The following is a 141,808-nucleotide window of genomic DNA, read 5'->3' on the forward strand; positions in this document are numbered from 1 at the left end:
ACCAGGGAAACAGTAGGAGATGACCCAAGCATTCGGATCCCTACTACTAGTGTGGGAGACCTGGACAAGACTCTTGGCTTCAGGAGAAATTTACTCACTCAGTTCCCAAGGGCTCACCAGAGACTGGATTCAGACTGCTTCCTGAAGGGCTATTTCTGGAAATAGAATCAATAAAGGCAAAAATTTATGAGGCAGCAAAGTGTGAGCACACTACTTTATCAACCACCAATCATCTATCTACTGGACATCAACTAAGACATCCCAGAACTGTTTCCCCAGCCATGGAATAGATTTTACACTCAATCACTTCTATCTCCCCAGTAACCTCCAAACTTCCCAGGTTTCCTACTGATTCCCACTATGCACAATTGAATTACTGATAATCATAACAAATACATTATCAATTATGAAAACTTCTAGGCAAGTGAACAGGGTGGTATGAGAAACCTTACAAAGAACAATGAGCAGGTAATTGGCGAGGAGGGTCCAAATGCAAATCTTGGAATTGCATAACAGTATTCTGTCTCAGCTCTGCAGGCATCTACTACTTCCAAATCCATTTCTAGGGTGCAAACATGGAAGCCAGGGGGATGTGCCTTAACCGCACAAGGAAAGCTCTTCTGCCAGGACATTGAGTGCCTTTCTGCCTTGACTAGAAGAGATGCTGAAGGAGCATCCTAACATCCCAGTCCTTGCATCGTAATAGACTCCAAAACTAGAGCTGGAGCCATTCCGTTCTAGAAATTTCAACTATTTGAATCCAAGTGTTCTGCCTCTTAGACTTTTTCCCTAGAATAAACTTTGAAGATGGTGAAAAGCAGACAGTACTGGACTCAATGAGCTCGGTCTTACCCACAATGAACAGAAAGAAAAGATTCTGCACTTTTTGAACGCCTAGAATTATGCTCTGGGCTGCAATCCCCACCAAGGAATTCACTCACCCAAAGCATCAATAACTAACACGGACTTAACTAAAGATCTTAACAAGGAGACCACAGAGAGGCATGTGCTATATCACAAGACCCACAGCCACACTTAAAATCCTTCCTAAAGGCTCTTCAGTGCTGCAGGCCCTTGCCCAATCTGCATGCCCAAACCACCTCCTGGAGCCTCCAGATCACTGCATTCTCCCTTTCCAATGAACAGGCATGCTTGACACATGACAAAATGCCCATGTTGGCTCCCTGACATGTGGATTGAAGAGTTACTGTGGAGGGAGGAGTTAAGCTCAGTCTCTGCTAGCAGAGCAAAACCAAAGCTCTGCTGCATCCCTGGAGAACTTTGTGGAGACCAGTGACAAAAACAAAGAGAAGATGAAAGAAAGATTCCTGACACCTGGCACTTCTCTGATACTTGGCCTGTCAAAAGATGGATGCATATTGGACAACGTGGATTGTAATAGAGACTGACTTCTATTATACTGCAGCTATGAATGTGGAAAGACTCCTGGTGAAAATTAGGATAATTCTTGGCACCTGGTATAAATCTTGATGTGGCAAGTGCTTGTTTTTTTCTCCACCAGTTTCCAAGGATCATGGAAAGCAACTGATTCAAATGGCAGAGTCAAGAGTATTTCTTCAGGTTCCATCTTGATGGTCTTAACTTCCCAGAAAAATCACAGTGGTCCACTGAATCAACAACATTGTATAAGTTGGATCTGATACACAAAAGAGAGAAAGTCCTTTTGATGTGTCATTTGAAAGACAAATGAAAACCTCAGGATGAGAAATGAGTGCTATGGCTCAAACAGAGCAGAAAGATCATTCTCTCCAAAAAGAAAGAAAAAGATATTGCACCTTGTGCCTCTTATCACTGGAAAAAAGAAACAACTACTTTATGGATTTTTCAGAGTGAATGCATCACATTAAATGTGCTATTCTGACCTGTTCTCCCATCAGGATTCATTTTTAAGGAGCAACCAAAAGGATGAAAGGGTTACTGCAGCAGTCCCGGACTGCTCTGTCACTTGTGGCTGATGACCCAGAATCTCCATGATGCTTGAAGTCTCTATGGAAACAGGCAATGCAGCGTGAAGTCTCAGACAAGCTCGAGCAGCTCCTGCTTAAACTGGGGCTTACAGGGACTGAACACTTAACCATGAAACATGTGGTTACAGACCTTGAGCTTTCCAACAGGAACAGAGTCTGACCTAGGAACTCAAATGGCTGAGTTTGCATGAGAGGTGCACAATCCCAAATGTGCTATTAGGAAATGACTAGTCATCATCACAGCTCAAGAAGCTAATCCTCCACCTTCAAGCACCAGTATCCCATGTGGGCACTAGTTCAAGTCCCAGCTGCTCCACTTCCCATCCAGCTCCCAGCCTGTGGCCTGGGAAAGCAGCTGAGGATGGCCCAAGTCCTTGGGATCCTGAAGCTATGTGGAACACCCAGAAGAGGCTCCTGGCTGCTGACTTTGGATAGGGTCAGCATCAGCCATTTTGACCATTTGGAAATGGCCTTTCTGTCTCTCTGTAAATCTACCTTTCCAATAAAAATAAAATAAATGACCAGTCATAGAGAGCATGAAAAAACTGACCAGTCATACCACGAAAACAATTGCTTTGGCACAGCTTCTTTATCTTTCTTCAAATTGTTTTAAAGTCCTTCGACAACATGGTTTTCTAAGTCTACATCCTTTTCAAAGGACAGCACGTATAAGCTACTCTGTGCGTAATGATAGACAAGGAGACCAATGTATGTAACACATTGGAAATTCCTAGGTGGGAGAGGACAGGAAAGCAAGTGCTGGGAAAAAAGGTGAATAAAGTCCTGAGAGAGACACTATCTAACGGAGAAGAAAACATTTTCCAGTAACAGAAAAACAATTCCAGCACTCAAAAAAAGCAACGTATTATTACATTAAGAGTGCTGTCTCTTGGGCTGTTTTTTGTGGTGGCATAGTGGCTAAAGTCCTCGCCTTGAACGTGCCAGGATCCCATATGGTAGCCGATTCAAATCCCGGCAGTCCCACTTCCCATCCAGCTCCCTGCTTGTAGCCTGGGAAAACAGTCTAAGATGGCCCAAAACCTTGGGATCCTGCAACCGCCTGGGAGACCTGGAGGAACTTCCTGACTCCTGGCTTCGGATTGGCGCAGCACAGCACTGACTATTGTGGTCACTTGGGGTGTGAATCATCAGACAGAAGGTCTTCCTCTCTGCCTCTCCTCCTCTCTGTATATCTGACTTTCCAGTCAAAATAAATAAATATTTCTTTTAAAAGAGAGCTGTCTTCCTCCCCCCCGCCCCTTTCCCTGCCATTTGGAGGTAGATGGGGCACATGAGCACATCCTCGGGAGGAACAGGCTCTTCTTCCACAAGCACTAGGCAAGTGATCCTGGAGCGGCCCAGGAGCGCCCCCCGATGGTCAGGATGCTGGGGGCAAACAGAAGGTCCCAGAGCATTAGGGAATGAATGTTCCTCCCCACCCAACATTCACACGCTAAGCATTAATCCCGAGTGCCCACGGCTATATCCATGGTTGAAGACAGAGTCTTTAGAAAGATAATTAAGTGAAAATGAGTTCATTCGGATGGCCCTAATCCGCTATGACCTGATGTCCTTACTAGAACAAGAAATGAGGACAGAAAGACCACAGGGGGAAAAGCAGGCTGGAGGTGGCATTCCCAAAGCTAGAGAGGCCTTAGGAGAAACCGGTCCTGCCCCAGCCTGACTTTGGACTTCTGGTCTCCAGACCCTGGTGAGAACAAGCAGGTGTGTGCTGTCCAAGCAGCCAGTCCACATTGCTGTGCCGTGGTGCTCTCCCTATCAGATAAACTAAAGCCTTGGTTACTTTGGGCTATCGCCTCTCCTGCTCAGACCCCTATTCAAAAACATGGGTGTTGTGTTCCCACATCAGGCTGTGGCCCAAATCCCTGTCCAGTCTTCAGCTGTGCTGAACCAAACTAGACAAAGAATGGACAGAAAGGACTGTGCATCAGGTTGACTCAAGTCCAGGACAGACCAGCTCTGCAGTTCCAGGAGGTGGGCTTAAGAGGTTGTGCAACATTATGGCCAGGGCACCAGCTTTGACTTCAGGCAGATGCTGTGTCAACGCCAGCCACAGTGTGCCCTGTGTAGGAAAGCACATCCATTTCTTCGCATTTCTTTCTCCTTCTAGTAAGGATGCAGACAGGCACCTGCCCCATTGTCACAGAATAAATGTCTGTGTTCCTCCAGGACTTTCTGTTGAAGCCCTAACTCCCAGGATTGTTGTATTTGGAAACGTAAAAGCTAAGGAAGTAGTTAAGGTTAAATGAGGTCAACAGCTGGGGTGGGCATTAAGCTCTCCAGCAGGATGTATGCCCTTAAGAGACCTAGAGATGAAGTTCTCTTTCTGCAAGGACATGCCATGTGAGGACATTTGGAAATCATAGTTCCTGCATGCATGTTTCAGCACTTCAGCTTTTGTCAAGGACAGATAACTATCTGTGTGAAGTTGGCTACTGCCACCTGTAGACACTAAGGGAGGTGCTGAGAACAAAGAACTTGATTACTTGATGCCAGCGCCCTCTGGTGGACAAAGGATGCTGCCTCTTGGTTTCCTTTGCAAAACTAAAAATTCTGGATTATTGTTGAGATTTTTTAGTTGCTTAATCTTTTATCAGATAAGTAGCTTGCAAATATTTTCTCCCATTCTATAAGATGTATTTTTCACTGCCATGCTTTCAACTTTGATATAACTTTACTTGTGTAGTTTTATTTTGCAGCCTGTGCTTTAGGCATCTTTTCTCCAAAAATTACCTACGCTGATGAATTGAAATATTTCTTGGTGTTCCTTTTATCTCAATGTCAGCAAGTGGATGGACATCCCGTTCCCCCTTGCCTGTGTAACTTTGTCTTCCATTCCCAAGCAGCTGTCCACTCCCTCTACTCTAATCTCTTCTTTGCCTTCACTTAGAGAAGTACATTTTTTTTTCTTCTGGAATCTTCTGGGTCTTTCTCCTCTCCTTATATATTTTCACACCTGTGTGGACCATCATCTGTGGCCTCTCAGAGTGTACATTAGTAGGAAGCTGGAATCAGAAGAGGGGCTGGGAGGCAAAGCCAGGCACTGCAATATAAGATGTGTATTTAGATGGCCCAGGTGGCAACTACACTGCTGTGTCAAATGCCTGCCCTGTGGTTATCTTTTAAAGGCAGTGGGTAGCTGCTGGCACCTTCAGTGGTGGCGTCCATATGGGTGCTGGTTCAAATACCGGTTGCTCCACTTGCAATCCAGCTCCCTGCTAATGTACCTGGGAAAGCAATGGACGATGCCCCGAGTCCTTGCAGCCCCTGGTTGGAGAATAATGCTTCCTGGCTCTCCTCTCTCAGCAAGTCTGCCTTTCAGATAAAAATAAATGTGCAAATAAGGAATCAAGACCCTAGCAGACTTTTTTAAAAACAATAAAATAAAGAGAGTGGGGATAAGCTTGTTGGGAAACACTGAATGACTCTCAAGGTCAAAAGGAAAACTAAGGGACCAAACTCTGCAAGCTCCTCGGCAGTGGAAATACACCGGGCCCTGCAGTACACACTTCACCATCGTGACTTGGCCCTGACAACTCTCAGACTCGGCTTCTCTGCTCCAGTTTCAAATGGGTTAGAAAAAGTCTCATGACTTTTCCCAGGTTTTTTTCCATCACTACATGACTCCGGAGATTACTGTGGATAGAAATCGCTTCACCTTTTGAAGCAGAGATGGTGTGAATGCCCAGTAAACACATGAAAAGATGCCAACATCGCTGGTCGTTAGTGAAACAGAAATCAAAACCTCAGTAAGATGCCAACGACCGCCAGAATGGTTATTATTTCATGAACTGAAAAATAACAAGTACTTGGAAAAGAGATGAAGACACTGGAACATTTGGAACATTCACACATGACTAGAAGGAATGTAAGATGGCGTAGCAGCCATGTAGAGTCACAGCGTGGGTTCCCAAACTAACCATAGAATCGCCAGGTGAGCAAGCAATCTCATGTCTGGGTATATGCCTAAAACAATAAACTGGAGAAACCAGAAAAATACATGTACACTCCAGTCCACTGCAGCATAATTCACAACAGCCAAAGTGGGAAAGCAACCCAACAGTCCACTGATGAGTGGCTGCACAGACAAAGTGCAGTCAATATAATAATATTCACTGTTTGGAAGGAAGGGATTCCAACACGTTGTACAGCACAAGCCTCAATGATGTTACACTAAAGGGAATAAGCCAGTCGTGAAAGAACGTGTACTCTACACTCCCACTTAGAGAAGGTACCCAGAGTAGACAAACCTATAGGGAATTGCCAAAAACTGGGGGGAGGGGGATATGGAAAATGGAGTGATTCATGGATTCAGAGTTTCCATTTGAGAATAAACAAGTTCTGGAGTCCAGTTGTGGTGATGATAGTACAGCTATGTAAGCGTATTTATAGTCATTGAACCATCCACTCAAAACAGAAAATATTCATAAGTAAAGCAGAGATAGCTACTGATAGGTTACGTTCACAATCCTGAATCCAGGAGTTAATCCCACTCTTAAGACCCCTGGTTCAGGTTTCAATGACCAAACACACCAAGTGAGCCCTAAGAAACAGGCAACAAGAGCTGGCTGCCCACAGAGAAGAAAGCTGGGGTGTTGGGGCTGAACCGGTGCATACCTGGCCATGCATACCTGAGTGACTACCACGAGGATTTTATGCTGCCTTCTATCCTCTTCTCATGCTGTTTCCAGGGACAAGAACTTGGTCTTGCACATCTCATACAATGCTGCCATCTAATGGGGGAACTTTGCAATTGGCCAGAGATAGTTTTTTCAGGTTTCAGTCCAAACTCCTCCACCAAATTTTGTCAACTAAAACTGTTATCAAGTCTTTATACCTGCCATCCATCCATGCAGAAGGAACAGGGTGAGAGCAGGCGAGAACCCTTACCAAGGTGAAAGTAAGCTTCACAAGCAACCAGGCAAAGGATACTCTCCTAACTAAGAACCTAAAGAACAGGACGACCACTGCAAATGGCTAGAAGATTTGTGGCAGTATTGGGAGTAAGAAGGACCACTAACCATCAGGGAAATGCAAATAAAACCACAATGAGGTTACACTGGCTATCACCCAAAAAAACAAAAAATAATAAATGCTAGTGTGGGGGAAGGTGACCTAATCCACTGCTGGTGGAAATCTCAACTATTAAAATCCAGAAGGAAGACACATGGAGATTCCTCAGAGATCTGAAAATACAACCCTCATCCTGGGGATTTACCCAAATGAACTGAAATCAGCATATGACAGAAATACATACACCTTCGTATTTCACGCAGCTCAATTCACAATAGCTAAAATGGAATCAACCCAGATGTCCATCAACTGGTAACCGGATAAAGAAACTGAGATACATAGATAAACAGATATTAATAAATACTATTCAGCCATTTAAAAAAAGAATGAAATCCTGTCTTTTGCAGCAAATGGATGTAACTGGAAACCATTGTACTTAGTGAAGTAAGTCATCCTATGTGTCAGGTAATATACAAAAAAACATGTAACAATAGGGATCTGATTGTCATTTTTAGTCCTTGTTATACTATAGTGGAACTTTGGCCTTCCTACATTTTGCTTGTTGAATATTATGATTAGCAGTAAGTTAAGTTGCAAATATTAAGTAGACCAAAATTACATCTTTGCAAAAACCTATGAAAAGAGGAGACAGGAAGAGGGGGTTGAGGGGTGAGGGAAGCGTGATTAAGTTCTTGAAATAGCACCTATGGAAGTCATGACATCTGTTCTTTACGTTAATTTAAGTTTTTTTATAAACAGAAAAAGAAGAGTACTGGGAATGACAAGGAGAAAAGCAGTAATAACTTCACTGCCATCATCTTTTTTTTTTCTTTTACTTCTTTTTATTATTATCATTTTATGATACAGTCCATAGGCCCTGGGATTTCCCTCCTCCCTCACTGAGTTCCTCTATATCATTACTGTAGTATAGTTCTTCATACACAGTCATATGTCCACATTGCGGGCATGGACAATGTCACTGCCATCATCTTCTGTGATCACAATATTATAACATTTCAAGAACCAAGCAGATCAAGCTGCCAGTTGCAGCACTGGCACCCCACACCCAAGTGCTGCTTTGGGTCCTAACTACCCTGCTTCCATTTCAATTTGCTATTAATGTATCTGGAAAGGCAGTGGGTGATGGCCCAAGGATTTGGGCCCCTAGCATTCATGTGGGAAATCCAGGCGGCATTCCAGGTTCCTGTTACCGTTTGCCAAGTCCTGGTTATTGAAGGCGCTTGGGAAGCGAACCAGTGGGTAGAAGTTCTCTCTCTTGCCCCGCCCACTTCCTTCTGTCTTTTTCTCGTTGCTCTGCTTTTCAAATAAATGAATTTTTTTTAAATCATAGCATTTCAGTACGTGGCTCCACATCAGACATGTGAATGATTCACATGAAAGCTACACAAACTTTCTGACATTGTGGTGCAGCACGTAGATCCACTGTCTGCAACACCAACATTCCTATGGGCATTGGTTCAAGTCCCAGCTGCTCCACTTCCAATCCAGCTTCCTGCTAATGTGCCCAGGACAGCAACAGAAGATGGCCTAAGTAAGTCTATGCATCTACATGAGAGGCCTGGAAGAGGCTCCTGGCTCCTGGCTTAAGCTTGGCCCAGCCCCATGTGAAAGATATTTCTCTCTCTCTCTCTTCCTTTCTCTGTAACTCTGTTTTTCAAATAAAATATCTTTTTAAAAAATATTAAAAAATAAGCTTTTGAGGAATAGACACTGATATCAAAGAAATAAGATACCTGGTTGCCACCTTGGTGCCGAAACAGTTTATGGAAAAAGATTGAGTTATCCTCCATCAATGTAGTGTTAACCAGTGTAGGTTAACCAGTGTAGTGTTAACCAGGTAGTGTTAACCAGTGTAGGTTAACCAGGCCTGAGATTAGTGTGCAATAAGTCACTGCTCTGTGGGAGTGAACTCCCTCGATTTCTAAATTACTCTACTTTTATTTTCCAATACTCCTTAATTCTTTGTGAAGTCTTTCCCAACCAGTGGCTCCATTCCCCCCTGCCTGCGCCTCTAGTGGCTTGCAGTTCATTATTTGCTAGAAACACACCTCATCCAATCCATTGGCTCTCAAACCAGATGTGCTCCTGGACATCTGGGTTTGGCAAAGGGTAAAAGTCAGTCCCAGAGAGATTCTCAGAGGTAGGAGTGTATGCGCTCTCCTGTCTTTTTCTGCCTGCTTAGTAAGTCCCCAGTCAATGCAATATATGAGTGAACCACTGAAGCCAATCACGTCAGTAATGCAAGCCACGGCCTGGAGGCCTCTCGGATGCAGCCAGATCCCCGACTTCAGCCTGTCCCAGCCCTGGTTGTTGCAGCCATCTGGGGAGTGAACCAGCAGGTAGAAGGCTTTATCTCCCTCTCCATCATTAACTTTCAAAATAAATCAATAAAGCTGAGAGTCCATTTCCATTCCCAAGAGGCAAGACACCTGTGGCCCAGCCCAGCAGGTGCCTGGACCTTCCCTGGGTGTTGTGAGGCGAACTGAAGCCATCTGTGAGATCTCTCTCACAGCTTACCTACCTTTCCGAAGGTGGAAGCCACGCGTGCGTCCAGCAGAGGGCGCGCCACACTGCAGGGAAGCGTCGAACGGAGCCCGGTCGGCCCCGGTCCCTGTGGAAGCCTCCTCAGGAGCTGAGGGACCAGAACCCTCACGTCCTGGAAGGGAGGGGAGAGTCTAAGGGAAGAACCGTGAGCAGCGGACAGTTTCGGCGTCGAGTCCTGCGTGTGTCCGAGTCTTCCCGAAAAGAGGACTGATCCCGAAGAGCTGCCAGTTCTCTCCTGCCCCCAGCTCCGGCTGCGGGCTCCAGGCTGAGGTTCTGAGGAGAATCCCGTGTCTCCACAGCCACAAGGTCAACCTGCAGCCAGGTGTTCCCGGGACAAGCCCTCCAGTTGGCCCGGGGATCTGAGTGGGAGCGGGCAGTTGCCTTAACCCTACCCAGATGAGGCTTCGCTGCCCAAACGAAACACAGTCACCCTAAAACTACATAGGCCACACTGTTGGGTTCTTCGGGCGCTCCAGCCTTCCTTCCGTGGGCGCCCCTCAGGTTAACGTCCGGCTCTGTCCTCACCTCCCCAAGACCTCCGGCTGCTCAGACGCCCCCTGCCGGTCACCCTCCTGCTAGCACCAGCTCTGTCTCAAATCTTAAATACTCTATACTCCCCTTTTGCAAGTATCTTCAGATATTGATTTTTGAGATCCATCTCAGAATTATACACACCAAGGTACTTCAAAAAGCTTGTGGAAAGCAGAATTAAAAGGTAAGCTTGTTCTGACGCCAAAAAAACGTTTTGACATCGATGCTTAGTTTTTTTCCTAATACTTTTCCACAAATTTGACACAGCTTCTCCAGTCTTGTCTGTGAAGCTGCATGCACTCCGATTGTTACTGCTAGGCTTCTTGTTCCAGGCTAGGCATATCCCAGAGGCCTCCTCCTCCCGACCGAGTGTCCATGTATGTCCAAGTTGGTGTCGGCATCCTCCACAGATGCACATAGCTTCCCTCCTGGACCTGCCTGCCTACCTGCTCTATTTTCTCACCCCCTTCCTTCTCCTTGTTACCCTCCCCTTATAATAAACAGGAATAACAGCCTCCAAAAAATATATATGGCCACTATTTGCTATATTCATTCCATAATCTATCCTTGGCCTACCATCAGTGGCAGGTAGGTGGCTAGACAGAGGAGGAATGCACCTGTTGGCTCCATGTCTGGGTCTATTCTGGATGCATAGTTCTTTCCCGTTATCTACTTCGTCAATATTGCTGTCATTAAGGGTAACTTCATTATCATAGTTTTAGATCTTTCCTTGCTCTCTGGAAGGTCAAGTCTCCTTTTTTTGTTTGTTTGTTTTTGTTTTTGTTTTCCCTTTCCCAAAATATTTCCCAGCTGCTCCCAGGCAGTCATATTCCCGAATCATTTTTTCCGATTTCAAAAATACCACTATGCAGTGTGGCTCTGTGTAATTACGACCATCACCATTGTGATTTTTGAGTCCTCCTTCAGAAACAAGAAAACATTCCCTGGCTGCAGAAAGCACCCACTCAAAGCCTGGTTTTGGTCAAGTGCTTTTAACCACCTGTGGTCTGGACAATAGCAAAACACAATGGCTACTACAAAGAATACCTGAGCTGATGGCTAGGAGCCCTTAGAACAGTGCCCCTGGCACAACGTAGGCATGGTAACTCTTACTAGCCCGCCTTTAATGAAGAAGGCTCTCCTCAGGGAGAGGCACCATCTCTGATGCCTCACAGTCTGATGATTTCAACCCTTACCATCCCCATCAGTGGTCGACCTCCAGTGTTTCTGTCTGCAAAGGCAGTTGGGATTGTTTCCAACAGAGGCCTACAGTTCTTCGCAATCCTGTCTTCTGCCTGTGCCCCAAGGAAGGCTGGGAATTAGCCTGTGAGCTAAGGTGTTAGCTCCAAGTTAGGCCAGACAGGTACCATCATCTCTGCCTTGTGGAGAGGGAACCTATAGCCCTGGGGGTTAGAGAGCTTCCTGAGGACACCCACAGTGTTAGCTCTCCATTGTGAAAAGCTCCAGAGGGGAGCTTCTTAGGAAGATTTAGTTCTGCTTAGTTTGGAAATTCCCACTCCAAGAGAGCAACCCCCTTGGTTTAGCCATCTGGTGATGCTGGAAGATAACAGAGGAACAACAGCATGGCCAGGCATGGAGCAGACAGAAATACACCCTATATATGGAGGCAACTGTCTCTCCCAGCCTACCTTCCAATGTCAAGCCCAGGGAGCTAAAGATCTCCCACCAGGCCTACCCCCCAGACTATTTTTAGACCCAGACAGCACCCATCATTCATTAACCTTAATCTGTTAGCCATTAACTTAAGACTTTGGTATTTTAACATCTGCATGAGTTGTGGAAGCCAAATTCTGCAGAAACCATTACACAGAGTGAATCAGCAGCACTACTGGGGCTTATCCTCAGCTCAGTTGGAGAAAGAAAAGATCTGCGTTTTCTTATGCCTGTGTGCTAGCGATAACTTGCCCAGAAAACACAGCTTTCGACTGTTGACAGTCCTCTTCCTGAAGGATATGCATTCCACAAGCTTCAACGCTCTAAAATGTGCCTCTGGAGTAAATCACCCCAGCTGAGTTCCAGAGCTGTCACCACAGTCCTGCCTCACAGCACCAGCTGCCCTGGTCCATCCACTCCGATTTCCCCCCTCCTGCCTGCCTCTGGCCCCAAGAAAGAGGAGCCCCTGGGGGTCCAGGAGACATTTCCAGTCTGGGCCTGGGCTACTGTACCTGCGAGACCACCTCTGCTCATGGCCTCCTGCAATCCCTGGATCACATAAGTCCAGGTCTTCTCCCAATGCTTATTGAGCCTCTCTAGAGAGTACAGCCTCACAGAAGCTAGACATCCCTTGGGGTGGCTGTGTTCTAGAGGTTTTTTAGGCAGAAGGTGGACTGTGGAGTGGGGCGTGGTCAGCAGGCACGGGCCTGATCCTGGTGAAAGACCAAATCAAGAAGGAAACATTGGGATGGGCTGTGGACCATGCCTCCATTTTTAGCTCCCACCAATGTCAGGGTAAACATGCTTATACCGCTCTCCTGCAGTCACTGGGTGTTGGTTCTCTGCTATCCACACACAGAGGGGCAGTGTACAGGCCAGCCTGAGACAGCAGTATTCTGGTTACCAGGAGGATGTAGGGCCTGGCCTGGGAGCAGGAAGAGCCAGATTCGCCATCTCTCTTCTGGATGAATTTGCTTTTCTACTCTGGTCACAGTGAATGCTGTCGCTGGCCATGCCTCCCTTTTCTGCATGTGCTGTGGGACCCTTAGAGCTCCCTCACCAGTGCACAGCCTAGTGGCAGGTGTTATGTACAAGCTACACTTGGTCATACTCTATTTTTCTTATATTTTTATTGGTAAGGAAGATCAGATTTATGGACACAAGGAGAGACAGAGAGATCTTCAACTGCTGATTCACTCCCCAGAAGGCCACAACAGCCAGAGCTGAGCTGATCCAAAGCCAGAAACCAGGAGCCTCCTCCATGTCTCCCACGCAGGTGCAGGCTCCCAAAGCTTAGAGCTAACCTCTACCGCCCTCCCAGGCCATAAGCAGGGAGCTGGATGGGAAGTGCAGCACCCAAGACACGAACCAAAAACCAAACAGGATCCCCATGCTTGCAAGGTAGGAATTAGCCATTTAGCCTTCACATCAGGCCTATATCCTATTTTTCTACTCATATTTTCCTTTCACCCAAACACTCCTGATTTGATATACTTTTTGGATCCTGTTTGGATAGCGCAGAATAGAAAACAAAAAGGGAAGGAAAAAGAGTAAAGAGAAAATGATTCCCCTAGTCCTATAGCCAGCCTGGGGAGCCCAGGGGACACACCTTCTTCCTTCACTGTTGTCAGAATGGATGACGCTGGTACCAGTCAACAGCAGACCGTGGGAACCAAGTAGTCCCCCTGCTGGAGGAGGGCTCCCACTCCCCATGTGTACTCTGGACACTGGGTCAGGACGGCAGACCATACACTTCAGGCCAGGAAGTGTATCGTCTGAAGGAGCAGCAGGTGCAAGTCAGTACACCTGATTGTCTTATCTTTCAGGAAACACAGCAGATTGAGGGTTTTCTTGGGAACATAAACGAGAAAACAGGTGACAGCCCAGAGTGACCCATGTGTGCAGCTGTGTTGTCAGTTTCCATTGGAGGCCCGTAACCTAGCTCTGTGTGCACCTGGGGCCTCTCTGAACCGGCTTCTAGGGATTTCAGCTCACCTTTTGGCCTTAGACTGAACTGCATGTGGAACTACACAGCACACTGTGGCCCACACACAGCAGCCACAGCATGGAGTGAAAACTCTTGAACAGACACAGTCACCAACGTGAGGCCAAACATGCCCATGAGACCCCAGAGAGGACATTCTGCTGTAGGGCCTGGCCAACAGCCGTCCACCGCCAGAACATCTCACAGATACGCCCTGAAACGACCACGTTTTGCTTTATTAGGCGTTTCATGGTAATATAACACAGAGTTCTTAAGGAATAATAAACACGAGACTTGTATTTGACCATAATTATTTTGCCATTGAGACAGTGGTTACCAAAAAAAAAAAAAAAAACAAAAAGATTCTTCGGGCTACACACAATCAGCGTTAGCACTGGAAGTTCCTCCACTCATAGGTCACAATCACGATTTCCATGTCAAGGGTTAAAAACCATCTATGATTAAATCCTACACTGTTTTAGAGCATCAAGTCAGTGCAGTGATTCAGTTCTGAGACACTGGCAATTCATCTTAGCATTTACATATGACATTCATTGGACAGACACACAAAGCAAGCCAACAGGTAAACATGCTTACACAGCCTGCGGAAATTTTCAGGTTTTACATTTTTTTTTCCCCAGAAAACAGTCAAAACAACCAAAATTGCCAAGACCTGATACAGGAAAAAAAAAAAACAAAAAAAAAAAACAGGAAGACTCAAGTGAACACTGAAGAGCTGCAAGTGTTTCTTAGAATTGAAACAAAACCTTTTTTTCCAACTTGTTCAAATTTTCTCTAAGTGCAGATGAGAAAAAAAAAGCAAATATATTAAGTCAACCAATTTTTTTAAAAAGTGCAATTTACCTTTAAAATAACAAACAATAACAACAAAATCCCAGACCCCAACCCTAACCCCAAAAGGCATAACGTGTGGAGAGATGAGTGAATGATGTGATGGCCTGCTTTTGTATGTTATGCTTTAGGAAAGCAGATTTGGCTTGATAGAAGCCTACAAACACAGCATTGCTCACAAGAACCTGTAAATACAGCTGGAAGGAAGTGCCACAAGTCAGCAAGGACAGGGCTGAGCACAGGGAAGTTAGCTAGTGGGAAAGGGTCCCCGAGATGGGAGGGGCAGGACTGCCGACACACGGTCCCCTGCAGTCCCTAAGGGGCCCACACATTTAACTTGTAAGGTTGCCCCCCAACAACAGATCTGATAGGACATAGCATTCATAAAGCAGATTTTTCCTTGTGCAAAGTAAAATGGACTTAGGTCAATTTTTCCAACTTTTCTAATTTTTTCTGACTCATAGGCCTACCTAGATTGTATTATGTGTTTAGAACTCATTGGACCCAAAAATCACCTTTTGTTTTTCTCTCCAAAATAAGGAACCCCAATGTGTTTTGGATATTTGCCAAGGAAAGCGCAGGCTCTAAAAGCTAGACCCTCTGCTGGCTGAGGACTCTGAGCACAGTGTGGGCTGGAGGCTGCCTGGGTCACTTGGGTTACTGGGCTGGACCTACAGGTTGGACTGTGACTTCAGTCAACTAGCACTGCAGAGAAGGAACAAGCTCATGTTCTGCAGCCTCCCGCCTGCACACCTCGACCCTCGTGCGATCGTGGGGGTGAGACAGCCCGGCCTAGCTCCACACCCGCTCGGAGTCTCACCACGGCGGAGGGTTAGCACCAGTCTCACATGGACGTGGATGACAGAGTACCATGCTGACAATGGCAAAGCTCCAGTGCTTCTGGGCAGGTCTTAGGACCCCAGGACGGCGGGAGACATGGGCATGTGAAAAGACAGCCAGGGGAGAGAAGATCGCTATCTTAGAGAAAAGGGCCAGAGCAAACACAAAAAAGCAGACATGAAAGTATTCATGAATGACAGAGAGAGAGAGAAAGAACACACACAGGAAAACGATGAGAAGAGAATCTTCAAAAGATTCCATATGCAGCACAAACTAGGCTGAAACAGAAAACCTGCCCATTGTCAGCATTTGACCCAGAAGCCGGAGGAGTGGCCACATGGACACTGCGGGGGGCCTCTCAGGACCCACACACCAGCTTCACCAACCACACTGACTCAGCGTGATGGTTAGATAATTGCATCATTAAGATGTCCAGTTCAAACCCCTTGTGTTCCTATTAAATTAGACGTTCCAATTGAATATCAAAAAAAAAAAAAAAAAAGATCTCTCCCCCACCTCTAGAAACTCCCCAATTCCTAAAAATTCTTTTTTTTTTTTTTTAAAGAAAAGCCAAAGGCAGCTCTGGGCAATTCACTTTCTCTTCCCTCAGGGACAGGAGGATGCTAAGGAGTGCAGCGGAGGTGGAGATGAAGACCCCTCTGGGTGATTTGCTTTGTTGCGCATGTCTGAGTGTTGGGTGTGGTCTGTGTGCGGGTGGGTGCTCACACGTGGCTGTGGTGTTTGTGGATGTAAAGGAAAGTGGATGAGCGACAGCAGAACTCCACACACCACACAGAGCCCGGGGACCCCAGTGCACGCCCCAGGAACTGGCTGCCCCCACAGTAACTATCACAGGCTCTTTAAAAAAAAAAAGAAGAAAAGAAAGAAAGAAAAGGAAGGAAGTCTGAGAATGTCCTCAGGTGTCCCATCCCCCGTCCCCAGGTGGTTGGTGGGGCCAGAAGCTCTAGCCCAGGCTGGTGATGTTGGCACGGCCACCAGGGGGTGCCACGATGCGCTGGGTGGTACGACGGGGAATGTTGTCATCAATCTGGGCACCTGGAAACAAGGAGAAAGAGGGAGAGAGAGGAGAGAGAATGTGAGAGACGCAGTAAGGCCACGCTGGTTCCTGCCTCAAAACCCAGATGATAGGCAGGAGGGACCAGAAGTGGTCTGTGCCCATCAGAATCTGGCTGTATGCACTACAGGGAGAAGTAAAACTCCCAACTCATAGCACTATGGTTCCCACTCGATTCGACCCCAGGCCCCAGGCTCAGCCTGGACACAGCCTTTCTGAAGGCAGCTGGTCCTCTCACCGGCACGTCCTCACCTTGTGCACAATTGAAAGCCACAGAAAAGATGTTACAGACTGAGCATCCCTCAGCCTCAAATGCTCCAAGTCTGAAACTTCCAGAGCAGTGAAGTTTCAGCACACCACTAACAGAAAATTCTACACCCAATCTTCCAGAATGGGTCATAGCAAACATCACTGCAGTCTTTGAACTTTGTGGCCATTGAAGCCTTGCCATGTCTAGATTTCTTTAAAAACTGACAACTCATCTGTGGAACCGATGGCAGCTTTTTCAATACCAGCGATCTGACAAGGAAAATTAAAATCCCACTTGATTAGCTATTTCTTCACTATGCCATTGGGCCCAGGGTGCTAGCAAAGGAGAAGTCACCTCCAAATGAAAAAAAAAAAAAAAAAAAGCTTCAAGTGAGGCAAGTCTAAACTTGGGGCCCTTTCCTCTCACTAGCAGGTGGCTAACAGTTACCACTGGCTCTGTATTCAGCATTCCCCATGAACGCTCAGTCATGCCATGAGCAAGATGAAGAGACTGAGGCATGGTCCAGTTTGAGTGCCGACGCTACACAAAACTGTGGAGGAAGGTTCCTGAAACACCACCACATCCTCATTCCAAGGGATGTAGCACTTTAAGGAAAACATTTTCTTGATCTGCACTGAATAGAACTTACCTCAAGACCAGAAATTCCATAGGTCAATTATTCTGAAAATGTATCTCTGTGGATATTAGGGTTTCCACTTTGGGAGGGACAGGAGTCTCACTCCAATCCATGTCCACCCCCTGTTCAAATGCCCCTGCAGCCTCATCAGCTCCAGGGAGCCGGCTTTGGCCAAGCTGTAAACGTACCAGACAAGCTGAATCCAGACTGGTGCAGGTTCCGCACAGGGGGCGCCTGCTGCTTGGCAGGAGACGTCTTGGCCGAGGAAGCGGGAGTGACGGTCTTGGGCGTAACAGACACCTCGCACACGGGTCCGTCATAGAGGCCGCGAGGAACCCCTCTCAGCTCCGCCAGCTGCAAAACACAAGAGTCCCTCTCCTCAGGCCACACTTTTCCTGACCACCTGCGCAGTCAGACTGGGAATGAAGGTGTAGCCAGCCCCCACACTCCAACCCCGAGCTCCCCACAAGGTGTGAATTCTACTTAGCAACTACTCAGCAAGAACTGAGTTGTTACCAGTTTCTCCTTAGGACACTTCAAACTCTTAAACCCTCACCACACTGTGAGACTATCTGCGGCCAAGCTCAGGACCCAGCCAAAACTTTCCTCTCCAACCTCACTCTCCCTTTAATCCCCACACAGCTCGGCCCCTCTCCCCAAACACCAGGCCCCAAATGCTCTGTACACCTGCCATGTTCGCGACCTCCTAGCCACCCAGCTCCTTGCTCCTCTCTCGCCCCTGACTTGACAAGCGTCTACTCAACCACCAAAACCCAATGCAAGGCGCCCTGTTCCCATGATACTTCCCCCTATGCTGTGACTCCATTGGGGTGGTTTCCTGTCCTGGAGCCCCTCCTCTCACTTCCTCATCACAGCTTCACTTTGTTGTGGCTGGCTATGGAAACAGCAGACTCCACCCTCAAGATCTCACCTTCCAACAGTCTGCTCATCTTGTGACTGACTTCATGTGCTTCATAATGTGGACCCGAACTTGACTCATGTTAAAATTAAATAAAGGAAATTGGATAAGAACAAGTCTACTCACCCTGCTCCTGGCCTTGATGCGCTTGTAAACAAAGTCAGGGAAGGGCTTCCGGGGGATGTAGCGCCCGGAGCCTTCGGTGACATGAAGGGTGCCATCCTCCAACACGATCTTCCCCTGGCTGATGACCACCAGCGGAGATCCACGGCACTCCATGCCTTCGAAGATGTTGTACTCGAGAGACTGTGGGAAGAGAACATGGGACACCCCGGACTGGGTCCTGTGCCTGAGCAATGGAGCAGGCAGCGTTCTCTTTCCCAGAGATGAGGTTCTGGTCCCGGACACCCACCACCCACACAGGCAACTTCTCCATCTTCATTTCCCCATCTAGAATATAGGATCATCCTTCCTACCTCTCCAACTTCAGAAGAAATATAGTGCAACAATGTGACAGCTCAGATGGGTGTGTGCCTATGTTTGTAAACACACACACAAACATCAAAAGCCATCTCCTCTTAGCAGCAACTTAACAAAATGGGCCTTCTACAAGGAGATTCTGAAACTGGCTTGCCTGCTTTTTCTATCTGTCAGGAGTATAGCTAAAGCATGATTGCTATGGGAGTCACCTGCCCTGAGTTCAGGGCCCTTGTCTGCCACTTACCAGCTGCATGACTTTGGGCAAATCCCTGACACTCCTCAAAGAAGCATGGTCCCCTGTGTAGATTGATGGCAAGACCAAATGAATGAAACAAACAGAAGCACCTAGCATGCTACTTGGCATGTAGTCGGCATTTAGAACATGTGCAAGCATTTCCTCTGCCAAGCACAGTGCAAGCCCTGTGGTGCCTAGGTTAAGTCTAGCAGTCTATACAGGAACACCTGGGAGAGCTCTGGGGCCATTCTCATGTTGAAGAGCAGCAGGCAGCAGCTCCGTGACTCTAAGCGACTTCAAACTAATGCACTCAAGGGACACATTACAGATTCAGGGTGCACACAGGCCAATACCCTGCCAACCAAGAGGTAGGAAGCTTCATCCCTCCCCAGATACAGATGTTATTCACCCACATCCATGGAGGGGCCCTAAAACCACTCATCTGGCTGCTTGCCTGGAAAATCCACACACAGGCCAGCAATGGGGCTGGCAGTAAAAGTCACCAAGACGCTCCCGGGTACAGCTCATCCTCTCTGGGGTGGCAAACCCTGGGCATCTTTGGTATAAGCTACCAGGGTGGAGGCTCCCAGCTGACCCCTGCTACAGAAACATGCTGGGTGCTGGCTCCCAGAGAGGCAACTATGAAGATCATCATTTCTCCCGGGGGGTCACCCCAGGCAGGGCCACTGGGTGTTAGAAAGGCATGGGAGAGCTGCCTGCAGGGCAGAGTCTCTTTTCTCAAATCCTTAACCCCTCACATGAATTGTCTCCTCTGGCAGGCTCAGAGCTCCAAATGTAAGCTTCCCCAACTCAATACTGAGCCCTGTACCCCCCGGAGGAAGAGTCCCTGCAAAAGGGAATAGAGACATTCTCTCCCCATAACACTGACAAGAGGCTGCCCCACAGCCTGGCGAGGAAGGGTGCTGAACAATTTTAGGTTCTATTTCTGGTTCAACCACAAAATCACTATGTAACGTTAGACTCATCTCTTAGCTCTCTAAGCCTCCATTTATTTGTCTTCCCCATTGGGATAATAATCCCAGACCCTTCGCAGAAGAAAATGAAAGGGTAAATGGGAACACAGTGTGAAATGCATGTGAACGGGTATGACCACTGGCCAGAGTCCTAGAACCCCTACAAGAAGTCACTGGGGATTCCCAAAACTCTAAGAGCTAAGTTCTAAGTGAATGCAACTATAAGCCAGCCAGTGGAGGAGGAGAGAAAGAAGCCATCAGCACATGCAGAATTCAGCAGCTTTCTAGAAGCACCTGCCAGCCACGGCATCTACAGGTGCCAGCATAAGCTGGAGAGCAGCTCACACTCACGGCAACCCCTGTACCTCGGTCTAAATGAGAAAGAAACATGGCAAAAACCCAGGCCATCCTGCAGAAATGCCAGCAACTGTCCTGAGCTGCTGTGGCACTTAGGGAAGGTGTCAGTCACCAGCCCAGGCCGTGGGACATGGGCAGTCTCGAATTATCTCTCATGAGCCAACCTTCAGTCTGGAGTTCCATCTAGAATAGCCTCTCCCTTCATTTAGAATTCACTTCAAGATTTCATTCTTTCTACCCAACGCCAGATGCTTTTACGAAGTTCTCCCTTGGTCCATGTTCATCCCATTTTCTATTTACAGTCATACCTCAATATCTGCAGGGAACTAGTTCCAAGATCCCTCCCACTACCCCATATCCAAATCCACAGATGCTTAAGTCCCTGTAGAAAATGGTGCAGCATCTACATGTAGTCTACACACCCCCTTGGTTTACACTTAGAATCACCTTTACATCACTCACACAACCTAGCACAATTATAAATACTATGCAGATTGTTGTAATGCTGTGTTATTAGAGAATAATGGCAAGAGAATTTGTGCCCGGTGAGGACAACATAGCCAGAGTGGGCCTTCTTGCAAGGTGCATGCCAGCAACTTCACATTCTCAACACATGAGTCTGGAACCCAGAAGTTGCACTGTAGACAACTGCATGCAGGATCGCTTGGATCTAAAAGCTCAGCTTACTGCCCACTGACTAAACAGAGAATCCCAGGACACACAGGAGTCCTTGGCTGAACCCCTCCTTCTTGGCTGAAGGGCCTAAGACATTATGCATTTGCCCAGGGTTTGACTCAGTCCCAAGCTCTGTAGCCTAGACCAAGAGGAAAGAGATCTCCTGAACATGCAGACCCTAAGGCCCGACCAAGTGGTTGGGGGACTGTGTCTCTCCTTGAGAGAGAAATCACAGTCAACGAGTCCCTTGCAGTGACAGCCGCCAGTGTTCAGGCTCCTGGACGGCAGCACTGGCATGGCAATGAACGGCTTAGGACGGTGTTAATAAGTACCCAGTGGGAATCTCAGGAGTAGACACTGGAAGATTTCATTCAGGTTCCTTCTGCCAAGCACTGTTACGAGAGGTGTTGCCACAAACCATGAAAATACAATGCTGCCTGACTTCTAGACACTTTTGTTGTCCTGGAGTCACTCTGCAGGCCCAAGGATAGAAAAGCCCTGGTAACTCAAAAAAATGAGGAGGAGGGTCTTACAGACCTCACTAAAGCAAACAAAATAGCTATCAATACATCCCCTCCACAATCTGTAGGTTATGTCTTGGGTAAATAGCTACGCTTATCCTGTCAAATTCTTTCTACAGATGCCAGGACCTGTCCTTCCTTTGCCTCCCCCTGGGCCCAAGGTTCCCCTGGAGTGGCTCTGTCCTGTGAACAGTCCTTACACTGTTGTGTGTCTTGGCAGAGATGGTCTTGATGCTGTCGGGGTCCCAGATGACCAGGTCTGCATCGGACCCCACAGCAATGCGGCCTTTCCGAGGATAAAGGTTGAAGACTTTAGCTGCGTTGGTGCTGGTCACAGCCACAAACTGGTTCTCATCCATTTTCCCAGTGACCTGAGGAACATTGCACACACACACAAGTCCAACAAAGGTAGGTTGAAAAGCTGAAGGAAGGAACCACTACTCAGCAATTAAAAAGGAACGCACGATTGATGCACATAACTTAGATGTCCTCCTAAATGAAATACAGTCACAGACCTAGGCTTCCAACTCATGCCAACTACAAGTTTTAGCCCTACACCTGGCTTTCCCTGAGACTGTATGGAAGCTAATCACAATTCCCCCCAGATCTTACAATACATGTCATATTTAGGAGGAAATGTCTTAGATTTCTAAACCCAAGACAGATTGTCACAGAAGAATTCAGCTTCTAGAACATTCTCAACCATTATTTTCAAGGCCTCAGATGAGGAGGCAGGAGAACACAGAGGGCCAAGCATGAGTGAGGCCACTGCTGCTTACCACAGCCTTATCCCAGATGACGGACATCCGCTCCTCGGTGCCGTTGGTGCCCTCGGGAATCAGGGTGAAGTTGTCCTTCCCCACGGCCTTCTGAGCAGTGTTGAAAGTACAATGGGCACTGCCAGTGACCTGGAGGTCACCGCTGAAAGGAAAACATACAACCCAGCACTGAAGTACCCTTATAACACTGTGACCTCACCTACTGTAGGAAGGATTTTATGGCTGACACTGCACCAACCACTGGGAAGCCCTTTTGACATCACATTCATTCCCCTTAGACTTTCAAGGTGGCCCGGGTGTTGCATCTGGAATTCTCACCCAGCACAGTGCCAGGATGCTAATTCTTTGTTCACATCTGCTAATTTGAGTTAAGTGAACCAAGATTGATCTGCTGGCCAGCTTCCGTTGCACAACCACATGGTCACCTGCTGGGGCCAGTCTTCTGTGTACAAAGGCAGAGGGATGTAAAACATGAAAAGTCACCAAGACTCACCAGGACAGCAAGGAGTTGAGAAAATCTGGAGTGGTGGGATCAGGGCTCAGAGGTGGAGAAGTGACAAAGGCGGCTGCCTTGGCCCAGTTCTTGCTCCAGTAGTGGGAGCCATCCGTTCCCAAGCTGGCAGTGATGGGCTCGCCATACACCACAGTTCCTGGTGAACAGAACACACAAGGCTCAGTCTCACAGGACAAGGAGGGCAAGAAGTCGGCCTTCCTACAAGTCTCCACCTGCCCGGTGCATGACAAATGTCACCATCCCTTCAAAGGTCATGTCATTTTGTCTTGCAAGCGAGGAAGCTGATATTGAGGTAAATCAAATAGCCCAGCTAGCCCAAGTCACTCATCAGTTGTGCCTACCCTAAAATTTTATCTTAAGCTCTTCAAACTCAACATCCGCTCCCTAGAAGATCCCCCAAGCTTGCTGATGACTTCCACATTCTACACTGCTGATTGTCAACCCTGGAACACTTGCTGTTACCTACTCTCAATACATGCATCTTAAATTTATTAAATAATCTAATGTTTTTACTAATTAAAGGCACCTAAGCTTGAACTTGATGTCAGGTCAGCCAAGTTTGCCTGCCCCTCCAACCCCACCCCACATCAACCCAGCCAGGTTGCCCTCTTCTCCAAACTCAGGGCCCTCAAGGCCAAACACGTGTCAGTGACGAATGCATTTCCCTTCCTCTCCACAGCCTTTGCAAAGCCTTATCACTTGCTAATACACCATGGCACCCTCTTGGCCAGTGGCTCAGCACAGCTGCCCCCTCCCACCTCAGGAATGTCACAAAGGGGTCCCTGTTCAGTCATGGAGTGCTGGTGACCACAGAAGGCAGCTCACTCCAAGCCATTAGTAACAACCTCCCACTCAGAGACACAAGAGCTCCAGGAACTAGGAGACCCCTAGGCCAGAAAGGAAGTCCCCAGGAAGGAAAGAGTCAAATGCAGAATGCTTGGCAGGGTCCTGGGTTCTGATCCACTCAGAGCACCCCTAAGCAGAAGGCAGTGCAAAAGGCCAGCTAGACAGCTGCCAAATCTGCTCCAGTCCATCTCTAAACGGAAAGGTTCACACAGAGAGGACACTTTGGGCCCAGAGTGGTAGCCTAGTGGCTAAAGTCCTCGCTTTGCACGCATTGGAATATGGGCACCGATTTAATCCCAGCAGTCCCGCTTCCCATCCAGCTCCCTGCTTGTGACCTGGGAAAGCAGTCGAGGACGGCACAAGGCGATGGGACCCTGGACCCGTGTAGAAGACACAGAAGAAGCTCCTAGCCCCTGGCTTCAGATTGCAGCAGCTTCAACTGTTGCAGCTACTTGGGGAGTGATCCAACAGAGAGAAGATCTTCCTCTCTGTCTCTCCTCTTCTGTGTATATATGACTTTGCAATAAAAATAAATAAATGTTTAAAAAGAAAAAAAAAGAGAGAACACTTTGCCTCTGTGAGGATCTTTATAAAAGGGATGCTTTTCCATTGTGAGACTCTTCATAGCATGCAAAGAGCAACCTAGGATTCTCGCGGGAACTCCGGCTCCCGGCTGCTGGTTGGGACATCAAACTGCTCTGGTTAAGTCTAACTCTCCTGATTCGGTCATGTTTGGAGGTCCCACTGGTGGAATCTGAGCACAAAGGTGAAGTTTGTCTAAGCCATGAAAAGACAAAGGATCCACAGTCCTACAGATACACTGCTCTTTTCCCTGTGAAAATGTTCAGGAAGACAAAGGTAATCTTAAAGAAAAAACAATGGTTGCATGGTCCCTGAAAATCCTTGGACACATCTGTGCATTTTTCCAAGTGTCCTAAAACTTGCTTGTGCTTGTCCTCTCATCACATCTGCTCCTCAGTGCTGGATTTGAACACTCAAGATCAGCAGGGACTGGTGTTTGGGAAGAGGCCTGAAGCCCATGAGAGTGGATTCCGACCGGCGTGGTTGGAGCTGCTCAACAAGGGACTATGTGCACAAGAGCATGCATCTCTCCAGAGAATGAATTTGGCCTTCAGCCTCTAGAAAACACAAAACCAGGTTAGAATTTCCAAGGCCACTGCTGACCAGAATCTGCATCCTTAAACCCATCGGTTTAGGGCCAAGCCAAGACAGGCAGGAGTAGGCAGGGGTATGCAGGGACCACAGAGGTGGGGCAAGGCAAGGGCAGGCAGGGGTATGCAGGGACCACAGAGGTGGGGCAAAGCAGGGACAGGCAGGGGTATGCAGAGACCACAAGGTGGGGCAAGGCAGGGGCAGGCAGGAGTATGCAGGGACCACAGAGGTGGGGCAAGGCTGGAGCAAGCAGGGCTATGCAGGGACCACAGAGGTGGGGCAAGGCTGGGCAGGCAGGGGTATGCAGGGACCATAGAGGTGGGGCAAGGCAAGGGCAGGTAGGGGTATGCAGGGACCACAGAGGTGGGGCAAAGCAGCGGCAGACAAGGGTATGCAGGGACCACAGAGGTGGGGCATCTGGCTCGTTTTGGCTTTGCTTTGTTCCAACTCCCAGGGGATTCAGAGGTCCTTCCTGTTTTTCAGTCTCATTCCTTTCCTTTAGGATAGGACTTAATCCATCATGTTCAAGGCCTCTCTTCCCAGGGGAGTGTGGGTGCATACACAGCAGGGCAGGGCTCCTCTCCGAATTGTGCAAACACTGTGCACGAGGGAGCAAGGCATGAACTTCCAGGACACCATCTGGCCACAGACACCACTGAATCGCGTGCCAGCAATAACGACCACTAATAATAATAAACCACAGAATGGCTTAATTGGCCTCTGTGCACTTCTCTGCTGATGCCTTCTTGGCATCCGCTGGAGCCTCATGATTTTTTTTTCCTCCAGGGAAAATCTAAACTGAAGGATGTGACCCTAATTCAGCCTCTGGCAGGCTCCTTGGTAAGACTGGGAACTGTGGGGGACTCGGGAGTGATGTTTATTCACAACCAGCCTGGAGCCTGTGTGCATTCACAAAGAATAAATGCAAGGCTGAGGTCTAGAAATGTTTGACAGTTCCTGGCTCTGACAATTAGTCATTTCCAATGGATGAGAGCAGGATGATAAAGCTAAAGTAGGGACAGTGGAAAATCATGAATATGCAGTACAAAACACAGCCACAAAAGCAAGTGGAAAACCAACTGGGGGAGATGGATGGACAAAGACAGATAACACACACAGACCCTACTCTTTCTTTTCAGAGACCCCAAATCAAACCTCTTGCCATAACTGAAAATGGTTCTAGAGGAATCAAATCTGAAGTTTTCTGAATTGGTTCTGGGGTTTCTGGAATTTGTTCTCTAATGCGATTCAACATAGAGGCATTGAGATGGTTATTTCCAGGAGTAAAGGGAGCACTCGTGGCCCATGGCACCAGTGTGCAGACACACAAAATGTCAATCCTGGGTACTGCCAATCAAATAAGTGTGACAGCCAAGGTTCTGGGGTCTGTGTATTTCATCTCTCAGAACATTTTTGTCTAATCAACAAATATAATAGTATTGACTGGTAGGTCCTAATTGTACTGCACAAGATAAGGGGAGGAGTAAGTTCAGGAACTCCATAAACAGGTCAAGAACCCCAAACATGACCCAAAATTTCTATGTCTGTCCTGAAAAAGTTTCTTCCGTTTTACAGTTGCAGAGCTGAAGCGGATGAAAACCAAACTCAAGAGCCCAACCTGCAAGTGGCTGAATTACAATACAAGGCAAACTCCCAACGCCACAGTAACTCCACTGTTACAGTGAGGCACTGCCTTGGAGGGAGCCCTGCCTCCCCCCAATCTCCAGTTTCCAGGGGCACCATCACCTCCTCCCTAGTCCCCAGCTACACTATCCATCCTGCAGCTTTCAGACTTGCCAGTTCCACAAACACTTCTGGAACAAAGTCACTTCTAGGGCGAGGTGGGCAAAGAAAACCAGTATCAATCCATCCATCCATCTTTTTCTCTCCGCACCTCCACACTCACCTCTCCATCCCTCCCTTTCAGTTCCATTTCTCTGGGTCCCCTTGATTTTGATTAGACTTCATGACATTCACAACCCAGTCCACTTGCCACTCTCAATCCCAACTCTGCGTTCAAGACTGCTGTGTGGAACACGAGCTTCACACGAAGGATAATCCTCTAATGGAAGGGGTCCTCAAAGGCCCCAGGACCACGTGCTTCTCAGGAGGCCCACGCCACTGCTGCTGGCCCACAGCGCTGAAGAAGTCTCATTTTCAACTGGGATTCCCACAGTTTAATGTTGTTCAGCTGTGGCTACAACTGTTTTGAACATTTCTGCATCTACTTTGCAGGGGTGGGGTGAGGAGGAGGATGAAGATGGTCACCAGATGAGGTCATCAAGCACCGCCCACGGGCCACTGCTCACACACGGAAGGCATCATCAGTCATGCTAGATCTCACATGTGGACCCGATGCAGGCCAAGGGAACCCATTCTGGAGAAGTCCCCACAGGAGACTTGGGGGAAACAGAGCCAACCCAGAGCGAGTCACGGCTTCTGCTCCACATTGGACTGGATCACTGGGGACAAGAGGCTCAATCCTTGCATTTCCCTTTCTCTTCCATGAGATGAGTCTGCTAACTCAACTACCGGCTAAGTCTTTTCCAAGAATACAATCTGGTGCAGGCCGTGGTTTCATTTCCTTATCTGCAAATGGGCTCAGAGATAGGAGAGGTAGAGTGGCACACCTCTTGGGAAGTCGGGGTGCAATGGCGTAGGGCTAAGCGGGCCCATGCCAACAGTGGTTTACTGATGCAGGTGTCTGGTTGAGGAGGCAGCTGCAGCCACTGAGAGGGAGCAGCTGTGGTTCCTGCCATTAGCAGGGTTAGGATTCTCAACAGCCTTAATTTGCTAAGAAAGCCGGAGTCCTCCTTTGCACCATGCCCCTGAAGCTCTGGCTAATACCTCTTTGACAGCACTGATCCCCTTGGCCACTGGGATGTTCCAATCACAGTCTCCCTCCCCCATGAGTAAAGGGGCTAACAGGGGTCCCTGCTCACAGTACAAAGGCCTGAAATATCACTCAGGGCAAGTTGGCTGAAGATATAAAGAATCTCTCTGTTTCCCAGATGAATAAATAAAGTGGCGGAGGCTGGCCGTGCTTCACACTTGCCTCTAGGAGTTGGAAGACCCCACCTGAAGATGACCAACAAACCTTAGCAAGAAACACTCAGCCCAGCTCAGCAGGCCTCATGCTCTGACGCCTAACACGCACACACCTCCAGCACTATCTCCTTCAATAATATCATCGCACTGGCAGGAAGCCTGCCCCGCTGAGATGGGAAGCTGAGACTGGACATGCTCAGGGAGCCGTCCCACATCACTCGGCTTGGCACACAGGTCACCTGCAACAGGATATTGATCCCAGGCAATAAGAACTCCACACAACCCGGCACAGTTTTTCCTGTTCATTCTGAGACTCCTGGCTTTCATACTATCCAGGACTCTGTTGAGTGCTAGACTCCAGTTTCTGTCAGGTTTCCTGAGGAAGTAAACCCCAGCAGACACAGTTCCCAAAGATTCCCTAGGTTAAAATAATCTCGAAGCAGCCAGGCACGAACAGAGGATATCCATGGCCTGAAGTTCAATGCCCAACAATCAAGCCCCAATTCCTCCTTTCATCACTAGCTCCAAGCTTCAGATTATTCAGGTGCAAGGTGAAACAAAATATACAACCCCTGCCTGGGCTGCCTCCCAAGACTGTTAGCAAGCGCAAAGCCAGACGAAAAAGAGCCTCGTGAGCCTGTGACGCTGGTTCTTGCCTGTCCACAATGGAATGCACTCAAATTCCTTTCCGGCAGCTGGGGTTTGTGTCAAGCCAAGGCTTTCAAGGGCTAAAGGGCAACGGTTTGGTGCAGAATCGCCCCTGGGAGTCAGTGCATGCAGTTTGGCTCACACCCAGAAGGTTACAACAAAACAGAAGGTGTCCCCTCTGAATGCTCACCCTCCAAGGCACACACCAGGTCAGGAGTTTCAAAGACAACACAAGAGCACTGGGACCGAGTCAGAGTGCTGGAATGGAAGTGGATGCTACCATACCACCCTCCAGCTGCATGACTTCAAATGAACAAACTACATAGAGGAGAAGGGGTAGTGGTGTTGCCGACTGGGACAGCTCCACAACTCCTACCTGTCCCAATGGAGGTCTGGCAAGAGGTTGGATCCATCTACCCTCCAATTTGGACAGCTGAGTGTTTGAACGCAGGATAAACTCTGCCCAACAATGGCCTAATTCTATTACAATGTTTGGCTTATTATTATCATCTGGACATAGCATGGTTGGTAAAATACACAAAAACTGCCCTTTCTGTCACCCTTTCACCCTGCCAACCATCGCCCGTGACAGAGGCAGCAGTGCTGTGGTCAGTCACTAATGCTGACACTGGCCCCCACATGCCCAGCTGCCTTGCAAATGGGAGCCTGGGTGACACAGGGCTATGAGCTTTTTCCCCGCCCACAATATTCCTAGGAAAACAAGGGCAAAGCAGCCTCGCAAGTGGGTTGCTGGTTTTTAGAGCAGACAATTCCTCCAAGCTGCCAGGAGAGGGCAAGTAGTGCAGGGACCATTAGTTACTGTAAAGCCCCAGCAGAGAGGCCTTCAAGAGAGCTCCAAAGAACAGGACATGGACCTGTGCCCCTGGAACCCAAATGACCCAATAGTCACTGAGCAATCTGTTCTGGGGCTTGCACAGAAATCACTCCCACCAGCCTTCCCAGACCCATGGAGATCGCATCCCAAGGAGAAGCAGAAAAGGAGTCGCAGGCGTCACACTGCTCCCTGATGAAGAGAGAGAGACAAAGAGTGAGAGATGGACAAAGAAGCTAGACAAGACCAAGTCCAAGAGTGAGAACAGCAGACACAACACAGGGGAACAAAAGGCAGAGAGACAGAGGTGCGGGGATGACAGATACAGAGAAGCAAAGGGGGAATCGTGGGGTAATTGAGGCAAGGAAGAAAGGAGTCCTAGTAAACACACATATCAGACCAGGTAAGCTAAGATCCACCCCAAAGTCAACAGCAGGCTCTCAGGCCTTCTGTACATCACTTGTTGTGTACAAGCACACAACAAGGGGTGGGATGGGCCAAATCCATGCAGCCGATGGCTGGTGACAGCAAGGCACTGAGCCATTCATAAGGTATCAGGTGCTCCACGGAACGGCCCCAAGAGAGCATGCTGGAAGTTGCACTTAGGGAGTTAGTTTGCAAGAACCTTCTCAGCAGACTCCTGAGTCATTAAAAGAAGCAGCCATTGCCTAGGAGGTATAGACAGAGTTTATGGACACAGCATCAGCTAACCATCACAAAACTGTCCATGACAGTATCTGGGCCAAGACCTGGCTCACACCTCGGAGGAAATCATCACCACCCCAAGGAGTGGGCTTGCCAAATGACCTTCCCCAGAAGAGTTCTTCATGCAGAAGGGAACTGAAGGAATCCATGTAGACTGAATCCAACTCAACTCAACTAGTCTCTGGCAGTGAGGTGTGTGCACATCTGCCTACACAGCCTCTGCTATATGTATGGCTTTAAATAGATACTCCCAAGGGCACAGCGGAACAAAGGAAGGAAACAGGAGCTCCCTGCCTCGCCCGGCTGTAATTAGGTTAATGCTGGAACGTGATCAAAGTGGCCCACTTGGCATGAGGGTCTGGAAATAGAGCCCTCCCCAGTGCAGAGTCCTCCCCCTCCCCCTCCCCCTGCTCCTCCTCCTATTGGCCCTGCACTCACCCTTTTTCCGGGCCTGGGCGATGACTTCAGCCGCGCTCTTGCTCATCACCTTGGTGATGTACAGCGGACAGTTGGTCTGGTTGGCAATGGTGACAGAACGGTTCACAGCCTCGGCCTCCACCTACAGAAGAACAGCCAGGAGAGCGTGAGGACCCAGCACACCCCCAAAGGACTCTACCTTTCTCCTCCACCCACTGTGTCCCCCAGGGTTCTATCCCATGTAGTACTGCAGGGTGACACCGATTTGGTCATCACTCTACGTTGGGAAGCTGCAATGATAGGGGACAGTCTTCCAGGTTCTTCTCAAAATGTAATCAACAAACCTGCAACTCAGAAGCAGCCCGGAGTCAGTGAGCAATGCAGAATCTTAAGGCCTACCCTAGACTCACAGCCTAGTCATCCTCTGAGGGAGGACTCAGCATGGTGGCTGCCAGCAAGTGTCCGTGATTTTACGTGTGTTAAACGGGAGCTGCTACTCCTAACTCTGCACACGCTTTCTGCTACTCCCATCTTGAGTCAGGACTTTCAGTTGTAGGATATGCAAGGGGGCAGGGCTTCTTTCAGATGCTAGCCAACAAAGCTAGGCAGGATCACCCTGGAGACAATGTAACTGCACAGGGCTCTGGGAATGGAGCAGGCAGCATTGGTGCACATCCAGGACCCCCCATATGTGACAGATGAACAAGCTGGCCAGCCAGTCACAGCCTGCTATGACCTCGGCCCCGAGATGGGAAAACCTGTTCTAATAAGCCATCTGGCCCTCTAAATCTAATGCCTCAATGAATCACATTCCAAAAATTCCAGATACCTCCCTCACCCCCCAGAATTGAGTTACATCTCATGCAGGGATTCAGCAGCGTTTATAATGGGCAGGTAAAAGGATGGCACAGAGGATGTCAAATGGCCACAGGCTGCTGGTGCTGTACTGCAGCAGGTTAAGCCACCCTGGGAAGCCCCAATTCCCAGATGGGAATGGGAGGATGATCTAAGTACTTGGGTCCTTGTACCTATGTGGGAAATCCTAATGGAAATGCGAGCACTTGGCTTTGGCCTGACCTGGCACAACCCTGGCTCTAGGGGGCACTTAGACAGAGAACCAATGGATGCAAGCGGCTCTCTCTCTTTCTCCTTCAAGTAGATAAATATTTCTTTTTTTAAAAGACTTACTTATTTTTTTATTGGAAAGGTAGATCAGATTTACAGAGAGAAAAAGAGACAGAGAAAGATCTTCCATCTGCTGGTTCATTTCCCAAATAGCTGTAATGGCCAGGGCTGAGCCAATCTGAAGCCAGGAACCAGGAGCTTCTTCTGGGTCTCCCATGCAGGTAGAGGGTCCCAAGGCTTAGGGCCATTCTCTACTGTTTTCTCAGGCCACAAATAGGGAGCTGGATGGGAAGAGGAGCAACTGGGACATGAGTTGGCACCCATATGGAATTCTGGTGCTTGAAAAGTGAGGATTTAACCATTGAGCCATTATGCCAGGCTCTCTATATATATTTCTTTCTAAAGTCACTGGTGGAATAACTATGTGGCACCATGAATGGGTTGCTACATGCAACCCCATATCTGCATCAAAGTGCTTCATTTGAGTCCTGGATACTCCACTTCTGATTCAGTTTCTTGCTGATGCACATCCTGGAAGGCATCGGTTGATGGCTCAGGTACTTGGGTCCCTGCTGTGCACATGGGAGACTTGGTATGATTTCTGAGTCTGCTGCTCAGGAGTCTGCTGAGAAGCACCCACTGGCCCATCTCCAACCCAGCCCTGGCTGTTGCAGGCATTTGGCGAATGAATCCAGAGATGCAAGCTCTCTGTCTCTCTGCCTTTCAGGAAAATGAATTTTAAATGCCAGTGGACTCCTCCCCAAATCCTTGCAATACTCTGGGGTTTGAACTCGGAAGGGAGGAACGGGATCTCACTCTTTGTATCCTGCATGCCCCACCCTCGAAGCTCCCATTCTGGTTCCTGGTTAGCTGCAAGTGCTCACCAATGTTTGCTCAACAAACAGATTACTTCACTTTACTAACAGGCGGTTCCACACACAAAGCTGTTATTTTTCACACAAAATAATCAAGCTCATGCCCTTGTCTCCCCAACAGATTGATCTACTACTCCTTGCACTAACCCGTAATCTGATCTAGGATAATATAAACTAAGCCAAGCTCATCCAAATGAGCCTGCCGGACATCAACTCTGTGGAGAGAGATGTCCAGAAATCCACAGGCAGTGCCAATGGTCCCAGACAAAGTTCCCGGAACACCCAAATGCTTTTCATTCCTGGGATAACTCAAGACGCGCCCTTCCCTTTCCATTGCCCCAGCCTCGGATAGAGTCTCAGCAGAGCTCAATGTGACAAAGGCTCAGACAAGATCCTCAGCACTCAGCAGTCATGTTCATGACTGACGCTGGACTGTCAGGAATGCTAAGATGTGACACGGTACTACACAGAAGTACAATAAGCAGAGTTTCTGCCAGAGCAACTGGCTGCCATAAGACCAGCTCCTTGGTGGGAACAGTATAGGTACTAGTGTGGGATCTGCTCAGATTCAGCTGGGAGTTGAATTCAGATTCCAGTCCTGGGTCAGGCAGGAAGAAGCCCATCACTGAGAAGAGGTGACTCCAAATGCTGCTCATTGAAAGAACAGATCCTTTAAACCCCATTTCCCATGCTCTGTCCAAATTTGACCCTTCTATTTTTTGTATGTATATACTTCAGATATAAAAAATAAACTGATTTATACAACTAAACTCTTATTTAAGTGATAGCTCTTTAAAATACTAGGAAAATAGTATGATAGGGGCATACGTGGCATAAGAGTGAAGCCACCACTTGCAATGTCAGAACCCACATTGAGGCACAGATCCAATCATGTTGCTGCACTGAGAATGGCAGACTCCCTGGCAGCCAGTTGTAAAAGTTCTTTGGTGAACGGGCAGATGTGAGAATGTACCAGTGAAGGAGTGGGCATCTGTGGGAATGAACCAATCGGGAAGTGGGCACAATGTGGGAATGCACCAATCAAGGAGCAGGCATCTGTGGAATAGAGAAGCAGAGACCAAAGGAGGAGTCTTGGGGCTCAGCTGAGCCCTTCACTTGGTCCATGTAGAAACACTCACACACACACACACACACACACACACACAGAGCCTCGTTCTCCAAGGGTATGCAGCTCTGCACAGCACCCACACCCCACTCCTAGATGCTCACCTCCTCGGGCCGGCTGAGAACATGTCCCTCAGGCCCGGTGATGCCCAGGTCCAGGATCCTCTGTTGCTCCTAGAAGGTTTCAAGAAAGCCAGGCATCAGGGAGGGTCAAACGTCAGCTGGCTCCAGCAGCTAAAGACCTGGCACAAGGCAATCTGGCAAAGTGGAAACTGGCACCCACTGGCCTATCTCCAAGCAGTGATGGGCTCATGACTCCCCTTCCAGTCTCACCTGAGGAGCACAGAGCAATGCCAGCCTTCCCCAAACCACTCAGTCATTCCCCTAGGTGCTGGAAGCCTCCGTGCTCCCAGCCCACAGCCACGGTAAGGGAGTGAGTGGCAAGGAACAGTTCCAGCTCCCATCCAGAGAGAAGCTGGGGAGTGGGGATCTGGCAGCCATGCCCCTCCACAGGCAGATGTGTGTACTGCCAGTCTTCACTCCACCAGCAAGCTCATGAGTGAAGCCCCAGTATGCAAACACCCTGGCCTGCTGGCATTCCACCACAGTGTACATCCACAGAGGTCACCTGCCTCTTGCCCCCAGGGTGATGAAGAAAAACCCATCCGTACCTCTGCGATGATGTCACCATTTTCCGCATGGACTTGGGCAATGGCACCAATATCCCGGATCACACTCAGGACCTCATATATCTAAGAGAAAGAAGCACAGGGCTCAGAGACCAGGACAGCTAGCTCCCTGCCATGCTGGTAAATTAAAGCAAGTGCCGCTCAGCAACTGCCATGAGGCCAGGTTTTTTCCCATCCCAACAGGAATGTTTCTGGTCACATGGCATGGGAAGACCTCTCTGTCCCTCATGTAGATGGAAGTGAAACTATGTGGGTGAGGAGTGAGAAGGTCAAGGATGAGCCCCAGTTCTGCAGCCAGGCATTGGGGAGGTCCCCGGGGTGCCCTCTGCCATAATGGTTGCTTTCCAAGCTCAGGTCAGGAATCATGGTGTAGAAGCCCCAGGTCCAGGACGTTGATTGCCCTCACACTCCTCCAACGGGTAAACAGCATCAGCAACTCAATCCACCAGCCACTGGCTGCAAAGATGAGGGATGTGTGTCCTCAAACACTGCTCTCCCCAGGAAATAGCCATGGCCCCCGTGTGCCAGGTGTCTTACCTGGCAATCCGTCAGCTGGAAGCGGTCTTTGAAAGCCATGTACACGAGGAAGGAATTGACCCCTGGATGATAGACAACACAGAAAAGCTAGGTCATGCTGTTTAACAGAAAGACCACGACCAAATAATCTGGAAGGGAGTAACAAAGTGGTAAGACAGTCCTGCAAGGCTTCATGCCAGGAATATGTCTGAGAAATGTGGTCACCTTGGGAACACCATAGAATGTGGTCACAGAACCCTAGCTGGTGTAGTTATGCTACACCAGGATACAAGACATAGCCGGCTGCTGCTAGACTATGATCCAGCTCTACCTGTTATCATGCTGAATGCTGTAGGCAACTGTAACTCAATGGAAATGCCCACAGATCCCAGCACAGGAAGGATACAGGAGTAACACCAAGTAACAAGGGTTTCTCAGCTCCATGGTCATCCTATTGGACCACCAGCCAAAGCACTGTAAGGTACCCCTTGTCTGCACTCTGCATGTGTGTGCACATCTGTGCGTCTGTGAGGGTGAGGACACGGCAGAGGGCAGCAGGCACAATGCATGTGACCAGCAGTGGGTAGAGACAGAAAGGGAATGGAAAAGCCAACTGGGTAAATACAAAAAAAAAAAAAAAATTGTAAATCTGAACACAAGAGAGTTCCTTACAGCGCTCTTACAACTTTCAAACCTTGCCAGTACTCAGGCACCCTTGCTCATGACAGTATTTGCAATCAAAAGGTGCAAACAACCTGTGGTTAGAGGAGACCTAGGACGTGGCCCATACAAAGCAGGGCACGCTCCTCAGCCTGATAAAGGAAGGATATTCTGACTCATGTCAGCCACATTTAAGGTCCTCACCTTGAGGACCACACACAAAGTAAAAGAAGCCGACCACCAAACAGTGTCTGATTTCGCTGAGATGTCATATCTAGAACAACCCAATTCACAATTCTAAAAGCTGAATGGGGATCACTGGGCTGGGCCATCCCCAAAACGAGCCTTTTGCACAAGGAACAAATGTGACATTTCTGTGCACAAGAAAAGAACACTCACAAATGTCTTTCCTTTTGGAAAATAGACTGCCCTCTGTGTTGACTTTTAAGAAGCATTTTTTTTTTAATATGAAAGGCCCATCACTTTGACAAGCAGATGGCTCAAGGCTCGTTCTGGCGTCAGAGTTCCCACCTCCCAAGGCACCAGACCAAGCATCCCTGCCCAACATCTATCTCGGTTTCTAAACAACTGTCCTGACAACCTCAAAGCCTCAGCCCAGAATTCAAACCACCTGGGGCTGCTGGCAGATGCATGAGCAGAAAGCCCCTGGACAGCCCAGTCCTTCTCTCCCTGCTAGGCAACAGTAGTCATGGTAACTCCCCACCCCCAGTGGAATTTGTAAGTATCCACAGGAAAAAATTCTTAAGAGCTTAAAAAGTCAACAAAAAGGCCAAAACTTATCTACTTTCTTTCCTGTGATATTTTCAAACTGGAAGGAATCTCAGAGGACTTTGAGTCCGACACCCTCATGTGGTATCAAATGGAGGGGGCAGGCATATATAGCCCAGGAGGAAATTTGCGCTGATTCTTCATTGGAGTCCCTGGAGTCATTTCTTCACTGCAGCTTCTCTGTGAGGCAGCAGAAAACTGGCTTCCTGTCTCCCACCAGGGAGACCTAGATTGAGTTCCTGACTGTCAGTTTCAGTCCCAACCCGGCCCCAGTCACTGGAGGCATTTGGGGAGGGATTTTGCACATGGGAGCTGGTTCTGTTTCTCTCTGCCTCTGAGACCAATGAAGATGAAAGGAAATAAATCAGATCCCTAACATGTCAGTTATCTGTCCAAAGTCACACAGCTCATCTGTCCCAGGGCAGAGGAGGAAGCCAGAGCTCCAACTTTCTTCTCTGGGGTTCATCAGACCCTCTCCACAAATATCTACCACCTAGGCTTCCAGATTTCCCTCGAGCCATTTTATCACAGCAACAGACACTTCTGGGCCTGGAAGTTCTAGAATTCCTAGAGCAGAAGGAACTTCCCTGAAGGGCAAAACCTAAGCAATCAGGTAGGAACTCCAGAAATCCAGTCCCCAGAGAAGAGGAGGATGTGTTCGAGCTCTAGGACAAGAACCCCCAATCTTTCTGTGGACAAAAAAAAAAAAGCCTCAGAGGCACCCCTGAGTTAGCAAAGATGCCCCCAGCCTCCCCAGTCCCTGGGGATGAGCTTCCTGAAGTAGTTCTAGGAAACAGCAAAAATCTCTCTGGCTGTCTTGGGCTGAAAGATGTTCATCAAACTGATTCTTCCGGGGGAAGGCCCCTCTGAACTGATGGGGCACCTCTGTTGGAGGCTCACTAGTCACCCCTCTGGGATAAAGCACTCCTGCTGCAACCTCAACTGGCCAGCCTGCCAAGAGAACACAAAAACCCCCGCACCACCAAGCTGGAAGCAGCAGTGACGTCAGAGCAGGTCCCAGCAGGAAGGCCAACAGTGCAGCATCGGGTTAGGCAAGTGCCCTCTCCTTGCCAGGGTAACGTCCATGCCTGAGACACAAGTGGGATCCATGAGTGCGATTCTCTAAGAACTGCGCCCGTTTGTGGATTGCTTTGGAAGTGGCTGCAGAGGGCGCTGAGCCAGCACAACCTACCATGATCCTTCACGAGGGCCTCCATCTCCTCCTGGATGCCCTTGTGCCACTCAGTAATGTCCACGTGCAGAGAGTAGTCGCAGCAAGACTTGCTGTCGGCCCATTCCCTCCACTGGTCAAAGGCGGCCAGCAGGCTGGTCCCAGGCTCAGGAACCACATGGTCAACTGAAAAGAAAAAAGCACTTTGGTCATTCACACAAGCTCCTCGGGTCAGGGGCCAGCCAGTGTGTACCCACTTGAACCCTGAATAAGGCTTCTTGAGTTCCCAATCTAGACAGTGATCTCGGCAAGCAGCTCCTAAGAACCCACTCGAGCCCGCTGACTACCCCCAGAGGGGACAAAGCAGAAACTTGGCATAAGAAGGATGGCTCTGGTGAAACCATGCATGAACTGCCCAGATCTGATTTCCCAGCTCACAAGCCCTGAAAGCACGTTTCATGGACAACAGGTCCTTGCAGACAAAGACGGTGTCAAGTGGCCAGCAAGGCAGCCAAACCCTCCGAGCTGTTTGGGAGACATCCCCCCTCCAGAAAGCCAGGGATTCGAAGGCGCTGCAGCGGGGCCATGCAGACGGAGCCTTTCCGAGGCTCTCAGGCATGCCCACTCTCTCACAGCTGCTCACATTTCTGCAGCATAATGCCACTTTGTAATTTAAAGGAAATCTCTCATCTTAAGAGTTCAAAGCACTTTCAAATGGTGGTCATTGAGGTAGGCCGATAGGGAAGATAAATGACTTTGGACTGAGGGTGACCTGAGGTTTCTTCCTGGCGCCATTGTTTACCTGCAAGGTGCCCTTGGGTTAGCTACTTCGCCTCCTCTGCTCTACGTGTCTGCGGGGATAATATTACCTAGCACACACATTCGGCACGGATATTAAATGAAATCTTACATTGCTCTTCCATTTAAAACTTCCAGTGACTTCCATGGCTCTACAAGGTCTGCTCGGCCTTGGCCTACTTTTACCACACAATCCAGCACCCTCTCTTACTGCACTTTGCTCTCCAACTATACAAGCTGTCTTTCAGTGGATACAATACCAGCCTGACCCCTCTCACCCCAGGCCCTTTGCATGTGCTATCATCCCTCCCAGGCTCTGGAGAGGTCTCATCCAGTGACTGTGACAACTCAAGGCTTAGGAGACTATTCTTACCCATCTTCTGCACAGAAGCATTAAAATGCTAACTGAAAGGATCTGTCCTAGCCAAATCAAGGTTGTACAAAACCGCATGGATGCAAAAGTTGAGACACTGCTTGAGATCCCACATCCCACATCATGGAACTGGGTTTGAGACCTAGCTCCACTCTTGAGTTCAGCTTCCTGGCAAAGAACACCCTGGGAAGCAGCATAAGTACTTGGCTCTTAGGGAGAGATACCGATGTGGGAACAAGGATTGAATTCCTAGCTGCCAACTTCAGCCTGGCCCATGTCAGGCTTTGTGAGTCACTTGAGGAGTAAAACAAAAGATGGAAGATCTCTGTCTATCCCTCACTGCCTTTCAAATAAATCTTTAAAAACAATAAAATGAAAGTTTAAAAAAACAGCACAGGGGCCAGCTCCATGGCATAATAATCTAAGCCTCTACCTGCAGTATTAGCATCCCATATGGGTGCTGGTTCAAGTCCCGGTTGCTCCACTTCCCTTCCAGCTCCCTGCTTATAGCCTGGGAAAGCAGCAGAGTACAGTTCAAGTCCTTGGGCTCCTGTACCCATGTGGGAGATTGGGAAGAAGCACCTGGCTCCTGGCTTCAGATCAGCTCAGCTCAGGCCACTGCAGCCATCTGGGGAGTAGGCAGCAGTGTATCTCCTTTTCTCAGCAAAATCTGCCTTTCAAATACAAATAGATAAATCTTTTCTAAAAAGAGACAGAATCTAGTATTATTAAAGCCCAAAGCAATGCCTCATTCTTCATAAATAAAATATTAGATTTTCAACTTCCAGGTAAGCAGTTCTGAGCTAAGAAAACTCCAGCTCAGCCTGAGCTCAGATTTCTGAAACGGATTAAATCTCGCAGGCGCTGCTAAATTGCTCAACTAGGCTTGGCTTGGTCCACATCAGAAAAAAAGTCTGTCTAGGCTGAATTTTCTTTTCTCAAAATTGACTTTTGAAATTGTTGATGTTTGTAATTAAACAGGTAGGTACAAACCTGGTATGTCCAACATCATAATGTTATCTAACGAAAGCAAAAATTACAGGCACCTTACAAGCAAGCCTGGATAAAATGCTAATAACATAAAACATTCTTAGGTGGTGTGCCTTTCCCAAGATACACACAAAAACACCACCCTATAGCAATCGGTCTGAAAGAAATTTCCCACAGTCCTCCTGGCTGCAGCTCTCTCCCCTCTTCAAACCATCCTTGCTAAGCAGGAGCTTTAAGGGCAAACAAGTGCACACACTGCAACTGCCCTCCTCCAACCCTCAGGAGCCATCCCCCAGCTCCAGAGTAAAATGTACACTCCTTCCCCTGGTTCTGCCAGGTTGACTCCAGGCTAATCTCACCCAGGCATCCTAGGCCCCTTTGTGCTCACCACCCACAGCCACCCAAACATCTCTCAATTCAGGCACTTGGCCAGCTCCCGTGCACCCGTAAACTCTGCGACTGGTTGAATCTACAAATGTGGACCCTGGAGGGACAATCACCTGTCTTCTCCTGGGGACCCCCACTAGCCTTTCCTGTTGTGTCCCCCAGAGAGGCCATGAGGCCTGAGCCCATTGTGTAATATGGTGCTGCGAGAGCCTCAATTTCACCTGCACCCCACTCACTGATGACACAAGAATAGGCGGAAATTGTCAGAAATTGCTTTCTAAACATTTTTCTGATGAGATAATTTCAAGAACAAAATGTCACAGCATAAACAATTTTAGGAAAAATAAGTCACACATTTAATCCAGTCACCATACTATCTGACCTTCTCTCGAAAAATTAACCTGCTCAACTTCAGGAGTATTTTCTCTAAGTCTTTTCTCTGTGTTGTATCTTGGTTTTTGTTTTTTTGTTTTCTTTTTCCTCTTCCCAAAAGTCTTAAGGTGGCATAGCAAGGCGCTTCACATATCAGGGTCTGGTGAACTGGAAATATGAGTGAAAGAAAGACAAACAGTGGCAATATGCAAAATTCAGATTGAGACACACAGGCACAGAGGTGTGTGTGTATATGCACAAGTGTGCATGTGTGTGCACATAAGTACACAAATGTGTGTGACAGATGTACATGTGAGGATGTGCATGTATGCACTGTTATGCGTGTCTACATGCACAGGAGTGTGCACGCATGTGTGCGTGTGTAATGGCTATGTGTGCGCATATGCACAGCTGTCTGCACAGGCGTGTGTGTGTGTGTGTGTGTGTGGAAATTCTTGGAGAATCATACTGAAAGCATTAACTTTGGTGTACATACTTTATAATTCACACAGAATTTTTTGATAAGATGTATTTTCTATGAACTTGTTGACAATCTTTTATCAGTAAAACAGGTAAGTAACATTTAGTTCTTAAACACTTTCTAAACTTAGAGTTAGACCCTCCAGCCAGGGTAAATGAAGAAGACTCTACCATTCCCTGATCTCTACTGGGACTGAGAAATCATTGATTGTCAGGAGGACAGCAGTGACTGCTTAGAGACACTGAACACTCCTTCCTCCGGGTCAGTTTATGGTGACTTTTATGATGTATTCTGACAGTATTAGCACTTGATAAGATGCTTAAAATGTCAAATCTTAACACCTACTGCAGAGACAAACTACCCAGTTCTGCTCCCGGGCTCTACTGTTCCATTCATTTCTGATAGTACCAGATACTGCAGCACATTTAATACATTTAAATATGTAATGATAAAAGCCCCCCCCCCTTTTTTTTTTCTTTTAAGAGGGAGAGAAAAAAAAATCATCTTTCTTAAGCTCATTTCCTCCCTGGTCTTCTCTTCCCCTCCATCAACCTATGAAATCTGAGCAAATCACCTATAGGAAGTCTGTTGCTCCTCCAAGCTACCACCCACTGCCAAGCCACCCACTACCACTGCCTCCACTTACCCCACTACACAGTAGGGAAGGGCATGGACCAGGAGAGCCTTAGCGAGGCAGAGGGTTCAGAACCCTGAATCCCTAAGGATATCCCAGCCTTCAGTGCTACCCTACCCGCAGGTGTAGCTGAACACAGATCCTGGGCCTCATCATGCAGGTCATGGTTCTGCAGACCAGGCTGGCACCTGCTCATCTGTGTTCCTCACAAGTGAACCCCATGGGCCCAGTATGGTGGCACACCAAACTAAGCCTCAGCCTACAGTCTGGCACCGCCCCCCCCATTTGTGTTCTGGCTGCTCCACCTCTGATCCAGCTTCTTTTAATGGCCTGAGAAGGCAGCAAACGATAGCTCAAAGCCATCCCTTGGGCCCCTGCACCCATATGGGAGACCCAGAGGAAGTTCCTGGCTCTCAACTTTGGATGGGTTCAGCTCCAGCTACGGCAGTCATTTGGAAAATGAACCAGTGAATAGAAAACCTGTCTCTTTTCTCTCTAAAATCTGCCTTTCAAGCTCCCGCTGTTGGGACCGCTTGGGGAGTGAATCATCGGACAAAAGATCTTCCGCTCTATCTTTCCTCCTCTCTGTAAATATGACTTTGCAATAAAAATAAATCTTTTTTAAAAATCTGCCTTTCAAATAAAAATAACTAAATCTTAAATAAGTAAATGAAAATAGAATAAGTGAGTCCCTTACTCAGGTCACCATGTCACTGAGTGCAAATCATCTTTCATTTACTTTTGCTCCCTCTCCAGCCACACCCAAAACAGCAGCATGGACAGCATCCGACACCACCCCCTGGCCGCCACATGGTGGCTTCCCTCCCATCCCACGCTGGCTCCTGGCATGATGACCCCTAGGAAAGTCAGCATACAGACTGAGCTGAGCACTGCAGGCAGAAGCATCAACTCGCTTCCTCCCAGAGCTAACAACACACAGAAATGCATCCGGGAAAAGCCTCTGCATGTTTTCCCACAGTTCCCTCTCCATAGAAGCTCTCCTGGGGAGAGCCGCTCTCAGGGAACAGGGCAAAGGGTCACCCTCGCTTCCGGAGGGAGCAACGTGTCCCCTCCAAGGATGCAGCTGGAAGCCACTTGCACGGAACTCACACGCCTGCTCCCTGGGGACCTGCCTGGGCTTTCTGCCCCAAGAGAAGAGAAACTCAACCCCCAGTCACCCTCCAGCCAGGAAAAGGGAAAAGATGCACCCTGGGGTCCAGGACCCCAAATCACAGGCCTGTTTCTCACTTCGGTTCTCCTCACGGTCATGATACTCTGGGGCTCCTTTGTCTTCTGCGTCTTTTTCTAAAGATTTATTTATTTGGACATTGGGGAGAAAAAAGAGAGATAGACAGATAAACAGAATCGTCCACCCATTGGTTCCCTTCTCAAATGGCTATGGCAGCCAGGCCAAAGCCAGAAGCAGAAACTCTATCTGGGTCCCCCACATATGTGACAGAAACCCAAAAACTTGGACCTTCATCTGCTGCCTTCCCAGGTGCATTAACAGGGAGCTGGACCAGAAACAGAGTAACTCAGATTTGAACCAGCCCTTGGCTGTGGTTTATGGGCTTAACAGGCTGTGCCATAATTCTGGCTGCTCCACTACATTTTCCCGTAGCTTTCTTGAGATGCGATTCACATACAACACAATCCCCTCATTGTGCTAGTGGCTTTGAGTACATTCACAGAGCTGCACAATCATTACCGCAGTCTAATTTTAGAACGCCAACCAAAACAGAAACCCCACACTCATCAGCAGTCACTCTCTGTTCCCTCCAACCCGGCCCTAAGCCACCACTGTGCTACTCCCAGTCGCTCTGGATTTGCTTATTCTGGACACAGCATGCAAACGGATTCTTCTACTACATGGTCTTTTGTGGCTTTTTGCTGCCCTGCAGTATGATGTACTCCGGCTCCCACCTGCTGGGCAAGCCTCTGCCCCACTCCGATCTGTAGCTGCAGGGAATTTTGATATCCGGTTGTCAGGCTTGTTGCATACTGGCAAAGGGTCAGACACAGAGTAAATAAGCTGCTCCTCGAAAAACCAAACAAAGGTCCCCTTTGGAGCCAGTAGTATTTAAAAGACTTCAAATTTCTTGAACTCTTTTTTTTCCATCACCGTAGACTCATACGCAGTTATAAAAGAAACAGACTGGGAAAATGCTTGGTACAGTGGTAACAATACAGCCCACACTCCGGATCCTGTATGATAGTGCCTAGGTTCAAGTCCCAGCTCCATTTCTAAGCACAATGGATGAAGGATCTCAAACTGTCTCTTGGGGCCAACACTGTGGTGTACCATCTACAAAACTGGCACCAGTTCGAGTCCTGGCTCCTCACTCCTGATCCAGCTCCCTGCTAATGCCCTCCAAGAAAGCAATGGCAAATTGCTCAAGCGCTTAGGTCTCTGTGTCTCTTTGTGGGAAAATCTGAATGGAGTTCCTGCCTCATGGATTAAGCTTGGCTCACTCCCAACTGTTGTGGTATTTGGGAGTCAAACAGCAGATAGAAGATCTCAGACTTTCCTTCTCTCTGCCACCCTGCCTTTCAAATAAATAAAATATTTAAATTTTAAAGACAAAATAATTTTAAAAAATAAATTAGAAGAAAAAGATTCTCACATCTTTCCCCCAGTTTCCCAATAGGAACAATTTGTTCATTTGAAGTCACAGGTAGACAGAGAGATCTCTCTTAGACTGATTCCCTCCCCATATGCACATAAGCCAGGGCTGGACCAGGCTGAAGCTAACAGTCAGGAATTCCATCCAGGTCTCTCACATGGAAAGCAAGCACTCAGGTGCTGAAGCCGTCACCTGCTGCCTCCCAGGGTGTACACAGGCAGGAAGTTGGAAACAGAAGTGGAGTTCATACTCAAACCCAGGTACTGACAGGAAATGCAGAAAATGTCCCATGGTTAAAAGTGCAAGTTTAACCATTATACCAAATATTGATCCCTTTTAATTTTTAAAAAAGATGTATTTATTTTTTGCTGGAAAGCCAGATTTACAGAGAGAAGGAGAGACAGAGAGAAAGATCTTCTGTCTACCGGTTCATGCCCCAACTGACCACAATGGCCAATCCAAAAGCCAAGAGCTAAAGAGTGGGTGCAGGGTGTCCACTGCTGGATGGGAAGTGGAACAGCAAGGACACAAACCAGCACCCATCTGGGATCCCAGCATGTGCAAAGCAAGGACTTTAGCCACTAGGCTACCGTGCCATGTCCTCCCCCCCCCCCTTTAATTGTTTTAAGATCACAAGTTTTTAAAGACTAGGTGGTGAGCATTTCTAGTCAGTCCTCCACCAGGTCCTTCATAGTTAAAATACAGCAATGCTGCAAAGCCATCCCACAGTGTCCAGTCTAGACAGGCGGCAGCTGAGCCGATGCACACTCCAAGTTTACCAGGGGTTAGGGCATGGTCGCAGAGGAAGTGGGGAAAGTTGGGGAGCTCTCAGCCCTCTTATCCAGTCCTCCCGATCCCCCCTCTGGACCCACAGAGCCCCCCAGAACCTCAGACACAGCCGCACCAAGAGGCGGCACTCAACCTGCTGTCTGTCCTATGCACACCTCACCCTGCTTCTTGCAGTGTGATTCTCTCAGAACAGACTCACATTCCAAGTCCCCACCATGTCACTCTTTCACCCACCACCTCATTCTCAGCTTTGAATTGTGTGTGCATCTGCCTCTCCCCTTCTCATCTCAGATAAATGAATTAACTCAAATTAAAAGCCAGCCATCAGGGAGATGAGCACACAAACAAACCAGCCAGTGACTTATCTACGTGGCCCTCCCCAGCTGGCAGCTACTGTGCACTGGCTGGCAGCTGACCTCATCAGCCAGGCGGGGAATGGCTTTTGTGGGTGGAGAGATAAGAGTCTTTGTGTGCCCCGCCTGCTGGGGAGGACAGCCTGTTTTGTTCTGAACAGAAAGGCAGAATGCAAAGGGAAAGTATCTGGCCCCTGGGAACAGAGAGGGAATCTGCAGGAGAGGGCCCAGAAGACCAGTCGGGGTCAGACACACCACACACCAGCCAGGGCCGCCACTCACTCATCACATGACTCCTGCAGTTTCAGCCGCCCTACCTGCAAACAGGGGACTAGCACTCTTAACCCACATGGGTCCAGAGAGAGCGGAAACTAGCAAATATGGAAAAGGCTGACAGAGACCTGCCCAGCAAATACCAGCAGGACGACACGATCACATGCCTCTGCAAAAAAAACACCCATGCATACACCTGGGTGGCACAGAGCGCTTCAAACATTCATGGAAGATGGAATTACAGGCAAGTTTGGAGGCAGCATCACAGCACAGCAGATGAAGTCGCTACCTAGGATGCAGGCACTGCTTCACAGCCTCACTGCTTCACTTCGAATCCAGCTCCCTAATAAAGTACCTGGGAAGAGAGCAGATAACAGCCAAAGTACCAGGGCCACTGACACCCACAGAGAAACTCTGAGTGCAGTTCTGGGCTCTTGGCTTTGCCTGGTCCAGTCCCAGCTGTTACAGCCATCGGGGAATGAACAACAGATGCCAGACAGAATCTCACTCTCTATCTCTCCTTCTCTTCCTATAACTCTGTCTTCCAAATAAATCAACAAATCTTCAAAAACAGGAATGGTGAATTTATTTTGCTGTGAAAATTTTTGTATGCCTACTTTTTTCATAATATATATTTTCCAGGAATTTCTTGAAATCCCTTGTATGCATTGGTTCTTTTACACCAAAAGAAAGTCTCTTTAGCGCTGTTTTCTATGCACTTTTTGAGGTACTGAGGTGCCTCTGAAGCTTGGGTGAACTACAGCCCTTGTGCAAGCACACTTTTTCTCCCATGATGCAAAGAAATTATTTCCTAAGAGCTAGAACTATCTAGAATGACCATGCTACAAAATAGCAATGACAACAGCCTTACAGCACCAAGTATCCAGGGAGAAAAAGTGTGCTTGCACCTGTGAGATGATTGTGCCCAATGCCCAGGCTCTTTCTTTCCATCTCCTCTGGGAAGAGCTAAGCATTGCTGACACCACACTCTTTCACCTCCCATTCCCTTGCAGCCCCCTGCACATCTGCCTCATCCTGCTGGGGGCATCCCCACACATGCCCTGCTGCACTCCATCCTCCCCTCTTGCTTGCTTTACATGCCAGACTCCAGGCAAGATTCCTGCTGGCTCGGCGGCCTCCTTTTTTCTCCTCTTCATCCACTCTCCTGCTCCTCCACCCTCAAGTTCAATGCCAGTGCCCCTGGGCCAGCCTATTTTACTCGCTTCCACTCCCATTTCTGATATTGGCCCGGAAAATCGGGAGCTGAGTGCTAAACATCTGAACAACTGGTGCTGCCCCAGCTGGGGCCGGCCTGCCTGGGGCTCCTTTCTCTGTGCTTGCCTGTCTTTTCCTCCCTTATTCCTCCTTCTCCTTCTCTCTGGAACTACCTCCTGCATTCACAGCCTTCTTCAGCACACGTCTTGGCTCAGTTCTCGTCCGTCAATGGACGGTTGGAAGGTCCCTTGTGAGGCTCAGGTACAGCCCTGCAACAAGCTCCCGAGCCAGGGGCATCCCTGGCAACAGCACTGTCTGGGAGGGCACCAGCTACACAGAGGCAACTCAACACAGAGCTGATGGGGGCACCTGCCGCTGTGGCCCACCACACCCCCCTGCCACCACACTCCCTCCCTTCCCATGTCCTGGGTTACCTATTCATTTCCAGCAGCTGGAAGAACTGTGCAACCAGCAGTCAGAGCACCAGGCTGAGGATGGAGGGGCTGGGGGAAGGCCCAGATTCCACACCCTACATGACCTCTGGCTCTAGCACCAGCTTGGTCATCACTGGCTGTTCATCCCACCCCCCTCCGTCAAGCACCTCTCAACCAAAGCTTGCTGCTTTAGGAAGCCAGGTTCTCCTCTTCAGAAAATCTTCAAAACCAGGAAGGGGACAATGGAGCCACTGTTTCGTTTCATACCACAGTTTACAATTACATAACAGTGATGATGCCAATCTCACATTGGTGAGGTTTCTTTTAGGGTTCCACAAAGTGTTACCTGGTACCTAATCTCAGACAAGCACAGGCAGCTGTCACCATGCAGACATGGGAAGCCATGTGCCTCATCAGGCACTATACAGGAGCTTGAACCTGAACTGTGGGCATGGAGCAGCCTGGCTGGTGCCACAGCCTTCACTGACAACCACCTTCCTAGGTGCCATTTCTGGGGACAGCAGTAGCCACAACATCCTATTTCTAATCCTTCCTACCCTGTTCAAAAGCACATGCAGGCTCATTAACACAGGTGGCTCATGAACCTCACCCACTGGGCAGAGGGGCAAAGAGCCAATGTGCATTGGTAGAAGTTCATCCAGGCCATCAAGTAAAGAGCTTACTGACTTTTCCACACATCATAAAACTCTTCTTTTGGAGGTTTGACATAGACTGCACATGGGCTCCGGCCTCCAAGATCAAAGTCGCCAGACTAAAAGAGTCTGTGTGTGGCGACAAAGGGTCGTTTAAGAAGTGCAAACCCCCTGAGTGACAAACCAAACCGAGAGAAGAAATTCCCTCTCAGATTCATCACAAGAAGCACACCCATCTGCAGGCAGTATGGGACCAGGGTCCCAAGAATGAGCTCACCAGAGGTGACCACAGAGTGTGGGATGGATGTGAGAAAGAGGCCCTCCAAGTGATCGACTCGACCAGAAATGTCTTTGCTTGGCCACAGGAGAGCCTGCTGTCACTCATTTGAATGGCTATGTATAGTCAGAGGACAGGCTGCATGGAGGATTCAATCCAACCAGGAGCAGTGCCTGAACACATACCCGCAGAAGTAGCATCCAATCAGCAGGAGTGCTTAAAAGACATCCACTGCGTGTGCACCACGAGGCTTCTAACTGCCCATCACTCTAGCCTGTCGATATAAGCAAGCCTGGCAAGCTCTACTCCAACAGATTGACAGTGGCTGGGATCAGGTTGCTGTCAGGATGCTCAGAAACTGTTCTATCATTTACTGATGAAGAATCAAAATCTCAGGAAAGTTTCCAGAGTTGCTGAAAAGTAACATAAACAGATGCAGCCAGCCCGGAATTTCATCCAGGTCTGTGCTATCTCCTTTCCTTTGGCTTTTTAAATAAGAGGGAAAATATGACCAACAACCCCACCACCCTAACAGCTACTAACTTTTCCTGTATCATCTTTCAGATTTGTCAAGTTCATGTACTTTGTGCAGATGTAATCACAGAGCATGTTCATTTTTAATTGTGGGATTTTCTTTTAACATCACGTTGTCTTAGAGTCCTCATAATTATTAGTGAGTGCAATTCATGGGGGAATCTATTATGGAATAAGCTTCAGATCTCTTCCAATTTCCCCCTACTATATATAATAATGGTTTATGAACAAAGAACTCTTCCCAAGTTCAAATGATTTTCTCTGGAGACAGTCCCAAGACTGGGATTAGTAGATGGGCTGGGATTCTTAAAACAGCATTTCAAATGTTACCACTTCACTCCACCAGCAGTAACGCCATCAGGACGTCTCTCCCAGCAGCACTAGTATTTTCATGTTATTTGCTTATTATGGAAGGAAGTAAAACACAAAGCTCCTTTCACTACACCAGGCACTCTCTATTTCAGGCTGTATTCAAGTAGGGGACTAAGCAACACTTGAAATACACTAGAGTTCTGATCAACCAGCTGGACCAAGATGTGACTAACAATAAGAAGGGGAATCAACAGTTATGCCCTCTAGCTCAGTCCTAGTACTCCTTGACCCTTCTCCCAGTTGTACTGGCCTGACCCCATAGCAATCCCCGGCTAAACCTACTTGCTGAAGTGTCCCCAATCTACGCAAGTAAGCAGCAGGCGTGAAGGAAGCCCTTCCACCCCCCGGCCTACAGCTGCCTGGGCACACAGAGAAGCAGTGCTTTGTTTCAACTCCACGCTTCTGTTCACAGACACTGAGCAGAAAATGCCATCCCCGAAGCAGGATGATGAAATCATGACCTGGGGAGGAGGCAAGGAGAACCAGAGGTGAAGAGATCCCAACTAAACGCATCCAAAAGCAAAGCTACGAAGCCAGATCTATGCAGAATTGCTCCAAGAGATGTTGAAATTGTTGGCCAAGTGCAGGACAAGGTTTCTGTTTCCTGTAATTAGACGGGCATTTTAACACTGAGTCTGAAAAAATGCCACATGCGTGGCATATCCAACTCCAACATCGGAAAGACAAACACACATTCGCTTCTAATGGGCACGTGATTTTGAGATTCCTCTGAGCATTCATACAGGGACTTCTCCCAGACCCAGCACCCAGCCCAGGCTCTCAGGGGACATTGTCCAGCCCTCAAGCATTGCCAACACCCACACATGCAGCTCAGACAGCTGGGCTGCAGCTTCAGCATCTGAGAAGCTGGGCTGGATGTTCTCTCAGTCAAGAAAGAATGGGTAGAGAACCAATAAAATCAGTGCTGTGTGACTGCAGCCTTCAGGGCCAGAACCATCCACATGCAGGGGCCAGGGAAGTAATGAAAAGCCACAGGAAACTGCCTGCAGACGCTCAGGGCTGCAGTCCCAGCATCTCTCTGTCTGGGCTTGAATCCTGACTGTGCCAGTGTTACTTCACCCTTGGTAGCTCAGTTTCCCCACCTGCAAACCTCGAGTGATGATCATGCCTGTTTTATAATGTCCAGGTTAAAGGCACGAATGCATGGAGCCTGCACCCCACCTACAACATGGGGCAGGTTAGGGTCTAGGACCCACTTTGGCCTCAGTTTTCTTTCTTTCTGTCTTTTTAAAGATTTATTTTGTTTTCTTGAAATGCCAGATATAGAGGGGAAAGACAGAATAGGAAGATCTTATGTCTGTTTACTCACTCCCTAGCTGCAATGGCTACAGCTGCGCCAATCTGAATCCAGGAACCCGGAGCCTCCCTTGAGTGCCCCACATGGGTGCAGGGTCCCAAGGCCTTGGGCCATCCTTGACTGCTTTCCCAAGCCATAAGCAGGGAGCTGGATGAGTAGCAGGACCACTGGGATTAGAGCCGGCACCCATATGGGATCCCAGCACATGCAAGGCAAGGACCCCAACCACTAGACTAATGTGCCGGGCCCTGGTCTCGGTTTTCTTACCAACAGTACCAACTCACAGGGCTGGTTGGAGGAGTATTTATAAAGGGCTCAACAGAGCAGGCCCTAGATGAACTTGGCATAAGAGGAGATTATCTTGAGGGCCTAAAGCCCTGGACACAATTGCTGGCAGGGAATCAGTATTCTCCAGATGCCCAGCTGGGTACCCTCTGAGACTGCTGGTGGAGACAGACACACCCTGAGAGCCGGGGGAGGACTCAGTGGGAGAAAGTCCTCAGGAGGAACAGAAAGGTTGGGGAAGGGAGTGGATAAAGGCATTACTGAGCTGAGCCCAGAGGTCCTGGTGCCACAAGAAAGGTCCAGAACTTTTTGTCATTCAGCCAGCCGACCCGAAAGCAGAACAACTCTGTCCCATTCCTACAGAGAATGGGCATAAGTCACAAAGCAAGAGCCAATGCTGGTGCAAAAATCACTGAGCCCGCCTCCTCTATTAGCAGATCCCTCCAGGGCACCCCCTCCCCACCCATGAGGTCAGTAATGGTCCGTGAAATGGAACATGTTAGGAACGGACAGCTCACTTCCTATTCCATTAGGTATTAAGTGCAAGCAAAACTGCCACCAGAACAGATCTCACAAGCCAGTCATCATTAACAAAGCCCATCCCGTCTCTATGAGCTCTTGCAGCTCTCACAAAACTTCACTGGGGCTCCTCTCAAGCAGCTTTGAGAATAATAGAACTACTGGTGACTTCGAAATTCACCCCCACCCCAAGAATAGGGAGGACGGTGCTCAGGCTGGGATGGATGACCTGCCTCTTCTCTGCCCCTTTCCCACATGCATGCACATGCATGGACACGTGTATACACACGCGTGTGTGCCAGTGTGAGCAAGGCAGGGAGGTGGGAATGGAGACAGGCTCCTTGCTCTACCCCCTGGGGACTGCTGGCTGTTTTAAGGAAGTGAAAGAGAAGTCCCATTCTCACCACAAAGGCTACCAGAAGGAAATCCCAGACTGTGAGCAAATTATAGCAAGAAGGCACAGCACTGAAGTGTGACAGTGACCATGGGCCTTGGGGAACAATCAAATGTGCTCTACCGAGGACCAGGCCAATCACTTCCAGCCACCCTGAGCTCTGAGGAGTCCCACCTCCAGCAAGGGGTGGCAGCTGGCGGTGCCGGGCCAGATGAGGTGGCTGCAGAAACATGTGAGTAACGCTGCTTCCTCTGTTTGTCTCCGCTTTGGGTTGCCAAGGGCTACAGGCCCACAGTTTCAGAGCTGGCTTGCCAAAAATAAGAGATTACAGGGCTGGGAGCAACATCACAAAACACAAAAGTCACGCCAAAAAGCTTCCACGTGCAAACAGTGGGTTGGACTCTGTTTTCCTTCCGGTTGATTCCTTGTTGGGTAGGGAATTCCACTGTAATCTTAAAGACTTTCAGTCTCACAAGCCAAAAATCGACAGAAACATTTGGGCTCACACAGATCATAGGCAGATCTAGGTGAAAATGTTCCCCTAAAACCCTAAGGTCAATGTCAAAAATAGCAAAGAATGAGCAAATGGATAAAAAGAGGCAAGTGTACACTCCTGTTGAAGTCTGCATGTAAACTCTAGGATCTTATTACAGCACAGTTTAATTACTTCTTCTGGGCGAAGGTGGACTGAAATTAACTGAGATGGTCACACCTGTGTGACAAAACACCCCTGACACCATAGAATACATGCATCATTTATTGCAGTACAATGGGTTCCAAAGACAAAAGCGCCCGCTGCCAACAACAGCAAGTGTACACAGGACACTCGTGGACAAAGAACCACCCATCAGTGCACAAAAGCTGCTGGGACATGGCCTCACTGTGGATGGTAAAAGACAGATCTGCTACGCTGTTGGTGCTAACCTCAGAAACAAAAGCAAGAAGTCTGGACTCGGTTCTCTGTTTATTTCACTGTTGCACAATTCTTCCTGCAGCCCCTCCAAATAAAGTCCAGCAGGGAAGGAAGAGAGGGTGATGTCATATGTTGACTGGGATCGATCCGGAGCCAGCATAATTTGATGGGTGTTTTCCTCCTAGGAACTTGGACTGAATTCAAAAACAGAGCAGAAAACATAGCCTGACAGTCCTCAAGCCAGAGTCACAGCCATGGTACCCGCGGTACCATTGTGTGCTGGCGACTCAGGCTGAAGGCTGATTGTTCAATGGAGCTTTTTTTTTCCCCCCAGTTGATTAGTAAGACTCTGAATACCAGCCAGTACATCTGGACAATAACACTGAAGCCTGATAAGGGACTGTTGTTCAAGGAACTTTTAATTACTCTTTACAAGCTCATGGACAGTTGAGAGTCCGGGTTCCACTGCTGCCAGCCCAGCACCACCATCCTTAAAGGTAAACACTGGCCGACAGGATGATCTCTTTCCCCTCCAAGAATGACCCAGTTAAGAGATAAAGACCCGGATGCAAAGAACAGCTCCAAGGGAACTTTGCTTTACAAACTTCCTTTGAGTACAATTCTCCAAAGCTAGCACACAATACCTACCCACACAAACTTTATGAGCGTAGTATCATAATGGCATAGCATATAAACTCAACAAAGCTCTTCTGGAAAAAGTAGCATCCAACTAGACATAGTGATCATGGTAGCCTTTTTCCCATCAGTATATTGTACATATGTCCATATTAACAAATATTTCCCAAAATGCTTTTAAATAATTGTATCCTACTTTTGTTTTCTCCTAGAGATGGCCATCGTTTACTTAAGCTATTTTGATCATTTGTTTCTCACTATTCCTCATTATAAACAACATTACAATGAACATCCTTAGAACTAAGTGTTTGCACACAGGTCACTCTGGGCCAAAAGATATGACTTTTTTGTTTGTAAATTTTTAAAACTCTTATTAGATAGTCTCTTTTTCTTCTTCAGAAAAACCATGCCAAAGTAAACAACCATTAGCCAGATACCAATGACCATTTCAGCACACCCTAACACTAGATATTATAACTCCTTTTATTTGTTTATTTTCTACTATGGTGAAGTTTATCAAATTTGCCTCAAACACTATTTTAAATACTTTATTTATTTATTTATTTATTTATTTGGAAAATCATATATACAGAGAGGAATATTTTCCATCCAGTGATTCACTCCCCAAGTGGCTACAATGGCTAGAACTGAGCCGATCCGAAGCCAGGATCCAGGAGCTTCTTCTGTGTCTCCCATGTGGATGCAGGTCCCAATGTCTTGGGCTGTCTCCGATAGCCTTCCCAAGCCACAAGCAGGGAACTGGATGGAAAGTGGAGCATCTGGGACATGAACTTGTGCCCATATGGAATCTTGGCGCATGCAATGAAGAATTTAGCCACCAGGCTACCACACCAGGTCTAGTCTAGCAATTGCCATACTGAGTTTAAATCTATTCTTCATAAGTCTCTCCCAACAGATTTCAAGTTCATTTTGTACAATGGTTCATACCTTTTCTTCTAATGCCCAGACTGGGACCTGTCACTTGGCCTAATAAACATCAGCTATATAGGTGGATGGAGGGAGGGAGGGAGGGAGGGAGAGAGGAAAGGAAGGAAAAGAGAGAGCGAGGGAGGCATGAAGGAAGGAGGGAAAGAAAGAAAGGAAAGCAGGATGGAATGGTAGAAAGAAAGAAGCGAAAAAGAGAGGAACAGAGGGAGAGAGGGAGGAAGAAGGAAGGAAGGAAGGAAGGAAGGAAGGAAGGAAGGAAGGAAGGAAGGAAGGAAGGAAGGAAGGAAGGAAGGAAGGAAGAGTGGAATGGTGCAAGAAAGGAAGGAAGATTGGTTAGATGAATGCACAGTTGGTGGATAGACAGGTGAATGGATGAATGCAGAGACCAAAAAAGTTAGTGGACAAACCGGTGCTTCTTAACAGTGCAAACTTCAGTACTGATTCACTCTGTTAATACAAAGCACTGCTGTGACAGTGTTATGAAGGTGCCCACATCCTTTCCTCATGTCATCCCCTCCTCCTGCCCACATCAATGCTACCTCAGCCGTCTAACTCAAGGCTCTCCATTCTGAAGTCCTGACATAGGCCATTCTCATCTCTTCCAAGAAAAATCCAGAAAGCAAGAAAAGTCATCTCAATTCCAGTGCCAATTCTACACACTGAAATCACACTTCAGGGGGCTGGCACGATGGTTCTATTGGTTAATCTGCCTGCAAGTGCCAGCTCACCACCCACTGTCATCTCTCCCCTTGTAGCACAAAAATCGAGAGGAATTCCCGGTGATAGCAACTAGCCATGATCATTTGAATGTTCTACAGTTCAACAGGTTCATAGCTCTGGACATGGAAATCAGGGATGAGGTGGTAACAACAAGTTTGGAATTCTCACGGATTCTTTGGTTCAAATGTTGCCTCGAGGGCCTGGTGCAATGGCTCAATGGCTAAATCCTCACCTTGCAAGTACCAAAATCTCGTGCGGCGCTGCTTAATGTCCTGGTAAGTCCACTTTCCATTCAGCTCCCTGCCTGTGGCCTGGGAAAGCAGTAGAGGATAGCCCAAAGCCTTAGGACCCTGCACCTGCATGGAAGACTCAGGTTCCTGGTTCCTGGCTTCGGATCGGCTCAGCTCCAGCCATTGCAGCGACTTGGAGAGTGAACCAGTTGATGGAAGTTCTTTCTCTCTGTAACTTCTTCTCTTTCTATAAATCTGCCTTTCCAATAAATCTTAAAAATCACACTTCACATATGATGTCTTGCTTCACTAGACAATCCAGAAACTTGTCACGCTGGCCAGGAGCCAGAAGACCTAGATCCAAGTCTCTACTTAGCCTCTGATTGCTTGGGTAGCCCTGGGCAAGTCCCTATTGCACCATTTCCTCACAGACATTTCCCGTCTTCAGTTCACAGGATGAGGGATGGTCCAAGAAAGGAGCCACCATGAGCAAAGGTTCTGCCAACTACAAGCAAAGAAGCAAATGACTCCCCCAGCCTCCGGAGAAGTGCTTTCTAGTGGGGTCAGGAGTGGCCCGGCCCTGGAGATCCCCAGGGCCAGTGGGTTGCAGGAAGTATGCTGTGTCTGAAGGGAGTGGATATTGGGTACCCCACCCCTACCCCCACTGCAGCATGCTGCCATCTACCTTCCCACCCCAGGAGAGAGCAGAAGGACGGATGGTCACAAGAGACAGTAAAACAGGACTCTCTCTGGATCACACAGTGAGATCACAGCACATCCAGAAGGGATGGAGACAGCCATGCTAGCAGTAATGAACGCGAAGCCCAGAGGGGAGGCTCCAGGCCCTCAGCTGGACTTCACCGACAGAGACACGCCCAGACAATCCTGTCTCTGCGTGCATATCACAGGATGTACTGCAAGAAACAGCTATAACAGCACATGGTGAAATAACCTCACAGGATGCCCCTCCAACAGTCCCGAAGAATTTTCAAATAAGTAAATAAATAAATCTTTCTGGGAAAGCTGAAACAAGATGTCTTCATGTGACCATGACACATTCATCTCGTGTCTAAGAATATACTTGGACTGGTCACATCAGACACACCAACAGAGGGCAAGGAAAACATACCTAAAAACCAAGTTCTCAAAACAAACAAACAAAACCACTTCTCTGAAGCAGTACTGTGGCTCAGTGGGTTAAGTCACTTCCTAAGAGGCCAGTATCTCATGTGAGCACAGACAGGTTCCAACTGTTCCACTTCTGATCCAACTTCCTGCTAATGTTCCTGGAAAATCAGAAGATGGCCCAAGCATTTGGGTCCCACACAGGAGACCCGGATGGAGTTTAAACTGAAGGAAGGAAGGAAAAAAAAAGGAGGAGCTTAAACTGATAAGAAAGATTCTTACTCAGTATCCTTTCAAAACCTCACATGAAATCAGAGCGAACCAAGAGCAGAAGTTTTTGATCATCAGAGGACGGGGCTGGCATTGTGGTACAACTGGTTAAACTGCCACCCATGATGTCAAGCTTCCTATTTTGACTCTTGGCTGCTTGGCATTCTACAGAGCTTCCTGTTGATCCACCTGAGAAGGCAGCATGTGGTGGATCCCTGCCACCCACGTGGGAGAGCAGGACAGAGTCCCAGGCTCCTGGCTTTTACTATTGGTGCCATCTCAGGGGATGAACCAGCAGGTAGAAGTTACTTTTTACCTTTAACCCTACCTTTCAAATAAATGAATGATTTTTTATTGTTATTATTATTAAAAGACCAGAGGATGAGAGAAAAATCAGTCAAGCCAATACATCAAGGAGGAAAAAGCAACCAGGAGAAAATGACATCACTTATCAATCAGAGACAGAAAATCTGTCCTTCCCTCCAGGGCCCCTTAAACCAGCATGGATACCAAGGGAAGAGGGTGCCATCAGAGAAACAGGTGATGGAGAACATGGCTTCTGGATCACCTGGTTCTCAGAACCAAGATACAAAAGCAGTTCAATGCCCCTGCACAGAAGCCAAAGGCCCCGGCAAACAGAGCTCAGTGGGAACCTGCCATCTCCTGAGAGAGGGCCTGTTTCTTCTCTATACACCAGCTCCTTCAGTTCCTCTTCCTTAAAAGCCTTTGTCACATAATGTGCATCCCATCTCAGCACCAAATGGACAAAAACACCTTCTTCATCACTTCTCTAGGTGCCAAAGCTGAGTTTTTGCCAATGCCAAAGCTTCCTTTGCATCAATAGCACTCAATGCAGGTATGAACTAAGTGCAGACACACACAGCACTTACAGGGACATCAACATGCACACAGAAGCAGCCTTAATGCCTGAGGTCACTCCTCTTGCCCAGGCTTTAGTGTACCCCTGCAAAACAAGGAGAAGTGTAACAAACAACGCCTACACCCCAGACAGAGCCCTCGCCTGGAGCTTGCAGTCAGGTGCCAGGCTCTCAGTCATCCTAAGCCTGAGGGACTGAAGCTTTAAGCTGACCCGCCAGCCAATAGCAGTTAGTTAAAAACGTGTATGTTTTTGTCACCAAACAGAGGCTGTGCCCAGCAAGCAGGGAGCGCCTGGAGGGTCAGCCCCTCAGCTTCTCCAGATGGCATTGGGAGGCAAGGCCCTTAGGGGTGTATTTAGAAAGCCCTGAGGTCTTCAGGGTGGGGCGCCTGGGTCACCTTGGTGGCTCTATGGAGAGGCTCAGCTAGCACCCCCTGCTCTGCCTCACCACACTGCCTTCTGCCGGGTGATGAAGCAGCAAGCAGGCCCTCCACAAACACAGAGCAGATGCCAGGACCATGCTGGGGGACTTCCCAGCCTCCAGAACCGCGGGCCAAATTCAGCTCCTCTTCAGAAGTCCCCCAGGCTCTGGTATGCAATTACAGCAACAGAAAGCAGACCAAGATACGCCCCACCATACAGAGACAAATGCTCTTAGAAGGAAAAGAAGCCCAGAGGACAGAGTGTAGGTACCTCTAGACTTGTTCCATTCGCCTGGCTTCAGCACCACAAAAGGAGAGGACAGGTGGATGAAGGTAAGCGGAGGTCTGCAGAAGACAAACACAGAAAACCAAAAGAGCCCTGCCAAGATCCCAAAAGCCAAGTCTACTAAATTACAGTGGGCAACACTCCCCAGCACAGCTACCCTCTCTCCCTGCATCCTTACAGCAACTCCGTTCAGCAAGAAAAGTGGATCCCGCTGGGACTGACAACTGAGGAAACCAAGACAGAGACTCCGTGCAGCTTGTCTGTGCTAATGAGCACCAGAGCTGCTTGACGCGTGCACAGTCCAGGTCCCCCATTCCCCACGCTGTTAAGATGAGTCCTCAACAAGATTAGGCCTCAAATTCTTTCCATCACACCTCATGCTTCTCCTTGGATTACCTCCACCAGGGGCGGGAGAGAGGCGAGGGAAACCATGCCCAGAGTGGCCATTGCAACACCGAGAAACTGTTGGATTTTTCTTCCTGTCCTTGCCCCTCTTTAAAAACTGCCATCTGCCTGAGGTGGCTCCCAGCCAGACACAGGAGGGACTGGGCCAAGTGAACCCACAGGAAGCCACGCTGAGGAAGAGGGGACAAGAGACCCTCACAAAAAAGCAAGGAGACCTCAGAGGCAGCCTGCACAACACACGTCCATCAGCTCGATCTGGTCCTGAGTGGAAAAGGGGCTCCGCAGCTTCTGAGCAGAGGGATTAGGCTGGGCAGATGAAGGCATGGCATCAGTTATTCCTCTTGATCATGTTCCAAATCCCCCTGTTCCACACAGGAGAAATCTAGGTCATCCAGCCAGGGCTTCTGTTGGGAGACCAGAGTCGAAGATCACCCTGAGGGCAAGCAGCTACCCTCACCAGGGGCAGCCCCTCCCTCACTTCCTCCCCTTCCATGGCAATCCAAGCACTTGTACATTTGGCTGCATCAGGAGTCTCTCCATTAACTTCAAAGTTCTGGCTGTGGGGGGATGTTTGCAAAAGCACCCGGTATGGCACCGGGCATGTACCTGAGGCTACATTTTAAACACTCAAAAGCCGATGACTCAACTCTGTGAACTGCAGGTGGCACCAGCCCATGGCTGGGACCAGACTGCTACCAGCCCTCACATTTGCAAGCTCCCTGACTTTAGGCAGGTCTTGTGGCTTTTCTGGGCTCGCCACATGCCATATCCTTGGGGTGAGAAGTGGGGTGCACAGGGCATACTGGGCACAGACTCCCAAGAAATGACAGTGAGCATTCGCTCCCTCTAACTTGCCTCCATTTCTTCTAACCACCACTTATGAAAAGAACAGAATCATTCCAGTTCTTCCTGGGAGCCTTGGCAGGTGTACGGAGGGGTCCAGAGAGCATCAACAAAGTCCTTGCTGGTCAGAGCTCAGGTGAGGATTCAAGGTGAGCTCTTCAGATGCAGAGTCAGGTATGCCAGGGGTTGTCTGCCCAGCCATGGTGTGCACTGTTGGCCCAGAGTCATAATGAGCAGGGTGCATGTGTGCATCTGTTTAGATCATAGCCCAAAAGCTCATCTTACCAACAGAGCCAAGTTTAATTGTCTGCAGTGACATAACACATCACCAATACCATGCACAAGCTCTTACTTTCTATCAGGTTTCCGTTTAAAAACTGTGAAGCATAAGAATTTTTAATCAAGTCCCCCCTCACTGGGCTCAGAGCAGCTCTGGCATGAAGGCCCTGAGACAAGGTTCCCTAACCCAACTGTCTCCTGGCTTGCATGATGGTTCTACCAATACCTACCTTCAGCCCTCTCCGGTTTTTAGCTATTGGGCTACAGGAGGAAGCAAGAAAGAATAGCAATGAAGACTCCCAGCTGAAGGAAAGAGCCGCCAGATATGCCCGTCCATGAACACGAGCTGCTGACCTCTTCCAGGATGGGAAATGACACTCTGTCCTTTACCTGAGGCTGTGAAACAGGAAGGATTGCTCCCCCACACACCTCAGGGGAGACAGCGCCCCAGCCACATGTGTCACCCTCCATGACTAAATGCTTTCCTGGGTGCGACACTGAAGAATCTTCACCAAGGCTGCTGAAAGAATGACTCCAGGGCCAGGCAGTGCTGGGGCAGCGGGGCCAGGACAGCGGGGCCAGGGCTGCAGGGTAAGGCAGACTGGGGCTGTGGGACCAGGGCTGTGGGGCCAGGGCTGCGGGGCCAGGGCTGCGGGGCCAGGGCTGCAGGGCCAGGGCAGTGGGGCCAGGGCAGTGGGGCCAGGGCTGCGGGGCAAGGCAGTGCTGAGGCTGTGGGGCCAGGGCAGCAGGGCCAGGGCAGCGGGGCCAGGCAGGCAGCGGGGCCAGGGCTGCGGGGCCAGGCAGTGCTGCCAGGCATTGGGGCCAGGGCTGCAGGGCCAGGGCTGCAGGACCAGGGCTGCGGTGCCATCAGAGAGGAATGCAAACCTCCAGCAGACCTGGTCACACCTCCACCAGGAAAACAGGGCTGGGCTGACAGTGCAACCCTGCATGATGATGGACCTTACCACATGTGAATTCAAAGAGAGAGAGAGAGGCTGGAAATTCAAATCTAGCCATCATGACTGACTTGAGAAGCACTTTCCACTGACCCCATAGACAGGGTCAAAAATTCAGGCCTGGGAAGGAGGAAAGAGTGAAAGGAGGCTCTTTTTGTTTGTCTGTTAGTTTGTTTTTCTTTTTGTATATGCATATTTGATGTTTCTTAGACACCCTTCTTTTTCCCTCTGGGTTCAGAAATCCTTAACATGGGCTTGAGCTGCAACAAGCCCTGAACTTTCTTCTTGGTCTTTGCAAGCAACAGTAAGGTAACAAAACCCATCTAAGGCCTGTTAGTGTGCACTGCATCCTTCATGTGGGACAAGTGAACAGATGAACCAGCAATAGATTTGACAGAGGAGAGAGAGAAAGATACCAGCACACACACACACACACACAGATGCACAGCTAGATAAATGAGATAGGTAATTAGTAGATTACACAGATGACAGTTAGATGATGATAGATGATAAATGACAGATGATCCATATAGATAAAGTAATGTTTTTTAATCTAAGAGTTGGAGAAACAGACAGAAAATAGACATCAACAAAGCTTCCAATTATTGTTTCACAGCCCAAACACCCACAGCAGCCAAGGCTGGATGGAAGCCTATGTCAGGAGCTGGGAACTCAACCCAGGTCACCACATGGGTGGTGGGAACCCAGTGACCTGAGCCACCAGAAGTTGCCTCCCAGGACCTGCAATGGCAGGAAGCTGGAGTCAGGAGCCAAAGTCAGGAACCAAATCGGTCACCCTGATATGGGAAGCAGATGTCTTCACTTCCAGGTTAACCACCTGTCCCTAGACAATGAATTAAATATGAGAGATGAGAGAGATAATATACACAGACTTGATGTATAAAGATTAGATGTCAATATAGAGATTTGATTGATAGAGGATGGGTTAGATAATTGGTAGGCAAAATGGATAGATTACAGCAGACTGATACAGATTAGATGACAGAGAAAAACAGACCTAGTTACACATGTACCACAAGCACCACAGTTAGAATTCGTAAATAGTATGGCACAAAACATTTTGCTTTTTATATAACCTTAAGAAACACAAATCTGTAATCTCCGTTTTACACACTTGGAAAGTATCCTGTGCATATACATTGGGAGGATCATGCTATGACAGAAAGTATCAGGAAGGGAAATTAAACCCTGGAACTCTCCCACTCCTGTGCCGCTGGGCTTTTTGCAAGCCCATTCTCTGAAGTGTGGTCCAGAAACGTCCACCCAGCTGCGAGACAGGAGAGATGAATGGCTGACCAACGCGGCCATGATTCTATGTCATTACCAGGCTCTTTTGATTTTCTCCTCACAGGCTCCCCACAAGGCCAGATTCCAATCCTGATCTATCATTACAGGGAGATTAGGTCATAAACACTACTGATTCAACCTAAAGACAGAAGGCTTTCCTCAGGGAAACCAGCACAGCAGGTGGCCCCTGGGGTGGGGCCAGCAATGTGGTCCCAGCTCCATGCTGCCTTCAGTGCCCCAGCTCATCCCACCACCCAGGCCTTCTGCCCATCATCCCTCACCCCATTTAACCCAAGTCCTGATCAGTGGCCTTTGAGGGAATGAACCAAGCAAAAGCTCTCAGGACACCAAGGACAGCAACTGAAGGATGAAGATCTCTTCTGAGACCCTGAGCTCAGCTCCATTCTGCCTCCTCAGCTTCTGGGGTCGGGGAAACTGGCTGCAGAATTCACTCCCTGCAGACCAGGACAGAAAGGACAGGACAGGGCACAGCAGGGAGCAGAGGGTGGTTCTAACTTTGGCACACATTCTCATTCAGTCTCAACAGAAGCCCAACTCCTGGAGTCATGGTTCTTAACCTTGATTATCACCTTGGAAACTTTCCAAACTACCAATGTCAGGCCCATCTTCACCAAATACGTCAGAAGTTCTGGTCTCTGTATTTTGTGATAACTCTCCCAGGGAAGTCTTATGCACAGTCAAGGATGTTAATGACTGCCCTAGCTCCTTGCAAAACTCTCATCCCTGCAGAGTAGCCTCAGCCACCACGACCCAGTCCTCTCTATCATTAGGGGGAACATTTAGTCACATTCAAAGAAAGCTGTCTCCCAAATGGGTTAACCAGAAAGAACTCTAATTTCTACTCACTGTAACTCCCCTTTATCATTAACCATGGCAGTTAGACCAAGGAAAAGCAAGGAATTTGAATAAATGGCTTTACCTAGCAAGAGCAGCAAGTCAGAAACACAGCTATAAAATTCAAAGAAATAGCAATCATTTATTGATTACTTTGTATGGCAAAGAGAGAAAATAGAGAGAGAGAGAAAGAGAGCGATCTCCCATCCACTAGTTCACTACCTAACTGTCTGCAAGGTCAGAACTGGGAACTGCAAGGTCAGACCCTCGGAGCTCCAACGTGGGTGGCAGGAACCCAGTGACTTGAGCCACCACCCTTGCCTCCCAGGGAAGCTGGAATCAGCAAATGGAAATAGGAATCAAGCAGGTATTCCAACATGGGATGTGGGCACCTGAGCTACTAGGCTAAGATCCAACCCCACTAATCATTTCTTAATGTGGAAATTCTGTTAAAGGAGCAAAAGGAGAAAAGAGAGGGAAAAGAACACTCCATGGACTTATTTAGGGCCAGAGACCTCCACAGTGAGTAGGAAAATGCAAATCCCTTGGTCGACTCTTTGGTAAGAGACTCGATGTTTCCAGTCATTTTTTTTTAAGAGAAGAATGATCACCTGTTAAAACAGGCTTCCAGGGCCCGGCGCAGTGGCGCAAGTGGTTAAAGGTCCTCGCCTTGCACGCCCGGGATCCCATATGGGTGCAGGTTCTAATTCCGGCAGCCCCGCTTCCCTTCCAGCTCCCTGCCTGTGGCCCGGGAAAGCAGTCGAGGACGGCCCAAAGCTTTGGGACCCTGCACCCGCGTGGGAGACCCGGAAGAGGCTCCTGGCTTCAGATCGGCATAGTATCGGCTGTTGTGCTCTTAGGGAGTGAATCATCGGACAGAAGATCTTCCTCTCTGTCTCTCCTCTCTGTATATCCGCCTTTCCAATAAAAAAAATAATAAAAATAAATCTTTAAAAAAAAAAAAAAACAGGCTTCCATAAGAAGCAAAACAGGAAAAATGAAATAGATACTAAATCCCAGCTCCTGTCTTAAACAGGAGGGATATTCAAGGAAGCCATTGAAAATGAACCATGTGTTTGGGAGTTTTCTGAAGTGATTAAGTGGGCATGTCCCTGCTTACTAAATACCCTTTTCCCAGCAACTCAATGTGGAAGCAACGCCTGGAACAGTCATATTGCCAAGCTGGGGGAGGAGGGTAAGCCAAGGATGGCAGTGACAAAACGTGGGGACTTCCACGCTGTGCTGAAGCCCCGAGCCCTGGGGTCCACCGGTAGCAGAGGGCCGTCCAAGAAGTAGAAAACAAAGAGGCAGCCCACCCACCAGCCACCCTTCAACCAGAGTAGCTCTGCTTCATCCATCTTACCTGTCAGGTAGGACCTGCCCTGTGTAATACCTCATGGAAGGAGGGGGACAGAGCCGCCCCAGGGGAACGGCACTAAAGCTAGCAAGAAGTGAAGGAACAGGTTGGAGTTCTTTTGAGACTCACCCAGGGACTCACCAGATAGCTGACACGGCCAGCCTCTACGCAGGCTGGAGCCATAGAAAGGCTCTTGTCAGACTCCCCCAGGCTAGGGCTATAGAGGAACAGACACAGCAGAACCTCTGCCCTCCAAAGAGTCCATGCCTCGTTCACTCATCCTTGCACCTGCGTGTGTCATGGAAGCACTGAAATACTCTGGAGGCCACAGGACGTGGACTGCTGGAGACCCATTCCCCACATCCACACATCAGCAAAATCTTGCAGGAGTCCGGCATTTCCATTGTCCCTACCACCATGCCATGCTGGAGCTGTCACTCTGGCCAATGAGCATAACAGGAAGCTCCCACCATTCTAGGCACCCTACTCTACAGAAACTGAGACGGGGCCGGTACCATGGTGTAACATGTTAAGTTTCCACCCGTGGTGTCAGCATCCCATATGGATGCTGGTTCAAGTCCCAGCTCTCTGCTAATATGCCCAGGAAAACAGCAGCAAATGGATCAAGTGCTTGGATCCCTCCACCCATGTGGGAGACTCAGGAGAAGCTCCTAGTTTCTGGCTTCAGACTGGCCCAACCCTGGCCATTGTGGCCATTTGGAAGGCAAACCAACGAACTGAAGATACCTCTCTTTCTCTCTCCTTCTCTGCAAATCTGCCTTTTCAATAAAAATAATTAAGTCTCTTAAGAAAAAGAAAAAAGAGAGAGAGCGAGAGACAGCTTCAGGGAACACTGATTACAGAGACTCCATAGGCTCTTGCAACAACATCCACAAAGAGGGCCAAGGTTGGAGTGAAGGAGGGCAGAGAGGAATTTGAGAGATGACGACCCAGGCCTCTTCATGAACCAGGCTGTAATCCCCAACTCTCAGGGCCAGAGTCCAGGCAATGCACCCTGACAGACTATGGTAACTGCTACAGTGCCCATGAACTAGGGTCTATAGACACAGCACCAGGAATGCTTTTCCTTGTGGAAGAGACGAGTAATCCCTTGGGTCACTAACTGCCACTAGCTGGGCTAATCAAGGTCAACCCAACAGCCCCTTGGCAAGAAAAGCAAAGCATCCTATATATTGCCGGCGGGCTGGGCCTATGGGCGGGGCTGTACTATGCCTCGGGATGTGTCATCTGCTTGACCATCTTCTCCCACTCTGCTCAGCACCACATTTCTGAAGACCACTCCCAAGTCAGCCACAGAGTGCACAGATCCTTCCAGTCTAGCAGCTGGAGGCCGAGATTCACCAGACACCTGAGCAGGCCCAGCCCTGGTAGAGGACACTCGTGCCCTTAGACTCCTCACTGCTGCGGAGCCTGGGAAGACTAGAGACAGGGCAGAGCAAGAGCCCTCACCGACAGCCTATCGAGTAACGTGGCTTTCTAATGGCCAGACCGCAGGCAGATTTTGTGGCGATGACTTTGGTCCTGGATTTTGCAGCTTAGTCTCATGTGGTTGGGTGTTTTTGTAAACACTTTCTAACCCTGGTCAAATGAAGGTAGCAAAGGGAATAATCAAAGTATCAATTTCAGACACTTTCATATTATAGTGTATGTGTGTGTTCACACATGTGTGCTTCTCCTAAGCAGGGAGCAGACCCAAATGCCACATGGAAGAAAAATGACAAGCAGCGAATGTACCACAGCAATGCTCTCAGCCACATCCCCTCAGGAGACCCCCTCGCCTTTTGCCCAGCCTCCTGTCTCACCAAAAAAGAGCCGCAGCCAGCCCCAGGGCTTTCTGGGAATGACTGCTGAGTCCACCTTGATTCTTGGGGCCACGTGACTTCTCGAACAAGACGTGACCCTCTGCACTCGGCCAGTGAGCTCTCTCATTACCAGGACTGGCCTGGCGGCTGCTGGCCACACCCTCTGCTGAAAACAGCCCAGACAGAAGTTGTTCCCATCCTCAACCACAGGACAGCATTTGGGCTCTGAGCTCTCCCTCCCTTCCTTCCTCCACCAGCTGCAGCCACAGTTGACTACAGAGCTAGGAAGCCTGGGGCAAAAGCAAGTGTGTGGAGGCAGGGAGGGCAACACGGAGGGAGCAGCTGCTTCTGCCACGGTGAACCTGGTTAACATCAGACATATCCACTTCCCAGGACCCACGACACCTGACCAGGTGGCATCACTCAGAGTCTTGTTGGCATATGTTTCCGCTCATGCATTCAACCACAGGCATTAACAGAGTGCTTCTGAGGAGTGAGACAGAGCGAAGGACAGCGCAAGGCTGAGGTCGCAAGATAGACAAGCAACAAAGAACAAGGAAGGAGTCCCTGGGAGCTTGTGAAAGACACCTGGGCTGGGCCTTGAACATCCCCAGAGGCACAGGAAAGACAGAAAGGGTGTGCCTGGCTCGGATGATAAGCTTGGGGCAGCAGGGGGAGGTCCCCAACATGGACACTGACACTGGGATTGCGTTCGCCGAGCATGTGGGAGCCACAAACATTGCACAGGGAAGAGGCAGCACAATCCAAACTGACCTGAAGCAAGAGGCCAGGATGCCAAGGGCAATGACATTGAGGCCGGGACAAGACTCCACTAAGCCACAGCAGAGGAAGGAACTAGTGGTGGCAAGGAACAGGGACACCAGAGAGGACACGCAAGCCCCAGACACAAGTAACTTGATGAGTGCTCACGGGTGGCCCCACTCTCGGGTTCCAACTGCACAACCACGAGAGCTGCCCTCTCCAGGACTGGGTGCTGGTTACAGAACAGGAAGGCAGATTTGCCAGAGACAGGTGGAAGAAGGTACTTTGGGCACAATCAGGGAGCCACATCCAAAGAAGTGACAAATCACCAGTGCAGGAGACAGGCCCCCCGAGGCCTGAAGTGACCACAACCCTCTGGTCAAGGCCAATCTCCATCCCTGCTGCTCCGTACCAGCCCAGAGGCAAGGAAGGGCCCTTGGGTGTGTGCTGCCTGAGGCCCCAGGCCTTCTAGGGCAAGTCCTGAAGTCAGGTTAGCAGAACCAAAGACTACAACAGTGGCTTTCAATCCTTGAAGCTCAGAATCTGAAAACTCCAGAGCTATACAGATGGTCCTCCACACCCACCAGCTCCACATCAAGATTAAAAAAAATAAAAGAAATGACTCACATAGTTGGGTTCCTGATTGTCCTGTGGGAGACCTAGACTGGTTCCTAGCTCCTAGCATCAGCCTACCCAGCCTTAGGCATTTGGGAAGTGAACCAATGACTGACTCACTGATTGACAGATCTGTCTGCTTGTCTCTCAAATACATACATGAGTACACAGCTCTACAGTATACAGGTGGCTTCTATGCAAATACCATGCCATCTGATACAAGTGGAAAGGACTGGAGCAGCCACTGACTTCGGTATCTGCAGAATTCCTGGAAACAATCCCCCCTGAATACTAAGGGACAACTGTGCATTCAAACAGCTCTCCAAGTGCCTTGGACAAGCACCAGGTGAAAACACACACATTTGCTACCTGCTACCTGAGCAGTTTCAGGGGACTCCAGCAAGCGGTTATTTTCAGATGGACGCACAGGTAGAGGTGCACCTGGAGAACCACTGCTCTCAGTTTGTGTTCAGGGCAGAAACTCTCGCACATGCAGCCTCCTTTCTCTGCATATAAGGAGAGAGATGAGTTCCAGAAATAACAGAGCCAGGAGGCTGCCGGCATCCTCTCTGTGGGATGGAATGACAGTGCCTACTTCCTGAGTGCTGACCATCAGCCAGAGCCAGGGCTGATGCCACAACCTGTCCCCCATTTCACAGATGAAGCAACTGAGGCTGAAGACAAGGGTGGAGCAGCTGAAAGGTGGTGGGGCACAACTGCAAATATATGTTCCAGACCGCTGCCTGCACCCAGCGTGCATAGCAAGGGTACCAACCAGTGCCCTTCCTTCTAGCCTCAGTCTTTCCAGCTACAAAGTGGAGATAACTGTTACCACCTGCTCCCTGAAGACCCTACAGTCCTTCCAACTCGGACGGTCAACCCCCCCCCCCCGGGAAATCCATGGCATTTTCCCCAGGCAGCAAATCAGGATCATCAGCAGGCTCTGTCTGGATTCCCAACCCACCCACCCCAGGATGGAAAGGGCAGAGGGCGCTCCCCTGCCCTGACCCCTCACAAAGCTTCCATTGTGCAACTAACTGTCAACAGCAGGCTCTGCAGGATGCCAATAATATTATTTTCTGGTACTCACGTGTCAGGTCCTGTTTTAAACTGAGGATATTCAGTTGCATTTTCCTTCACATGCAGCCTTCACGACCTGTGGCCTGGGCAACACACAGCCAGCCAGGAGCCAGGTGAAGCCTTGCCCGTGAGTGCAAATGGCAGTTTATGGAAGTAGCATTTTAGGGAAAGCCAGAGGATGGAAGCAGCAAGGGTACCATAGGCCTTTATGCCAACCCCCTTCAATTGTTCATTCCGGCAAGCAGTCGTAGGTACATCAACTCTGCCCTGGAATCCGTTCCAAGTGCCCTGAGTGCTTCTTTCTGACTGCAGTGGGCACTAAAGATACAGTCTCATTCAAGAAGCAGGTCACAGGCAACAACCAAGTCATGCACACCACTCCTGCTCCTAAGGGCTCCTTCACAGGAAAGCACACCCCAATCTCTCACTCACTCAGAGCAAGGCATGCCACAGGACCAGCAAGGAGAAAGAAAACACTCCTGCTTGGTACACCTGTATCCACAATTGCTCAGCTCCTGAGGGCCAGGCCAGCCAGCAGAGACCCGTTCAGTAATCAGGAACCATGGTGGCAATTTGCAAGGATAACAAACATTGTTGCTTGCAGGCTATGAAAGAGATGCCATTTGGGCTACAACAGCTCTGACTACACATCAGCCCCTCTGATTCCTGCCATTGCCTGAGGTTTGCCCACTAAACTCCCTGCTCTTTATCCTAATTGATGGCATGAAAATGCTATTACCTCCTATCCAAGAGAGCCACAGCAAGCAGTGTGACTGCTCACCCCCTATGCCACAGGTAAGGCCACCTGCAACCACTCGAGGGTCCCAGGCCAGGAGCAGGACTCACATGGAGAGCTCACATAAAAAACCCACCTGTAGAAGCAGAGAGAAGCTCAGTGCACTGAGGCAGCAAGCCAACACAGTGATAACGATCTCACCCCCAAAGAGAACAGAGGCAGAAAAAGAATGTGAGAAGGAGGCAGGACCACAAAAGAGGAGGCAAGAGGACTCAGCAGGGATGGCCCTTCTGTAACGGCTGAACCAGGGCCTCTGGTGAGAGCTGTACAAGGAAGGCCTGTGAAATAACTGGAACAAGTCCTGCCAAGGCTACTGCAGACAGGACTTGAAATTCAATCTACAGCAGGCTCAGGTTTAAGCTGATCAGGCTGGAGGGTCCATGCCTGATGTTATAAATATCTAGATGGCGCTTGGCAGAAAAAAAAGTCCCCCTCCTTGATGACGAGAAGAATAATCTCTCTCTTTCTCTCTCTCTCTCTCTCTCAGCTCAGCAAAGCACCTAACGCAGAACATAGGAGGTATTTCCACTTTCATCTAGTGCAAACCTTTCACTCTGCACATGAGTCAATGAAGTGCAGGGACATGATGCCCCTTGCCTGTGGTCACATGGCAAGCAGGTGTCTGTAAGGGGACCAGAGCTCCAAACTCCTGCTTCCCTATAGGAGCATCCGCACCCTGGACAGTCCCCTGGGATGACCACAGGCTCAGGAAACATCAGGTATGGCTCATTGAGTCCCCATGATGCAGCCAGGGCCTTCAGGGGCCCTGTGACCTTGGGATTGAGGCAGACAGAACCTTCATTCTAGCCTTCCTGATAGACAGGCAGTCTGTGTTCACCCCAGCTCAGGTGCTACTAAGTAAGCAGCCCCCGACCATGCCCCAAGCCCAGCGACCTACCCATGCCAGGCCAATCCTAGGCAAGCAGCAAAGCAGCAGGCTTCTAGACTAGCTGAAGAGTCCTGAGCTGGGCACAAAGGGCTCCCCTGGACAGCAACACCCATTAGGCCAAAAGGCAAGGTATAGAGCAAGACACCAGGAGTGAGGCTTCCACATGGAAGGCTCAAGATGCAAAACTGGACAAAGGAGAGATAGACTTCAGCCACCACAGAGGACTGAGACGCTGCGTGGGAGAGGAGGGGTAGCGAGAGTAGGGGAAGAGAGGGCAGGGCAGGGTCCCTCCAACTCAGGGCAGACAAAAGAAGCTTCCAGAAAGGATAAGCAGCTGGAAGGACTGTCACCCTGGCAAACAATCAATGGGAATAGAAACAGCTAAGTTGCTCTCGCCTTGCCCCCTCTTCAGAACCAAATTGTTGGCTTTCCTGACAAGACAGACAATACAGGGACTTTTACTGTTCAATCTCAGACAAGACAGACAATACAGGGACTTCCACTGTTCAATCCCACTTATTTTTAAAAACATGACACTAATGGACCCTGGGTAGTTTGCCCATCTTGCCTGAAAAAAACAGATGGCATTTGTCAAAAAGCACACTGGAAGCTGAGAGCTCGTGAGCAAATTCTCAGCATGAGTGCTGTGTCCAGGTAGAACAGATAGAACCCGAGCAGCGATACACACCAGGCACCCAGCTGTGGGTACTGGCTGTTGTCACAGCCAAAAGTTAACTCCTATCTGAGGGTCTCCTTCCAGGGGGGAATGCCCAAGTGCTTCTTTGTCAAGCACCCAGGAGAAGTATCACTCCCCGCCGCCTTTAGTGTCCTATCAGTGGAACGGTTTCCCAGCTCCACACCCCATCTGCTACACTGCACCTGAATTCTGCAAAACAGCACCCTGAGGAATTTTTTTAATCAAATATTTGTGAACAAAAGGTCAACACTGACAGCTTGGATGAGGACTCTAAGCGCTGTGTTGTTACAGTCAAATCACAATTTGGCCTCCAAAAAAAGGCAAAAGTTTTCAAACAGAAAAGCAAGAAGTCATTTTGATGCCACCAAACTGCCCTGCTAATGTGTCTGCTGAAGCTCAAGTGCAGAGCTCAAAGTTCAACAGAAAACGAAGATAAGGAAGTCAGACAAAAGGCTAACACCCCTCCCCCTATTTCTGCAAACTCTGGAAGGAAAGAACCAGACAGCAGACTGCTGCTCTAATCATCCTGCCTTTACGTGCGACAGTGGTCAGTCCTAAGTTTCTTACTGATCATGGTGGTGCCCCCAGCCAGGGCAGCCTTGGTTCCTTGGAAGAAGTCATCAGCGGATGTCATTCCCTGGTCAGGCATCTGGAAACGAGTGTGGACATCGATTCCTCCAGGGATCACCATTCGGGAATGGGCTTCGATGGTTTTCACCCCTCCTGGCACAATCAGGTTTTCTCCGATTTGCCTAAATAAACAGGGTTGGTGATAAGGGTGGTAAATGAAATGGGTGGAATCAAAGAGGATTAGCCAGAAAACCATCTTTCATCCGGTGCTATGCAAAACTCAGTTAAGGGATCAGAGGCCCCATTCAAAGTGATTTAGTTACTAAGAAATGCCTGAGACGAAGTGACAACAAGGCACCACAACACTTATCTAAAAATATATCACTCAACATTCTTGGCAACACACACATTTGAGTTGATGATCTTAGAGTAATGTTCTTCAGACCTGGTTATACTTTCCAAATGTTTATTTTCACCAAATTCTTTTCAACAGAGAGAAAAGCGGAAGATCAGAGGGAAACCAAATTATTAAAAAAAAAAAAAAAAAAAGCTAAAAATGTGGAGTGGGCTTTTGACACAGCAGATAAGACCCCACCTGGGACACCTGTCTCCCATATTAGAGGCCCAGGGTTCAAGTTCTGGATCCACTTATTCCTGCTGACAGGTGCACTGGAAGGCAGTGGCTACAGTCTAATACTTGAGGCATAGTGATCCACATGAAAGACACAGATTGAGTTCTCGACTTCTGGCTTTGGATGCCTAAGTGTTGCAGGTTTTGGGGAGTGAATCAGTGGTTGAAAGACCTCTTTCTATGTGTCTCTGACTTTCAAATGAACAAAAATTCTGTAAGTAAAAGCATGCTCCCAACAACCCAGGAACAAAGGCAGCAAAAAAATGAATATTTATTTTATTTTATTGGAGGATATGATTCATATCCAGTTTCTTGAAAAGAAATAGTGCTCATACATCTTCCTATCAATTATTCAGAATAGGAAATTAAGGAAGGGAGAGCTGACGGAGAGTTAAGACAAATAAGCGACAATTAAAAACAGCACATAGACCTGCTCCCTCCCAGGCCCACGTCCTGCCACAGCAAATTATGCTTGCTGCCTTATATCTGGTGGGGGTGGGGAATGGAATGTGAAAGTCATGGCATTGCAGAGCCAGCAGCTGAGACTGTCACAAGCAAACACACATGGAGAAAACATTAAAAGCTTGTATGGAAATGTTACGGTCAACGGAACGTTTATAAATCGGGATGAGCTTCCAAGCACCGGGCCACTCCAGTTTTCCACTCGTCCGGGCTGGCTTGCAGCTAGCACTTGATGAATGCTGCTTATTTAAAAGATGTCACAGGCTGCAATGTTTGTCTTGAAACAGATGTGCTATTTCTCCAGCGCCCTGTGAGCTGTCCCAGTAGGAAGGGCACAAGGGTACTGGTATGTCCTCTGTTCACTTAACCCTGTGAGGCCACAAATGCCCAAACTCTAACTGCTGTGTCGTTTCTCCTCTGTAAGAGAACACACAATCAATAGTCGAGTATTCTCACTTGTGCAAAGTTGCCTCTTAAGGCACAAAAACTAAAATGCCCCAAGGATTAGGCAATGATTTGTGTGTGCTGTTGAGTAATTAACTTGGTGTTCTTCGGCTGTTCCAATGTGGATTTTTGAAGACAGATGTGCTGTCTCAATAGAAGAGCCTGTATTCCACACTTGTGTCCTGTGACCGGGCAATCTAAACAACTATATTCTAGGAAAACCTTCAATGGAGTCAACATATCATAAACCAAGTATCTGAGTTGGAAACAACAAGTATGGTGTCACCTCTGTTAAAAATAGCAAATTACATAATACTCATGTATAATGCAACGGGCGTGTGCTCAATCATGGCTTTGAATGCCCTATGTCTGAGTTCTCCCATGTTCACTAATTACCAGCATCAAAATGCGCTTCCAGAAACTACTAAGTGGGTCAGCTGTGAAAGACATTGAAGCTGGAGGCTACGTGGGTGAACCGCAGCCAATACTTGTAAACGCTACAGATACAAGCTAGCACGACATTTGTGCACAATCGGTTGCACTTACTTGATCAGCCCATCTTCCATGTATATGTCTGCATAGAATGACTGGTCATCATTGACGATTTTACCTCCTTTGATCAGAAGACGATCACTCTGCAACAGAGGGAGTAAGGTCACCATGTGTAACTGGTCTCTGAGAAACATTGGCCTAGGACAAAGGAGCCCAGGGCACTTTCACTATGCAAAAGGGAGGTGCAAAATGAGCCAGTTCCTGGAGGCTTCAGTGACAAAGATGAGACCACGAGTGGTCATCTATTCATCCACACCTGAGGAGTCAGAACGGGCTGCCAAAGCTCATTGCAAATAAATGAGCCATCTTTCTGTCGGACACAAAGCAAACTCCTATTGAAGAAGGGGGGGGTGGGGGACATTGCAAATGAAGGAGATAATGGATTTTTAATGGCTTTTGGCTAAATCTCATTAAAAAGGAAACGCCCACACATAGGAAAGTCATGCCTTAGTGAGACCTGTGTGCAGGAAGATCCATCAGGAGTCAGTTGTCATGGGATCTGCTACACAAACATACTTGGTGCCACCAAAGATGTTAATGTACTAGGTCCTTTACATTTGCATTTATCTTTGAGGCAAATCACAGCCAAGCGTTACAAAACGGGGGAAACTATCAAAATAGATCATTTCAGACAACCCATTAAGAAATGGGAGAGCTGTACGATGAAGCATCTAAGATGGCAAATGCTAACACGGCTTATGGATTGTTGGTGTATTGTAATTGGTGATATTTGTGCAAAATATCCAGGACAGACAGTACATGAGCGCCAAGAATGTTAGCAGGCATGCGACACCGTGACTCATCGCCATCCCACACACTGTTGGTGGGATGAAATACTGAAATCGTGTTCAGTAAAGATGCACCTGTAGGATTCCAGACCTGGGGGAGAGGGGAGGTGGTTAAAACTTATGAAATAAACCATATAATGCTGTTCCAATATGCAACATTTTAAAAGGCAGTATCATGTGACAATCATTAACATGAAACTCAACTACAACACTCTCACTAAGAGCTATTGATAGCTAACAGCTGTAAAGAAATAAAAATTACAGAAAATCCTTTTTACAATACTTTTAAAGTGCGGTGGGAGGAATACTTTCACACATAAATGCACACACAAACGTGGGTTTACAATGTGTTTTATTGTTTTTTAACATGTTGAGAAACCATAGGTCATCTTAATTTGTATACTCCTAGGGTCTTTTATCCTAAGAGACTTTACAAAGTCCCACAGGGAAAAGTCTGCCTGGGCAAGGGATGCAGGAAAACCTTCACCGAATCCCATCCTGCAGATTGTCCTGGCCTGGAAACAAATCCAAACACTTGGATTCCCTCACACACAGGGAAAGGGGTACATGAGCTGCCAAGTCACCTGATCCAGGGTTCTCTCCTGGGTCTCCAATCCTGAGACAAGTAGGGCCAGGAAGTCTGCAAAGCCCAGGGCTAACATCACTCCAGGAAAAAAGGCGGACCCAAACACTCTGGTACCTTCTAGAAGGCTTCTTACATAAGAGGCAGGAGGAGGACCAAAAGAAGAGAATCATGCTACAGATCCTAGGAGAGCTCAGGCAGGACTGGTTTATTATTATTATTATTATTATTATTATTATTATTATATTTTTTAGGGATGCACTCTTTTAAAATGTGGTCTTGTTGATTATCTGCTTAAATGCTGTTATCCCTGCCAACATGAAACTGCCTTGCTCTTTCTCCAAGACAACACACTGTGGCAAATCTGCTCCCACCCCCTACTCTCCAAGCTCAGCTGGCTCCTGCCTCTTGAGCAGGAAAACACGACGTCCGGGTCCCCGGGGGTCCAGCCCTTTTGGGATCTTGGGGCGTTTTCCCTCAAGAAAAAAAAAAAAAAAAGCAAGGACCCACCCTGGCTGGGGAACCACCCAGCCCTCCTAGAAATCGCTGCGCACACACCCTCTCCCCTGCGCAACTGGTCCCTCGGCTCCCTCCCGCGGATGGGTGTGCCTGGTGCGCCGGAGAGGAAGCGCGGGTGCCCAAGGGGCGAACGCTCGTCCACGCACCCGGCCCCCGACACGTCCTGCCGAGGGGAAAGATTCTTCCCTTCTGGCCTCAGCCCGGGGTTCTACCCGGGAATCAGCCGGTCAGTGGCGACTGCACATCATTATGTAACAATGACTTTCCCCAGCGCTCCTCCCGCCCGCGGGGTTTCTTTGGTTGGGGATGTAAAGAACACGGCTTAGGGACGACGTTTCTGCAGGGCAGAGATGGGGAAGAGGCTCCGAGGACGTGGGTGCGGGCGGGGATGGGGAGGCAGAGCCGGCGCCCCTCGCTGCAGCTTCGTGAATGCGTGGCACGGATGAGCCCGGGGACTGAGCCGACTCGCAGTCCTGGGGCCCGGAGCCGCTCGCATCATTGTCTGCGCGGCACGGCGCACAGCGCCATTACCTCCCGAGCCCGGCTCGCGCTTCCCCGGGCGCCCACCCTCCCGCCCGCCCGCTTTGTATGCGCAGACACGGACGCCTCCCGGGCGGCGGGAAGGGCAGGGAAGGTCCCCCGCCCCCAGCCCCAAACCTGAGGACGAGAAGACCCACAGGGCCACCCGAACCACCAAGTGGTCCCCCCACGAGCCACAAAAAGCCCCCCACGGCACCCCAGCGCGCCAGCTCCACATCCTTCCTGTGCACCCAGCCCTTGCAAGCATCCCTTCGCTGTCAGGCGCCTCGGGATCTGGAGGAAGACTCCAGAGAGCGCCCGGCGGTGGGGGCGGCAGTCCCAGGGAGGACCCGTGCGCCCAGCTCCAAGCCCCGAGAACAATATCCGAGCTCCAACCGTGCACAATCTGGCATCCATTTGCTCACACCCCGCGGGGCCAGCGCCGCAGCATCTCGCGCTGACAATAAAAGGATACGGCGGACCTGGCGCGCTCCCCAAGGCCACCTTCATGCATCCACGCTCCTATTTTAATGCCCTGCAGGTTTCGTGGCGTCTCCCACCGCCATCGTCCTGTCCCGCGTCCCACTCCTTTTTAAAAACCCCGTAGATGCTCTGTCCCACAAAAGGTAGCTCACAGATTCCCAGATTTCCCAACAATCAAAACTCACCGTGATGCGTGGAATATTTTTCTTCCCCTGATAAGACATCTTTCTTCTAGGGGGAAAAAAATCAATATCAAGAGGGCAGCTTTAAAAGTAAGAATTGCCGGGAAGGATATTTAATATATGTATATGTAATATAGATAGATACTTCTTTTTTCCAGAACTGGAAAAGATGCAACCGCCTATGGGGTCTTGTTCGCTACCAATTTCAGGAAAGCTAAGGGATAAATGCAATCCTCTGTCTCTTTCTTCCTCTCTTCCAGCACAGCCCCAGCCAGGGCAGAAAAAAAAGAGAGGCGAGAGAACAGGAGGGAAGGGGGTGGAAATAAACTACAGCAATAAAAAGCCTCGGTTCGAGTCGGCCAGCGCGGCGCATGCGCCGCCAGCCACTCCCTTTCCTCTCAGGCAAAAGCCATCCGCTTCGAGAAAGACGAGCGCCGATTGGCCGCGGCCCTGGGCTATGCAAACGAGGGCGGGCGGGGGAGGGGCGCGGCGCGAGCGCGCGAAATGCTGCAGTGTGCGGCCGAGGGCGGCGGTCGGCGCGTGCGCCCGCCCGCGGGGTCGCGCCTTTCGCGCTCTTTCTTCAGCGCCGGCCAGCGAGGGCTGCAGCCGGCGGGAGCCACGGCCGCGGCCTCCGCTGCGCCAGGACAATGGAGGGGGCGACGGCCGTGACGGGGTGTGAGGATGGCCGTGACTGGGCCGGGTCGGGGCGGCGGCCGCGGCCCCCTCAGGCGGAGGGGCGCTCGCTTGCGGCCCGCGCCGCACGCACACGCTCGCGCGCGCCCCGGCCCTCGCACGCACGCGCGCCAATCCGCGGACGCCGCCGCTGCAGCCCCTGCGTGGGGTGACTGCGCCGAGCCAATGGCTTCGCTGGCGGCGAGCGCGCGACTGAACGGCCCGCCGGCCGGCTCCCCCGCCCCGGCCCGGCCCTGGAGTCGGCTCGGGGATTGAAACGGCGGCGAGCGAGGGCCACGCCCGGCCGCCGCCCAGCCCCGGGGAGCCGAGGGACCGGGAGGCGCGCGGCCCGCTAGCCGAGGCCCCGGGGCTTCCGCAGGCGGGAGAGGGGCGCGGCCCGACGGGCGGCTGAGGAGGCGCGATGGGGCGGGCGGACGGGCGCGGGGCTGCGAGAAATGAAAGGCTGGCGGAGGCCGGTCCGAGTCCCGGGAAGGCTGCGGTGTGCAGCTGGTGGGAAACCCCGCCCTGGAACGTCCTTTTGTGCCTCCGGGCCACGAGGAACCCGGTGGGAAAGCCTAGCGGGCGCAAGTGGAGGCCCGGGTGGCTTCAGCCGGAGCCCGGCCTGTGTGCTGACAGCCACGCCCACCCTGACCCTCTTGGGGCCTTGGTGATGCTTTTTGCTGGTACTTGCAAATATATAAGGAAGCTCCTGGCATGACAGTGCCCAAGGAACATTAAGGACTTAATGGGGCCCACAGAAGATCCCTGCCTCCCCACACCACGAACGAACAGTATGGGGAAACAGATATAAGGAGAGCCCAGATTCCCCAAAGTCCAGGACTCGAGGCCTCTGGTGGGTCTGGCGACTGAACAGGGATACGACCCCACAGCTTTGCCCTCTGCGCCACGCCGAGGTGCCAAAGGGACCCCGTGGGAGGTTACCCAGGCAGCTACATACTCCTGGCCTGGGCGGTGGCTTTGGGGCTTCTGTGAGATCAAACACTTCATTGAATCCCAACATCATCTAGGCCATCATCAGACAGCCACGGGGAAAAGAGACTCGATTTAATTGGCTCACAGCAGTTCAGCAAAGATGAGCCAGTTAAATCCGGAGTAATCCCGTGGTGCCCTAGGTTCCAGTGTTGGTCTGCACCTGGCTACTCTGGTGGGGAAGGGGAGGGTGTGTCCGACTTACCAGACTCAGATATGAAATGCATCATTTCCTTGCTGTGCCTGTAATATCAATCCCCGCATACAAGAGATTTCACTGCTGATTGAGTGGTTCTATTTCGATATGTGTCTCAAGAAAACATTACACATGCCCCCTTCTGTCGGGTACAGCAAGTATAGGTGTCAACTATTCATGATCAAAGTCACACATCTGAGCAGTATTTAATGTGTCTCTCTAGCTATGAAAGTTGGGAGCAAAATGAGAGGCACTCAGAGTCCAAGTGTCCTCGTCCACAAGTCAGCCACTCGGCCAGCAAGCAAATAAAGATGCTTCAACAAAACGCGTTCTAGTTACACTGCCTCTGTTCTTGGTACACTTTCCTGCTCTTGAATTGCTTGATGATCATGCATTTGCATCTTGGGATTTCCCACTTTGCCGTGGGATGTTTTGTGATAAGGCTCTGAGGAGCTTTCGTGTCAGTATCAGTTCCACAGCCCTGCCTGGAGGTCCTCAGCATCGGTAAGCAACCAAAGATGTAGGATGGCACTGATTTGTTTACAAGATGATTGGGCAGAGAGAAGACACCAAGTAAGTAGTTTGAATTGACCAAGGCAAAGAACTGTCTGCTATCTGAATTTTTTTGTTTGTTTGTTTACATCACACTTACCACTCACTGCAGTATGCCAAAGGAAAAGTGGGTGGGAGGGAATGTTCCACCCACTCCGTACTAATAACCTCACGGAGAGAAACTTTGGGCTGTACACTCTTATTAGGGGGAACAAAAACCATGAGAATGTACTGTAAAATTACAAATCACTATCTTTGAACCTGTCCTCAGGCATGACAGTTCCAGCTTTTTGGAAATGAAATACATGCCAAAGGTGCAGAAGAGTGCACATTCATGACTCCCCTACGTCTCCCCCGTCACCAGAGACAAGCCAGCTGGAGGGACTCGCTGAATGAAATGCTGATGTCCCAGGCTTTTCTGGGCAGCCAGGAGAGAACATTTGCCTAGACAATTTGTGGGCAGGCGTGGGGGTTGCTGTTTAACCAGATGACTCCAGAGTGACCGCAGCCTCCTCTGCAGCTTCACCCCTGCGCCACCCCACAGCATCAGGGCAGGCCTCTCAGGGACCCTTCTGCCGATGGCACCCGGCCCTGCTCTGTCCTCCCCCAGCACGCCTCCCACGCCAGCCCCTCCAGCCTGGAGCTCTGCTTCCCAGTGCACGTGTGCTGTAACACACCTCCCACTGTGCTGTAATCTCTTGCCCATGTTTTCCCCTGTCTGTCCCTGACCCATGGAAGCCTGAGAGCCTAGCCTTCCTCTTCCAGTTACCAGCACGTTGCCTGGTTCCTTGTGGGTACACTCCACTTTGTCCAGTTACAAGGACAAAACTTTTTCTGTATCCCACCCTGGCAAGTTTTGATCTCAACAACTCAGGCCTTCCTCTTAGCACCGTCACTTTGCTGGAGGAGTCTCCTTGTTGACCATCACTCACTGTCCCCAGGCTCTGGAAGCTGCAGGAGAACCCCGTGATACTGCAGTTTACACTCCTTGCAGGGCTGGAGCTGCCTAAGTTTTAAACTACTCCTCTCCTAACAAAGTTGTATGTACCAGCAAGCCTGATAAAACAGAGAAAGAGCATTCCATCCTAAAGTGAGGCCCAGATTATCCAGGGCATGGCTATAATCTTTCCCCTGGACCAAATTCTGAAAGTGTTCCACCACGCCGCCCTCATTTTTCTATATTGTACTCTCGATTGCGTTACACCACCTGCACTGTACTCACCTACATCTGTCAAAGTCTGACCTCACAGAGGTAGGGGCCATTGCAAAGGCTCACTCATCCTTCCCCCTACACAGGGCAGCAGCAGCATGAGCTGAAAGACTGGTTGTGTGGCCGGGCACAGGAATGGGAGCACCCAACTGGGGATTTAAGAGAGCCACATCATACAGCCTGCTGGGAATGATGGAGGCCGTCAGCAGGACGCCCCAGCTCTTTTCACTTCCTCCATGTGGGCCCAGAATGAGTTCTGACTTGGGCCAGCCCACCACCACTGTTCCTGCTTTCGTCTTCCCCTTTGGGAAGCAAGAGTAACCATTTCCGCCTCTGTGTCACCCCCCGGGCCTCTGTGGAAATGTCCTGTGAAGAATACCACAGAGCAGGGACACTCCAAAGCCACTGACTGCTGAGCACAGTGAGCATAGAGGTGGCAAGGAAAGCAGAGCCCAAAAGCCCACGCTGCTGCGGCTCGCTGCCAAGGACGGTGGCCTCCACGTCATCCTGCAGAGGAGGTTAAAACGAATGCGGCGGAAAGGAGACGGCACCAGAATCCTTCCTTGCCAAAAAAACAAAGGGCATCAGCCAGGACAGTTGAGCTGGAAGTGACGCATTGCACACTGCAGATGGACACTGAGGAGAGTTCTCCTTGTGTGTGTGACCCCAAAGGGGCAGAGACCTCAGAGGGCTGGCCCAGGAGCAGCAGATGGTAACTGCCCATCACCTGCCCAGAAGTTCACAGGTGAGGGAAAGGAGTGACCTGTGGTTAAAACCCGAATCATTACTGGCCACAGACACAGGGGCTCTAAGCGACTCTATGGAGTCTCCGCTAAGGGGCTGACCTACCTGCCACATGCAGCTGGACATGTGGGCGCAGAGCAAAGTGTGCACACCACAGAACCCAGAACGCTTCCTCCACTTGACACATGCCTCCCACATTGCACACAACACATATTGCACCCTCGTGGCTCTGTGGGACTGCGGACTTTTCTCAGGGTCCCAGCGGGAGACACCGGGCACCTGGCTCTGATCATTGTGTGCAGGCCCGCCCTCTGGTGGCGAAAGAGGAGTGTGCATGTGCTCCCCACCATCCTGGCTTAACAGATTGTCCATGTCCACAGGACATAATCATTGCTGTAAGAAAGGGAACCTCTTCCAACATCACATAGCCTCTCTTCCATGCCCCTTCCACTCGGTAAGAACCCTCTGCGTGGTCCAGAACCGAATGTTTATCTCATTGACATTAAATGAACTCTCACTCAAAAGCCACTCCTGGCTGTGGCTGTTGTATTACGCAGCACAGATCTGCAGGCCAGGGCTACAGCTGGACCTAAATGGGAACAAAGGAGATGCAAGATGTACAGGTTTAAACCGGGGGCCTATGGCTGGATCAGCCCACACACACACTACTCCTGGCCCAAGCCGTGGTTTCAACTGATCTTGAAGTTTGTGGTCAACTTCTTGTGAAAAATTTACTCATGTATTTGAAAAGCAGAGTTACATAGACAAAGAGAGGTAGACCTTCCATCTGTGGATTCACTCCCCAGGTGCCTGCAATGGTGAGATGGCAGGACTCAAACCAATGCCCAAATGGGATACGAGCATTGCAGGCAGTGGTTTAACCCCACTGTACCATAGTAGGCCCCAAGTGGTCAATATTCTAAAATCAGGGAACCTGACATGAAAATTCCACACTTCCACTTTCTCCTAGAGTCACAGGTGCTAGGGGACTCAGTGTCTGTTTCCATATGGCACCAATGGGCAGGAGCAGGGTGGCCGTGCCTTTGGAGAAGGAGTCTGATTTCCCAGGCTCCACCCCCCTGTAACCCTATGGCCAACCTGACATTGCAGCTGGGCTTCAGCTGTCCTCTGTCCCTTCTCTGAGCCCCCTTCACTTGTGCCTACTGCATATCTCCCTCCTTGGCTGCAAGTAGGCATATGGTAAGGCCTGCTGCAGTCCCTCTCAGACCTTACCCAACATTTTGTACAAAGTTCTTCACCTGCCCAGGACTTTGAAGACCCTTCACGCAACAGATAGCAATAATTTCTATGGGAGAGCTGCCAGTTGGAGAATATTCTCATTCATTTCCCTTTCACAATGAGATCGGTGATATTGGTCCCATTTTACAGACAGGAAGACCCAAGACTAGAGGAAGTGAAGTAACAGACTTCTAGAAAGTAACAGCTCCTGAGGAAGTCTGGCGGTGGTGCCCAGCGTCCAAGGGGGCTGCAACACAGCGCTGCAGTGGGGGTGTCGGTGACCCCAGACGCCAAGGCTGCGAGGCCGAGGCTGCGGTAAGGCAAGAGAATGAAAGACGTAGATAATCTTGAAAGTATAAAAGAAGAATGAGTTTACAAATCAACATGTGACAACATCACAGGGTCGTGAGTGTTTGTTGATGGCCTTCTAAGGTTGGAGCCAAATGCTTATCCCCCACGGAACAGAACCAGGTAGGTGTGAGTATAAAGTTGTGGGAAAATGGACTCACAGTCAAGGACGATTTCAGAAGTTACTCTGACGGTGCAAAGCAACAGTTTCTGAACTCCGTCCAAAAGGGCGAATTACCCTCAGAATTACAGAGAGTTTATCAAAAACTCTCTGTAATAAAGAGATAAAGAAGTGGATGTTAAGGTTGAAGATAAGAAAAAATGAAGTATGTGTATCAACGAATCCTGTGTTCTGGCCCTCCTGAGGACAGGGCTACCAGCTAGGAAGTGCCACACCAAAAATTATTTTGAAACAAAGACTCTTGAAATCGAAAATAAAAATGTTTTGTCTGCTGCCCCTCTGACCACTTGGAACCCATCACTAATGTACAGATTTGGTTGGCCAGTGGGAAAAGGATTGTCCAGAAATGTAACGTTTCTCATAGGGTAAGCCACATCAAGGACTTCATCGAGACATACCAAGGCGCTCAGAGATCTCCCTTCTACGTAGCAGCGGCCCCTCCCTCCCTCCGCTGGCTGCACGAGCCGCTGACGCAGGCTGAAGCTGGTTTGCAGAATGCTGTCGTCATTCAGAGACTCCAGAAAACGGTTGAGCCTTTTAGAGAACTTCCGTAGTGTTGGTTTCTGATAAGTGAAATGGAGCATTTACAGTAAGTGAGCAAACAAACCAAGGTGGAGAGAAAGAAGGGCCAGATTGCCTGGATTTTTGGTTGGAGCACCATTTGACTCTTCTGATGAGGTTTTTAATGAGTGCACATTAGGAAAGTAACATATGACTAGAAGCTATATTTGTTGTATTTTTCCAAAAGCCACTCAAAAAGAAAAAAAGTTTATTTTCAAATTCCAATTAATACACAGTAGGTGTATTAAATATCTGTATTACTTAGGATCTTAATATGGAAAAAATGAGGAGATATGGTCACAGCATGTCACCTAAACATCACTCCTAAGTACCAGGGATTTGTTTAAGCACTAGCTGTCTCTGAATTTTTAAATGGCAATATGTGAAAAAATTAAGGCAGGCTAAAAGCGTGAAGGCAATTATTTCCATAACTCAGAAGATCACTGGGACCTGTTGTTTTATAACCACACCTGTGCTTACAAATCAGCGTGTTCTCACTTTTCATTCTGACAGGGGGAGCTACTCAAGTACCGATTTGGCAACAGTATCTCAGATGTGTTTTCACTTACAGATACAGGTGTGTAGCTTAGTGTAAGGCTGATATTAATCTACTCACATTTCTATACTTTCTTAAAACCTGATTTTTAAGATTCTCCCTCTAGGAACCCTACTTTGTCTGCTATTCTCATTTTTTATTTCAAAACTTAAGGATTTTTTGTTGTTGTTTAATTTGGGGTTAATTCATAGACCAGCTTTCATAATCTAATGCCTGTAAGATCGCATCAGTAATTAATGAGTATCTTTAAGAATGTGTCATGTAAAATGTGGTTCTCTATTTCATACATCTCAGCCGACCCTTGTTTAGATTGAAGGATCATTTATTACATTCTGATATCACCAAGGAAAACATGCTTCGTATCTTGAGTTGGATTTCAGTATTTCACTATCATACTCCATCTCCCCTGGCCTGAAAACGAGCATAAGGAGCTTCTGTGCAAACCATCTGTGAACCGAATTTAGAGTGAAGTGTACATTGAGTGTGCAAAGAGCTGGGGAGCACCCTTCAGCAGTGACACCTACAGGGTGCTGGACAAGTGCTGCAAAGCCCAGGTCACACACCTTTGACTTATGTGGATTTTAATACATGACATATTCAATACTAAACATTAAAATATATGATATCTATTAATTTAAAAATAGCTTCCAATAAAAAAAAAGATTTTTGGAGTTGCATTCCATTTCTGCAAATATCTTTTCTATTTGATGTAAAGAAGACATAATTTGCATATCTACTTCTACATTCAATCTGTTGTGCCACTAAGACCTTAACGTGGCCTCTGGGAAACGCCATTGTACACTCATGAGTGAGTAGAAAAGAAGGCAACAATGCAACCTCAGCGTGATGGTGAATCATGTTGTGATTACGAACCTCCTGAGTGGTTCTCCAGGGTCCCTGACAACACACTGACCACCAGTCCTAAAAATACAGTGGTTCCAGTGATGTTCATGCCTTCACAGAAGGCTTCTCAAAAGCCCATTCCCACCATCCCCTCCCAGTCCCAGGGTGGACCCAGGATGTCTGTGTTCTTACTCCCAATGGACTCTGAGGTCCACCCTGGAAGTACCATTCTTCAGGAAATTCTGCACTGAGCTGCATAGGACAGAAACTAAATTCTGACCATTTCACCATGGGCAGCAAGACTCCAGCTAACGTGGGCTGCTGCATTGGTTCAGTTTTACCCAGCTGTCCCCCCATTTGTTCTCATTCTGTTCCCCTTTACCACTGCACTAATCACGACATGAGCCTGTGCACTGTCGGCTGAGGCATAGTCAACACAAAGCTGGAATGCTTGAATGAAGCTCCTAGCAAAGACTCAAGAATATGTTCGTAGCTACGTGACCTGGCTTCTATCTTCCGTTGAAGTCAGTTAGAAGGCTTTCTCTCCCAGCTCACAGCTGTCCCAGTGGTGGTTGTCTGTCCTTTTATTAGGAAAAAGGATGCAGGAGAGCCCTTCCCTTCCCTGGTGGCTGTCACCTCAGGAGTGAACAGGTGCTTAACCAAAAGGAAGTGTTTATTGTCAGTCATGTTTACACAGCAGTGTTCATTGCCTCTCTGGAGCGAAGCGAAAAATAATGGCATTCTGTAAAATACCAAGAGGCTGGTACAAATCAGTGAACCTTGAGACCTAGGAACTATGATTGTTGATGTTTGTTCAGGAATCCGTAAGAAAATGTTTCAGGTAGGCCTTTTTCTGAAGCATTTTTATCTGCATAATTATAACCAATCCGTAAGTCTTTGTTGATCTTTGTAAGGGGCCTCTCAGTGATCTCAATGAGACTGTTTCTGGTACCTGCAGGAAAGCCTCCAGGCTGTGATCATTTACAGAAGACACATAGGAGGGTCTCCTGTGCGGACCTGGAAGGCACACGCCAGGGAGAGGCTCCTGTGGGGAAAGAGCCACATGAGTAATAACTATGAACTGTTCATTAATATGAATAATACTCAGGGGTTTTCTAAAGTACTCACACATTTTTTTTTTTACTTGAGAGTTTCAGAGTTGTAAATGTGTAGAATACTCTGAACAGGCTGACTTTGAAAAATTTATTTGGTGAAGGAAAGGAGCAAGTGTCTTAGGAGTGCAGGACAGTTTGATCCAAGCAGTCATTTCACAACTACCACCAGTTTCTCTAGAGTACTTGTTAGAGCTAGCACAACAAAATCTATTTTTTTTTTTAATTTTACAGTTTATTGGCTGAGTTACTGAGCAATATCCAGGTTACAATGTAACTTTACTTGATAGCTCTCTTTCAGTGTGCTTGTTGTGACATTTCCATGTGTTGGTAACGTGTGTTGTATACATTTATTTCAGTGCCTTAAAAAAGTACGCTGAAAGCTTCAGCTAATGGTTTCAGAGATGTTCTCTTAAGAATGAAATACTATTCATTCAAAAGATCTGTCAAATCATTTACTCTTGTTATAAAGTCATTCACATCCGGATGCAGCTGTCACTTTGAATTGGCAAAGTCATGGGATTGAGAATGCATCATTTATTTGATACCTGTGTGTTAGCCAGTAGAACCCCGATGTAATACTAAGAAATGCAAAGAAAAATGATATTTTTAATACTAAGGAAGGAAGAGGAATTAACAGATTCTGCATTCAAACGCAGATAACTGACTCGTGTGGACGCCATCGCAAGGTCATTTCCAAGCCAACACATCGCAGTCACCTCTGGGCCACTGTCACCTCGCGGTCTCCAAGTCATTTGTGGACATTTATTCAGAACAAAAGCAACCAAACCAGTCCTTCTGTCGTTGGCTCTGCAAGTGACAAAGGTCAGCTGTTCATGAAATCGTGTTCTCCCAGGCCACACAACCCAACCACACTTCTCAGCTTCCTTAACAGCTACATATGATGGGATTTCTGGCTCCCCCAATGGGTGTCCTCGAGGGCAGAGACACAGAAAGCCTTCCTGTCCTCCTCCACACCCATGTCTCCTGACAGAATGGAAGATGGCTCCCCAGACAACCTTGGGAGTGATGGTAAACCCAGCCCACATCAACATTCAGTGGTAAGGCAATAGGAGCTTGATGCCCAGCCCTGGCTGTTAAATGGGGATGCCCCCTAGAGTGGCAATATGATGCAGAAATGAACTCCTCTTGTGCATAAACCATTGTAATGTACTGGAATCTGTTATTGCTGCAGCAGTATGCACTCAACCCATACTCCCATGACAATCTCAATTCCGTGACCTGCACACCCACACAACTCTGTTCTTTTGCCTTCTGGACCTTCACAGTGATCTTGGCTTCCCCTTATCTTCAGCCATTCATTCTCCAAGCTACCTTGGCCCTCCTCTCCTCACCACTTAATCAAGACAAAAGGAATCACTTTGTTCATTCCGAGTAGGGCCCCTGGTCCATCACCAGAATAGCTCAACTGCAGCACCCTTCCATGATGCTGGCCTGCAAGCACCCTATCCTGGAGCAAACCCAAGCAGCACTATCCCTTTCACAAAGGCCATCGGGAGCAACAAGAGGAAACTTGCTCTGCCTTAACAATCATCCCAGAAAGAGCCTCCCACCAGCTCTTCGCCAGTCTGTCACCCGGTCCGCCCTAACATCTCTCAGCATTGTCACAGCCTTTGCCATTCTTCTGGGGTCACATTCACTCCTGCCCTGCTGGAACTCGCAATCTGGCTGGCAGCACAGGTGCCAAACAAGGAATCAAACACAAAATGGGGCAGGATGAAGAAGCAGTCACTTGGCCATGTGGTGAAGACATTGCTTAGGATGCCTGTGCTTGGGTTTGAATCCCATCTCGGGCACTGATTCCAGCATCCACTGATTCACACCCTGGAAGGCAGCAGGTGAGGGCTCAAGCAGCTGGGTCCTTACAATTGTGTGGGGAACATGGATTAGGTTCTTGGCTCTTGGCTTTGGCCTGGTCAAGCCTGCCTATTCAAGGCATTTGGGGAGTAAATCAGCAGATAGAAAATGTCTGCCTCTGTTTTTCTAACCTTTCAAATAATGGTAGTTTTTTTTTTAAGATTTATTTATTTTATTGCAAAGTCAGATATTTAAAGAGGAGGAGGGACAGAAAGGAAGATCTTCCATCTGCTGATTCACTCCCCAAGTGACCACAATGGCCAGAACTGAGCCGATCCGAAGCCAGGAGCCACTTCCAGGTCTCCCTCGTGGGTGAAGGTTCCCAAGGCTTTGGGCCATCCTGGACTGCTTTCCCAGGCCACAAGCAGGGAGCTGGATGGGAAGTGGGGCTGCCAGCATTAGAACCGGCACCCATATTGGATGCCAGTGCATGAAAGGCAAGGACTTTAGCCATTATACTATCATGCCAGGCCCTCAAATAAGTTTTTAAAAAAGCAAAATAAAAATGGATTGAGTTCTCCTAGGAGTGGATTGAGCATGCTCCTCTTTCTTCTAGAAGTTTCTCCTAGGAGCAGCCAGTCTGCTCCAGAACAACCCCTCCATCGGTGCTGATGCACACCCCCTCTCTCCTGGATCTCAATCCTCTACCACTCCGTCCTGTGAGCTTGACAACCTCCGACAGCCTTGCCCACCCCTCTGGGCCCTGGGCATCTTCCCTCCATGATTCATTTTCGGAAAAATGTAGTCTACACTTTTGTCTCCATGTCCTCGACTGCATTTTCTTCTCAACCCGCTTCTCAGCCCACCCACCCTGACTCCTTTGGAAGAGTTGTGACAAGATCCCCCTGCATTCTGGCACATTAGGACTTCATTCTAACAGAACTCCCTATGATACGTAACATTATGGCCTGAACCGTTTTCCTCCAGTCCACCTCCCTCGCTTCTGGAACACGTCTTCTGGTTCCACTTGCACTGTTATGACTCTGCTCGGTGGGAGTTCCTCTCACCCTGTCCTAAATACTCATGATCCCTGCAATTGTCTCCTAAGCCTCTTTCTCGGTCACAGTTTCAACATCCACTTCAGTGTTTAACTTCCCAATCTCCATTTCTGACCTTTTCTAAACTTTTCTTGACAGGATTACATTAGAAATGCCTTTGATAAGCTAAGGAAGAAAGCCATAATAATAAACGTTCAACACTCCTATCTTCACAAAATGTGACCTCTTATAATGAGTAATCAGTTCATAAACAGGTCAAGAAACAAATGTACATGATGACTACAGATTGCAGCAGGTGCCACCAAGGAACTCAACAATCAAAGGGGGAAACGCTTTGAACAGAGTGACCTAGGAGGATTTTTCTAGGGAGCCGACACTGAACTTGACTTGGCCGGTAGAGAGGACAGTGTAGACCTAGCCTCAGGCAGCAGAGCCATGATGTGACCTCTAGAGGGAGTGGTCAGATTGTGGTCTGGGAGCAGAGCTCAGGGACTGGGAGTGCAACACTGGACTGCCAAGTTTCAAACCTGGACTAGGAATCAAAAATGGAGACGTAGTCTCTGGGCTAAGGGTAAAAGAAGCCAGCACTCTGCAAGAAGACAATTTGCAGAATAAAATACAAAAAAAAACTGGTAAACAAACTCAGAGATCCAGATTTGGTGAGGGCATTTGGAACACAAAGTTCTTGGCATGGCTGGAGTACTGGAAGGGTGACAGACGAATGAGGTGGCTTAAAGACACTGCTATAAAACTCTGACATCCTTCTATAGGAAGCTGACTGTGGGTCCTCCTCTTGAATGTGAGTGGACTTGTGACTACTTTGACCAATAGAGGATGGCAGAGAGAATTACTTTGTCCCTGCTGAAGGCAGGTTGTGAAAGGCATGTTCTGAGTCCACTATATGAACACTTTGACCATCCCCAGGCCATCATGCTGTAAGAAAGCCCAAAACACAAAGAAACCAATGTAAGCATTCCAGTGGCCAGTCCCATGTGAGCCCAGGCTTCATGCCAAGGTGCCAGGCACATGTTAAAGAGGGCTCCAGATTGCTCCATTCCTGTTCTTCAAATCACACAAAGTCATTCAGATGTTCCCAAAGAAGTCCTTGGATGTCACGGAGCAGGGAGCTCCATGTTGGCCCAGTCCTATGGGTTCCACGGGCATACAAAGATGGCTGGGTTTTTGCCCCTGTATTTGGGGTTGTCATGTAGCAGCACTCATCTTACACAACTGAAGGTAAAGCAAAGGCCACATGTGTAAGACTTTCTACGTTGTGGAGGGAACAAATTTGAGTTTTATTCTGTGTTTTGGAAGGCAATCATTTAGTAATCAGAGAGAAACTTAATAGGAGTCACACTTTATGTGTATCATTATGGATGCAATGTGGTGACAGACATGCTGGAAGACCCACCCAGTAAGAAGGTGAGAGCTGAATGTGGCTAAGAGTGGGAGTGAGGGAGAAATGGACACATCCATCCTTCATTACAACCTACTTGGTGATTACTGGGCCAGGCAGTGTTCTAAATAATTTGCATGCATTACCTTCAGTTAACGTTCATACCACTTACACAGAATCATCACAACAACCCTGTGAGGGAGGGTGGAAGCAGAGAGAATGAAGAACTTTCTCTTGGACACTGCAGGAGCCAGGAGCTTAACTTCCACAATGCCCTCAGAATGTGTCTCTTCCACCAGCTCTCACTGCATGTGCATCAATTTAAAAAAAAAAAAAAAAGCATCCAGTAGGGACCCAGGATGTGGAGTCTGAACTGCCATGAATGGTGGTGCTATGGGAACGCTAAGGAGAGTGGGACTGCAGGAGGTAGGACACAGGTCAGGATTTCCATTTTATAAGAAGGAGATTTCTTTTAGTATCCTGGTCTTTAAAACATCCAAGTGGGAATAATAAACATCAAAGTGGGAATAAAAAGTGGCCCAAGAGAAGGCAGGGCTTAGGTAGGAAATTTGAATCATGGCTGGTGGCTAACACCAAAAGATTGCATGAGACCCACTGGGGAGAAGGCAGGGATGGAGGAGAGGGCTGGGTTCTGATGACTGTAACAGGGAACAGGCCAGCGGAGGGTTCCTTTGCCAAGATCGAGACAGAGTGGACAGAGAGAGGTAGGCAGAAGGGAGCATTGAGATGGGTACCAAGGGCCGCAGAGGCTTTGAAAGAGCAACAATGGAGAGGTGAGGCTGATATTGGGGCTTGGAGAATGATAACCCAAGGCAAAGGCCTTTAAGGGTTACATTTCTCTTGGAGAGTCTCCTGCTCTCCTGTCTCTTACCCCTTGTCCTTCCCTAAGAAAACTGCAGAAACCAGAAGTCCTGATCCCTCAGGTGAGTGGCAGAACCCATCATCCTCTCTCACCAGAGCCAGCCAGAAAGCCTAAAAAACAGCCTAAAAAACCCTCCCTGTGCCCGCCACTCTGTGGAGGAGCTGGCCACCGACATGTTCAGCCCTTTGTCTGACAGTCCTGAGACCCCACCGCCTACCTGGGAGAAAGAAATTTAAGGCAGAACTGAGGCTCACAAAGTCAGCAGCCTAGGGGAAATGAGATTATGTGATCCAAGTCACATGGGGCTTAGAACTATTGATCATCCTTGCCAACTAACTGACGCCATTCGGACAGTAATTAAGTGAGGTGCATGTTCCCTTAAATAACTCGCAACACAAGTTCCTTTTTATCAATGCATTTCCTGGAAGATGCAGGAGGAACTAAGCAATGGCCCATCAGCCACTCATGCCATTCTTGATAACCAATGTAACTGCAGCAAACACATGGTACACTCACCAATTCCTCCTTTTTTTTTTTTTTTTGTCTTTGATTTCAAACTGCTCTGAGACACTTGGGTGCACCTAATTTGGACAATCAGACTGTGTGTTCCCAGATAGACATCCTTACAACAACTTGAATAAAACTCCTTTCTTCTCAAATGTGCTGTGCCTCAACTTAACTCCCGGGTTGACAGGGAAGAAATACTGCACAGGATGACCAAGAGGATCAACAGAAAGGCTTGCCGGATTCACTGCTCGCCTTAATCTGTTACCTAGCAAATCAGACTTTCTACTGTGTATGCTTCGTGGAAAGCAGGCATAAAAAATGGGTATGTCTCACTGGTCTTTGAATCTTTCATCTGACAGCTTGTGAACCATGCAAAGCCATGGTCAAATAAACAGGTTTTGGCTTATCTACTAGGTATTTGTCAACTGCGTGCTTACTTCACCAGATGGGATCTTCCTGGGGAAGAGTTGGAACTTGCCTACTGCTACCTGCTGGGTTGACAGGCTACCTGCCGAGAAGGCTAGGAGTCGGTCATAGAACACCCCTGAGTTGATTCCTGAAGGGTGAAGTGTGTGTGCTGCCTTTACCCACCCTATGTGAGACAAGATAATACACAGAACCAGAAATTACTGGAAAAGAAGCCTACCTTAGAATCAGGTAGGCTTACCAGGTTCCCTTACAAGGCTTATTAAAAGACAAACAGACACACACACAAAAATAAATTAATTCATTAATTTATTTCTTAATTAAAAATATACTCCTCTGCTGGCTGCAGCTCCCACTGGTATGCATGAGAGCAGTGGCTGACAGCAGGTCAGGCTGGACAAGGCGGCAGCACACATCAACAGACATGTGTACTGGGTCACGGGGTAGGATGGGTTGAGCTAAGTTGCAGCACTCAGAGGTGTATACCAAAGCCCGATTGAGATATGTCACAGACCAGATGTTTACTGTGCACACTGGCATGCATAGGAACCAAAAATGGTGACAGGACTGGTGGAGGCTATTGGAGGTCACCCCATCTAGGTTGCAGTTTCCATTGGTGTGCACAAGGGCCAGATCTGTGGCAGGTTGGGGGGTCTGGCTGCACCACCCTCGGTTTGCATAGGACATGAGGCTGGGGATGGAACTGACCAGGCAACTGCAATCATCAGTGTGTGTGTAGGCTGATGTGGGTGACACACTAAACCAGACCCGGTACTGGCTGGCACATGCCAAGAGTCAGATCCAGGGTCACCCAAGGTGAGGTTTCTTGGGAGACTCCCCAGCTGGACCACTGGACTCAAAATTCTAACCACAGGGAATATCATAGGATTTGTGGTCCGACCTTGAAATGCATGTGTTGGGTCTGGGCCTCCCCAGTTGCTGATGCCTGTGTAGTGGATGGCATACCCAGGTGCACATGAGGGACAAATCAGCCAGCTCATTGAGGCCTGCAAAGGACATCAAGTGCCTTCAGAAGATGGAGAACAGAACGGGTTACTTTGGCAACAACTGTCTGGATGGGTCGATGCACTAGGGTGGACTCTGTCAGCCAGTGGATTTTCTCAGCCTCGGAGCAATGACACCAACAGTGTCTCAACTATCAAAACCATTCAAGTAAATAACTTTGGAACATTCTTCTCCACATCGGGCTTTCTAAGATCAAGTGGCCATCCCCCATTCCTGGGTACTGATGTAGTTTGGTGGCTGTGAGCAGCACCCTTCCTCTCCCTCACTCTCCCCATTATCTAGATACAGGAGAAATGGGAGAAAAGGAAAACTGGAAGCATTCGTCTCACCCACCTTCCCCCCAAGCCGCAACCCTCCCCACCCTATTCAATGCCCTTTTGGGTGTACATCTTTGCCAGCTATGTAAGCAACATCTAAAATATTTTTTAAAAACATACACAATTGGAGGAGATAAGGTAAATCTTATAATAAAATCCAGAAATGGGAGGGATTTTGTACTGTCAGACAGGAAATGTAAAATAATTATGATTGCCCTCAGTTAGTCAGCCACTGAATGTTTGTGACGCAGCAGTTTGCGTTATGAAAGCCTGCAGGCCTCAAAGGCAGCACCAAGTCAGCTAACAAGACGGAAGCCACATACGTTGTTACTTCAACACGTGCCAACCAATCAATAAGACGACACATAGATTTTAAGAAATTTCCACTTCATTCAAGGAAACCAGTCTTTTTCTCTTAAGACTTCCCTTTTTAACATTTATTTTATTTTATTTTGTTTGAAAGGCATATTTATGAAGAAGGAAAGACAGAGAGATCTACCATTCACTGGTTCACTCCCCCAAATAGCCACAATGGTCAGAGCTAGACTAGTTCAAAGTCAGGAGCCAGAAGCTTCTTCCAGGTCCCCCATGCAGGTATAGGAGTCCAAGCATTTTGGCCATCCACCACTACCTTCCCAGGCCATTAGCAAGGAACTGGAATTAGAAGTGGAGCTTCCAGGATGCAAACTGGTGCCCATATGAAATTTTGGTGCCACTGACAGAGGCTTAGCATGCTACGCCACAGCACTGTTCCCTTAATAGTTTCAAGTGCTTGGATGAGGACCATTCACATTCTGGAAGGTAATCTACTTTACTCAAAGTCTACTGTTTTAAATGATAATTTCACCTAAAAGCATCTTCACAGAAAAATCTAAAATAATGTTCGACAAAACGTGTGAGTGAGTACCATTGGCATCACCACAGTCACAGAGGTGAAAGGCCGTCATGTCATCACGTGTGCTACACTCAAGAAGCAAGTTGCTGGACAAAGCACACGTTCAAGAACAGGAATGTGAAAATGAGAAAACGGAACCATGGAGAGCACCTGAGAATTGGAGCACTTGGTAACTTTCCAATCCCTTTTCTGTGTTAAAACTCCCAATACTTGGTGCAGTCGGTATGTGGCAGGTGGAAGCTTGGGGACCGGAAAGGTTACGTGGTCCAGAATCACAGGAGTGATGAATGACAAAACACAAGACTAGACCTTTCTGGTTCTCCTTCCACAGCACAAAACCCTTGCAGCTCTCACCGGCATATGAAGTGTGCACGTGCTGCGGCCAGCTTGCTATCGGCTGCTTTCATCCCATTCATCCCATCACACTCATCAGCTCCTGAATTTGTTTTTAATGATTTCTGCCCTTGAATGTCTCAATGTGTTCACCTATTGTCTTCCTGATTTCACTGAGTTATATTCTCCTGCAGCTTACTGAGCCACCATGAAACAACTGTTCTGAACTCCTTGCAAGGCAATTCACAAATGTCCATTCCTTAGGGTTAATTACTAGGAAAGCTATGTGTTCCTTTCTGTCACATTTCCTTGCATTTTCATATTTTTATAGACTTGCATGTTTTTGTAGACTGCATCTCTGTTGTGCATTGGCTCTCCCAAACGTACATTACAGATTGGCTTCCGGAAAATCTTCATCTATAGGTGTGTGTGTGAGAAGAGAAAGAATGACAAGGTAAATGTGCTAAAATGCTAATAATAACGGAAACTGGATGAAAGACACGCAGGAACTCAATACCATTCTTCAAACCTCACACCAAATCTCCAATTTTTAAAAGATACAACATTTACTTAAAAGCTTAAAAACCACAAGTTTATCTTTCCAATGTATTAGGCAAGTGAGAGCAAAGGTCGTGGACACAGTAAAAGGCACAAATGACCATAACTTGGCACTCCACACCAGGCCGGCGGGGATTAGGCTCCCCAAGCAGGAAAGCGGAGAATTGAGGCCACTCCTTGGCTTCTCCCCAAACTAACGTTGTCCTAATTATCCAAGTATTTAGGCAATTGTGATGAAACAAAATTACCTCTAATTTGCATGGTCTATTAGCATCCATTTAGTCCTAAGCAAATCTGTTTTAAACTTCTCATCAGAAAAAAGAAAACAACTTCTAAGAATTTTACATAAAGACAGAAATTCACTAGATGTCATACTCTGGATTGATCAATTCCCGGCTGTGAAGATGCAGCGTTCAGAAGGGATTGGCTCACTGCTTCCCAGCGGTCCTGTGGCGCCCCCTTCAGGACCGGCGCACAGCTGCCTCGCCGTTCTTTCCCTGAGCTGGCTGCTAATAAAACTGCTCTCAGAATTGTCTCGCTGTTTCTCTTTTAACTTGCAGTTTTTAAAATTTTGCTTCCTTTAGATTTACATCACCCTCCGTTCATGCATGGCGTCCTCCCCCTCCATAAATCCACTAGTCAAAGCTTGCCGATCTATGATTTAACTCTTTTTAAAACAAAGTAATCAGAGAGATTATCATTTGGAGGAGCAGAAAACTACATGACTTTATAGCAAGTTCAAGCATCAACATAGAATCTCTGCTGTGGCTGCACAGACGAAGCCCACACTATGACTCGGCACATTCGCCTCGAAGCAAGCCAGCCAGTTAGCCTCGATGCAGCCGAGTCAGCTCAGCAAGTCACAGCCGACAAGCAGTCCAGCATCCTGAGTCATTTGTGCCCTAACGCCACTAAAACAAATAAAAACAACAACCACCTCAACACTTAATTTCATATAAACAGGCTCAGAGCATTTTCCATCATATTTCCTCCATATTCGTATGCTGTGAAATGAATTCAGCCTTCCAACTCTAGCAGGAAAAAGTCATGTAGCATCACAGGGAATAACTGAATGTTACTGGGTACCAGCCGGTGCCCTAAAACACGTTAGACATTACACATTTAACTCCCCTAAGCAATCTTTCTGTCAGGAACTGAATGTTCATATCTCGCCTACAATTTGTATATTGAAATCTACTCCAGGGGCTGGTGTTGTGGCATAGTGCATAAAGCTGCTGTCTGCAGTGCAGGCTTCCCAAGTCTCAAGTCCTGGCTGCTCCATTTCCAGTCCAGCTCTCTGCTAATGGCAGCAAAAGATGGCCCAAGTGCTTGGACTCCTGCACTCACATGGGAAACCCAGAAGAAGCTCCTGGGCCCTGGCTTTGTTCTGTCCCAGACCTAGTCCTTGTGGCCATTTAGGAAGTGAGTCAGAGGATGGAAGATCTCAATGTGTGTGTGCACATGTATGTAATTGTGCCCTTCAAATAAATGAAAATAAACGTTAAAAAACAAAAGAAAGAAAAAAATTACTCCCTATAGTGATAGGCTTAGGAGAGCAGGCCTTTGCAAAGTCATTAGGCCGTGAATGGGACTCATCTGAGAAGAGTGGCAGTGCAGGACAGGGCCTCACGGACCCCAGTCATCCCGATCCCACCACTCCAGCCTACATTCCCCACAGCTGTGAGAGATAAATGTCTGTTGTCTGAACCCCCCAGTCTATGGTGATTTGCTATGTCAGCACAAACTGACAGCTTATGACCTAGACATCATTCTTAGCCTGATTTCAGATAAGGAAACAGTCATAGAAATATTGTTGGCCTAGCTGCAGGCAAGTGCCTAAATCGCCTGGGACCAAGGCAAGTGTTACACTGTTGGGAGAAAAGCAGCTAATAGCTGGCTTGCATTCTGGGCCTGGTTAACACCCAATATGTGTTAACTATATCAGTGTGCCAACACAGTTGTTGCTTCTTTAAAAAAACAAAGTGGCCAATCAGGCCATTGCACGCAGGTTAAGAGAGCTGAAACCGGGCAATTAGGAGAAAGAAACCAGAGGACCCTTCTGGGTCTGCCCAAGGCAGGGACCTGGGCTAGCTGGCATCAAGCACGGCCCCCGGGGGCACATGAAAGCTAGGGTGAGGACCTACTTCACAGGGCTAGTCCAAGGCACTTAACAATGCGTGTCAGAACGGGGGGTGGGCCGTGTTAAACCATTTATCCACTTACTCTTTCTCACCAAATCTGCTTTTCAGGTACAATCACGAAGCCCCTCTGACTCTCCCAGGCTGTAACAGGATGTCCATCTGCCATTCCGCCCCTACTCACCAGCACCGTTCTTAAAGCCTCTGTTCCCACCATCCTTTCTCCACCTGCCCCTCCAGGACTTTCCTCAGCCTCCTAACCTGGGAGCATTTTAAAGCCATGTCCATCAGCTTCATTACCAGGGAAGCCTCTATTACCAGTGGTTGCTCCCATGCTACACAGCAATGTTTTCCCTAAAGTTTCTTGCCATCTCCTAAAACACTTGCATGAAATTGAGGACAACTGGTTATCCATAGATGAAAGAGTAAGATGGAGTCGTACCTCACACATTTAAAAAAATTCACTCAAAATGAATCAAAGAGCCAAAAACTTTAAAACTCTGCAACAAAAATGCAGGCAAAAATCTTTGTGACCATGGATTAAGTGTTTTGTTAGATATAACACCAGACACAGAAGCAACAAAAGATTGGATAACTGGAAATCAGCAAAGCCAAAAGTATTTGTTCATCCAAAACACCGAAAGAAAGTGAAAGTAGAAATCGGCGTGGTAGCCTAGTAGCTAAAGTCCTCGCCTTACATGCGCCAGGATCCCATATGGGTGTCACTTCCTGTCCCGGCAGCCCCACTTCCCATCCAGCTCCCTGCTTGTGGCCTGGGAAAGCAGTTGAAGACGGCCCAAAGCCTTAGGACCCTGCACCCGTGTGAGAGACACGAAAGAGGCTCGTGGCTTCAGATTGGCTCAGCTCAGGCCATTTTGGCCACTTAGAGAGTGAATCTGTGGATGAAAGATATTGCTCTCTGTCTCTCCTCCTCTCTGTATGTCTGACTTTGCAATAATAATAAATAAATCTTTTTTTAAAAGAAAGTAAAACTGTAGTCCACAGGATAGGAAAAATGATTGTAAAGTATCTATCAGATAAGTATACAGAATATAAAAAAAACTCTTACAGCTCAGCATGAAGAAGTAAACATCCCAGTTTAAAAACTAATTCATCAGGGGCCCAGCATGATGGCGCAGTGACTAAATCCTCACCTTGCATGCACTAGGATCCCTTATGAGTGCCAGTTCCTGTTCTGGCAGCCCTACTTCCCATCCAGCTCCCTGCCTGTGACCTGGGAAAGCAGTCAAGGAAAGCCCAAAGCCTTGGGACCCTGTACCCATGTGGGAGACCAAGAAGAAGCCCTGGTTCCTGGCTCTCAGCTCTGGCTGTTTCAACCACTTGGGGAGTGAACCAGCAGATGAAAGATCTTTCTCTCCATCTCTCCTTCTCTCTGCAAATCTGCCTTTCCAATCTAAATAAATAAATGTGTATATATGTATGTAAATATTTTTAATGGGGTCATCAAAATATCAATGTTGAATTCTCAGTTCTGGTTCTGGACTTCACCTTCCTGATGAAGCAGACGTGGAGACGGTGGTTATGACTTCTACATGGGAATAATGAGGTCCCCTGCAATGTGGACTTAGTTCCTGGTTCCCAGCTTCAGTCTGGCCCAACCCCAGCCCTTTAGTGTATTTGGGGAGTCAACCAGTGAACAAAAGCTCTCAGGATTTTCTCTCTCTCCCCTATTCACAATTTTTTGAAAAGGTAATAAAATACCTATACATGTGGCAAGGTGTATGGCAAAGGAAAGCCAGTCCCCAAAAGCCAGCCAGTGTATACCTCCAAGTATACTGGAAGGTGAGAATAGGCAAATGTGTAGATACAGAAAGCTGGTGCTGTCAGCAGCTGAGGGTGGAGGAAACGGAGAGTGAATGCAGGTTTGGTTGGAGTGATGAAAACATTCTGAAAGGAGACAGTGATGCTGTTTACATAACGTGTGAATGTGCTGAAAGCCACTGAACTATACCCTTTAAAGGGATGAATTTTGTCGTGTGTGAATTACATGTCAATAATAAAAGTTCTCGCCAAAAGTTCTCCCCCTTGTGAGGTTCACCCTGAACTACTTGTGCTTGGAAGAGACCCTCCCCTCCTCCTTTACCTACGATCAAGTTCACCCACAGGCGTCTCTCTCCAGTGCTCTCCTTCCTCTGGGATCACACAGTCCCTTCTTGCTGCAAGGGAAAGTCCTGAGTCATCCGCTAGCCACTGTGTCCACCTCCGGAGTGGATGTCAATCCCGCCCTCCTTGCCATGGAATCACACCTGGTTTCTGTCACAACAGACAACCACTTCTGTTTTCTGTCTCTATTAGTCCTGTTCTGTCTACTGGGACATTCTCTTACTATACAAACAAAGCCAGGACTTCCAGATAGAATCAGAGAACTTTAAATACTCCCTGCGCCGCATCCCAACCACCTGCTACAGCTCTGCTGCTTCTGCTCCCCAGAAATCAGATACTGGAAGCATAATCCCCAACCCAGCAGTACTGAGAGGTGGGAAACTTAATGCGTGATTAGGTCAGGAGGGCTTCGCCCCCCCCCACCCCCAAATGGATTGTCACTGCCATGGCAGTGAGGTCCATATCCCAGGAGTGGCACGGAGCAACAAAATCTTCATCAAATGCAGCCCTTTAGCCTTGGGCTTCCCAGCCTTCACAACTATGAGTAATAAGTCTCTGCTCTTAAGAATTAGCCAGTCTTGGGCCCAGTGTGGTGGCATAGCGGCTAAAGTCCTCGCCTTGAACGCACCGGGATCCCATATGGGCGCCGGTTCTAATCCAACAGCCCCACTTCCCATCCAGCTCCCTGCTTGTGGACTGGGAAAGCAGTCTAGGATGGCCCAAAGTCTTGGGACCCTGCACCTGCATGGAAGTCCTGGAGGAAGTTCCAGGCCTCTGGCTCTGGATTGGCTCAGCTCCAGTCCTTGCAGCCACTTGGGGAGTGATTCAAATGATTCATTTCCTGTCTGTCTCTCCTTGTCTCTGTATATCTGCCTTTCTAATAAAAATAACTTTTAAAAATAAAAGAAACAAAGTTTTAAAAAACAGTTAGCAGCCTTCTTGTGCCTCAGTCTCCTCCTGAAACTGGAGACAACAAGCCACCTTTCCCTTAATTAGGTCCCTTGTTGAAGGACCTAAAAAAGTGATCACATGTTAAACAACAACACAGTGATTGGGATATGGTCGGCTTCAATGCATTTTAGGGACTTCCGTTAATATCAGTAGTAAAAGGAGGTAAATTTACATGAGTTCGTACAATTCAAATATGCTAAGTGGATGCTTGTATCACAAAGAAAGAAAAGGATGGGTTGCTGCCATAGATTGATACCATTTATGGAAAACACACAAATGAAACTGCACACGTGTGCCAAGTACCCATCCCTGTGCAAATACGGAAAACAGGATGGAAAGTTACCGAAAAAGTAAGAGACCTGGGTCACCTCTGTACAGGACAAGAAACCAGGATATGGACAGTGGTCAAAGTAAGCATAACGCTTATTGTTAAATGACACATTCTTGGATTAAGTATATAAGCTGATTTTCTGAAATAGTGAATGAGAGAAGAAACAGAGCACCAAGTAGAGGTGCCTTTTATAAAAGTCTACCATGAGAAGAAAAAGAGACATCACAGGATTTTCAAAGTGGTGCTGGTGGTATTTCATGGAGGTGTTAAAGAATATTTGTACTCTGGGCCCAGTACAATGGCTCAGTGGCTAAATCCTCGCCTTGCATGCACCATGATCCCATATGGGCACCAGTGTGTGTCCTGGCTTCTCCACTTCCCATCCAGCTCCCTGCTTGTGACCTAGGAAAGCAGTAGAGGAGGACCCTGCACCCATGTAGGAGACCCTGAAGAGGCTCCTGGTTCCTGGCTTCGGATTGGCTCAGCTCTGGCCAGTGTGACCACTTGGGGAGTGATCCAGCGGACAGATCTTTCTGTCTCTCTTTATTTCTGTAAATCTGCCTTTCCAATAAAAATAAATAAATCTTTAAAGAATATTTACCATGACAGATACAATCAAGTAGAGGCAGGGGCACTGTGCTCAGCATTGAGGGCATCTCTATGCTGTATTGAAGTGCTGGAGTTGAAATCCTGGCTCCTAATTCCAGCTTCCTGCTAATGCACAGCCTGGAAGCCAGCAGAAAATGGATCCCTACCAGCCATGTGAGGGACCTACATTTCTGGCTCCTGGCCTTGGTCTAACAAAGCCTTAAACATTGCAAACATTTTGAGAATGAATCAGCAGATGCTGGTTTGTTTGCGCCTTCTCACTTTCTCTCCAATACATATAGTGATTCCGTAGAGAATGAAGGTGATGGTTTCAGGAGGCAAGAAGTGATGAAGTTCGGGGCAGACATGGAGAGAAGAGTCGCAAGCAGAGAAACCTTTCTTCTGTGAGCAGTGAGCAAGAAGGAGAGGGAGCCAGGGCCTGTGTCAGAGACGATGAATCCACTGGTAGAAGATAAGCGAGTACCCCTGTCTCCCCTACTGCTCACCATGAATAAAGGCAAGTTACCTGCAAAGAGAAGGCAGATGCCAAAGTGTGGCAGACAAGAAGAGGTCAAGCTTGTACCTCCACATGGGAAAGGACTAAAGGCCCCTGTGCCTCTGGGGCCATAAATGAGCAGACCCCACAGCAATGCTCCCTACTTTTCCCATGGCCCTCAGCAGAGTGGGCTCCGGTGATTTCTGTCAAGTGCACCCCCTTCTCACTGCACAGCATGAACAGGGGAGCCTCTGAGCTTCCACTCAGGTCTAGCATTTTACCAGTAACCCCAGAAGGCCATTCCTGGGATGCCCTCATTACACACAAGGAAATGGGTGGCTTGCCTTGCCTCAAAGCCTGCATCTGGTGTCAAAGCAAAGAATGCCACTTAGGAACCCACAGCCACTCCACTCTTGCTCCCGGCTGCCAACTAATGCACAGCCTGGAAGACAGCAAGTAATGACTGGCCCACGGAGTTGGAGTCTTGCCATCCTCATGGGAAATTCAGATGGCATTGTATCCTCCTGGCTTGTGCCTGATCCAGCCCTGCCCACTGTAGGCAACTGAGGAGTGAACCAGGGGGGGGGGGGGGGGGAGCTCTCTCTGACCTCTTAGTCAATTTTTTAAAATTCTAAATTAAAGAAATGCAATCAAAAGACAACACCAAAAAAGAAAGAAAGAAAGAAAGAAAGAAAGAAAGAAAGAAAGAAAGAAAGAAAGAAAGAAAGAAAGAAAGAAAGAAAGAAAGAAAGAGAAAAGAAAGGAAAGAAAGGAAAAGGAAGGGAAGAAACTTTGTTACATAAAATGAAATTTAAAGATCCAATGGTTTCATAGACAGGTTTGGCCTCCATTCTTTGTTTTTTAAGATTTATTTTTTCTTTGGAAAGGCAGATATATATAGAGATAGGAAGAGAGACAGTGAGGAAGATCTTCTATCCGCTGATTCACTCCCCAAATGACTGCTACAGCCAGAGCTGAGCCAATTTGAAGCCAGGAGTCAGGAGCTCTCCCGTGTCTCACACACGGGTGCAGGGTCCCAAGGCTTTGGCCCATCCTCAACTGCTTTCCCAGGTCACAGGCAGGGAACTGTATGGGAAGTGGGGCTGTCAGGGTTAGAATCAGTTCATTCAAGGCAACAATTTTAGTCTCAATGCCATCACGCCAGGCCCTCCATTGCTGGACTCTCCGTTGGTTTTAATGATGTCACCCTAACTCTGAACATACATCAAGCTTATCAAAGTAAGATGACGGCTTTACAGACTTATAAGGATAATTTGGAGACTGGTATCTGCTACAAAGGTTAAGCAGCCACTTTAGACACCTGGTTCAAGTCCCAGCTATGTCACTTTTAATCCAGCTCCCTGAAAATGCCCAGCCTAGAAAGGAGCAGATAACAGCTCTGATTGCTGGGTCCTTGTCACCCACATGAAGACCAGATTGAGGTCTGGGCTACTGGCTTTAGCCTGAACCAACTGCAGCTGATGTGGGCATTTTGGAGGTGAGTCAACGGATGGAAGGTGTGTGTGTGTTTCAAATAAACAAATATATACATATTTAAAGAGCAGGGGTAGATATAATAGTAATTTCTAAAAAGGCAATTTAGCCAGCAGCTCCAAAGACAATCTATTCATAAAAGCACTTGTCAGGACCCAGCACAATGGCTTAGCAGCTAAATCTTCACTCTGCAGGCATCCGGATACCTGATGGGCACCAGTTTGTGTCCCACCTGCTTCACTTCCCATCCAGCTCCCTGCTTGTAGCTTGGGAAGCAATGGAGAATGGCCCAAAACCTTGAGACACTGCACTTGTGTGGGAGACCAGGAGAAGGCTCCTGGTTCCTGATTTCGAATTGGCTCAGTTTTGGCTATTGTGACCACTTGAGGAGTTATTGAATAGTACACTTCAAACCATTAAGATCATAGGTTGATGCTATTAGCACATTAAAAAGCTTTTTCATTAAATTGGTTTCCTAAATTTATCTGTTTTAAGGTCTGTTTGCTATCTCTCTCAATTCCATCCCTGCAACACCCAAGTCTCTGACTTTGAGAGCAAATTTTCAATTTAAAAAATGTTTACACACATATAAACATGAATATATAAAAACACAAATGTATGTTCATGTGCACACACAAAAGGAATTTTCTTCCTAAGATAAAAGGATCAAGCTTATTCAGTGCCCAGTGCTCAAGAATTCTGAGGCTTTGCAAGTGTTATTCTAAATAAACTTCTATTCTCCAGGTACTGAGTTACATGAACAGGATTCCATGAAACAAGTTCCTGGAACTCCCTTGCTGCATTTCAGTTGATCCAGCAGTTTTAAGAACATCCAGGGATAATAAAACACCAAATGTATAAGAAAAAAAAGGCAAAATAAATCAAACTTCATCAAAGTTAAAAACTGCTATGTATCAAAGCACATTACTTAGAAAGTACAAAGACAGTCCCACAGAATGATAGGAAATAGTGAAAATCATTTACCTGATTAGGGACTAGTATTCAGAGTATATAAAGAATTCACACAACTCAACAACAAGACTAATAAACTGGGTTTTTTAAAAATGGGCAAAAGTTTGAAAAGGCAAAGATATACAGTCATCAAGTATAGGGAAATACGTTCAACACCCTTCAGTTAGTAGGCAAAGCAAATTACAGCCACAATGAGACACCGATTTATGAACACTAAAATGATGATATTTGAAAATGGGAAAATAACAAATTTCAGTATAACTGCTATAGACAACAGTTTTGCAGTTCCACAAAAAGAATCCAATAAAATTGAATATATACATTTAAATAACAACTTGTTAATAATAGTGTTATCCATGACACCTAAAGGGTCTCAAGAATCCAAATGCCTATGAATTGACTGAACAGAAAAACAAAATGCAATCCATATAAAATTGCAACATTGTTCCAACTATATGAAGAGGAATGAATTGCAAAGACATGTTACAATGCGGATAAGCCTTAAAAAGATTATACGAGATAAAAGAAGCCATATATGCAGAGGTCACTTGCTGCATGAGTGTGTGCATATAAAATATCCAGAAGAGACAAACCCACTCTGAGAAGAAGCAGATTCATGGCTGTTAGAGGCTGAGGGTATAGCAGGAAGCATCTGCTAAATGGGCACAAAAGGTATTTCGGGGTGATGAAAATGTTCTGGAATTTAACAACATTCCAGAACATGGATTGACAACACTGTAAAAGTACTGAAATCCATGGAAATGTAGACTTCAGAATAATTTACATGAGAATTTTGTGTTATGAGATGTTCACCTCTACTTTAAACTTACAAAACAAAACAAACAAAAAGCCACTTGGGGATATCACACCTTTTTTTCAGCACCTTTGTGGAAACAGATAGACAGAGCCTTGGGGATTTCCATCCAGCCTGATGTCAGTTAAGGTCAGATGGTTGTGCAGGCAGTGCAGCTGGAGTTACCAGCCCTGCTTCCCGACTCCTCACTAGTTTTTTTCTGCTGGAGCGCACCCTTGCAAGCACAGTGCAAGCAAGCCATGTGCTGGGAAACAAACTGCACTCCTTCAAGGCAGTCCAAGTGTGCAGCTTTTGGCTTTTGCCACCTAGGGACCAACTACGGTCAAGTGTCCAACAGCCCCACCTGCTAAGGCTTTACTGATGACCACCACAGCGCTGGCCTGGAGTTCATGACTGCTTGGACTACATGGTTGTGTTCCACTCCAAATTCATACGCCGAAACCCTGATCTGCAACAGGGTGGTGATGGGCGAGGTGTCTGTGGGAAGTTTTGGGTCCTGATCAAAAAGTCACACACAGCTCACTCTCTTCTCTCTCTCTCCATGCGAGCTCACAGCTTTACATGGCCATCAACAAACCAGGAAAAGGGACCTCGCCCAACATTTCATCTGTCAGCTTCCAGGCCTGTGGAATGTCTTTTGTTTAAGCTACTCAATATATATCGATTTTTTTGGAACTGCCTGAATTGACTAAAACAATTATTTACAGGAAGTTGAAAAATCACATTGTCATCACATTGCTATAATCTTAGACAAGAATGTCAGTCAAACTGTCAGAGTTGGCCATTGTCCCAGGCCTATTCGATGGCATTTCTCATGTGGAGAAGAATGAAGGACAGAATGCAGCAGTTGAGGGTACATTCATAAAAACAAAGCAACAGGCCATTTTACAGATGGTTTCAGAGTATATTACAAAAAAAAAGCAAGTACTCAGAACTTTTTTTTTTGCAATAATCAGCTCTTAGGGATCAAATAAGAAAAATATAACTAACATAGAATGCAGTTCATTACATCATAGTATCTAAGGGGGTATCTACATAATCCCAGGTTCAAATCCTGCCGGTGGCTTTTCATTAACAAGTTGCCTTGCAAGTTTCCTTCATTATCTTTTTATTTCTTCCAAATAAGGATAACAAAATAAGGTTATCAGAGCCACCTTAGAATTAATGAGACGATAAATACATCACAGAAAGCGTAAAATCAGATAACTTACATTGTCCACCAAACTGAATTGTATGTTTCTATTGACTATCTCTGACAGTGGAACAGAGGCACAGAAAAGTGTGTCGGAAGAAATACGGGCCTGGGACAGGAATTTGCCTCAAATCCCAGTTCACACACTGACAGAACAAGACCCTTGGAATCTGCTCTCTACGCACACTGCACTCAATTTCTGTTTTCTTCTTTACAGGGAGAGAAGAATTCCTATTTCACAGTAGGCGGCAGCGGGCTGGAGGGCAGGAGACCCCCAGCCTCGTCCTGGGCCACTGCAAGTTCACGGCGGGAAGCAGACTCCTGGGCATCCCATTCTTTACTGCTCCAATAAGGCAGCTACACCAGCACCAGCATTCTTTCCAGCTCTAACATTCACCCTAGCATAGACTCAAAGGCATGGTCCACCTTGACTTTCCTTTGAACCCAAGGACCCGTGAGAATTCCCAGCCTGTCTTTACCACCCTGCCTCTGATTGCCACACCCAGAGCCATGTGCCTGTGAACTACAGAACATTCAAATGATCATGGCCAGTCGTGCTTACCAGGGGTTCCTCTCCATCTCTGAGCTGCAAGGGGAGAGATGGCAAAGGGTGTGAGCTGGCAGAAATTTCCTTTTGCTTAGCCCTTAGGCTTCAAGCATAACCCATCTTACTTCTTTTCACAATTAATTAGTTGCAGATCTATCAATTCAATAACCTGTTGTTAATGTATCAACAATTTGTGACCGCTATAAACGTATTCTTCAGCCTTAAAAAAAGGAAATTCTGTCACATGCTATGATGTGGATAAGCCTAGAGCACATCAGGCCAAATCTCAAAGGACAAAAGCTGTATGAACTGGGGCAGCATTTGGCACCACAGTTAAAATGTCACTTGGGGGCTAGTAGAGTGGCATAGAATGGGCATCTCATATAGGTGCCGGTTCATGTTCCGGCTGTTTCACTTCTAATCTAGTTCCCTACTTCTGACCTGGAAAAGCAGTAGAGGCTGAAAGTTCTTCAGCCCCAGCACTCACATGAGAGACCTAAAAGAAACTCCTGAATCCTGGCTTAATATTGGCCCAACTCCGGCCTTTGTTGTCATTTGGGAAGTGAATCAGTGGATAGAAAACCTCTCTCTCTCTCCTTCTCTTTCCTTCTCTCTGTAAAATCTGCCTTTCAAATAAAAATAAATAAATCTTTAAAAAAAAAAGTCACTTGCGATACCTAGAGCCCATAATGGAACACTTGGGTTGGAGTCCCAATTTCCTAGTGATGCACACCCTGGGGCCAGCAGGTGACGACCAAGCGCTTAACAACATGCCACCCACATGGAAGACATGGATGTGTCTGGACCACTCCTGGCTGCTACAGGTAACTGAAACATGAATCAACGGACAGAGGATTTCTCTGTGTCTGACTCTTTTTCAACTTGAAATAAGTCCTGCTTGATTTCACTTACTGGTAGTAATCAAAGCAGGCAGATTCATAGAAACAGAATGCAATTCCGGAGTTTGGGAGAGAGGGAGGGTGGAGATGTTGTCTTTAACGGGTATAGGCTTTCAGTTTTTACAAGATGAAAGTTTGCAATTGCAGCCAGCATTATAATGCAATAGGTTAAGCCTCAACATCCAGTTCCAGGATCCCAAAGGACCACTGGATCATGTCCTGGCTGCTCCACTTCAGATCCAGCTTCCTGCTAATGAACCTGGGAAGGAAGCAGATGTTGGCCGAGTGCTTGGACCACTGCCGCCCACATAGGAGACACAGATGAAGTGCCAGGCACCTGGTTTCAGCCTGGCCCAATTCCAACCATTGTAGCCCCTTGGAAAGTGAAGTAGCAAATGAAAGATCTCTACCTATCTTTATCTCAACCCTCCCAGTGTGTATATGTGTGTTATATATTTGTGTACATATATACATATATATGCATTTGAAATAAATAAAATAAATCTAAAAAAAAAAAAACATAGCACCTGCTTAAACCAACACCCGTAACACCAGCATCCTAGAAGGGCACTGGTTCATGTCCCAGCTTCACTGCCAATCCAGCTCTCTGATAATGGGCTGGGAAAGCAGAGGAGAGTGACCCAAATGCCTGGGCCCCTGCCACCCACATGGAAAAATCAGATGAAGTTCCTGGCTCCTGGCTTTACTCTGGGTCGACCCTGATCATTGCGGCCACTGAGGGGTGAATCAGCAAATGGAAGATCTCTCTTACACACACTTTCAAATAAATAAACTTTTTAAAAAAATTATGCTAAAGGAGCCTGGTGCAGTAACCTAGCTGCTAAAGTCCTTGCATTGAACATGCCAGGATCCCATATGGACACCGGTTCTAATCCTGGCAGCCCAGCTTCCTATCCAGCTTCCTGCTTGTGGCCTGAGAAAGCAGTCGAGGATGGCCCAAAGCCTTGGGACCCTGTACCCACATGAGAGACCTGGAGGAGGCTCCTGGCTCCTGGCTTCGGATTGGCACAGCTCCTGCCATTGCAGTTGCTTGGGGCGTGAATCAGCAGATGGAAGATCTTCCTCTCTCTCCTCCTCTCTGTATATCTGACTTTCTAATAAAAATAAATCTTAAAAATTATGCAAAAGTTATGGAGATGCATGGTGGTGAAGGTTGCACAAAAATGTGAATGTACTCAACATTACTTAATTAAGCAATTAAAATGGTTAAGATGTTATTTTACACCATATGTATTATACAACAATTTAAATTTTTTAAAGATTCATTTATTTGAAAGGCAAAGTGAAAGGTGAGAGGCAGAGAAAAAAAGATCTTCTACCCACTGGTTCACTCCCCAAATGGCCCTAACGGCTGGGACTGGGCCAGGTTGAAGCCAAGGGCCCAGGACTTCATCAGGTTCTCCTTGTGGGTGTCAGGGCCCAAACACTGGGCCCATCATCGACTGCTTTCCCACGTGCACCAGCAGGGAGCCAGAGATCAGAAGCAGAGTAGACCAATGTTCCAACATGGAATGTCAGTATTGCAAAAGCAGCTTAACGCACTGCACCATGGCATCAGTCCCACATTTTTGTCAAATGTAACTAAATCACATGATTAGTTCAATAATCAAAAAAATCAAAAACACTCATGGATTCTCATCTTTTCCCTCCCTCTCCAAGTCTCCCCCAACCCCAATTTCCTCCTGTTGGGTTTAAGTGGCTCTCAGGTGTGCTGGTGTGCTGAACAGATAGATGTTCATATTTATAGCTCCTATCCTATACCAGTGTGGCCTCCACAGCATTAAATAATTTTTAGACCATGAAACAAATTTTTACCACACAGCCCACTAATTAGACATCCATTTGTTTCACAGACTTGTCCACTCCCAACAAGCATCTCTGGGGGCAATAAGAGTATCAGCCCTTCACTCAGAGTCCCCATGATGCCAAGCATGGGGGTTTCTCTGTAGCAGCCAAGAGTAACACAGGAAGGAATTCCAAATGGGAGAAGGAGAGCAAAGGGAAGGACAGGGACTTAAGAGAGAAGTAACAGAGGTGTGTCCCCTTGAGAATGGGTAGCAAGGGCTCAACAGTGAGAGGCAGCAGGGATCCAGGCTCCCTGGGCTTGGGGAGAGGGGATGAGGACCCAGAATGGAAGGGACTATCCCATGCCATAGTGCACTGGAGGCACCTGACCTGGACAAAAGGAGAATCACTGCCCCATGGTTTCAGCCTGTGTGGGCTGCTTGCTGCCAGGAAGAGGGCCTCGAGACCCCTTTGGAAGGCATGTCCATCATCCAGTACCCCTGGCTGAGCAGCTCATTATGGAGCCAGGGATGGAATCACATATGGTGTGGAAGGAAGGGAGGAGGCTGAAGCAACATGGGCACTGATGAGACGAGCAGGTCAACAGATCTGGCCTCCAGCTCTCTGTCCTAATAGACTCAGAGTCCCTCACAGGCAGTAGTAACCACTGCAACCTCAATCAACCCCAAGTAGACTGACAGGGAAAAGGGTGCCACAGGATACAAGCTTTCTTCATCTACATCCACTAGACTGACTCAGCCTTCACCAACATCTGTCAGTCCAGGTCAGGCCACACCACTGCTCTCTGGTGCTGGCTGGCTCACACTCTGCAGCACAACTCAAGCCTTCCACATCTCCCATAAGCCACATGGCATTTGGGCCAGGCCTTGTGAGAGGAACATCATAGAGCTCCCAGCTCATTGAGTGAGCAAAGTCCTGGCAGATCCTGTGACAACAACACTTATCAGCCCAGATGTGGGGAGCAGAAAGGGCACGAGTCAGCGTCCTGGGATCCACTTGCCCTACTTCCCCTCACCTCTGTGCAAGGGTTTCCAATAGGACTGAGTATAGATGCTGTTGTCGTGCTTTAGTTTTAGTTTAGCTGAAAACTAAGTCATGACTATGCAATTCGGCCAAAATGGAGGGTCCAGGTATGCTCTGGAAAATTATCATGGTTGGGGCCAGTGTTGCAGCACAGAGGGTTAAGATGCCAGCTTGCAACACCAGCATCCCTTATGGGCACCAGTTTGAGTCACAGTTGTCCCACTCCCAATCTAGCTCCCTGCTAATGTGCCTCAGAAAGCAAAAAAATGGCCAAAGTGTTTGGGCCCCTGCCACCCACTTGGGAGACCCAAATGAAGCTTTTGGCTTCAGCCTGGCCCAGTCCTGGCTGTTGCAGCCATCTGGAGAGAACCAGCAGATGGAAAATCTTTCTGTTCCTCCCGCACAGTGTAACTCTGCCTTTCAACTAAATAAGCCTTTTAAAAATTACTATTGTTATACACATATACACACATGCCTTTTCCCTCTAAGATAGACATAAAATATTCAAACACTGTAAGCATTATGACAAATTGCTTAGTCATGCATGACAAAATTCCACAGGAAGAGCCTTTGTGTGATGAGACAAGGTTGGACATGAACACCCAGGGAGAGATGCATAAAGACCAGGCCAGAAGTGTCCTCTTTTTGCTGGGCACCAGGCAACGGAGGCAAAAGAGCTTTTGCAAAAGCTGAAACAATCTGGTTGGAGATGGGGTGCTCTTCTCTTCAAATCTCTCCCTCCTCCCCACCATGTGCTTGCTCTGCCTTTGTAATTGTCTACAGAATCCGGGATATGTTTGAAGGAATAGCTTTAACGATCAAACATCTAAGCTTCAAAAGGGCAAGGAGACCAGACAAGGCATCCAACCCTGTAACACTGTGCCTTAAGCTTCATCTCACTGCTGTCCTTAGGGTGGTGGCTCCTCTCCGCCCTCAGGCCCCCTTCTGCATGGTCTCATCTTGATTCTTGGGGTTCTTTTCTGCTTCCTCTAGGCAGCAGCATTGTCCACACTGCTCGCCATCCATGAGGCAATTCACACCACCATGATGCTCTACCATCTTGGCCCTCACCCGAGAGTCACTTAGGAAAATCTTCCATACTCCCTCTGCTCTCTGTATAAACCACATTATTAGAAACTTTGCTTTCAATTGTCTCATCACTTGCAACCAAGCAGGGTTTCCTCTTTAATTCAGGATTTTTTTGGTTGACTCACAGAGACATACACTCCCTACTACAAGGCCAGGGTGGTGAGTTAAATGAAGTGGTTTGTTGCCTTACCTTTTGAAAATGACAGCAATCATCTATGTTTCCTAGAATTATGAACAACAAGAGCTGCAAAGCTGTATCCCATATCAGGAAAAGGCAGCACATGATGTGGCCATGATCAACAACTCTTAACTGTTCTTCAATGCTTCCACTGTAAGTGTGCAACCGGGAAGCTGAGTGAAAGCTGAGTGAGAGCTGACCAGCTCCCCCAGGAGGAGACCACTCCCAACAACCCTGGAAGCCCCTTCAGAAGAAACCTCTTGAACTTTGCATAACCAGCCTTTCCCCACACAATAGATATTCACAATGGCTTTTCAATCAATAACCATGCATTGATTTTTTTTTCATCTTCACCAATGAGTATGTTAGGGAAACAGCAAACACGTGTTAAGACATTTTGCACTGCAAATTTTCAGTTGAGAAATGAAGGCTGTGAAAAATGGCACAATCACAAAGGTCACCCTGAAAGATAGCAGCATGTGAGAAAGCCACTGGATTTTCAAGCCACGCCATCCATAGTTGCCACCAGACGATAAACAGTTTCTAAAATCAAGGTCAACTAAATTGGCCCTCTTTGTTCATAAGTGAACACAGTGGAGGATCTAATCTTCTTTGACAACCGATTTTCAAATATGAGGGGTGGGTTTTTTTCCCCCTTTTTCTTTTTCTTTCTTTCTTTTTTTTTTTTTTTAATGCAACCCACTTCAGGCCATCCCCAAAGCACCACCCCTCCAAATCGTGGTTGGGGAAGCGCTCCGGGAAGCCCTTAGCCTAACTTTGTTCTCCACATGAACTGTTTTAGCAGTGCCTGGGTTTCCTCGGGTGACTCCACGGCCTCCTCAATCTTCTCTCTCCAGACGAATAGCAATCGAGGATGGTGATGCTGCTAGGCGGGCCGGGCAGGCGCTGGCCATGGTCCTGACCTCCAAGCTCCAGACTCGCGCGGAGAGGGAGGGCTCCGGAGGAGGTTGGGCGGCGAGCGTCCGCCCGAGCCCCCGCCCCTCCCGACCCCCGGGAGCCCGTGGGCCTTCACGCCAACCTCCACCGCAAGCTCCGAGCTGCATCAGAAAAGGGTGGGGCTCCCAGCCACAGCTGCAACCCGAAGCCACCCGGGAGGATTTAAGAAGAATGGAACTGCGGTCCACCCCCTCCCTCCCCCCCGGAGACTCCCTCCTCTAGGCGACCCCCTCCCCCTTCTCCGCCCAGACCCGGACCGGCCAGCCCTTTACGCCCACCGCCCCCCACCCCCAGTGCCCGAGCTCAGGGAGGCTTGGGCAGCCTTTGTGGGCGCACAGCCGCCCACCGCCGCGCCGGAGCCTAGCCGCGCCCTGCGCGCAGGGTGGGGTGCGCGTGCAGAGGCGGGGGTGGGGGGCACCGCGGTCGTGGCAGGGCACGGAGGCAGTCGCCCACATGGCAGGGGCGAGGGGTGAGCTGACGCCCGTGTTCCCGCACCCAGCCTCCCCTGACACACACCCACCTGGTCGTAGATGTTCTGAAGGGCTTCCTTGCCCGAGGCCCGCCGGATCTCCACCTTCCTGCCCGATTCAACAGATGGCTCCCCGCCGGCCCGCCGGCCCTGCCGCGAGTACGGCGTCTGCGGGTCCGGGCCCAAGTGGGCGACGTCCCGCTGCTGGGCCACCACCTGCCCCGAGCCCCGGCCCACCGACAGTGAATCGAAATCGATGGTCTTGTTCTCGGAGGACCCTTCCACCGGGCAGAACATACCACAGAATTTCTGCCGCGGCTTGGGGCTACCAGAGCCCAGATTTTTAAAAAAGGCAGGGACCTCTTCGTCCTCTGCCGCCTTCCCGGACTGCTTCCTCTCGGCCATGGCGCGGGGCTGGGGAGGGTCCTGTCCGTCCGTCCGTCCGCTAGTCCCTCGGGCTCCCTTCTCCGCGTGCACGGCCCTCGCTGCCGCCGCGCTGCCACTCTCTGCCCACCGCAAGGTGCACAGAAAGGAAGGCGGGCCGGCGAGCGCCCACCCTCCGGGCCCCGCCCCCTGACCCCGCGCTCCCCCCTCCCTGCCCACGCCCCCCGAGCAGGAGCGCGGCAAAGTTGAGTCTGAGAGGGCGGCCCCTGCGGCAGCCAGTTCCCGGCTGCGCGGGGCGGGGCGCGCGAGGGGCGAGGGGAGGGCGGCGCCTCTCGGAGCCCTGCGCTCCGGAAGTGAAGCGGCCAGACCCCCGGCTAATGGATGCCGAGCGGAGGGTCCGCTCGCCGCTCTCGGCGCCACCGTAAGTAGCAGGCCAGGCAGGCGCGGGAAAGACCCGCGGGCGCAGCTCCCCGGCCGCATTGCGGAGTGGGTCGGGGGACGAGGCTGCAGCTTGGGGAGGGACCCCGCGCCCTTCTCCGGATGGTAGGTGGTGGATGGGGAAGGGGCGCCAAGCTCCGGGGTGCTCACGGGGAAGGCAGAGAGTGGCAGTGGGGCTGGGCACGATGTGGTTCAGGCAGCGCAGACCGAACCTGGACACAGCCTGGCAGGCACTAGTGCTCGGTGTCCCGGCGCCGTGGTGGCTTGCAGGGAGCAGAGATTGCAAACCCCGGTGAGGGGTGGGAGGCACGGCATGGCCAGGAGTAACGCAGAGGGACGTAGCAAAGTGGAGAAGGGTGTGGGAGACTAGATGTAGAGGTTTGTGTGAGTGTATCAGGGCTGCAACTTGTAAGTTCCATAATTGACAGACAGGTTTAACAGTCCCCGTAGTGCCGGGGGCACCATATCATATCCACGCTACTACGCCGAGAGATTTTTGATCTTCTTGACACCTCCCTCTCCTCTCCCCCAAAAAAGGTGGGGAAGAAGCACATTCAAGACCACTCCCTCATCGCCAGCCTTTTCCCGCATCCAGGGCACTCCGTCTTATGCCCCCTCCCCTCGCCCCCGTTGCGCACTGCGCCAGTGCGTAGGAGGTGCTGCTGGCTGGTAGGAAATCTGCCTGGAATTGTGCAGGACCCAGCAAAGAAAAGGCGTGGACGTGGCGGGTGTGCCAATCGCTGGCTAGGCACTGGCAGTTATCCGGGGTGCAATTTAATTTATGTGGGTGACACTGTCCCCGCAGAACCCTTCTTGCCACGCCCATCTCCCGTTGCCTTTGCAGCCCCTGGGCCTGGTAGAGTGCAGCCCCGCCCTCTTTGCCCAGTGACAGAATCCTGCAAAAGTGGTGCCCAGCAACTAGCCATGTGGGATGGAGGTTTTTGACCAAGGGCAGAATGTACCGCCTCTCCCCACTCTTTGGTGAGGGGACAGTTTAATGAATGGTGTTAAATTTGGAGGAGACTGGGGCACAGCCTGAAGATGGCACATGGGAAGGCCTCTCCCCGCCAGAGAATATACCTGTAAGAGCGTGGGAGAGACCTCTTGGGCTCCACACCACATGTGCTTTGCATTTGAATAAAGTGGGTCCACATGAATGACATCATTTCCTACCTGCTGGCTGCTTTTATTGTTTGCTTTTTATCACAACTTCTTTCCTTGTTAGGAAATTAGAGACTGAAGGCATGCTGCCCAAATGGAGTTAAATGAGCCAGCAGGTTCCAGTGGGGATGGCTTTCCTCCTCCAAGTCTGGATGCTGGTTCCTGCTTATTTGAGAAAAGGCAACTTTTTTCCGTGTCCAGGTAATTCCATCCTGGGCTCTGCTCTAGGTGGACTGTTCTTCACCTGCTGTTTTTATTTGAAGGGCAGGTACTGACTGCATTTGAGAGAGTGGTCCCAAGGTAGCCCTCCTACCGCCACCTCAGGCTGATGGGCACTGTGTGGACCTTGGAGATGTTGCTTTCTGAGCAATCAATGCTTTTTCACTTCCCTTGTTTCCTCAAAATATTCCCTTGCAGACAACTCAGCCCCATATTTTAGAAGGGAAAAGGGTGTCCTGCAGAGGTCAGGTGTCTCAGCTGCCTGGAACTGCTGAGCACAGAGGTGAAGCCGCCTATATGTGGTGCCTCTTCCTGGTGCCATGGCACCTCCCGGAAGGCCACAGGAGATGTGTTCACCATAAGCATCACTGCACATGAACGTCTGTAATGTATGGACACCATCCATCCCAAAGATCTCCAAGCCAGGGAGGGAATTTCTGGAGCTCCCTGACACAGCTTTCTCAGTCCCTGCTGGGGGTGACGGCCATGCACCAAGGAACAATGGTAGCACCCTGCACTGTATCACAGAGCACCATTGTGAGCATATTGGCTCCACAAGGTCTAGTCACCTGGCAGTGTGTGTTTCTATGCATACCTTCAGCACAAAGCCACACCTGCCTGACTGTGTTAGGAACATTTCCTTATTTTAAAAATTTGTTTTTATTTTTAATGACTTTACATAGTTAATCAGGGTGATTATGGTCAAAGGCTACAGGAAGGTGGATGAGATCACCATTTCCACATTCTCTTTTTATCCTTCCTGTATCTGGGAGAAGAGCTGAGACAAGGAGAAAAGCCACACATAGCCTCCCAAATGCTTCTGCACCCTGGGATGGAGGACAGCCACTGACACCAACCCAGGGTCCCCGATGTGAGGCATGCTCTGAGGGTCCTGCTTATGAGGTTTTGATAAGTTCAACAGTTCTGAATTATTGACGATCTCACCACTCAAAGCATGATGAAATCTCTCCAGAACCCGCTGGCTGACTACCTTAGTCCAACTTAGAGTCTCCGTTTGCCCAGGTATTCAGTGCCAACACTTGGCTGGGGTAGTTGATAGATTTGTCTCCCGTCCTCTGTTGTTGTACCAGGTGTGCTCTGCAGGTTCCAGTATACTGCCATATCCTCCATGTGCACCTGGATATGCTCTCCACTGCTCCATCTAAGCCACTAAGGAGACCCAGCTCTGATACATGCATTCCACAGTCAGACCATGGAACATGCAATTCTCTCCATGGTTGGGAATCTGAGTCCAGCAGTTCAGTTGGGGGGATCCCAAAGAAACTTCATCTGAGGTGATCCCAGACCTAATTCTTGTGTGTGCTTGACAATACAGGGTCCGGCACAGTTTGTCACCCCAATCAGCTTATGCACATGCTGATGGTTGCAATTGCTGGGTCAGTTCTGTCTCCAGCCGTGTCTTCTACACAAGCCAATGGGTGTTGGAGCCCAACTCAATCCTGCCTACCACACACTCGGCCCTCATACAAAGCAATGAGAGGCACAGCCCAGTAGGAGCGACCTGCAGTAACCCCTACCAGGCCCACCCCCTGCCTTGGTTCCTGTGCTTGCCAGTATGTACAGCAGACTGGCCAGTCTGTCCCACATCCCATTCAGCTCTCACACCTGTCAATGGGCATTGTAGCCTAGTTCAACCCAACCAGCCCCACTCTCCAGCCCACAGAGGTGCCAGTGAGTGCCACTCTCTGTCTAGTGATGCCTGCCTCAGTCCTGATTTTCATGCTCACCAGTTGGAGTAGCAACCCAGGAGGGAGATGCCCAATGTTTCCCTACTGGGCTCCATCCCACTCCTGGATCTTGCACTCTCCAGCTGGTTCTGCAGTTTAATTTGACGTAATTTACTCCCGTGCCGGCATGTGCCAGCTGATGCTGTGGCAAAGTCCAATGGACCCACACCCACTCTGGCTTATGCATGCACCAGTAGGAACAGTCAACCTAGCTTGGCTTTTCCCTGATCCAGCTCACATGAGACCAACAGGTGTTTGCCCCCATCTCAACTCTCATACTCACCAGTGGGAGTGGTGGTCCAGCAGGGGAGCCCCACGCAGTCCCCCCTACCAGGTTTGCCCCTCCCCACTTGGGTATTATATGTACCAATTAGGTGCTGCAGCTGAGTCTGACATGGCCCATCTCTCCTAGGCATTTGTCAGTGGATGATGTAGCCTGCCAGACTTGGCCCAGCCCCAATTCCAGCTCATGCTGTTGGGGCTACAACCTAGCCCAGCCCATTCAGCCCCCAGGTCCGGCCCTCATTTGAACTGGCTTGTGTTGTGGCCCAACCCAGCCTGACCCACACTCCATTCTGGTGCTCAGATTTGCCAGCAGGTGATACGAACTGGTCCAGCCTGGTTAGCCCCCAACCTGTGCCAAATGTATGCTAGTGGCTACCATTACCTGACCTGGTCTGGGCTGCTTCCTATTGTGGTTCTTGCACTCACCTACAGGGACTGTGTCCAACAGAGGAGTTGCCCAAGCTCCTCCATCAGAACCTCTCCCAATACCGGATCTTGCACCCATTAGTAGGTTCATGGGCCAGCCCTACTTAGTCCACCTCCTTGCCTGACTAGCCTTCACCCATTCTGGTTTTTAATGCTGGATGTTACAGTCCAGCAAGCCTGGTCCACACCCAGACAAGGTTCATACATGGCTCAGCAGGGGCAGAGATCTAGCCTAGCTCATCTTACACCTACCCTCATTGTCCAGAGCACCAGTGGATGCTGGATTCTAGCCCAAACTGGCACACCCCAGATCCTGTCCATATTTGTGCTGAATGACATTGCAGCCATGCCCAGACTAGACAGCAGCCCCAACTCTGGTCTTCCTACTCACCAGTGAGAACCATAACCCAGACAGGGTGTTCCCTTTGCTCCCCAATCAGGCTTGTTCCCAGCCACAGATCTTGCATCTACCAGTGGTTGCTCTGACCCAGCTTGGCCTTTGCCTTGGGTGCTGTAGCCTGGCCTGACCTGGCCTGACCTGGCCTGACCTAGCCTGCCTCTAGTCCCAACTCCCTCTGGCAGGTGTTGGAAGCTGGCCCTGCTCAGTCTGCTCCCAATCCTGGGTCATGCAGACCAGTAAGTATGACAGCCTAGCCCAACATGACCTACGCTCCAGCCTGGTTTCTGCACCTGCCGGTGAGCTAAGGTTTGCTCAGCCCTGCCCCAGGCTCCCCAGCAGATGCTTCTTCCTCCCTTTTTAATTTTTCTCAAATGACCCATTCAGGTTCAAATGCTAGGAAGCAAGTGTTGTTAAGGACATTGCGAAAGAAACCCCTGGCTGCGACTTTGCAAAGCCTCATAGATACTGTGAAAATAAATTGAGAATTCCAAATGTAATTGATTCCCCCTTAGTCTTTTTTTTTCCTAGCTACTGTACCAACATTATTTTTTAATGTGTGACTGATTCTTAGTTGGGTTTTTTCAAATAAGTGCAGCAACTAGATGTTATTGAGTAGATTAATTGCAAAGGATTGTCATTTTTGATTAATGCATGTAGAGTCTTCAGCACTAGATAACAGTGAGGCATAAAAACGTGTTATTATTTATGTGTAAAAGTTAGATTGACCTGACTGAAGCTAGAATCAGACCCTTCAGTGAAGTGCTGAGTGACATCTTCCTGTGCTAGGAGCTTCCTCTGCTTGGCTGTGACAGAACACTCAGGAACACCTAAGCAGGTATCTAGCCATGTCTGATTTTTTTCTTTCCTGTAAAAAAAGGTCTCAGTGCCCACAACTGGGATCCAGACATTCATTGATATTTTTGATGAGTGTATGGGAGTTGGGGGGCAGGGGAAGGAAGTCAGGTTGTAGTGGGATCTCCAGGAGAAAGAAGTCGCAATAGAACAAAGAAAGGGTCCCAGAGGTGGGTGGGCACTGTGAGTCACGAATCAGACTCCCTGACTCCATCGCCAACCGGAGTGCCAGTGTTTCCTAGCAAGATGAGGGCCGTGTGGTAAAACCGAACTTTGTGTTACCAGGAGTCTGACCTGAGACGTGTCTCCAAGAGAGGGCTAGGTGTGAAGGATGCTTCTCCAGCAACTCGGGAGAGGTGACGCATCCAGAGACCGAGAGGAACAACTGTGCCCGTGAGAGAAACGGCAGAAGCTGGACTGCAGAGCTGCAGGTAGTGCCTGAGACACCGTTCACCTTCCCAGGGAGGTGCTGGGAAAGTGAGGGCTGCTCTTCCAGAAGCCTGGGAGACTGCTGGTGAAGTGCCCTAGCCCAGGACACTGGCAGGAGTGGGTTGCCCGCCCCTGTAACAGCTTAACTGGGACACTTTCCACCCAAAGGTGGTGCATATCCGTGTTGCTAACTCATCGGTGGTGACAGTGAGGGACACTCTGGGGCCATGGCACTAGCTATGTGAGAGGACTGGTGCAGGATAATGAGTGTGGATGAGCAAAAAGCCCTGCTGGTGACGGGCATCCCAACAGTCTTCACTGAGGCCGAGATCCAGGAGATCCTGCAGGAGACCTTGGGGTTTCTGGGCAACTATTGCGTGCTTGGCAAAATATTCCACAAGCAAGAGAATGCCAGTGCTGTCCTCCTGGAGCTCACAGGGAACCCCAACATCTTGGTGATCCCCAGTGAGGTGCAGGGAAGGGGCATTGCTTGGAAAGTGATCTTTAAGACGCCTAATCAGGACGGGTTTCTCAAAAGACTGAACCTCTTTCTGGAAAAAGAGGGGCAGACTATGTCTGGGAAGTTCTGGGCCCTGAGGCAGGAGGGTATGTCTCTGCCCACCATGCCCTGCATGTACCCAGAGTTATTGGCCCATGCGCTGGGTCAGGCGATGGCCCAGGCCCCTCAGCCCCTGCTCCCCATGCGATACCGGAACACTGTGCCAGCCCCAGAGGAGGAGCCCTTTGAGATCTGGCTGGAACAGGCCACAGAGATCGTCAAGGAGTGGCCAATACAGAGGTGGAGAAGAAGAGGTGGCTGATGGAGAGTCTGCACGGCCCCACGCTGGACTCATGAGCATAGTGCAGGCTGACAACCCCACCATCAGGGTGCAGAAGTGTCTGGAGGCTTTGAAACAAGTGTTTGGGAGCCTGGAGAGCCGCAGGAGCTCCCAGGTCAGGTACCTGAAGACCTACCAGCAGGAAGGAGAAGGTCTCGGCGTATGTGTTACGGTTGGAGACCCTACTACAGAGGCCCTGAAGAAGGATGCCATCCCCAGGGGTATCGCAGACCAGGGCCGCTTGCAGCAGGTCATGGCCGGGGCCAGACTTAGCCAGGTACTGTGGTGTCGGTTCCAGGAGCTAAAAGAAGAGGGCCCGCCGCCCAGCTTCCTGGAGCTGATAAAGATCATACGGGAGGAGGAGGAAGAGGCCTCCTTTACCAGGGAGACTATCGAAGAACAAGACAGAGGGAGTGGCTACGGCCACTGGGAAAACAAACAAGAAATTTAGAAAAACAACCGGGAACAGGACCCAGAGCCCCGTGGGACTAGGGACGAGCACTTGAGGCTGCAGCTGTCGGGGTATTTCTTTCCTTAACGTACAGGACTGACATCCAGGCTTTTGAGATAGTTATTGAATTTTCTTTCTAAGAAAAAAAAAGTGTCTGAGAATTCCTTACACCTTGAAGAGACAAATTATAAACAAAAAGATGATATTCCAAATGTGAGATAGTAAACCTAAAGGAATGAGGAACACCAGTACTTCTAGTTTCCTTTAAATATCCCAGACAGGGCCTGGCACAGTAGCCTATTGGCCAAAGTCCTTACCTTGCATTTGCAGAATCCCATATGGGCACCGGTTCTAATTCCGGCAGCCACACTTTCCATCCAGCTTCCTGCCTGTGGCCTGGGAGAACAGTCAAGAACAGTCTACAGCCTAAAGCCTTGGGACCCTGCACCCACATGGGAGACCCGAAAGAAGCTCCTGGCTCCTGGTTCCAGATTGGCTCAGCTCCAGCTGTTGCAGCCACTTGGGGAGTGAATCAGCGGATGGAAGAGCTTCCTCTCTGTCTCTCTTTCTCTCTGTATATCTGCTTTTCCAATAAAAATAAAATAAATTTTTAAAAATCCCCCTGGATAGACCAAAGTTGACCCATATCATTAAGGAAAGAATTTATGTTAGGGGGGAAAAAAGAGTAACTTTCAGAATTGTTTGGAAACCCAAGCTGTTGATGACCTCACCTCTCAGGTCAGAGGTCCCGAGTGCCTCACGAGTGAACAGTTCACCTCTACAGAGCAGAAGCTGCCCTTGGACTTTCCAGCTTATTGAGGAAGTGGCCTGCGAGCTAAGTGACCACATCCAGAGTCCTCAAAAACTTCATGGAGTGTGTGCATTAGGAAACAACTTTGCAAGGATTTCAAAATATTACCAGAATGAACTTATATTGTATTTGAGAGATACAGAGGTAAGAGCTCCCATTTGCTGGTTCACTCCCCAGTATCTGCAGTGGCTGGGACTGGGCCAACCCACAGCCAGGGATTGGAAACCTACTCTTGGTGTGTCACATGGATGGCAGGGAACCAGTCCCTTGAACCATCATTCCTGCCTCCCAAGGTCTGTGTTAACAAAGCCAGGAAACTAGAGGCTAGGAATTGAGCCCAAGTTCTTTTTAAAGAAAAGTTTTCAAAAACTTTTTTTTTCCCATTTGTTTTGGAAAGACTAGGAGACAAAGACAGAGATTCCACTGTTCATTGACCCATATCCTCATAAAAGCCAGGGCTGGGCCAAGCCAAAGCCAGGAGCCAGGAACTCCATGCAGGTCTCCCAAGTAAGCAGCAGGGACCCAAGCACTGGCACATCACTTGCTACCTTCCAGGTTCCCATTCTCAGGAAATCATATTAGGAACAGAGGAAGGAGCCAGGACTCAAACCAGGCCCTCTGTCGTGGCATGCTGGTGTTGCAGGCAGTAACAATCACTAGGCCAAATGCTAGTGGACTTTTCTTTTTTTTTTTTTTTAAGATTTATTTATTTCTTGGAAAGTCAGATATACAGAGAAGAGGAGAGACAAAGAGGAAGATCTTCCAGCCGATGATTCACTCCCCAGGTGGCCACAACAGCCAGTGCTGCACTGATCCGAAGCCAGGAACCAGGAACCTCTTCCGGATCTCCCACACAGGTGCAGGGTCCCAAAGCCTTGGGCTGTCCTCAACTGCTTTCCCAGGCCACAAGCAGGGAGCTGGATGGGAAGTGGAGCTGCTGGGATTAGAACTGGTGCCCGTATGGGATCCCAGCTCATTCATGGCGGGTACTTTAGCCACTAGCCACCACACCGGGCCCACAAAGCTACCTTTAAGAGCAGCCAAAGATAGATACCTATCTTGTTGCTGTTCGTGGATTTCACTACAGCTGTTCTTCATGCCGTATATTGTCAGCTGTGCGGAGCAGCCTAAGTGAGCACTGTCTGCATGCTAGGCAGAGTGCCGATCTAGTGGTGGGTAGCCTGATGGGTATGTGTGCATCGTGTTCACACATTGCTTATTTTCTTGGACAGATGAAAAATGGGACGGTGAGAGCGGGTTGTGATTAGGAGCCCATGACATCATGACCTTTTCAACATTTCCTGCGATGTCTTTATTGTAGATAAACGCTTAACACTCTGAAGCTCTTGGGATTTCCATGATGCTCTCTGCTCAGTGTGTTCTGTCTCTCTGCTGCTCTAACGCTTGTGACATGACAAATAAGTCATCCTCAGGCTGTAATACCACTACATTAGAAACCATTCCAATTCTTATTGTAATATAACAATAACTTGCTCTAATTGTGGATCGTTGAACTTAAGAATATCTTGAGATTGTTAAAAGCATTTTTAAATGGTACCATTAGCATTCATTTATTTTTCAAAAGTATATTGCTTGCCGTTGTTTGACCACAGTGGTAGAATTGGAATCCACTACACCTGAAATTCATGTGTTTTTGTGTTCCTGAAAATAGCCTTGGTGTAATTTCCTGGTGGTCTGCAAATTATATCATCAATGAGAAGTTGTAGTATAAACATGTGCTAATAAAATCCTGAGTTGTTACAGGATTCCTGGGTTGTGGTCTAATAGAAAAGATATTATTGGAAGAAAGAGGTTCATTACTTTAAAAAGAAATGGGAGATATTCAGAAAAATGCTAAAGCCAGAAGGTTGTGAATTCTCATCGATGACAAAACCTGAGAGCAAAATGAGGGAACAGGAGTCCTTGTCTGCATTAGCAGGGATGTGAGAGCACCGTCCACCCTTTTAAACAGAAGCAACAGGTGGAGGACCAATCCCTTCCAGACCCCCAGCCCATTAGGAAAGTAACTATCCAGATAAAATCCCTAGCCACCATTCTGCCAAGGGTGGAATGACCTAAAGGAGGAATAATATACGTCTGGGGCTGAAGTTAGCTGTCACTGTATGGATGTGCAGAGGGAGGAGTCCCCTTGCCTTTGGTCATCAAGCTGCTTTTCTAAGCAATTAACCAGGCAGCATTTGTGCTTGGGCCACACACACAAACAGCCCAATCTGTTGAGAGTGAGTATCCTGGAGTTTGACCTTGGCGGCTCAGGTGACAGCAGCCCTCCGTGGCAGTGGCAAACTGCTTTCAGAGAGTACCCGAGCCAGATCAGACCCAATGCCCAGAACTTGGCCCATGGGCACCGTCGCCACATGGTGAGAGTCCTAGGCTTGGGCTCTGCCTGCTGGCTGCCCAGTGGTGAGCTCTAGGGTTTTTAGGATATGTAATTGCTGCCCAGGGACATCCATATATAAGGCCAATGTGAGATTAGGTTAGGGATGAATCCTGCGTGACTTCCAGCGGCAGGGTCATGGAACTTGCTGGCAAGTGTGGGGACTGAGACCTGGTGACTTGGAGAAGAGAGTCCATAAGATCTATTTGGCCGAGACTGATTCACCAGCCCAAATGGGAGTCCTGAGATGGGCTGTTAGTGTAGAGCATCACTGACTGCCACACATCAGTCCACACAAAAACTATGGCTGGGGGCCTGTCTGGCAGGGCTAGGTACCAGTACCTGACTGACTGGTGGAACAGGGGATGGGTCACACTTGGCAGGCTCAAGACACTAACCAGCACATGAGAGAACCAGGTCCAAAGGCAGATTCTGTGGGGGATGTGTGCACCAAACCCTATAGAAATACAAGTCCCTCTGGTTAGTTCACAAGCTGGAGTGGTGATGGGCTGAGCTAGGTAAAACCATGGGTAAAGGAACTGACAACAGTGTGGGCAGGTCAAGGCAGCAGCACCTGAATGTGCACCCTAAAACAGGATGTGGGGTGAGCCGACCTGCACCTGGAAGGAGGAGGGCCAGGCAGGGCCGAGCAAACCTTAACTCACAAGGAAGAACAAAAATCAGGCTGGAGCACAGGTCATGCTGAACTAGACTTTTACACCTACTGGTCTGCATGAGTCAGGAATACTAGGCCACAGCATCGAAGGCAAAGGCTGAGACAGGTGAGAGGCTAAGCCAGCTGGGTCAGAGCAACCACTGGCATGCGCATAATCAAAGGCTGGGAACAGGCTCAGTTGGGGAGCTGAGACAGTACACCCTCGCTGGGTTGTGGTTCCCACTGGTGAGTGCAGGGGCCCGAGTGGGGGCTGCGTTCTGCTCTGAATAAGGCTGCAGTATCCCTTGGCACATGTGTGAACTGGGGCTAGGCACACCTAGCTGGGCTAGACTCCAGCACCATTTGGTGCTCTAGGGAACCTGGGTAGTTGTAGAACGGACTAGTCTAGGTCTCTGCCCCTACTGAGCCATGTTTTCCTGACAAGCTCAATTAACGAAATGAGCACTTTCCAGAACCAGGAAATAGCTGTCACAACTTTATGTTGTGAGTCACCCTTCGGGTTCTTTGATGCTGTTGACTTCACAATGACATGATCTGAAATATATTGCACTGGTTACCAGCATATGATCTTGGTGCAATTTGGGGACCCATCAAAATTACCACGTAGGCGCAGACATTTGGCCTAGGTCTGAAGACACAGATGAGATTCTCTGTGTCCCACATCTGAGAGTCAGGGTTTTAAGATCTAGCTCTGGGGCCCAGCGGTGTGGTTTAGCTGCTAAAGTCCTCGCCTTGAACACACCAGGATCCCATATGGGCGCCGGTTCTAATCCCAGCAGCCCCACTTCCCATCCAGCTCCCTGCTTGTGGTATGGGAAAGCAGTTGAGGATGGCCCAAGGCTTTGGGACCCTGCACCCACATGGGACACCCGAAAGAGGTTCCTGGTTCCTGGCTTCGGATCAGCACAGCACCGGCCGTTGCGGCCACTTGGAGAGTGAATCATCTGACGGAAGATCTTCCTCTCTGTCTCTCCTCCTCTCTGTATTATCTGACTTTGTAATAAAAATAAATAAATCTTAAAAAAAAAGAAGATCAAGCTCTGGCTCCTAACTCCAACCTCCTGCTAATGCAGTCCCTGGGATGCAACGTGATGGCCAGTTGGGTCCCTGCTACCCACAAGGGACACATAGATTGAGTTTCCTTCTCCTGACTTCAGCTTGACCCCTGCTAGCCATGACAGGCACTGGGGAGTGAACCAGTGGTTGCCAACCACCAACATGTAATTATATAACCACTTACATTTGAAGTTACTTGAAACATCTTTGTATGTGAGCATATGGAATCATAAGCTTTCTCTTCAACGATCTTTTTCTTTGATTTACTGGTCCCTCCCTAAATTCTTTCTTCCTCTTCTAGAAATATAATGTCCATTAGTTTTTTTATTCTCTTTCCTCCTGCTGTTTGTGGAGCTGCAATATACAGCCGTATGTTTTTTGTTTTTATAGATGTATATATTTTTATCCGAAAGCAGATCAGGTTTATGGAGAGAAGGAGAGACAAAGAAAAACTCTTCTATCCACTGGTTCACTCCCCAAATGACCTCAATGGCCAGAGCTGAGCCAATGTAACACCAGGAGCCTCCTCCAGGTTTGCTATATGGGTGCAGGGTCCCAAGGCTTTGGGCCATCCTCGACTGCTTTTCCAGGCCGCAAGCAGGGAGCTGGATGGGAAGTAGAGTGGCTAGGACACAAACCAGTGCCAATATGGCATGCTTGCACTTGCAAAATGAGGATTTAGTCATTGAGCCAACAAGACAGGCCCAATTGTATGTTTTAATTGGTCACCCATAATTTACTTATAAATTTATATACTTCATAAATTTTTAATTTAGAACATTCAACAGCTTCTCTATAAATCTGATGATACTCACCTTTCACTGCCTCTAGCAAAACTGCTGTAACTGTAAATAATGATGCGGCACTATACACCTCCCCTTCCTCCTTTTTCCTTCCCGTCATCTGTCTTTTGGAGAGAACAACTTTAAAAAAGCAGGCGTCTCACTTATACAGCCAACAGCATCTGTTTTCCTGGAGTGACCTTGAAATGTAATTGCCTCAGGGATTACAAAACCAAACCAAGACTTCTGCCAGTAAGAATTCTAACTTTTTTTTAAAAGATTTATTTATTTTTACTAGACATGCAAATTTACAGAAAAAAAAGGAGAGACAGATCCTCAATCCGCTGATTCACTCCCCAGATGGACACAATGGCCAGAGCTGAGCCTATCCAAAGCCAGGAGCCAGGAGCTTCCTCTGAGTCTCCCACAAGGATGCAAGGGAACAGGGTCCCAAGTCCCTGGGCCATCATCCATTGCCCTGCCAGGCCGGAAGCAGGTAACTGGATGAGAAATGAAGCAGCCCAGACATGAGCAAGTGCCCATATGGGATGTCGGTTCTGGCAGGCAGAGAATTAGGCAGTTGAGCCATTGCACCAGCCCCAGAATATTTACATTACTAAGTAGATCAGTTATGTGTAATTTTTAAAAAACATTTATTTATTAATTTGAAAGACAGAGTAACAGAGAAGAGTGTTTACATCTCGTTTCCTCCCCAACTCCCTCCTTTTCTTCCCCCCTCACTCCCTTCCTTCCACCTTGTGTAACTGCCTGTTACATACATCAGTAATCTTACATTATAAAAAAGATCTCAGGCGGAGTTGAGGCATCGTGGGTAAAGTCTCCACCTGCCACAGTGACATCTGACAACAGTGCCAGTTTGTGCCATGTGGAGAGCCTGGAGAAGAAGTGCTTCCATATGTAGTGGTTCTTTACCCCTGGCCACTTTTAATGTTTCTCACTTCTGTTTTTAAGCAATTTTATTATTGTGTGCCCTGATTTAAATTCTTCCTATTTCTTTTTGGAAAAAAAGATCTATTTTCATTGGAAAAGAAGATTTGCAGAGAGACCAAGAGAAAGGTCTTCCATCCAATGGTTCACCCCTCCAGGTGGCCTCAACAGCCAGAGCTGAGTTTATCTGGAGCCAGGAGCCTTTTATGGGGTCTCCCACGTGGGTCCAGGGTCCCAAGGTCTTGGATCATCTTCCAATGCTTCCCCAGGCCACAAACAGGGAGCTGGGTGGGAAGTGGGGCAGCCAGGATTAGAACCAGTGCCCATTTGAGATGCTGGTGCTTGAATGTGGAGGAGTAGCCTATTTGAGCCATGGTGTTAGCCCCTTCCTATTTCTTGTACTTGGAATTTATTGTTTTGAACCTAAAGGCATGTGGTTTTCATCTGAATTGGAAAAATTCAGTCATTAATTTTTGAAATTCTTTTGCTTTCTCCTTTGCTTGATGACTCCAACCACACCTACATTAGGCCACAAAGGATCCTGCTAATTACCTGTCATTTCTTTAGTTCTTTATTTCTTTTGGGTTTTTTTTTTTTTGGCTCATTTTTATTGCTCTATGCTTAACTACTCTTCTTTTCTCATTTGCAATATCTAATCTGTTAAGGTTATTTAGTGTGTGCTTCTATTTTGGCCATTATAATTTACCATTTCTCCAAATTTCATTTGAATTGTTTTAATATTTTCCTTGTCTCTACTTGGTTAATCTTTCCTCTTGCATCTCAAAAATGTTGAATATATTAAGTTCATTCCTAGCTACTTAAGCATACAAAATACAATTATAACAATTGGCCTTTTTAATGTTTATTTTGGCTTTTATAAAGATTTATTTATTTTATCAGAAAGTCAGATATACAGAGAGGAGAGACAGAGGGCAACATCTTCTGTCTAATGATTCATTCAAGTGGCCACAATGGCCGGAACTGTGCTGAATCGAAGCCAGGAGCCTGGAGCCTCCTCTTGGTCTCCCATGTGGGTGCAGGGTCACAAGCCCTTGGTCCTTTCTCGACTGCCCTCCCAGGCCACAAGCAGGAAGCTGGATAGGAAGCAGGGCCACCAGGATTAGAACCGGCGCCCATATGGGATACCAGTGTGTTCAAGGCAATGACTTTAGCCACGAGGCTACCACACCAGGCCCTTTACTCTTTTTAAACGATTGATTGATTGATTGATCGATTTGAAAGGCAAGGTTACAAAGAGAGAGGGAAGGAGAGGAAGAATTTCCATGTGCTGGTTCATTCCCCAAATGGCCACAAACACTGATAATGGGCCAGGATGAAGCTAGGAGTCAGAACTCCACCCGGGTCTCCCATCTGGGTGCAGGGGACCCAAGTACTGGGCCATCCTCTGCTGCTTTCCCAGGCATGTTAACAGGAAGCTGGATCGGAAGAAGAGCAATCAGGACTAGAAACGACAATGCCATCATCACAAGTGATGACTTAAAATGCTGTGCCAGAGTGCTGGCACTGGGTTTTTCTCATAAGGTCCCCAGCCAATGGGAGAGGGGCCCACCTTAAAAACCTCACTGTAGCTGATAACCTTCCTACAACTGTCATCCTTGCATTCTGAGTCCAGGGACTTGGGCCGTCCTCGACTGCTTTCCCAGGCCACAAGCAGGGAGCTGGATGGGAAGTGGGGCTGCCGGGATTAGAGCATTCAACCTAGGCATCTGCAAGGCCGGTCTAGCCGTGCTGGAAGCCAGCTGGTCAGCCACCATGTAGCATGAGGACAGGGATCTAGGACAGGGGCCCTGGGCAAAGCGCCCTCCCGAGAACTCTACTTGGTACATGTGCCCAAGCTGACAAGAAACATCAAGCAGGCAGTAACTTTCAGGATGGAACTGTCGCTCAGAATGTGTGAGCACAGCCCTTTTCCAAAATTAGAGTGCTGTGTGCTTTGTGCGTTACTGTGGCGCTCTAAATAGTGCCTGTTGACACTGCTGTCAGCCTTCCTCAGACTTCATCTTTAGTGGGTGTTAACCCCTTGGGGTGGCCTCCCAAAGAGAGATCTTGTGCCCTGCCTCTTAGCCAATAAAAACCACCACCACCCCACTTCCTCCACCAAGCTACCTGCCTGCTCTTCTTGTGTGCTTGTTCTTGCCTGTCTCAGCTCTCCTGATTTTCGATGCTGGCTGTCCCTTGCAAAGAAGAGAAAGGTGGGGTCTGGGCAAACAGAAGAAGAAATTATTTCTAAGACAGCCTGTTGCCATGGGAACCGGTTGTCAAACGCTTTTCTGCTTGGGAGGTGTCGAGAGTGGGGCGGTAGGATTTGCTTAGCAAGGGCTCTGCTTTGTCTTCAGTTTGTGACAAGAATAATGAATGATTGGAGGTGGGGGTGGGGAGGAAGCACTCAGAGAGGGAGGCAGCAGCCGCTGCAGGTAAGGCCTATCCTAATGGAGCCAGCTGATCACGGTGCTCAGAGAACAGATGGATGGCCCACATGATACATACAGATTGAGGAGGCAGTCCAATGCCACCTCAGCTGATCCCAAAAGTGTCCCCAAGGTTCTGACTCTGCTCAGCCCCATCTAGGCTTTTCACTATGCTAAAGTCAGACACAGCCTGTGGCTCTGGAAAGCCAGCAATCTCCACTCGGAAGCTGAACCAACACCCTGAAGGAGAGCAGTAACACAATATGGGTGTAGTATCGACGAGTGCTGCTGCTAGAAAGACAGCCTTGTCTGCAGGTGCAGTGCACCCAGGACGGATGCAGCTCTGAGATCCTCATAAGGGTGACCCTCAACCTTAAGGGGCTGCCTCCCTCAGCTTTGGACCAGGTTAGCACAGCAGGCATGGGGATGTGCTACTCAGATCCTCAGGTCCAGAAATGCTGGACCAAAGACAAGATCCAAAATATGTAAGGCACTCAAACTCAAGAGCAGGTTGGTCATTTGGTGCAGTGGTTAAGATGAAGCTTGGGGTACTCACATCCCATGTCAGAATGCCTGGTTCGAGTTCCAGCTCTTCTGTTTCCCATCCAGCTTCATGCTGATGGACACTGCCCTGCAAAGCAGCAGGTGATGGCTCAAATACTTGGGTCCCATCTACCCACTTGGAGACCTAGATCAAATTCTGGGCTCCTGGCTTCAGATTGGCCCAGCCCTGACTGGTTGAGGGCATTTGGAGAATGAACCGGAAGATGGAAGATCTCTCTGGGTCTCCGTCTTTGTCTCTGTGTGTACATGTCTCTCTTCCAAGTACCTGGGCCATGGTCTGCTGCTGTTCCAGGTACACCACAGGAAGCTGGATCAGAAGTGGAGTAGCCGGGAGTTGAACCAATACGCATGTGAGATGCAGGCATCCCAAATGGCAGCTTAACCCATTATGCCACAATGCTGGCCCCAATATGTAATGGGGGAAAAAAAAACCATAACAACAACAACAAAAAAAAACCTATTTTAAAAATAAACAAAAATATGGGGCCCAGCACACTACACAATTAGCTAACCCACCTCAAACACAGGGATCCCAAAAGGGCACCAGTTTGGGTCTCAGCCGTTCTACTACCCATCTAGCTCCTGCTTGTAACCTGGGAAAGCAGTATAGGATAGCCCAGGGACTTGGGCCTCGGCACCAACCTGGGAGACCAGGAAGGAGCTCCAGGCTCCTGGCTTTGGATTGGCTCAGCTCTGGTTATTGCAACCATTTGAAGAGTGGATGGGCGATCCTTGTTTCTCCATAAACCTGGTCTGCCTTTCCAATAAAAAGGTAAATCTTCTTAAAAAGCTATTAAAATGAATATTTTGCAAAATATGACATATAAATTTTTAGCAAATATATGAAAAATTTATAATACAACATTATTGGAAAGGGAGATAATTTAACTCAACAGGTTCCAATAAATTTCAAAGTAATGTGATAGTACCTCATACCTATTAGGATGGCTATTACCAAAAAGGAAAAGGTAAGTGTGGGTGAGGATGTGAAGAAAAGGGCACCTTGGTACACTGTTGGCAAGAATGTAAACTGGTACAGTCACTATGCCAAATAGTATGGAAATTCCTCAAAAAACTAAACCAAAAAACCATCATATGACCTAGCAGTTACTCTGTTGAATGTTTCTGCTTCCCCAGGACCCAACTGGCACAGCTAAATGTTTGTGTGCTCCAAGACAATTGTCAGAACCCACAGCCAATCACAGAGCAGATGCCTAGCAGGTGATGTGGAAAGCTTTCACAAATAGTTGTATTTCATCCTTGCAGACTGTAGGACTGCTGAGAATCCAGAGCAAAAGCACCGCCTTCAGTTGGTGATGAGTGAGGGCTGCAGGTAGCTCAGGATGCAGACACACCACGGGAGGGCATGGGAAACAACACCAGAGCCCAGAATGAAAGCGCCACACGGGCTGTGTGAGCAGAGTCCTGCCAGTGGTGTGATTTGTTTCTGGATGTACCCCTCGAGCCTGGTTCTCCTGCCTTCCAAGTCAGTGAGTCCATTGTTATCTCTTACTCAGTTCCCCTTCTTCCCGAACTATCCAGACATCACCTGCTACTTTATCACCAAGCACCAAGTTAGAACTACAGGGCAAGTGAGCATTGCATCACAAAAAAATGACCTTTTTGGGACACTTAGAGTTGAAAAGCCCATTTTTAGAGCAGGCAAAGGCCAAGGCAAACTGTTCAAGTGCAAAATTGTTACACATGGAAAAGGCCGCATTCATTAAATGGCACCAAACAATGCAAGCAGAAGTTATTCAGAGTCAGTCCCTGCTGAGAGCCTGGGAGGAAGGCAGCATCTGGTGAACAGCTGTGTGCACAGGGTTTTCCTGCCTTCCCAACCCGAATCCCCACCCACCTTTCCTTCTAACCCTTCGGCATATTCTTACTTTATTTTGTGAAGAGGTAAGGGTGAAGATGTTTATGTGGATAAAAGTATATCCTTCCAAATGATATCCATTGAAGTTCCAACTTTATTTGGAAGTAGGGTCATGATAAGTATGTATTGAGTTTAGGTGGTGCTGGAGTAGGGCAAGGCCCCCTCAATGTGACTGATACTCTTGTGAAAGGGAAACACACACACATACATTGGTCTGGAAACTGAAGGCCAAGCTCAGGGTGATGCAGCAGCAAGCCAGGGAAAACCAAGTGGAAACACTTCGTATACTCTAGAAGAAGACCCACAATAGATTCTTCCTCCCAGCACTCAGGAGGCACCAATCCTGCAGACGCTGCCATCTCTGGAACTGTAGGATACATTTCTGTGTTTCAAGGCACCAGATGTGGTTCCTTGTTTTTACAACCACAAGGAAGAAGGAAGGAGTACATGCCCATCAAGGTAACTAAGGATTTTAATTTGAGGAGGAGCGGCCCAGAGTCTAGCCATGACCTATTTAAAATGTCAGGTCCCTGGGCCACATGAGACCAGAAACTTGAGACTGAGAATCTTTGGGAACATAATGACATTGCCTGCAGGCCACTTCTTCCCTAAAAACAATTTCCCTTCCACATCAGGTGTGCAGCCCTGCTGGTGTGTTAGGAGAATGAGATTCACAAGAGGGAGGTCATTAATCTTTGTGAAAATCCCTGCTAGCCTTGAACTAGGATAGCATTTCAATCCCTAGTAGATCACATCACTGTCCATGTGCCAATAAAGCAGCTCCAAACACAATTGGAAAGTTACATCAAAACACCAAATCTCTGCCACAGCTGGGACATGGGTCCAGGTTGCTGCACCTAGAGCATGGTACACAGAGAATACACAGCAGCTCCAGTAGGAGTTATGGCCTCACCACAGTTTGCCTTTCCTCCCCCACTCTTTCTATTGCCAGGGAACCCCATGACTCCATCCTCACATTACTTCAGGAAGTCTGAGGTTCAGGGCCAGCTTATCCATTAGGCACAATGCCAGGGACCAGCCAGCAGGTTCTAACATGACTTCTGGAATCACAGTTGTTAATGACTACAGTAATAATGGACCTTGAATGATGAATCCAGGAAAGTGACACCAACACAGCTGTTAAGTACAAGTTTGAAATTGTTTTTAGGGAAGAAGGGGCCACATTGTGGCACCAGCTCCCCGCTCCAGACAGTTCCCTACAATTCAGCACTGACATTAACCAGAGTGAGCACAGAAAATACAGGCTAAGAGCTCAGTCACACAAGATGCCCCCCAATTCAAAGCCAGCCACAAGTTTGGGGATCCCAGAACCCCTATGCTTCCTCCTGAGTGATTACAAAGTTTAGGGCTCCTACCCTCCCTCGTTTTTGAGAATTCACTAAAGCAACCTGCAGAACTCAGGGAAGCATGGTGTTCATGATCATGATTTTATTGTCAAAGAGGCAACCCAGGAACAGCCAAACAGAAGCAACCCAAAAGGTGTAGTCTATGGGTGGGGCTGGAACTTCTGCCCCTGCCTCGTCAGGTGCGCCTTCCTGTTGACTCGATGGTCTATTCATCAGCATTGAAGCTCTCTGGCCTCCTTGTTCAAAAATTCTTTCTGCTTCCATTATGGAAGTTGTGTGACAGAAATGGGTCTGCCTTCCTTGTTTAGGGGTCAGGAGTGGAACGGAAGGTTCTCACACTCTCTAATCACAAGGTTGGTTTCTGTGGCCGCCAGTGCCCATCCCCAAGCTTTCTAGGAACCCTGTAGTTGGTCGCCTTGTTAACACAAACTCAAGTAGAGTGAAAAGAGTCATTGTGTTTAGTAAAAGATGTCCCTTACACTCAGGAAACATCCTGGGCTGGGAAGCCCTTGCCCAGCAGCCAGGAACAAAAATCATGTGTTATTTGATGGTAACAGAAGAGCCATGCAGTCAGGCAGATGTAGGGCTCACAGATGCTATAATGACCCCCAAGCTGTGGTCCCAGGGCTTGGGGACAACTACTGCACTAAGAACCTTCCCTTAGCAGGAAATCTCAATGATCCAAGTCCCAATGTAAAAATATCACTGTAGCCCCGCACCCAAGTCAGTATCTGCTTCTGTCTAATCCCCTGAAGCACCCAGCATCTCCAACCCTGCTTTGCCATATGGGCCAGGACCACGGGGACAAACAGGCAGGAACCAAGAATACACACACAGGAGACCTGGAAGACGCCCCTGGCTTCAGACTGGCTCAGCTCTAGCCATTGCGGCCACTTGGGCAATGAACCAGTGGATGGAAGATCTTTCTATCTCTCCTTTTTTCTGTAGATCTGCCTTTCAAAAATAAAATAAAATCTTTTTTGAAAAATGAATCTCTGTAAATGCTAAGCTGGAGGCTTTCTAAACATCCATTACATACCTCTATGTCCCAAACTAACTGCATGGGGAAAGGGAGCCATGAGATAATTCAGGGAACTAGAGGATCATACACTATCAATTCAATTCACAAAGGAAGAGAACCTTGACATGCTTTTGCTTAGGGAGTCTATCTTCTCTGCCTACCTGCCCCCTACATACTGCATGCCTTTACAACAACCTCACCCATTACCAATTCTCTCACGTGGAATAGAGCAGAGGGATGTGGAGCAGAAGCACGGAGAAACAGAAAGCAGTCTACCTGTGGGATTGGTCAGGAGCCTGGAGCTCCCTCTGTGTTCCGGGGGCTGTCCAGGAAAACAGAACAAATAGACTATCTATCTGTTCGCCTGTATATGGTTTATCTGTAAAGAGGAAAGTCATTATATGAATTGATGCATACTTTGGAAGTCCTCCAATTTAGCTTAGCAAGCTACAGTCCCAGGAAAGCTGGGGGTGTGGTTCAGTCCAAGTTCAGGGACATAAGAAGAGGGACCTCAGGTATAAGTCCCACCGTGAAGCAGAAGCAGGTTAGAAGGCCCATCCCAGCCTCTGAATGAGACAGAACAGAAAGGAGTATATGCTTTCCATCTTTACCTACCATCCTATGCAGGCTTTCAGCCCCAATACACACACACACCCAAGAAGGACAATCTACTTGACTGAGTTCACCAATCCAAATGCTGCTCTCTCTCCTGCAAGCACCCTTCTAGACAAATCAGCCATAACGTTCGTCTGAGCACCCCATGGTCCAGCTGACTTGACCCAGAATTACTTCTCCCAAAGGCCCAGAAGAAGGCAGGTGTAGTGTCACCAGTAAACCTGGGCCCCACGCAGCCCTTTAAGAATGGACATCGAAGAAGAAACTGAAGGGAAGGGACTGATATTAGATCAACCCTTCCCACATATCCTAACACCACTTGGAAACCTTGCAAGTGTTTCATAGAAACCTTACAGTCCACTTACAGTCTCATCTCACAGATGAAGTCATTGGAACTCACTCAAGTAACAAACGACTGGGATGTTTTTAAACCTGTATCCTTTGCTCAAAGCACAGTCTTGCTCCAGGACACTAAAGCATCAACAAAGTCAACTGCAACCTGAGCCCCACCAACCCGTAAGTTCAATGGCAGACTAATCCTTAGCACGTGGTCTGGAAAGAGTAATGCTGTTGCCTTCTGCCTGTAGAGCCAATTTGTGCTGCTGTAACAGACATCTCAGGCTGGATAATTAGCAAAACGGTAGAGTTTATGTGGTTCCTGGTTTTGAAGACCGGAATGTCCAAGATCCAGGGGTCACATCCGGTGAGGGTCTGATTGCTGTGACATCACAGGGTAAATGGCATCACATGGCAAGAGAGAGTATGTTTGCATAAGGAGGGAGCAAGAGACTGACTCACCTTTTCATGGGGAATCCACTCCTGAGAAGACTAATGAGCTCTCACAATAGTGGCATTATTCTCTTCACAAGGGAGGAGCTCTCTCACCTTAATGGTCCTACCTCCCTGGGGTCGACCTTTAGCCTAACACCCACATTGGAGCACCCCAATTCCGTTCTCAATTCTGGTTCCTAACTCAAGCTTCCCAGTATTTGTCTCTGCAGTGGGCTCAAAGTAACTAGATTTCTTCTGCCACTCTGCTGGGAGACCAGGATTGAGCTCCTGGCTTCAAGCTTTGAACCTAACCCAGCTCCTGCCTTGGGGATGTTTGGAGAGTAAACCAGCACATAGAATCAATCTTTCTATGTTTCTGGTTCTCAAAAGAAACTACACTGTTACATCAGAAATTATGTTTCCAACACATAAACTTCAGGGAACACATTACATCCTAGCAGTACGCAATAGTCATCCAGGCCTCAAGTGAAGGGCTGACGGTTGACCTAAGCGAGCTATGATTCATCAGTAACATGCAGAGTTGTATCAGCGTGACTTGCCTGTGCCTCATGTCTGGATTCACCTGCAAGTGATTGTTTGTCTTCCTTACCAGGCTGTAACTTTTGTGGCCCCAGCTGGGCACTGAGTAGCTGCTCCTTACGTGATGGTAGAGTGTATGAATGATGGAGGGAACCCTCAGTGAGGAGCGAACCACTCAGCCTCTGACGTCAGCAGTGTCGCAACAACTGCTTATTTGGGCAATGATCAGGCTGACAATGTGTTGGAGAGAAGCGAGGGTCTCCCGAGTGCCTGGAGGAGTCACTGTAGCCCTTGCTAGCATCCTGGAGTCTCTTTATTTCTCCTTTTTGACAATAAGACATGAGGCCTAGTTTTTAAATATATCTATACATATATATTTATTTTATATATTTGGAAAGTAGAATGACAAAGGGAGGAAGAGATAAAAAGAGAGAGATTCCATCTGCTGATTCACTCCTCAAATAGCTGCAACAGTCAGGGTTGGATTGAAGCCAGAAACCTGGAGCTCCATCAAGTTCTTCTAATGTGTGCAGGAGCCCAAGGACTTGGGCCATCTTCCGCTGTTTTCCAGGTACATTAGCAGGGAGCTGGATTGAAAGTGCTGCAGCCAGACTCCAACCAGCGCTCATATGTGATGCCAGCATCTTAGGTGGTGGCTCAATGCACCACATCGTCAGACTTGCCTGCGTATTCTTTTTATTTCTTATGGGTTTGACATATATGAGCTTTAAACACACACATGAGAATGCATATGTGCACACACACTTAGTTTATTAAGCAGAGACAAGGAATTGTTTCTCTTCATATTAAGAGTAGGATGGACCCAATTTTTAATTTTAGCTGCTTACTGTAAGGGCATGTGAAATCTACCCAATGTTAGGGATGTTAGGGGAAGGGTTTGGTCTTCCCAGAAACATCAAATGCACTGTTTATCCAAGGCCACCTGAGCCTGGAATCCTGCATCCCCCTTCTGAGATGTTCCCATGGAAACCAAGCTTGTGCTGTGTAGGCCAGCTTTCAGTGCCACCAGCCCTGACCCTGAGACAGCGTGGTGCCTGCTGTGGGCACCAGGAGGGGAAAACCAAGATCTGTTCTCTAGGCCACCCTCCTCCTCAGCTGCTCTCTCCCTGCCAGATGCTCCGGGGCTGAACACAGCTGTCCCCTGGCTGAGTGATGGGGGCAGACAGGCTTCCGCTGGGCAAAGTTGGAACGCCCACTGTCATGTCACAGCTCTGTGGGACAGGGCTGGGGGCAACACCTGTGATGCATCATGCAGCGAGGACAGATGATGACCGGGGAGAAGCAGGGCAGGAGGAACAAATGCTCCCGCTCGCCTGGGTGGAGGATGACTGCCACCTCTGCCGCCCCTCCCCCACTCCCCACCAGATCCCTTGTCTCTATTATTTAAAATTCGCTGCAAGCAATTCTTGCAATTCAAAGAGATGATAGGCAGGTCCTAAATGAATATTCTGGCAGCAGTACAGCCTCTTCCCTTTTCACTCACTTCCTTTGTAATGTCTTCCAGTGGGATCCCTTTCTGTCCCCATCATCTTTTTCTCCATGGACTGACTCAAGCATCCATTAGAATATGCTGGAAGGATGCAGGGGTGTGTCATAGAGGATCTGGATGTGGAAACACACCCAGGCCTCAGAAGAGACCGAAAGATCAGCAGCAAACCTTATGTCCTTCCATTTTCTGGGACCACACATTTTTGTCCATCTCTGCATGTCAACTCAGTCTGTCTCTCTGTGAACGGGGAAGCACCGGTCCCGCCAGCCCTGGCTCCATGTGGCTTCCCGACTTGAATGTTCACCTCACACTGGCGGAGTCTCTGCCAGCCCTCCATCCCAGGGAGGTGATCTCAAGCATTCGCATTCAGCTGATGTCCCTGGGTTCAGTCACTGTGACAGGGGCGGTGCATAGATCAGGAAGCAGTGTAGAATAAGAGGCTGCCAACAATATTCTTTGGTTCCCTAAAGTCATCCTTAGTGGATTTCTTCCCAAAATCTTCCAGCAGATGACTCGACAGGCAGTTCTGTGGTCCAGACATCCTGTGAACAACCGCTCTTGTGCTAGATGAAATAGGCTTCGAGTTCCTGGGACAAACAGAGATCCCATCTGGGTTGCTGCTGTGCTTATACCATCCTGTGAGCTAGAGGGGGTGGACACAGGCAGACTGAGGAACTTGCTTCTTGCTAGCCTTGCGAGGGGATGTGGACAGTAAACTTCTACAAAGGTGTCCAAATATTAGCTTCTAGAATACCAAGAACTTCCTCTAGGTCTAGAGAAATGATGATTGTTAGGTTTTAAATGCACTTAAAGTTCTTACAGTTTGCACATGCTGATGGTTGCAATTGCTGGGTCAGTTCTGTCTCCAGCTTTGTCTTCTACACAAGCCAATGGGTGTTGGAGCCCAACTCAATCCTGCCCACCACACACTCGGCCCTCATGCAAAGCATGGGAGGCACAGCCCAGTAGGAGCGACCTGCAGTAACCCCTACCAGGCCCACCCCCTGCCTTGGTTCCTGTGCTTGCCAGTATGTACAGCAGACTGGCCAGCCTGTCCCACATCCCATTCAGCTCTCACACCTGTCAATGGGCATTGTAGCCTAGTTCAACCCAACCAGCCCCACTCTCCAGCCCACAGAGGTGCCAGTGAGTGCCACTCTCTGTCTAGTGATGCCTGCCTCAGTCCTGATTCTCATGCTCACCAGTTGGAATAGCAACTCAAGAGGGAGATGCCCACTGTTTCCCTACTAGACCCACTCCCACTCCTGGATCTTGCACTCTCCAGCTGGTTTTGCAATTTGACAAAATTTGCTTAAGCTCTTAATCCTGGTTGTTCACCGAGCCTGTTTCTTTATCCCAGGGTGCCCCTCCGCCCTTTTCACATGTCACATTCTCTATCTCCTCCTTCCTTCTCTCTTTCTCATTTCATTGAACAAGTTCTCTGAATGTCCTGACATATACCCTGAGAAGTCTTGTTTTTTTTTTTGTTTTTGACTTTACGTGTACCAAAGTTTCTTCATGTCCTCCTCTCACTTCAAACTTGAATAGTCAGCCTGTGCTGAGAACACTGGATTTGAAAGTAATTTCCTTCAATTTTGAAAGCATCAACATTTACCATGATGTGCACTCTATTTCCTCACTACTTACCTTTTAAATTTTATTTATTTATTTATTTATTTATTTATTTATTTATTTATTTGTTTATTCATTTATAGTGAAAAGGCAGGTATACAGAGAGGAGGAGAGACAGAGAAGATCTTCCATCTGATGACTCACTCCTCAAGCAGCTGCAACAGCTGGAGCTGAGCCAATCTGATGCCAGGAGCCCAGAGTTTCTTCCAGGTCTCCCACACGGGTGCTGAGTCCCAAAGCTTTGGGCCGTCCTCGATTGCTTTCCTAGGCCATAAGGAGGGAGTTGTTTGGGAAGCGGGGATGCTGGGATTAGAATCGGCGCCCGTTTGGGATCCCGGTGCGTTCAAGGCGAGGACTTTAACTACTACGCTATCACGCCGGCCCCAAAAAATGCACTGAAGAGGTAGAGAGACAGACAGAGCTGGTTCTTTCCTCAGACACCCAAAATTTCTGTGCCAGGGCCAAAACCAGAAGCCAAGAACACAACAACTCCTTGCCACAAGGATCACTGCTCTCATATTTTTAATTTCTCAAATGTCTTGTTATTCTGCAAGGGTGCCTTTTCAACTGTCCTGATTTTGTCCCACACGTACAATTTCTCTTGTCCATCTGGCATCTGGGGAGACGAGTGTCTTTTTTTTTTTTTTTGGTTTGTTTGTGTTTTACCCCCTGGAATGTTTCTTTTCCCCATGAGTTCCTCTGCTGTGTTTGGTTTGGCCTGTGTCTTTCATGCTAGATGCATTCTGCAAATGTTTGGGAATTTTGGCTTTCGGGACCATTTGGAAGGAGGTGCTGGGATGCTGACAGACCATTCTGGGTATGTCACCAAGGCCTGTAGAACGGATGGCCGTCATCGTGTGGGACAGACAGGGAGCCCGGTCGTGCTCAGCATTGGCAGGTGTTCTTCAGACAGGACCTTCTCTAGAGAGAAAAGGTTACTCTTCTGGTGTTGGCAGGGAACAAAATTTCTGCAACACAAGTGTATTAGCCAGGGCTTACCACAGAAAAAGAATCAATACGGGGGCCCAGCTCAGTGGCCTAGTGGATAAAGTCCTCACCTTGAATGCTTCGGGATCCCATATGGGTGCCAGTTCTAATCCCGGCAGCTCCACTTCCCATCCAGCTCCCTGCTTGTGGTATGGGAAAGCAGTTGAAGGCGGCCCAAAGCCTTGGGACCCTGCACCTGCCTGGGAGACCTGGAGGAAGCTTCTGGCTCCTGGCCTTGGGAGACCTGGAGGAAGCTTCTGGCTCCTGGCCTTGGATTGGCTCAGCTCCATCCGTTGCAGCCGCTTGGGGAGTGAATCATCAGACAGAAGATCTTCCTCTCTGTCTCTCCTCCTCTCTGTGTATCTGACTTTCTAATAAAAATAAATAAATAAAAAGCAAGGTGGATAATAGATAATTATTATTATAAGGATTGGTTCACATGCAGTGCCAGGAGGTGCCATCTGCAGCTGGACACCAGGGGAGTCAGCGGGACATTGTAGTGCAGGTCTGGAGGCTTAAAAACAGGTATACAGTGTGTGAGCAAAGGGGAAGGACATAGGCCTGAGCACAAAGCTTCCATTGGAGATCCTCAACAGATCCAATGAATCCCCTTCCCACTGGTGAGGGTCATGTCTTGACTCCGTGCACTGGTCCAAATGTTCACATCTCCTGGTGACCCTTCCCAGACTCAGACATGATGCTTTCTAGGTATCCCACAACTCAACCAGTGTGTGAGCAAAATTAGCCATCAGACAGGCCATGTTCTAGTATATTCTATTTGATTGTCTCCCTGACTCTTTCTGTTCAGGAAATCCTGTCATTTCTACCTTCAGAACAGGTACAAGATCTGGCCACTTTTTTTTTTAAAGATTTATTTTTGTTTTTATTGGAAAGGCAGATATACAGAGAGGAGAGACAGAGAGGAAGATCTTCCAGCCAATGATTCACTCCCCAAGTGAGCGCAACGGCCGATGCTATGCCGATCCGAAGCCAGGAGCCTCTTCAGGGTCTCCCACGTGGGTGCAGGGTCCCAAAGCTTTGGGCCATCCTCGACTGCTCTCCCAGGCCACAGGCAGGGAGCTGGAAGGGAAGTGGGGCCACTGGGATTAGAACCTGCGCCCACATGGGATCCCAGATGTGCAAGGCAAGGACCTTAACCACTGCGCCATCGTGCAGGGCCCAGATCTGGCCACTTTGTCATTTCTTGTCCCTTCCTGCCCCAGCATCACATAGAAGCAAGCCACAACCCTTCTCTCCCGTGGTCTTGCAGTCGGCTTTCT

The 141,808-nt window shown here is 48.4% G+C and overlaps 2 protein-coding genes and 1 pseudogene across 3 annotated transcripts; 2 read left to right on the plus strand and 1 right to left on the minus strand.

Moving 5' to 3' along the window:
• Positions 1 to 13,991: 13,991 nt before the first annotated feature.
• Positions 13,992 to 113,318, minus strand: DPYSL2 (dihydropyrimidinase like 2). 2 transcript variants are annotated; one of them, XM_040966461.1, is made up of 14 exons: positions 112,965 to 113,318; positions 73,324 to 73,412; positions 71,238 to 71,422; positions 37,525 to 37,689; positions 34,905 to 34,966; positions 34,350 to 34,430; positions 33,784 to 33,852; positions 30,575 to 30,695; positions 22,864 to 23,020; positions 22,371 to 22,512; positions 21,792 to 21,962; positions 18,476 to 18,655; positions 17,619 to 17,784; positions 13,992 to 16,524 (listed from the first exon to the last, which is right to left on the minus strand). In XM_040966461.1, exons 1-14 carry the CDS (start codon positions 113,316 to 113,318, stop codon positions 16,433 to 16,435), a joined length of 2,034 nt encoding a protein of 677 aa, XP_040822395.1. In that variant the 3' UTR covers positions 13,992 to 16,432. The 2 variants fall into 2 exon arrangements, with proteins under 2 accessions (XP_040822395.1, XP_040822396.1); XM_040966462.1 differs by lacking the exon at positions 112,965 to 113,318 and adding an exon at positions 76,407 to 76,748.
• On the plus strand, positions 82,335 to 83,089 carry LOC121146731 (annotated as a pseudogene).
• A 6,164-nt stretch (positions 113,319 to 119,482) lies between the features above and the next one.
• PNMA2 (PNMA family member 2) lies at positions 119,483 to 120,545 on the plus strand. The gene is given in 5 exon segments (XM_040966350.1): positions 119,483 to 120,044; positions 120,047 to 120,103; positions 120,106 to 120,241; positions 120,243 to 120,286; positions 120,289 to 120,545. Coding segments are annotated over 5 exon segments (1,056 nt in total).
• The last annotated feature ends 21,263 nt before the right edge of the window (positions 120,546 to 141,808 follow it).

Source organism: Ochotona curzoniae, unplaced genomic scaffold (assembly GCF_017591425.1).
Source record: "Ochotona curzoniae isolate NIBS_2020 unplaced genomic scaffold, NIBS_Ocur_1.0 scaffold_4505, whole genome shotgun sequence".
Lineage (NCBI taxonomy): Eukaryota > Metazoa > Chordata > Mammalia > Lagomorpha > Ochotonidae > Ochotona > Ochotona curzoniae.

What these genes read in the sequence shown, in the direction of transcription:
- DPYSL2 (XM_040966461.1), bottom strand. Translation starts at nt 113,318, where the DNA reads ATGGCCGAGAGGAAGCAGTCCGGGAAGGCGGCAGAGGACGAAGAGGTC. An exon ending in TTCTCAGCCGGCCCGAGGAG is followed by an intron (nt 30,696 to 33,783) that starts GTGAGCATCTAG and finishes GTTCTTCTGTAG; the next exon opens with GTGGAGGCCGAGGCTGTGAA. An exon ending in GCATCAAGGCCAGGAGCAGG is followed by an intron (nt 17,785 to 18,475) that starts GTGAGTAGACTT and finishes TGTGTTTTGCAG; the next exon opens with CTGGCGGAGCTGAGAGGGGT.